General features: G+C 43.7%; 3 protein-coding genes and 1 non-coding gene across 7 annotated transcripts; 2 read left to right on the plus strand and 2 right to left on the minus strand.

Moving 5' to 3' along the window:
* Positions 1 to 20,021: 20,021 nt before the first annotated feature.
* MFAP3 (microfibril associated protein 3) lies at positions 20,022 to 40,008 on the minus strand. 3 transcript variants are annotated; one of them, XM_038772696.1, is made up of 5 exons: positions 39,903 to 40,008; positions 35,834 to 35,910; positions 32,433 to 32,502; positions 26,674 to 27,163; positions 20,022 to 23,279 (listed from the first exon to the last, which is right to left on the minus strand). In XM_038772696.1, the coding sequence occupies exons 4-5, from the start codon at positions 27,041 to 27,043 to the stop codon at positions 22,489 to 22,491; spliced, it is 1,161 nt and encodes a 386-aa protein (XP_038628624.1). In that variant the 5' UTR covers positions 27,044 to 27,163; positions 32,433 to 32,502; positions 35,834 to 35,910; positions 39,903 to 40,008; the 3' UTR covers positions 20,022 to 22,488. The 3 variants fall into 3 exon arrangements, with proteins under 3 accessions (XP_038628624.1, XP_038628623.1, XP_038628625.1); XM_038772695.1 differs by lacking the exon at positions 35,834 to 35,910; XM_038772697.1 differs by lacking the exons at positions 35,834 to 35,910; positions 39,903 to 40,008 and adding an exon at positions 36,204 to 36,278.
* On the minus strand, positions 27,718 to 27,855 carry LOC119920177. Its single transcript, XR_005447941.1, has one exon. It is a non-coding gene; the product is annotated as a small nucleolar RNA SNORA7 (small nucleolar RNA).
* A 2,903-nt stretch (positions 40,009 to 42,911) lies between the features above and the next one.
* On the plus strand, positions 42,912 to 68,708 carry FAM114A2 (family with sequence similarity 114 member A2). Of its 2 annotated transcripts, none has more exons than XM_038740244.1 (14): positions 42,912 to 42,986; positions 51,001 to 51,242; positions 53,801 to 53,900; positions 54,686 to 54,781; positions 55,591 to 55,700; positions 57,491 to 57,625; positions 58,695 to 58,862; positions 59,775 to 59,898; positions 63,302 to 63,381; positions 64,361 to 64,486; positions 64,682 to 64,821; positions 65,512 to 65,584; positions 66,574 to 66,627; positions 68,396 to 68,708. In XM_038740244.1, exons 2-14 carry the CDS (start codon positions 51,015 to 51,017, stop codon positions 68,492 to 68,494), a joined length of 1,533 nt encoding a protein of 510 aa, XP_038596172.1. In that variant the 5' UTR covers positions 42,912 to 42,986; positions 51,001 to 51,014; the 3' UTR covers positions 68,495 to 68,708. The 2 variants fall into 2 exon arrangements, with proteins under 2 accessions (XP_038596172.1, XP_038596174.1); XM_038740246.1 differs by lacking the exon at positions 42,912 to 42,986 and adding an exon at positions 47,490 to 47,523.
* An 8,649-nt stretch (positions 68,709 to 77,357) lies between these two features.
* On the plus strand, positions 77,358 to 84,387 carry LOC119919896 (protein FAM133-like). Its single transcript, XM_038740691.1, has 5 exons — positions 77,358 to 77,444; positions 81,980 to 82,031; positions 82,626 to 82,720; positions 83,168 to 83,221; positions 84,196 to 84,387. The coding sequence occupies exons 2-5, from the start codon at positions 82,013 to 82,015 to the stop codon at positions 84,250 to 84,252; spliced, it is 225 nt and encodes a 74-aa protein (XP_038596619.1). The 5' UTR covers positions 77,358 to 77,444; positions 81,980 to 82,012; the 3' UTR covers positions 84,253 to 84,387.
* The last annotated feature ends 59,792 nt before the right edge of the window (positions 84,388 to 144,179 follow it).

Raw genomic sequence — 144,179 nt, forward strand, 5'->3', positions numbered from 1 at the left:
TCATTCAAACCTGGAAAGTGATTCACTGTCATGGCTGAATGGCAAGAGCACAGGCCTGTCTGCTGTTTGTCCTTGGACAAATCATTTAACCGCTCTGAGCTCCAGTTTCCTCATCTGTAAAATGGGGATTAAATATCTGTTCTCCCTCTCCCTTAACTATGAGTCTCATGAGGGTTAGGGACAGTGAGTACATACCCCAGTGCTTAATACAGTGCTTGCACATAGTAAGCACTTAAATACTACAATTATTATTATTGTTATTAATATCTTCATCAACATCAGTAGCAACACCAGGAACATCTATTGAGCACATATGTGTTCAGACAAATCGAAGTACTGCAAACTTAGGAAAAAAAAAGAGAAGTAAGGAACATGGTCCCTCATGTGTTCAGACAAATCGAAGTACTGCGAACTTAGGAAAAAAAAGAGAAGTAAGGAACATGGTCCCTCCATCTGAGGAACTTAAATTTTAACACTGGAGGCAAGAGCATGCCATTTGCAAACATTCAATAGGCAAAAGAGTACTGGCATAGATACAAATGATAAAAAGAAAAGTAGGCAATTACATTTTAAAGATAACAAAAAACAAAATAGATTTGTATGCACATGAGTGCTGAGATGGCTGGTGGAACAACATGCTCAGGAAAGAGGGGATTCATTAAGGAATGCCTCTTGGAAGAGTTTCATAGAATGGTTTCGGCAATGAGGAGGAACATGAATTGACCAAGTTGAAAGGGGAAGAAGTTTTAGTTGGGGTAACAGCTCTTCCCCTAACTGTAATTCATTTTTGTATTTGTCTATCCAACTAGATTGTAAGTTCCTTGAAGGCAAGGCTCATGTCTACCAATTCTATTGTATTGTACTCTCCCAAGGGCTTAGTCCAGTACACTGGCCTCAGTAAGTGCTTGATAAAACCACTGACTGACCGATTATGTAGCAAATCTCAGTTAGAAGAGGAGCTTGGGATTCCTTTAACTCTGGGCCCAGATCTCTACTGAGACACTAAGTTCAGAAGAGATTAGTCACTTCAAAAAACTTCAATATAGTGCTCCTTCACCCCATCCCCCTCCCATCAATCAATCAATCGATCGATCCTAAAAGGGTCCATTTCCCACTCAAGGGAAACTTTATACCCAGGATGTAGGAATAGAGGGATAAAGAAGTAGAACTAGAAGGACATGGGGGAGAGAGTAAGTAACTCCGGCAAACCACATTTAGAGTTAACTCTCTTTCCACCCCTTTCAAACAGGAGAGAGAAGAACATGAGGTTGTTTCACCAAGGTTATCTTTCATTTAAATTCTGGGATGCTCCAGTGAGACGGAGTTTGTTGTCTCACTTTTGTTAACTGATGAATAATGAAAGAGCCGACTTTGGTCTCCAACACCCTCATTTAAGAAATGAAAAACCAGCACCAAGGTGTTTACTACTTTATTTGCCCATAGAGGACAGTTTCTAGGGTGTTCTCTTTTCCACGAGTCTGTCTTCTTTCTTGAATCGACTTTGAATTTATTCAAAACAGCACAGGAGTCAGTTTAAGTGGGGAAAACTTGGGAAACTTTAATTCAGTGCCTGCAAGCTTTTCCTTTGCCTAAATATGTCTCTGTACTAGGCGTTGCACTTCCTCCGAGAGATTGTTTCCATTTCCCAGGTGTCTGACAGAGGGTTGGGGAGCCTTAATTCTTCAGGGAAGATGATGGGTGTGGGTGGGGAGGAAATAGCATTTTGGTGGCTTTGGGTGGGGGTGGAAAGAGTGGAACTCCCTGCCTCTCCTAAACCATCACATCTAGGGAGATTCCCTTAGAGTCGCTGTCACTTGTGGGGAAGGGCAAAACCCAGAAATGATGACCCACTTTGCCTGCCCCTAAACCTCTGTTCTGGGGAAGAGCGATGGAGGTGGAAGGCTGAGCCCCACCTTCACCCCTCCCTAGCCCCATTTCTGGAACTGGTCACAAATCTGATACCACACATTTCCAGAAGCTCTGCCCCCACATATCCCAGAAGCTCTATCCCAGAAGTTCCAGCCAGTGGCTTGCCATTTTGGTAATTTGCTTTACAAAAGGTGGCTTGACTGCTCACTAAGAGCAGATTGGCTTCCTCAAAAGCTGTTTTCAAATTCACCTGCTTCCCCAGCCTGGCTTTCCCCTACTCACCTGTACCAGGATTTACTCACTCGTGTACAGCCATGGCCCTTACCCAGATTCATTCATTCAGTCGTATTTATTGAGCGCTTACTGTGTGCAGAGCACTGTACTAAGATGGCTCAGACTCCTGAGAGGGGGCTTATGATTTTTTCCACTTTCAATGGGACATAATGCAGCAACTTGGTCCAAGCACAGGCTGATTGGAGTAGGCCATGAGTTCTATTCCCCTTCCCCACTGTATCACCTAGGCACTCGGCTGTGTACCCCTTAAGCACTTTGATACTCACCCCAGCCCCACAGCATTTATATACATATCCTTTTAGTCCCCTAATTTATTTTAATGTCCGTCTCCCCCTTTATTATTACGATTATGTATTTGTTATGGACAATCTCTATCCACTAAGCCATGCTGCTCTAGACTGCAAGCTCCTTGTGGCCTGGGATCACATCTACCAACTCTATTATATTGCACTTTCCCAAGCTCTTCGTACAGTGCTCTGCACACAGTAAGTGCTCAGTAAATACATTTATTAGATTGACAACCCTATCCAATAATTCTGTAGGCCCCAAAATCTAACCCTAATTCTAGCTCCTTCTATTGTCCCCAGTTCCTTTGTCTGATCCCAGCACCTCCTGGGTAAATCCTAGAGGCAAGAAGAGATACAGGGTTATAGGTTAGATGAGAGATCGGGGTTGGAGATGGAGAACTGGCTGTCATCCATACAGAGGTAGTAGCTGAAACCGTGTGGGTAGATGAGTTCCCAAGGGAGTGAGTTTTGGTGAAAAATACACTGGATTCATTTCCGAGAGGTTTCCTTGAATATCCAGCGTGTTCTTTAGGAGACAAAGGGCAGTATGCAAGCAAAGAAAAAAGAAATAAATGAAAAAACCCAGACAGAAAAACAATCATGCCTTTGACAATCTCAGATCAGGGGAAGGTTATTCAGTGCTATGTAGATGGTTTTTGTGTGTGGGTCTCTGTGTCTCTGTGTATGCAGGCGTGCATTTCTAGCTAATGAATTCAAAGCCACGAACTAGAGATTACAAAAGGAAGCCTTCACCGGAATAGCTTCTAAGGAACATTTCATTTACTTGAATCACATCTCAGATCTGTCCTCTGTGATCAAATTAATGAAGAGTAGCATACACACAAAGCCCCTCAGTGAGGGATAAAAAGATACCATACTCAACGGGAGCAGCAAGAGGGAAAAAAGCAATAAGTGATTGAAGTTCCTCCGTTGATTCAACTCCCTGCATATAATCTGCACGTTATTTTTTTCTCCCTTTAGAGGTGGAACATGAGGAATGGAGAAAAAAAAGCTTCAGCTTAAATTAGTCCATTATAATGAGCTGATTGAACAAAGGATCCATATAGAAGGGGCTGTTATTCTTGCCAAACTGTTTGGCTTAATTGATCAAATATTTTTTATGCATCATTTATTCCTTTAAAGCGACCTTCAGCTTGGCTGGGTGTAAAGCGAGTAAAGGAAGCCAGATTGGTGTAGGCTGGGGGAACCTGGTGCTTCCAAAAGGGCTGGGAGAGAGGGCAGGTCGGGTGAGAGAGGCCTGAAGAGATTCAGACAGGAACCCCGACCTTCTTCCTGCCAGAGGGATGGGCAGAAAGAGCACAGGTCCCTGTTTGACTTGGGCAGAAAAGGCCAAAAACCCAGGCAGGGTGTGATTGTCTTTGCCCAAATCTATATTTTAGAACTTCATCTGGTCTCCCGTGCATTCAGTCCCTATTGGAGTCAGTGCAAACACACTTGGACACAGTGTCCCTTTATTATTATTATCATAGTATTTGTTCATTCAGTCATATTTATTGAATGATTACTGTGTGCAGAGCACTGTATTGAGCACTTGATAAGCGCTTACTATGCATCAAACACTGTTCTAAGTGCTGGGTTAGATAGACGGTAATCAGGATGGACATAGTCATCATCATCAATCGTATTTATTGAGCGCTTACTGTGTGCAGAGCACTGTATAAGCGCTTGGAAAGTACAAGTTGGCAACACATAGAAACAGTCCCTACCCAACAGTGGGCTCACAGTCTAAAAGGGGGTGACAGAGAACAAAACCAATCATATTAACAAAATAAAATAAATAGAATAGATAGGTACAAGGGGCTCACGGTCTATGTAGGAGGAGAATAGGGATTGACTTCTTATTTTATGGATGAGGAAACTGAGGCACAGAGAAGTTCATTCCTTCATTCAGTCATATTTATTGAGCGCTTACTGTGTGCAGAACACTGTACTAAGCACTTGGGAAGTACAAGTTGGCAACATATAGAGACGGTCCCTACCCAGCAGCGGGCTCACAGTCTACAAGTGGGCTCACAGTCTAGAAGTTGAGAAGTACTCAATAAATACAATTGATTAATTGATTGCCCAAGGTGCCACGGCAGATGTCTGGCAGAGCAAGGATTGGAATCCAGGTTCTCTAGACTTTGAGCCCACTGTTGGGTAGGGACTGTCTCTATATGTTGTCAACTTGTACTTCCCAAGCGCTTAGTACAGTGCTCTGCACACAGTAAGCACTCAATAAATATGATTGATTGATTGATTGATTCTCTGACTCTCAGGCCTGTGTTCTTTCCACTAGGCCATGCTGCTTCCCTTACCCCCAGGAGGAGGTTTTAAGGCTCTCTTTGGACAAGAAATGTATGACCCATAACCACAATTGATCTCTTCATGCACTGCCGACCTGTTCTTTTTCTTTCTTTAACATGACCCTTGGATGTTTGTCTTTTTGCCTTCCCAATCATTCAGTCCCCAAGGGAGCCGGGGCTACCCAACTTCCACAAATACCACAATTAACTATTATTATTGACATAGCTTCCCTCGCCTCCAGGAGCCGTGACAAGTGACTTTCAGACATTCATCTGGAAACCCTCTTAGTTGTTTAAGACTGGGACTGGGAAGAATCTTTTTGCCTTTACTACCAATGGAAAAATGCAAGTCATTGTTTGACAACTAGCTTTGAAAATTAAAAAAGGGGAAGAAAGTTTGCGGCTGACAATTTCTAGCCTGCACAATGACTCTATATATGCACCCTAAGCATGACCTAAAATAAATGGAATTTTCCCAGGCAAATCAGCTAGTGCAAAATATGAGTTCCTACAGGAGCCATTAGCAGGCAATTATCTTTAGAGGTCAATTAGTTCTTCCCCCCAGCCTCCAACCAAACTAAGAAGGTATGTATCCCGATTTAGAGGTTTCTGGGAAAGCAATCCCAGCACTAGCCTCAGAAGCAGTGTGGTTTAGTGGAAAATAGGGATTAAGACTGCGAGCCCCACGTGGGACAACCTGATCACCTTCTATCTCCCCGAGCGCTTAGAACAGTTCTTGGCACATAGTAAGTGCTTAACAAATACCAACATTATTATTATTATTATTATTATTATTGTTATTATTATTATTATTATTATTATTAAACAGTATGGGCTTGGGAGTCAGATGACATGGTTTCTAATCCTGTCTCTGCCACTTGTCTGCTGTGTGACCTTGGGCAAGCCACTTAACTTCTCTGTGCCTCAGTTACCTCATCTGGAAAATGGGGATTAAGACGGTAAGCCCCACGTGGGACAACCTGATTACCTTGTATCATCCCTAGCGCTTAGAATAGTGTTTGGCACGTAGTAAGTGCTTAACAAATACCATAATAATAATAAACCTAGTGTGCTACCACATACTTCTTCATGTCCAACCTGATCCCCGTCTGTTGCTAGGAGGAACATTTCTCACACTTATGCGGGGAATGTGTCTACCGACTCTGTTATATTGTACTCCCCCGAGCACTTAATAAAGTGCTATGCATGCGGCAAGTGCTCAATAAATATGATTGATTGATTGGCCCCTGTGGGTACCACTTCCCTTTATTTAGCAGATTATCGAGCAGAAAATTGGGCATTCTAATCCTCTGCCTCATGGAATTCAATAAGCCAGAAACTGTGTCCGCTGCTCTGAGTGCAGAAGCAGATTAGTTCATCGTGACAGATCAATCAATCATATTTGAGCACTTACTGTGTGCAGAGCACTGTACTAAGCCCTTGGGATGAAAGGAGGAGGGTGCTTTCCACCCAGACTCATGATATCAGCATTTAATAAGAGGCGAGAGGTGTGTGTTTGTTTTTTCTCCTTTCTTGGAGTAATTACATTTATTTATTTCCCAAATCTCTAGGTCAGGACTGGACCTGGTAATCTACGAGTAAAAAAAAAACCAAAAAAACCCCCCAGAAATTGAGTTCTGCTTCATCTGCATTGATCTCCTACCATCTTCTTGAAGTACTCAGGTTGGTGATTAATTGGCTCATTCTCAGAGGCCTGACCCTGGGGACAGGGCCAAGTCTAAGAGCTGATGAAGAACTGGTCTGAAATGATAGGTTTCTATGAGACCCAGGTTTTGGGATGTGGCAGGGCACTGACCTTGAATTCCTTTTAGCTCAAAGGAGGAGGAGTAGTTTATACACAAAGCACCCAGGAAGGAAGCTAAAATTCAGCAGGGAGCTGGAGAGAAATGTCCTTTTTTTTTAAAAAAAGGCATTTTTTCATAATGCATTTTCAATCTTCATAAAAAAGTGATCTTTATTTGTCAGCAAAGTGTCATAGGTGGCATCATGTCCCATGCCCCATTCTGCCAGCTTCAGGCTCGGGTGAAAACCTGAATCTATCCAGGGAGAGGAAACAATAGGTGCAGAGGGTGGGTAGGCCAATGTCTCTGTAAGGAAGCTATGAATAGAGATGGTGTGATAAAGAGAAGTAGGAATTCTACCTAAGATCCTCGAGAGCAGGGAGCATGTCTACTCACTCTAGTATACTCTTCCAAACCCTTGGTACAGCGCTCTGCACACAGTAACTGCTTGGTGCAATCAATGGCATTTACTGAGCCCTAACTATGTGCAGAACAGTGTACCAAGCACTTGGGAGAGCAAATGCAACACAATTAGTGGACACATTTCCTGCCCATAACGAGCTTACAGTCTAGATGACTGTACTAGTGCTTGGGAGAATGCAACAAAATTGGTAGACACATCCCACTGATTAATCAAAAGTTAAAAAAATTAATCAAAAACAAAAATCAAAGTTGAATCAAAAGCCAAACATAAATATTTCAACAAGGAATGATCCAAGCCCAGAAACAATGAGATAGAGCAACTGGACTGCCTTAGCCATTTTATGGGCTGAATTATACTGTACCCAATAATCTCTGTGAAGAGTAGGGGTAGTAGTAACATCCACTGAGCACCCAAGGTGCTTGGTAAATTCAGACTGAAGAATTGATATATTCATGAAGCCCACAAGGAACTTACACTCCAATGGGGAAGACAACCTGCTTCTGTCCCCTATATCACACTATCATCATTAGCAGCAGCATCACCGCTATTTATTGAGCATCTGCCTTAAGCAGATCACTGACTTAGGCACTCAGACCACACAAAAGAAGTACAAAGCACGGTCCCTGCCCTTGAGAAGTTCACAATAAAATCCTGATCCTCAGGTAACCACAAAACCCAGTGAAGAAGGGTTTTGTCTGCTTTCCAAGGTGAGTCGGAGGATCTTTCTCGGGACCCCGCCAAGTTTCCCGATGGCTCTTTCAATTCACCCCACTCTCTCGCTGCTCCAGACTAAGTGTCTCCCACTGTCCAATGTGCACCTCTGGTATAAAGGACCTGGTTAAATGATGGGGTGGGTGTGAAATAATAAAAGACAAGAGAAAAACTAAGAGATGATTCTTTGAATGGAACAGCAAAAATATTCTCACTTGAAAATTGACTAAGAACTGACCACACAATTGGCCGAGGCAGACTGTTCGTAAGTCCAAAAGTCGTTCTCCAGAAGAATTATCCACCTGGACTGGCCTTCAGGAAAAGGCTAGTGGAGAGCCATCTGGGACTAAAAGGCCTCTTAGGTGAGCTCTCCTAGAGAGAATGGGAAGTTAGAATTAAGAGGAAAGTGACATCAAGGTCCTTGGAAGAGAGAGAGTCCTTTATTTTCTATCTTTTATAATAATAATAATAACGATGACATTTGTTACGCGCTTACTATGAGCAAAGCACTGTTCTAAGCACTGGGGGGGATACAAGGTAATAAGGTTGTCCTATGTGGGGGTCACAGTCTTAATCCCCATTTTACAGATGAGGTAACAGGCACAGAGAAGTTAAGTGACTTGCCCAAAGTCACACCGCTGACAAGTGGCAGAGCTGGGACTAGAACCCATGACCTCTGACTCCCAAGCCTGGGCTCTTTCCACTGAGCCACGCTGCTTCTCCAATTTTTTTATTAGTATTCCTATTTCAGCATTCCCCTGAGTACCCAGTGCAATCTTTTGACACAAAACAGATCTATAAGAGTGTTGATGATGACAATGATGATGGCAAGAAGCCAAAGAAATGCAGGAAGAAACACATTCATCAGCATCATCAATAGTATTTATTGAGCGCTTACTGTGTGCAGAGCACTGTACTAAGCGCATGCAACCTAAACCTTGAGCCCAGACGAAGCCCACTTTCACCCGCAGCACATAAATTTACAATTCCGACTAATTTCATTTACATATCGCTTCTTGCTGTGATACCTAGGCAAGTAGTGTTCTTCAGTCTCATCTTGGAAGAGCAAGTAGCCACCAGCCCATTGGTGAGAACGTTTTGCAATTTCCTCCCACGGATGGCAGCTCCATGAACATTTCCCCGCAAAGACCGGCTGAAGGCTGGGTGTCATTGATATCTGGCAGTATCTTTACTTTGTTTTAGACATTCTGCTTGCCAGGAGGCAGTAAACACTTTCTACTTCTCAGCTGGGAACTGCTTGCCCACGGAGGTTGTGCTGCCTGCAGTTTTCCACAAATGGGGATTATCAGCTCCAGCCTTCCGTTCGGGCTCCAAGGTGGAGTCCTGAGCTACATTTGACAAACAACAGCTGCCTCTAGTGTTCCATGGCCAGAATTTCAGGATTTAATCTGGGATTGGGAAACAGATTGGCCTTGTGTGTGCACTCCCATCTGGGCTGTGCATTTGTGAACTGGAGAAACCGAAATACCGAGTTCCTAAAGATCATATAGGGATTAAGTCTAGCAATAAGGAGAGAATGAGAAAACAAGAGAAGAATTTAAAAAAAGGATGAAAGAAGAGGAGAAGGAAGGAAGGGAGTGCTTGAAATCGCAACTATTACTTGTACTGCACTCTTCCAAGTGTTGCATACAACAGGCATTCAATGAATCAACTCTCCCTTCAGTGCTGTGTGGATGTGTTCTCATCTTTCTGCTACTCCTCTTCCTCTGCCTCCCAGGACTATCATTGCTTACAAATAAGGTGGCACCAAAATCATCTTTAATTGCCTAAAAACAATGGGATGGGGCAATTTTGTGACAGAGGTGATTTAATTAAATGTGTAAATAAGAGAATAAATAGTGTATATAGATTAAAATGTACTGTAAATTCGTTGTGGGCAGAGAACGTGCCCACTATCACACTGTACTCTCCCAAGTGCTTAGTGTAGTGTTCAGTATTTAATAAGCACTCAATACATTTGAATGATTGGTTGATACATAAGTGCTAAGGACGACTCTAAAGCTGGCATGAGCAGGGAGAGTGGAAATCAATCAGAGAAGGGTTCCTGGAGGAGGTGAAACTTCAGGAGCACTTGGAAAGTTGTGATTTGGTGGTTTTGAAGGGCGAAGAAGCTCCAGGCAGTAGGAAAGGTGGAAGCAAAGTTTGGATTTGGGAGTGTCAAGAATGAGGGACAGAGAGACTTGCTTGGTAAGTGTGACAGGTGTGAGCTAGGGAGCAGTGGGTGAGAAGAGCAGATATGTAAGAAGGAGAGAGCCGGGGAGGTGTTGAAGGCAAGGGTCAGGATTTTGGCTTGACGAAAAGGCAGCAGAATGTGGCATAGACTGAAGCAGAGAGTGACTAGAGGGAGGGAGACCAGTGAATAGGTCTTTCTTGTCACCACTTATTTTGGACCCTTTGAAGCAATTTCTGAGTCTGGGCCTACACTTCAGTTGTAAGTGAATCCATCTCACGTGAGATTTCTCCATTATTAGGCCACGAAGTTCAAGTTTACTCTGTGCAGAGCATTATATGGATCTCATATCAAATACCACCTCGTGGTGCTTTCCACTGGTGTTAACTTTTTTTGTTATAAAGTAGTAATATCATGAATAGTTTTTTCAGTGATTTTCAGTGTACGTCGTTTCTTTTGAAACTCCAAGATGTAGTCTGGAGGACTTGGCCAACAATGACAAGAATAGTTATGTGAATCATAGAATAGCATTGAAACCAACCCTCCCATCTAGTCTTGGAACTCCTTGCCTCCCCAAATTTGATAGACTAGAGACCTTCCCATATCCAAGGCTCCTACAAAGAGCTTGCCTTCTACAAGGAGCACTTCCTGATTAATTACCAACACCTGGAGTCTTATCTGTTAGCATTAATGAATTTATATCCAACCTCAGCACTTGTGGATTTTTATTCAATTATCCATTCAATTATTTCTTCTGATTACCTTATTTGTAAATATTTACCCCTCTAGCACCCATGCATTGATATCCGATCTCAGCACTTACACATGTATTTTTATTCAATTATTTCCTCTGACTGTCCTATTTGTAAATATTTTTGTTTGTCCTGTTAGAAGGTGAGATCTTTGTGGGCAGAAAATACTTCTCTTATTTCTGCTGACCTTTCCAAAGCCCTTTTAACCCAGTGTTCACTCAATAAATATCATTACTATTGCTACTGAATTGGAACATTCTCTCCAACTATTCAGGCCAAAACATTGCTTTCTTCAGATTTTATCATTTGTAGCTCTCTTACTCTATACTGTTGCCAATTAGTGCTTGATTCTCTCCTCCATTAGACAACAAGCTCCTCCAAGGGCTGCTTCTAATTACATTTCCAAATGTCTAGCTGACCCATGCATGTAATAGGTCCTTGATAAGTGTCATTGTTTATGTCAATAATGACATATTTGTGGCAAATTTTCCTGTTCTGACACATTAGTGTTTTTTCTAACAGAGGGGTCAGCTAGCAGGCTCCAGGTTTGGATATAGAACAGTCCAACTGGGCAGATGTGGTAGGTTTTCCCTTGCTTGGATTGTTGGAGGTTTGATAGTAAGATATAAGATAGTAAGAGACACACCTATCTTTCCATGAGGGTAAATCAAACACCACTGAGGAGGAAAGAGGGCGAGTCACTTAAAGGAGAATCCCAAGGACTTGGGGGAAGTCACAAGGGGCTTTGACTTCGAAAGAGGGCCTGGAAAATGAGAGGGTCCTCTCATTTTCATAGAAAGAACTTAGTTCTTACAGTTATTTGTGGACAAACGAATGTGAGCATGAGTTCATTAGCTGTGTGGCAACAATTGAAGATATCAGCAGACAATCTATCCAAGTAGATTCTTTTCTATTATATAAGGACTCAAAAGAAATAAACTGTAGAGTAGGGATAAGCACTGAGTTTTGTCCAGCCATCTCTTACCTCTCACTGAAGCTGTCTGTAGGCTGACAGATCACATAGAGTGGCAGAATTGTGGTTTAAAATGGCTGAAATGCATTCCGGCTCTGTCTCTCTCCTTCCAGGCTCGTCTCTCCTCCTGCTTTCAGGACATCTCCATCTGGATGTCTGCCCGCCATCTAAAACTCAATATGTCCGAGACTGAGCTCCTTATCTTCCCTCCCAAACCCTGCCCTCCCCCTGACTTTCCCGTCACTGTAGACGGCACTACCATCCTTCCCGTCTCACAAGCCCGCAACCGTGGTGTCATCCTCGACTCCGCTCTCTCATTCACTCCTCACATCCAAGCCGTCACCAAAACCTGCCGGTCTCACCTCTGCAACTTTTCCAAGATCTGCCCTTTCCTCTCCATCCAAACCGCTACCTTGCTGGTTCAATCTCTCATCCTACCCTGACTGGATTACTGCATCAGCCTCCTCTCTGATCTCCCATCCTCCTGTCTCTCCCCACTTCAGTCTATACTTCACTCTGCTGTCCGGATTATCTCTGTGCAGAAATGCTCTGGGCATGTTACTCCCCTCCTCAAAAATCTCCAGTGGCTGCCTGTCAACCTACGCATCAAGCAAAAACTCCTCACCCTGGGCTTCAAGGCTGTCCATCACCTCGCCCGCTCCTACCTCACCTCCCTTCTCTTCTTCTCCAGCCCAGCCCGCACACACTCCACTTCTCTGCCGCCGCTAACCTCCTCACTGTGCCTCATTCTCACCTGTCCCACCATCGACCCCCAGCCCACGTCCTCCCCCTGGCCTGGAATGCCCTCCCTCCGCCCATCTGCCAAGCTAGCTCTCTTCCTCCCTTCAAAGCCCTACTGAGAACTCACCTCCTCCAGGAGGCCTTCCCAGACTGAGCCCCCCTTTTCCTCTCCTCCTCCCCATCCCTCCCACCCTGCCTCCTTCCCCTCCCCACTGCACTTGTATATATTTGTACAGATGCATTACTCTATTCATTTTACTTGTACATATTTACTTTTCTATTTATTTTGTTAATGATGTGCATATAGCTTTAATTTTATTTGTTCTGATGATTTTGACACCTGTCTACTTGTTTTGTTTTGTTGTCTGTCTCCCCCTTCTAGACTGTGAGCCCGTTGTTGGGTAGGGACCGTCTCTATATGTTGCTGACTTGTGCTTCCCGAGCGATTAGTACAGTGCTCTGCACAGAGTAAGCGCTCAATAAATACGATTGAATGAATGAATGAATTCCCTTCTGCCCATCGTAGCTAATAATGAAAATAATTGTGGTATTTGTTAAGCGCTTCCAATGTAACAATAATAATAATGATGGCACTTATTAAGCGCTTACTATGTGCAAAGCACTGTTCTAAGCACTGGGGAGGTTACGAGGTGATCAGGTTGTCCCACCGGAGGCTCACAGTCCTAATCCCCATTTTACAGATGAGGTAAATGAGGCACAGAGAAGTTAAGTGACTTGCCCAAAGTCCTACAGTTGACAATTGGCAGAGCTGGGATTTGAACCCATGATCTCTGACTCCAAAGCCCAGGCTCTTTCCACTGAGCCATAACAAGCACTGCGCTAAGCACTAGGGTAGCTACAGGATAATCAGACACAATCCCTGTTCCACAGGGGGCACGCAGTAGAAGAGGGAAGGGAATCATGTATTTAATTCTCAATTTACAGTTGAGGAAACTGAATCACAAAGTTCTACAGCAGGCAAGTGGCAGAGGCAGAATTTGAACCCAGGTCTCCTGACTCCCAGTTCTTTTCAATAGAACATGTTGCTTCTTAGCTGAGTCTGAGCCAGTTACGGAGATGCTCCATAGTACTTACTGGGACCCTGCACTCCAAGTTGGGGCAGGCCACAGGGTGACCAGGAGGGAGCTGAAAGAGGCAAGAGAAACTATCTTGGTGTTGGGCTGGATTAAAATGCTTGGTGGGCTGGACTTGATCCAATCGATTTATTGATCAATAGTACTTATTGAGCACTTACCTTCTGTGGAGAGCCTTGTACTAAGCACTTGGGAAAGTTCAGGCAATACAGCCGGGGACAGGACTCCAGCCCTGGAGGGGTCACATAGTCCCTGTTATAGTGCTCACCGTGCTCAAGGGTTTAGTGACAGATGGTTGTTCAGAGAAGCTTTCCATAATGCTCTGGTCACTGAAGGAGAGGAAAATATGAAATTAAATCAGATTATAACGTCTTAGGGATGCTACCTTTTTTCCCATTTCCTGGCATTTTAGCGTACTGATATATATCGTGTGCCAGCATCTGGTCATTCGCTGGAAAAGAATTTAGGAGCCAGAACATCTCGATTCTGTTTGCTAAAATGTTTTTGGGAAAAATCATTTAACCAATTTTCTGTCCATTTCCCCATCTGGCTCATGTATGAAACAATGTATTTTGCACTGGGTGTAGTGTCTCACTTCATATTTATAAACCATTTTGAGAGTTTCAGATGAAAGATGTTACATAAACACGGCAATACTGGGTAATAAAGCTCTTCTTCTTCCCTTAAGCCCTTCTCAACTGTCCATCCTAACTTATAAATGACCATTTTGAGAAGTCTCTCACTCATTTCCTTATGTCATTTGCTTCTCACCTGCTCCCACTGGGCCTCCCGACAGTTTGCAATTTTATAACGGATCCTTGCTATTTCGGAGGCACAGGGTCCCTTGCACAAAGCCCACAGGGCCAGAACACACCACCGCTTCTAGGCTTAATAAGCGTTTCAAACGGGAAGCAGGAGTTGACAAGATAATATAAACAGCCAATGCCCACTCTCAGAAAAACCTGTTGGCTTATCAAAATTCAGAAAGGAGTCTGACGTTGCTTTTAAGATCATGTTAATGCCTTGAATTTACATGCTGGAGTGCGAGGATGAAAGGACAAGAAAAATAAAAATAAAGGAATCAGCCCAGAACAGCCTGTCAGTCCCAGGGGAGCAGCACATAAATTGTTTCCCCCCGAGGGCAGGCGGACAAGATTTCTAGAAGCGCTTAACAAATACCATTATTATTATTATTATTATTATTATTATTATTATTATTATACAGGGCCCAGAGAATCTCACCACTATCATAAGATGCTATTATGTATATCATCCCACTTATGCTCACCCTATTCTCAACTGTTACACTATTGTAGCTTCTGCCAGCCCCTCTTGCCAAGCAAAACCCACCTGCCCATCTTCTGCTCTTTTCCCCACCCAGCATGTTTTTCTCCATTTCACCCCGGAGAAGCCTTCTCCAATTAATTCACACACACACACACGCACAGTCACATCTACCCTTAACACTTCCGTAGTACGTCTATTTTTTACATTGTTACTTTTTTCAGTGATTATCTTCATATTCGCACTGCCTATTCTTCCTCCTGCTCCCATTATCAATCAATCTAGCCCACTGTTGGGTAGGGACTGTCTCTATATGTTGCCAACTTGTACTTCCCAAGCGCTTAGTACAGTGCTCTGCACACAGCAAGCGCTCAATAAATACGATTGATTGATTGATCAATCACATTTACTGAGTGCTCACTATGTGCAGTGCACTGTACTAAGAGCTCAGGAAAGTGCAACAGAGTCGTGGTTGACGTACCCTGTCCACTGTGAGTTACAGTCTACAGGGGGAAAAAGACATTAGTATAATCAATCGTATTTATTGAGCGCTTACTGTGTGCAGAGCACTGTACTAAGCGCTTGGGAAGTACAAGTTGGCAACATATAGAGACAGTCCCTACCCAACAGTGGGCTCACAGTCTAGAAATATATAAATGTATAAATACTTGAGCCCGTTGCTGGGTAGGGATTGTCTCTATCTGTTGCCGAATTGTACTTTCCAAGTGCTTAGTCCAGTGCTCTGCACACAGTTAGCGCTCAATAAATACGACCAAATGAATGAATATGTACATATGTGCTGTGGGGCTGAGGGAGGGGTGAATGAAGGGTACACATTCAAGTGCAAGTGTGGCTCTGAAGGGAGTGTGAGAAGAGGAAATGAGGGTTTTGTTGGGGAAGGCCTGTTGGAGATGTGCTTCATAGTAAGGCTTTAAAGTTGGGGAGAGTGATAGCTTTTTGTTTTGTTGTCTGTCTCCCCCTTCTAGACAGTGAGCCCATTGTTGGGTAGGGACCGTTTCTATATGTTCCCGATACTTCCCAAGTGCTTAGTACAATGCTCTGCACACAGTAAGCACTCAATAAATACGACTGAATGAATGAAATGAATGAATGTGGGCAAGAGAGATCGGCGGTGAGGTAGAGGAGAACAGGGTGCTCTGGTGGTGGGGGAAGGTCGCTATTATTTATACATTTTTTGATCTTCTACATTAGTTTGTAAACTTTTTGATGACAGGGCCTGCTTCTGTTGCACTCTCCCAAAAAACATTTGGTACGGTGCTTCACACTCAGAGAGCACTCAAATACCACTGATGTCTTTCCAGACAAGCCTAATCCCATTCCAAGCACTTCAAAGGCTCCAGAAAATTCTTTGTTCTTCTCACTCTCCCATTCACTAAACATTTGGCTATGTCTCTGTACAACTATAGATAACAAATACACTCGAGGTTATATAGCATCGCCATCTGTTTAGATTTGTGGTGGTCCTGACTTTTTTTATGATATTTAAGTTTACTTTGTCCGAAGCTTAAGATCCCCTCGAGATTGTAAGCTCCTTGTGGGCCAGGAATGCGTCTACCAACTCATACAAACGAGACTGGCAGGTTTTGGTGAAGGTATATAGGGTATGTAATTTGATATTTACAACTGCGCTTCATTAGGCTGTTCTTCTGGGCAGGGAATGTTTTTCCCTAACTCTGTTGGACTCTACTCTCCCCAGTGCTTAGCAGCAGAAGCAGTGTGGCTTAGTGGAAAGAGCACGGGCTTTGGAGTCAAAGATCATGGGTTCAAATCCCGGCTCCACCAACTGTCAGCTGTGTGACTTTGGGCAAGTCACTTCTCTGTGCCTGTTACCTTATCTGTAAAATGGGGATTGACTGTGAGCCCCCCGTGGGACAATCTGATCACCTTGTAATCTCCCCAGCACTTAGAACAGTGCTTTGCACATAGTAAGCACTTAATAAATGCCATTATTATTATATACAAACACTTAGCATTCATTCATTCAATCGTATTTATTAAGCGCTTACTGTGTGCAGAGCACTGTACTAAGCGCTTGGGAAGTACAAGTTGGCAATATATAGAGAGGGTCCCTACCCAACAACGGGCTCACAGTCAGTCATGGTAAATGTTTATGAAATTTGTTGTATTGTACTCTCCCAAATACTTAGTACAGCGTTTTGCACACAGTAAGTGCTCAATAAATACAATCGAATGATTGATTGATTGCTTATATAACAATCTAGTCAGACACAGTCCCTGGTCCACAGGGGGCTCTGAATAGAAGAGCCTTCCCAATTGGATTGTAATCTTAAGGGCAGACAGGATGACTTCTTCCTCAATTCTTCTAGCCCTTAATATTGTGCTCTTCACACACTGTACTTGTGTGACTGGTAAATGACTGGTAAACTGAGAAAAACAGTGACATTGTCACTCTGTGATCTACCTAAGGAGTCCCAGGTAATTTATGTCTCCTTGACACCCCATTATTATTACCTCTTCTGTTAAACCACAAAACAAGACTATTCTTCAGAATCCGATCCATTTCCCAACCCCTTAAACTTCTCTCAATTCATTATGGTATTTGTTAAGTGCTTACTATGTGTCAAGCGCTGTTCTAAGGATTGGGGTAGATATGTTAATCGAGTTGAACACAGCCCCTGCCCCACATGGGGCTGAGAGAGTCTAAGAGAACAGGTATTGAATCCCCATTTTAGAAAGGAGGAAACAAGAAGTGAAGTGACTTGCCCCAGGTCACACAGCCAGCAAGTGGCAGAGCCAGGATTAGAACACAGGTCCTCTGATTCCCAGGCCTGTGCTCTTTGCAATAAGCCATACTGCTCTTCTTTATAATCACAACATAATTATGTCCTATGGTTCCAAAAGGACTTCTCAGCCTGATCCATCACTCTGGGAATCTCCAATTCCTTGAGACAAAGCGAAATTAAAGACAGAACCACAGGGTCCCCACCTGTTGTGTTACCTTAGCAATTAGCAATGCTTCTACAGCAAAGAAATCTCCAGGCAGGTGGATAGACATATGTATATATATACATATATATCCTAATGAAAAGATCCCATGAAAACATTAAAGCTCAAGATCATGATGGGAACTTGAACCACTCTGGAAGACTTTAATGTCATAGAGAAATTTGGCATAATCATATTTGTTTTTACACTATTTGTAGGAAACTAGTTTTTTTCCCCAACAGCAATTCTTCCAGTAAGCATTAAATATTTTCTAATTCAGAAATGAGTATTCCTTTAGGAGCTTTTAAGTTTTCAATTTTTGATTATAGAATTAAGGGTAGGGTTGCTTTTTGAAAATCTCACATTAGGGAGGAGCCCACATAGAACTGCAATCTCTCAATTACATTGGTGAGGGGAAAATACATGTTCTCAAAGAATTATATAAAAAACAGTCTAGGGCCAACTTCATGGTCGGTAAGATATACGCACATTAGCGATAGCAAATATGACAACTAAACAATATGAGATTTATGGCCCTTTGAGTGTGTGTAATGAGTATTTACAGGAAAAACAATGCTTGTACAATCAATTGTTGAACAGTGCCCTAGATAATCCATCTTCTCTGTTACAAATGAAAACATTTTATAAGTGTTGGTTCTCTTTAGGATTCACCACCACAACTTAAACTACTGGCACGGATAAGATCAATAGCTATCCACAGGTTTCAGTCTAATAGATTGGAAAACTTTTGCATGATGATGTTATTCACAGTGGAGCCTAAAATTTAATCACTGAGATACTACAACCTCCTTTAGATTCATGTGATATTTATCCCATTAATATTTAACGAATTTTAGCATGCTTAGAAGACAACGGTCTTGGGAATTAGAAGACCTAGGTTATAAGCCCAGTTTTGTCATTTGCCTGCTGTAGGGCCTTGGACAAGTCACTTAATTTTTTCCGATTTTCTCGTCTATAAAATAAATATTAAATTCCCATTCTCCCTTCCTCAAACTGTTGTGTAGGAATTGTTTCCGATCTGATGGCACTGTATCTTTCCCGGTGCTTAGAACAGAATTTAAAATTATTATTAAACCATTTTTATGCACACTTCAACATAATGGACACAACTGTACAGCTATTAAATGCTGACCTTCTTTTTCAAAGGTTCCATTTTAATGACTTTATGATTTTTATATATAAGGCTTTACATTTTTAACATATCTGACCTGGCCTAAATATCCCATTTTGTCTTTATTTTCTTCAGCTTCCTTCTAGACTGTGAGCCCACTGTTGGGTAGGGACTGTCTATATGTTGCCAACTTGTACTTCCCAAGCGCTCAGTACAGTGCTCTGCACACAGTAAGCACTCAATAAATACGATTGATTGATTGATTGATTAAAATAGAAATTATTTATGCCTTTGAATCAGACATATGGGTTTGTGGTTGCCGGAAAACTGAAGAGAGCATTTTAAACTGTTACCTTTGAACAGTGTCATGGCCTAGTAGAAAGAGAATGGGCCCGAGAGTCAGAGACCTGGGTTCTAATCCTGGTTCTGCCTCTTGTCTGCTGTGTGATTTGGGGCCTGTCACCTTACTTCTCTGGGCCTCCGTTCCCTCATCTGCAAAATGGGGATGCAATACCCGGTCTCCCTCTTACATAGACCGTGAGCCCCATGTAGGACCTGATTATCTTTCATGCAGCCCAGCACTTAGGACAGTGTTTGACACATAGCTACAAAAATAAAAAAGATAACAAACATTATTATAATTAACAAAGTAGAACAGGAACCTTCTTGCAATCATTTTAGGTCAAAAATGCTCTAGGTTTTTGCCTAGCTAAGAATTAGAGAGAGATGTTACTTGGTTTAACTTCAAAACATCAGAATTTAACAAAAACAGCGTGGCTTAGTGGCAAGAGCCTGGGCTTGGGAGTCAGAGGACGTGGGTTCTAATCCTGGCTCCGCCACTTGTCTGCTGTGTGACTTTGGGCAAGTTACTTCTCTGTGCCTCAGTTACCTCATCTGGAAAATGGGGGTGAAGACTGTGAGCCCCACGAGGGACAACCTGATGACCTTGTATCCTCTCCCCAGTGCTTAGAACAGTGCTTGGCACATAGTAAGCGCTTAACAAATGCCATCATTAATATTATTATTATAAGATGTAATTACAGTGGTTCAACGGATGTCTTGAGATAATCTGCAGTTTTCCTAGGCTCCCTATTGCCATTGGTTAAGAAAGGTGCCAGTCTATTAATCTTTGCAGATAGGTGAATTGCCATTTACTTGATTTCAATCAGAAACGCATGTAACTTGACAAAGGTATTTTTTCTGAGAATTTATTCTGCAAATCTACCAGGTGATTTCACGTGTGCAGTCTTCCAACCATAAAAGTCAAAATGCAATACAGAAAGTACAAAAACCATGACAAATACTTTGAAAGATATTATGTTGGTAACATGTAGCATTTTATAGTCACTAAAAAAAAATTAGACAAGAGTATAAAGCTCAGCAGACACAGTGATTGTCTGAAAACTACAGTTTAACTTTAGGAGATTAGAAAGGTTCCCAAAGTTCAAGTAGGGCTAATGTTAACCAATATTTACATAGATACCAAAAATATTAACAAGGAGAGTTTCTTCCTGAAAACGGTCCTATGGAGTAATACCAACTCTGGCTAAATAGTCATCTGTTTCTATAGGTTACTAACAGCATCACCACTCAACTACTCACCAATAAATCAATCTTCTGTCCTTCAAAATACTGTCATCCTTATACTCCTCAACATGTGGCTGTCCAGTACATACTTTAGTATGGACGATCTCATTTTAGCATATTTGACTGTACAACATAGAAAAAAAGTCTTAATATTCAAAGTGAAACTTCAAATTCCCTTGGGCTATATTAACCTTCTGCCCTTCCCTATTTAAACGCTTCCCCAACTCTTAAAATGCTTACATTAAAACAACTTCAGGCAGTGTTTTCAAACTGTGCATTTTGAAATGATATAATAGCAGTTTATCCTGACTTAAGCCAATCTCTGGAGAGGGAAGAGGGGATGCTGGGGTCCAGAAAACAAAAGAATCTTTCTCTTCTAAAAGGAAGTGACCCCAAAGCAGCAAAGGTGTACTAGAATCTTGGAATTTTAAAACCTTTCCTCATGGCCTGTCAACCAAAAGCTACCTTTGGCTATTCTTCCCTAGCTTTTGTTTAGTTCAGGTTTCCATAGAAACAAATCGGAGTGACTGTCCCTGACTGCCCCCATCTATTTTACCTTTAATGCCATCGGATACAGGAACAGCCCAATTCATCTGTACCTCTGAGGATGGACGTACTAATACAGATAATCCAGGACATAAGAATCCATCAAACTTTATCTGGTAATCTTTTGCATTCCCTCCCCCCACCAGCCGAACCTTTATATTAAATCTGGTTGAAGTCTTCTTTTGAACATACTAGCATTTACTACTTCAGGCTCTGTCTCAATAAGAAGTCGAACAACAGGATTGTGAAGTCCTAAAAAGTGTGCCTGTTGCCAAGTTGCTATAGTTATATGACACTATACTTCCTGTACCTGAAAGAAAATAATCTTTAGAGTGTCTATGGGATTTACCTAGATGTCAACTGGAGAGGAAATGCTTTCTGAACCATTCACTCAAACAATGCAGCCTTCAGGACCAAATTACAAAAATCAAGCTTTTTCTTCCTTCTTTTGAGACAACCCTGAGTCAGACTTGTATATTATTTTTACCCAGTAATGACTGCCATTATTTCTTTTCATTTAAGCCTTCCCACTCTTCTGCCACACACATTGACCAAACATTTGGATTTTCTGAAGGCCGCCCTGCCGCCTCTCCCGCGACCTCCTCCCTGGATCCCATGCAGCCCTGGTTTACTCTCTTGCTTCCAAAGGCAAAAACAGAGTAAGCAGGCACTGACTTCAGCACCACATTTAAATTACTGAAAGCTGTAGGTTTCCTTTGGAGTTAAAACTGGTATGAGATCACATACATATAACACACACCACATCCATTTCCAAACAGCATGGTTTATAGCGGTGTGTTTTCCCAAACTTGAAACCAATGGAAGCCCAGGTAATTTATCTGATCAACAATCTGATTTGATACTTAATAATGTAACAGCGTTGCTTCTTATTCTAGAGATACTGTAAAAACCATTCCCTAGGAAAATAATACCAATTTACAGGTACCATTTACTAAATCATTACTTCAATGAACTAAATGGAACAGATGGGAACTAAAGGTCTTGACCACATCCCAGAGTGGGGAGTTTTCTTATATTAAGGAATTCTTTTATAGAGAACTAGGCCCATTATGTTTTTAGAAGACTATAAAGGCCAACAATACAGGACAGGCTCAGAAAGGCCTGCACAAAGTTGAGCTACCCACCTGACAAAATACCTGAAAAAAGGCCCCCACACCTCTGGGCTACAAGGTAATGGGCATGGGGTGGTGCGGGGGGAGAGGCTAAATCCCAGGACAAAGTCTTAATTTATGCCCCTTCCCTTCAGGGACCAAAAGAGCCACTGTTTGAGGTTTGATCCTTTGTTGGAATGTGCTCAAGATTTCCACTGAATAAAGTAGACACAACTTGAACAGAACTAAGAACATTAGAATAAGAAAAAACTGCCCCTCGCCCTGGTAATTCTAGCAATTTATGTCCTTTTCTACCAAGAGGGAAAAAAAAAATCAGTGTTTTGGCTCTGCAGATTTTATTTTCTGCTAAGGACCGCTGAATTATCTGAGAAGAGTTTACCTAGAGACAGAATGGATCAGACACAAATTTCATTTGCCCCATCTCTGCTGACCGAACAGAGTTCAGGAGATTCCAGATCTTCGGAAGGACCGAGGAGGGAGCTATCCTGGGAATCTGTGTCGATGCTCTGAGTTTCTGACTGAAGGTGGATGGAGACCTGAACGGCTATCTCTTGGCCATGTTCATTCAGGGAACCATCATCTGAATCTCCTCCGGGTGAATTACTTCGCCCAATCTCTGGATTGATGACATAGATACCGTTCTGGGCCCCGAGGGCGGGTCTTTCTTTAATTCTCTCTCCCATCCGGTCAGGATCATCCACGCGCACGGCCTCAAACATCTCTTCGACAAACGCCCTGCAGTTGAGGATCAGGGGAGGGAGAGGAACACTTCTTGCTAGCTCTTCGATGTACCGGGCAAACTCCATCGTCTTGAATTGGGTTACTTTGGCCAACTCCAGGGTTTTGGCTGATGTGATGATGGGAATGCGTTTGGCGATCTCAAAGGCCTTCTGGAGCTTCTCGGCACCTTCTGTCCTGAAGAACTCGTTGATGGCCTTCTCTGTTTTGCGGAGGTGACTGCTCATCATGCACAGTCGGGTAATATTCAAGATGAGGGTGATGGTGAAGGCAATCAGGCAGACAATCATATAGTAGATGCTCATGTCTCCTGAGGTGAAGACCACTCGGAGGGTGACGGAGTAAGAGGCGTGAGTCGGAGTAGTGACTAAACACGTGTAGAGCCCACGGTCATCAAAGGTAATGCCGGTGATGTTCAGGGTGTTATTGGAGATCAGCCATTTTCCTCCTAAGAATCCCAAGGGAATCAAAGGAAAGCAGGATCAATGCAAGTCCCAGATCACCAAATATACCTATTCCTTAAACAGGCCACCGCATGTATCCACAGCCCCAAAAGTTTACATTTCATCCTATCTCCTTGGCTGAAGCCATAAAATTAGCATGCTGTAATGGGCGCAAGACCTGAGAGGTATCAGCCGAGGTCTAGAAGAAATCAAGCTATAGGCAAGAGAGAATTTAAATAAAAAGTGACTATGTGATCCTTAGTGATTACAAACTCTTTTAGTGATGTCATAAAATACATCATTTTTACCACATTGAAACAGAGCAAGCCTTTTATTGGGAAAAATTCTCTCTAAAGTTGTGTGGGTATTTGTTTTGTATTTTTAATGAGTTCAGGAAAGCACACTATGGGGACTTAACTTGCTTTTCTAAAGAGGTTTTGATTTCCCGGAAGGATTGACTGAAGCCCAAACAAATGATCTGTCCAAAAGTCAGTGTGGAAAAGTGGTTTAAACAGGGATTAGAACAAAGGACACTCCAGGATCAAAGGGTATTAGCTTCAGCTCTCAAACTCTGTCTCCTTATCAATTTTTATCTATCAAGAATACTTGTTGGCTTTTCTATCATGTCTACAAGTGCTAATATGGGAAACCAGCCAGCTGTTTCTATGAGTAACCCTATCATACCACATTCCTATTCTAAGTTATTTTTAATGTGGATCTCTAACTTCAACAAAGCGATTTTTAAATATCTTTATAATCCTTTTATTCTAGGAACGGCGTCCTGATTCTACTTGTACTCCAATCTCACTAAAATAACACCGATTTTGTGTAGTGAATCGATGAGCAGTTGTCAGTTGCAACAACTGTGAATATCATTTAAGCGAAATCTTTTCATACAATTTTGACTTCTTTAGGGGAAGGACTATGGACACTCAATTCTCAATTAATGCCTCTATTAGTAATGTTATAATTAAAGCTGCCAGAATTAAGTCTATACTTTTGTCACAATTCCTAATAAAACCTCAAGATTTTGGAACCTTGGGCCAAATGGACAAATTAATAGTTCTTTGCTTGGGTTGCCAAAAATAGGTTAGAAAAACTCTACTGCCATTATTAGATATACTTAGGTAGATGATGGCGTTTCCAATGAAAGTTGAGGGAAAAAAATAGCAATATTCAATAAATGTGGGATACCCTGCGGCTGAGAAGGGGGAGAGAGCTGAGGCTATAATCTAAATAATTTAGGAAAATAAAATGACCCTGATTAAAATTACTTTAGGGGGACCCTCTGGATTATCCAGGCAAGCGGTATACTTTATACTGACCGCACTCCTGGGGCGATTACATCTCATGTCACTTTACTTTCTCCATGCAGACAGTGTTAGAACCAGCAGAAGAGACTGCCTAGACTAATTCCTCTTGTGTTTTCCAGTGCCCGAGTTAGCACATAAATCGAATCAAGTATTTCCATTATAATAATAATGATGGCATTTATTAAGCGCTTACTACGTGCAAGGCACTGTTCTGAGGTTACAAAGTGATCCGGTTGTCCCACGGGAGGGCTCACCATCTTAATTCCCATTTTACAGATGAGGGAACTGAGGCCCAGAGAAGTGACTTGCCCAAAGTCACACAGCTGACAACTGGCGGAGCCGGGATTTGAACCCATGACCTCTGACTCCAATACGTTGTGGGACTTAGAAGAGACAAAATTGCATGAGAAAATATTTACTTTGGAGTTTCTGAAAATCAGAGAGATCTTGAAACCTCCAGGTTGCCTTAGTTTTCCAGGTAAAGCTTCTCTAAAGCAGGATCACCCAAAGGTGCCCTCCCACAGGCAGTAATACCTCCACCAGCCATTCCTGGTGGTCTCCAGAGCCTGCCCCAGCTCCAGTCACTTTCGGTGGCCTCAGTTTATCCAAGTCTTTTGCCCATATCAGTTCTACAACTGTCCTCTTGGAATTGTGTCCACTTTTTTCCCTTTCCCTGGATATCCGCTTGTACAACTGTGCCTGCCGCTCTCTGGAGGCTGCCTAGCAGCGGGCCAGGTGAAGCACTGCAGCCTCAGAGGTCTTAAATATGGAGATAATAGATATTTCCCATTCCCTGAGATTACAAATTGAGAGGCAGGGAAATTGTATGCAGATAAATGGTGCACTGGGACCAGCGGTACAGCTGGTGTTACAGCTGAAAATCAACAGATCTTCATCATAATAATAATGGTATTTGTTAAGCGCTTACTATGTGCAAAGCACTGTTCTAGGCGCTGGGGGATACAAAGTGATCAGGTTGTCCCACGTGGGGCTCACAGTCTTAATCCCCATTTTACAGATGAAGGAACTGAGGAACAGAGAAGTAGTGAGTTGCCCAAAGTCACACAGCCAACAAGTGGCAGAGCCGGGACTTGAACCCATGACCTCTGACTCCAAAGTCCGTGCTCTTTCCACTGAGCCACGCTGCTTCTCTCAATAATAATAATAATGGCATTTATTAAGCGCTTACTATGTGCAAAGCACTGTTCGAAGCACTGGGGAGGTTACAGGGCAATCAGGTTGTCCCACAGGGGGCTCACAGTCTTCATCCTCATTTTACAGATGAGGTAACTGAGGCTCAGAGAAGTGAAGTGACTTGCCCGAAGTCACACAGCTGACAATTGGCGGAGCCGGGATTTGAACCCATGACCTCTGACTCCAAAGCCCAGGCTCTTTCCACTGAGCCATGCTGCATCATCACCATCATTGAGAGCATTTATTTAGCCCTGTGTGCAGAACACTGTACTCTCCCCCAATTCCTGGGGTTTGTAGAGAAGGGGATGCAGGGAAGGGTAAGAGAGAGATGTGCTGAGCCAGGAGTTAGGCCTGGGTGATGTACGGCATTTTTTATCCCAGCAATCAATCAATCGATCTTATTTTTTGAATGCTTACTGGGTGCAGAGCGCTGAACTAAGCTCTTTGGGGAGTATGATTCAACAATTGGTAGACAAGAAGTCTGTCTTCCAAAGGAAGAGATGATTTATCAGACAAGGGTTGATGCTTCCCTCTGCTCCCAAGTGTTGGAATGCCTCTTTCTTAAAAATTCCCTGGATTCACACTCCACAATCCCCGGAGTAATACTTTATTGCTCAATGCCTCTTACCATGAGAGCATTTCGTTGTGGCTAACGTAAATCCTTCCTACTGCACTTCCTTTTGATCTAGCCTCCATAGAGATGGAGGCAATTTATTCTTTAGATTTCTTCTTAAATCAGTCTTTTTTTTCCTGGCTAAGTCATCACAAATCTTAGTTTTTACATTTTCCTTGTAGGTTCTGGCTCCCAAACTTTCAATCCGTTTAATTCCCCCTAAGAAATGGGAGGGAAAATATCGATTAAGACAAATCCACCGGCTGTAGAAGAACTTACCATCTCCTTCCTGATCGAGATGCTGTCCTTTTGAATTGTACCACTGAATGTCTTTATATTGGTCGACCGGGAGAAGACATTCCATGACAGCACTAGCGCCTTCTTTGGCTACGATAACGTCTCTGGACTGAGAACTTGCTGAGACCTCGAGGCCCACAAACAATGATTTGTTGGGAGAATGGTATGGTGTCTCCAGGTCGTCTGTCCTGTTATGGACTTCATTTCCCACGGCAAAGGCAACTGAGAAAACAGCATTCACTATCAAAGTGAAAAAGCAATAGGTTGGCTTCATGGGAAACTGGGAAAAGCTGGGTGGAATTCCTTTTTCATGTAATTTATGGCAAATCTTGAAAGCCGATTGCAAAACCATAGAATGGGCAATGAGTTCACAGTTGTAGATTTATTGAATGACATTAGTTTTCCAGAAGACTATCCGGCCAAATTCCCTTTTTCAAATCTTCAAAATCAGCAGGGAAAATCAGCAACTGATCTAAAAAAGAGAAAGATTTAATTAATGTAAGTTTAACAGTCCAAAGCTTCAGAACATAAGAACCTTATTTTTTTAACTAGAAACTGATCTAGTGAAAACATTTAAAGGTATAGTGGTAGACACACTAGATACTGGAGGTAGAAGGGGAAAAGACAGAAAGCAAGATCTCATTGCAAGCGGAAAAAGAATTCTACAAATATTGTGGCTGAAGAGTCACTCCCGTCACATCTTGTCTTTTCTAGTAGGGCTTTTCAAAATCCAGAAACAAAACAAGCATTTTATTAGGGCATTAAATTGGACTAAATGTGATTGGTACATGTAAACTGTCGTTGTTGTCTTACGCTGTTGAGTCGCGTGTGACCCATAGTGATGCCATGGACACATCTCTCCCAGAACGCCCCACCTCCACCTGCAATCGCTCTGGTAATTTATCCATAGTTTTCTGGGTAAAAATTTGGCAACGGTTTACCACTGCCTCCTTCCACGCAGTAAACCTGAATCTCCGCCCTCAACTCTCTCCCATTTCACTGCTGCCCAAAAACAGGTGAGTTTTGACTTGTAGCAGATTGCCTACCACTCGCTAGCCACTGCCCAAGTTAGAAATGGAATGGATATGCCCCTTCTTGACTCTCCCTCCTGTAGTCGAGACTGGTAGAGTACTGGAAACTCTCCAGGTGAGACCCTGAGAGGTGACGTGTAAATTACATTTTAGAAAAACCAGACTCTTTGAATACACCTTTTAGAATCCGTGAAGGAGTTTGTTTGATGTGGGGAGAAGCTTTCAAAGCATCGTGAAACTTTGTAATAGTGAAAATTTCATATGCAATAAATGTCCCCTGGAGTCCTTATTACTTCCAGGGTAGTCTATTGTTACAAAAGCCTTGTGATGGAGAGCCAAAGGCAAGCTAAAAAATTTAGCTTAATGAGTCTTTTATTTCAAGCTCTACCTTTACCATCTGTTCTCCTCTGGATACCAAATGTAAAGTGTATTGTATTTCACAATTATGGCAGTTCAGAGCAAAAGTCGAGTAATTTGAATGCGCATATATTTTTGAGGGGAGTAGATACTGTAGTATGCATTCGAGATTAAGGAACTCTCATTTTCAAATGCTACAACTCCCCTTTTTATAAAGATATTAAATGCAAATTTTTTTCAACTTTTCTCATAAACATTAAATAAAATACTGGGTTTTTTTAATGGCATTCATTAAGCGCTTACTATGTGCAAAGCATGGTTGTACATATTCATTCATTCAATCATATTTATTTAGTGCTTACTGTGTGCCAAGCACTGTACTAAACACTTGGGAGATACACATAAATACTGTGGTGGAGTAAAATAGATTAGTTAAGATGGAAGCTGAATTCTTAGTACAGCAGAATCAATTAATCAATGGTGCTCATTGAGAGCATACTGTACGCACAGCACTGTACTAAGCACTTGGGAAAGTACACTACAATAGAGTTGGTAGATATAATCCCTACCCACAAGAAGCTTGCAGTCTAGAGAGGGAGAAAAACATTAAAATAGAATTCAGAAATAGGGAATGTCAAGGTAAAACGACACGCACATAAATGCTGAGGGTAGGATGAATTTAAAAGGCTTAAGTGGGTACAGAAGAAAATCAAAAGAAACGTTTTAACGTTTACTACTTTTGCCAACCTGCAATAACAATAATAAAAATTGTGGTATTTGTTAATAGGTTATTAGGTATCAAGCATTGTGGTAAGCACTGGGCTAGGTACAAGACAAACAGGTGGGTCACACTCTCCGTCCTACATGGGGCCCCTGATCTAAGGGATATGGAGACCAGGTATTGAATCCCCATTTTGCAGATGAGGGAACTGAGACACAAAGAAGTTAGGTGACTTGCCCAAGGTCATATTTTAGACAAGTGGCAGAGTCCAGATCAGAGCCCAGGTCCTCTGAGTCCCAGGCCCGTGCTCTTTACGCCAGGCCACGCTGCTTCTTTAATGCTCTACAATTAAACAGGGATATAACTATCAATCAACTGTATTTATTGAGTGCTAACTGTGCGCAGACCACTGTACTAAGCACTTGGGAGAGTACAATATTGATTGATTGACTGATTACAATACAACAATGTAACAGTCACAGTCCCTGTCCAAAATGAACTTACAGTCTAGAGGGGGAGACTGGCATTAATATACATAAATGATTTCCAGATATGTACAAAAGTGCTGTGGGTCTGGCGGGTGGAGTGGCGAATAAAGGGAGCAAGTCAGGGCGACACCGAAAAGCGTAAAAGAAGAAACGAGGGCTGAGTCAGAGAAGGCCTTAAGGAGGAAATGTGTCTTCAATAAGGCTTTGAAGGTGGGGAGAGTAATTATCTAAAAAGCAAGTGTTGATTTTATTTTTGTTGAACAAAGCCAATGTGACTTGTAAATTCCCAGCCTTAAATATTTCATGTTTCATTGCCAAACGAGGTTAATTTTCAATTTAGCACAAGATTCTTAGAGGTTGCATCACTCTTTTAAAAAGATTAAGTTTCTCAAAGAAAGCATGTAGCTCCCGTTGTTATAAAAGTTCGAAAATATTTTCCAATACAAGTACTCACTATTACTCTCTCTGAAAAGGCTGAAAGAATTCTGTTCAGTAACGGTACAGATTCTTCTTATTTGCAGTGTGGATGTATCATAAAATAAGAGACGCATGGATCATTGAATTTTTCCATTAAACTCCTCTAGGTCTGACATCCTAACTTCTTCACAGCATTTCGCTTTCATAAAATGTTGATGGCATTACTGAGTTTTGCAATGCCAAAAATTCCTAGTATTTAGGGATAGCATATTTATGTAAAACAGATGGCGAAACTGAAGATTGATTTTATCTTTCAGTGTAGAAGGGGGTATCTTAAATATAAATTTTTCAAGACACCATTAAACAAAAGAGGTGGTTTCATAACAAAGATGCAGAAGGGTGAAACTCCATATTCTCCGAATTATGTATTTAAAGCTTGTGAAATTCTTCCATGACTGCTATACTTTGTGCAAAAGGGAAGTACCGTCCGTGAGAACTTGCGCAGTACGGAAGAGGCAAGAACCCGACAGAAAGATACCTGGTAAAATGAACAGTTCCGCTAATCGAATTCTCCATTCCAGTTAATATGAGGAGCTCTTCAATATCTGATGTGCTATTTGTTAATTCAATTGCATTTATTGAATGCTTAATGTGTGCAAAGCACCAGGGAAAGTACAATATAACAATAACTATATAAGCTTCCCATCCACTCAAGGAGTAGCCATATTTGTTAAGCATCAAATGGGCACAAAACACTGTGCCAAACGCTGGGAAAAAGACATCTTCAACTCTTAAAGGGCCACCCCTTGAATGATGAAGACATCTAAGAAGCACGGATCAACTTCAGGGTTTCCTTCAGCATGCCACATAAGCTCCCACTTTCATTCATTCATTCAATCATATTTCTTGAGCACTTACTACGTATAGAGCTCTATACTGACAGATTGGTAGAGTATAATATAATAATAAACAGACACATTGCCCGCTCACGACGAGCTTCTAGTCTAGAGGGGGAGAAAGACAGTGATACAAATAAATAAATGACAGATATGTATATAAATGCTATGGGGTTGGGGGGAGGATGAATCAGCGCTTAGAACAGTGCTTTGCACATAGTAAGCGCTTAATAAATGTCATCATTATTTATTATTATTAATAAAGGGAGCAAGTCAGAGTGACACAGAAGGGAGTGGGAGAAGTGGAAAGGAGGGCCTAGTTAGGGAAAGCCTCTTGGAGGAGAGTCATTGTCTGTTGGATATGATGATGATGATGATGGCATTTGTTAAGCGCTTACTCTGTGCCAAGCACTGTTCTAAACGCTGGGGTGGATACAAGGTAATCAGGTTGTCCCACATGGGGCTCACAGTCTGAATCCCCATTTTCCACATGAGGTGACGGAGGCCCAGAGAAGTGAAGCGACTTGCCCAAAGTCACCCAGCTGACCAGCGGCTGGGCCGGGATTTGAACCCATGACCTCTGCCTCCCAAGCCCGGGCTCTTTCCACTGAGCTACGCTGCTTCTCTATGATATGAGGATGTGAGGAGGGAGGGCGTTCCAGGCCAGAGGCGGGACGTGAGCGAGAGGTCGATGGCGAGATAGACGAGACCGAGGTAGAGTGAGAAGGTTCGCACTGGAGGAGCGTAGTGTGCTCTGACCCAAACTTCCACCCCCTCAATTAAGCACGGTTTCCATATACAGTCAATGGGAAATACACAATGGGAAATACAAGGAAAATCCTCTTTTTCCTTCATTTGGTAACGGGCAGGCTCTGAGGAAGGGTACTTGAAGGGTAAAGGACATGAGGGAAGTGGAGGTGAAGAGAGAAGGGGGAGGCAGGGGGACGGACAAATGGCCATGGAATGAGAACAATTACGATCCCTTGAGGAGGGAAGAAGTTACGCTGAATAATCATCATCATCATCATCAATCGTATTTATTGAGCGCTTACTATGTGCAGAGCACTGTACTAAGCGCTTGGGAAGTACAGAGGAGGGAAGAAGTTATGCTGAATAATCGAGCGGCCACCTACACCTCCAAAGAGCAGTCCAGACAAGTGCGCCTACATCTCCATGGTCTAGGCAGAACTCCGAAAGGGTCCCAACCCCCATCCCAGGAAAACCGCCTCCGGAGACTGAGTATCGTTCCATTCTTACAGTGTGCTCAACATGTTATTCATTCAATCACTCAATCATACTTATTGAGTGCTTACTGTGCACAGAGCACTGTACTAAGCACTTGGGAGAGTACAAGAATAAACAGACACGTTCCCTGTCCACAAAGAGTTTACAGTCTAGAGGGGGAGACAGACAATTAACGTAAGTAACTTTCCACGAAGACTAAAAATTGGCCAGAAATGGACGGGAAGTGACTGTGGTTTCTGAAAGCTATCAACGACTTGGGAGTCATCACATTATTTCAATTCAAAGCAGTTAGTTGTGCGAACATTTCAACGTCAAAAGACAATTACTACAACAGTGTCAAAAAGGAAGTCAAAGCTATTTTTTTGGCTAGCGGTAGTTGTCCTAACCCTGGTTAAGATGCAAATGGCCTGTTCCGTAGAGTTTGCATAATCTGGGGTATTTATGTGAATGAAAGCAAAATGATTTTAACTGTATTTCCTCAGGTATGGCATTATGTAAGAGCGTGACCGGAGATAATCCAAATTTTCTCTACTGCTAGAAGAATGTAGGTTATTTTACCCTTGAGAGATTTTGAGTATCGACTCACCGGCTTGAAAAGAATTGTAATCTCCAGCTGTCACTCAGTTTTCACCCCAGTTGTTTGCTGCTTCTGCCGACTTCAGGAGGAAAAAAAGAAAAAGACTTTTTCTTTCTGTTCGCAATCTCAATTGAAGTAAATAAGGAAGCTGCACGACTGATTTCCGTTCTGGTGGTTCGGTTACGTAAAAACGTGGCTTGGTAACAGCTACGATTAGCAACATAGTTTAAGAAAAATTCAGTAGAGGAGAAATAACAGGTGCAAAAATGGCATTGTTTCTGATTCCAATTACGACAGACTATTACTTGGTTGTCTAAAAAATTAAATGGGTATTCTACTATATTTACTGGGTGTAAATGCATATTTTACTGAAAAGGGACCGTTTTAAAATGCAGAGGCTCCTTACTTTCCAGCAGTCAGAATGCCAAATTGGCATTCTGAGTATGCAAAGAGGAAAAAGAGCATATTAAAAGTCTTCATTCATTTATTCATTCAATTATTTATTGAACGCTGTGTGCACAGCACTGTACTAAGCACTTGGAAAGTACAATTCAAGTCTTGATACATCTTCTCTAATACTCTTACAAAGACAAATCCAAAATTGTTTTTCTTTATGGCTGCATGTTAAGACAATAAGGTTTCTGGGACTAAAGAACTATAATTTTCAAGTTTATTTTCTTAAATGTTTCCAATTCTAATGATCTTCTGGCTCCCAAAAAATGACTGAATCAATGATGCTTATAACAGGCACTGTGGACATTTGCAGTTGGAACTCAAATATTTTCCTCAAAGAGTGAAAAATTTACATCACTATCACTATCATGGTCAAAACCACCATTTTTTGAGGTGCTTTTATTCGTCAGGCGTAAGCCTGTGGAAAGATTTTCTAGGAAATCTTTTTGAAAATGCACATAGATTATACTGCAAATTAGGTTTTTCATAATGAAACAATTTAGTATATATATTTTTGAGCTATTTACTATTATTTTTAATAGCCAAGCTAAAATTATTTTTAATGCCAGTATGTTTTACATTGTAATTGTTAAGTGGCGTGCCCTGGTCGATAGAGCCCGGACCTGGGAATCAGAAGGATCTGGGTTCTAATTCCGGCTCTTGTCCACATGTCTGCTGTGTGGCCTTGGGCAAGTCACTTAACTTCTCTGTGCCTCAGTTAATTTATCTGTAAAATCTGTAAGATTATGAGCTGTACATGGGACAGGGACTGTTACCAACCTGATTTGCTTGTATCCACCGCAGTGCTTAGTAGTGCCTGGCACATAGTAAAAACTTAACAAATACGACAATTGTTATTATTAATATTATTACCATGTGCTTACTATGTGCCAGGCTCCATTCTAAGCACTGGGATAGAGTCAAGATAATCAGGTTGGACACAGTCCCTGCTCCGTAAGGGGCTCACAGTTTAAATTGGAGGAGGATTTAATCCCCATTTTACAGGTGAGGTAACTGAGACACAGAGAAGTCAAGTGACTTGCTTAAGTCACCCAGCAAACAAGCGGTGTAGCCAGAATTAGAACCCAGCTCCTCTGACTCCTAGGACCGTGCCCTTTCCGCTATGCCAAGCTGCTTTCCAGTTTCAGGATGGAAACAGAGAATAGCAGGAAGGGTATTGCGTGGAGTTGGGCATATCTACAGTGCAGTTCCAGGCATTAGAGAAACAAAAACTCATCTCATTACATGGCAAGCTCCTTGAGGACAGAGAGGCTCTTTAATTTCTCTATTATTCTTTCCGACTCAGAACGGTGCTCTTACAAACCGTATATGCCAAACTGGTCACTTCTCAAGTTATTGTAAGTGAATAAAAGGGGATTTGACCAAATGGCAGGGATATGTGAAGCCTGGAATGTGTCTGTTATAGCCTCACGTTGTACTCTCCCAAGCGCTAAGTACAGTGCCCTGCACACAGTAAGTGTTTAATAAATATTGCTGAAGTCTGGTCTTCAGTACTGAGGGGATAATGGATGAGTAAATTGAAACCCAGTGGAACCCCCACCATTTCCTACGAACTGCAGAAGCCTAAAGGAAAAGTGGACATGTACCGATTTATCCACTGAGTCAGAGAGGATCCTGAGTTCTCTTCCTTATTCTGCTCCAACCTCAAAAGTGTGTTCCTCAGCAATAATAACTGAGCACCCAATGTGAGCAGTGTGTGTACTGTCTATGATACCAGGAAATCCACAGCCCTTATTACACAGAGTGATCTATCTATAATCTTATAATTCCCAGGAGGTTCTGCGGATTCAAATTTCTAAAAATATTACCTGTCACAATCTCTGAGTTTTGAGGGTTTTTTATAAGCACTTAGAAACAGATCCTTGCACATAGTAAGGGCTTAATAAATGCTATCAAAAAAAAAAGTGGCAGAGCTGAGATTTTAACCCATGCCTCTGACTCCAAAACCCGTTCTCTTTCCACTGAGCCACGCTGCTTCTCTATCTACCCCAGCACTTAGTACAGTGCTTGGCACACAAGTGTTTAACAAGTACTACTACTATTATTATTATTATTATTCTCAAAGAGAGTTTAAGTTTCAATGCAGGCTTCTTTTTCTGCATCTTTTCTGGAATTGTTATTGTCTAACATTAAGTGTGTGTGATGTGTTAGGCACAGACCTGAATTCACAAAAGGCAAAAAGCTGACCTGTGAACAATCTAGAAGCTGTAGTGAGGCCACCTCTTCTGTTACACTTGAAGGTTTTTTCTATCATCATTTTATGTGGTTGTGAACTTTCAGCAGTAACTGGATTTCTCAAAGATTATACTCAGAAAGTATCTCAGTGAGCTTTAGACGTATCTTCATCAGAAAATCACAGTTCCTCGATTCAGATAACCCTCAAAATATCTGTAGCCAAGCAGTATCCTCTAGGCATACGCACTAGAAGCTAATATATTCCAGCGCTTAGAACAGTGCTTTGCACTTAGTAAGCGCTTAATAAATGCCATTATTATTATTATTATTATATTCATATGGGATCCCCCTTCTAGACTGTGAGCCCGCTGTTGGGTAGGGACCGTCTCTATATGTTGCCAACTTGTACTTCCCAAGCGCTTAGTACAGTGCTCTGCACACAGTAAGCGCTCAATAAATACGATTGAATGAATGAATGAATATAGATATTGCATATACTTCTGAATAGACACAATCAGCACATACTGTCTGGTTTTGCTAAAGATGATCATCTCATGGGAGAGTAATCAATCAATCGTATTTATTGAGCGCTTACTGTGTGCAGAGCACTGTACTAAGCACTTGAGTAAGAATCTCGACCTATGGGAAACCATCTTAGAGACTTGCTTACTGCTCAACTGCTTATCTCTTGCTACTCCTGGCTCCACTACGAGGGAATTGACACCTAGAGAATGGAAAATCAATCAATCAATAGTACTTACTATACGAAGAATACTGGACTAAGCATTTGGGAGCGTGCAACACAATAGTTGGTAGATGTTTCTCGCGCAACAAGGAGCTTCGAAATAAGTTAGAAGGTGAAATAAGTTAGAACATGCCCTCTGACTCTTGTTTTAATAACAGATGAGAGATGTTTCACGCTTACTAATGAGACTTCCATTGCCTGACCAGGTCACAAGAAGAGACAAATAATTTCACAAATCCCCCAAATCAGTTACAGGTTTCGAGTAGGGACTCTTGGTGAATTTTTGAAGACAAACAACAGGGAAAATCAAAATAAATAGAATAGATATGTGCAAGTAAAATAGAGTAATAAATATGTACAAACATATATACATATTGAGCACTTACTGTGTGCTGAGTTTAATAGTACTTTTCATGATTGTGAAGCTGTGGGATAGATAGATAATCAGGCCTGATACGGCCCCCTCCAATACGGGGCTGACATTTAGTAAGAAGAAGAAAAGGAAGAAAATCAGTTACAGGTTTCGAGTAGGGACTCTTGGTGAATTTTTCAAGACAAACAACAGGGAAAATCAAAATAAATAGAATAGATATGTACAAGTAAATTAAATAAATAGAGTAATAAATATGTACAACATATATACATATTGAGCGCTTACTGTGTGCTGAGTTTAATAGTACTTTTCATGATTGTGAAGCTGCGGGATAGATAAATAATCAGGCCTGATACGGCCCCCATCCAATACGGGGCTGACATTTAGTAAGAAGAAGAAAAGGAAGAAAATCAGTTACAGGTTTCGAGTAGGGACTCTTGGTGAATTTTTCAAGACAAACAACAGGGAAAATCAAAATAAATAGAATAGATATGTACAAGTAAATTAAATAAATAGAGTAATAAATATGTACAACATATATACATACTGAGCGCTTACTGTGTGCTGAGTTTAATAGTACTTTTCATGATTGTGAAGCTGCGGGATAGATAAATAATCAGGCCTGATACGGCCCCCATCCAATACGGGGCTGACATTTAGTAAGAAGAAGAAAAGGAAGAAAATCAGTTACAGGTTTCGAGTAGGGACTCTTGGTGAATTTTTGAAGACAAACAACAGGCAAGCAACCTCCCCGTGCTGACCCATTAAGCCTGCCTAAACAGGTAATTTCAGAAATCCCCCAAATCAGTTACAGGTTTCGAGTAGGGACTCTTGGTGAATTTTTGACGACAAACAACAGGGAAAATCAAAATAAATAGAATAGATATGGACAAGTAAATTAAATAAATAAATAGGGTAATAAATATGTACAAACATATATACATATTGAGCGCTTACTGTGTGCAGAGTTTAATAGTACTTTTCATGATTGTGAAGCTGTGGGATAGATAGATAATCAGGCCTGATACGTTTATATGTTTGTACATATTTATTACTCTATTTATTTTACTTGTACCTATCTATTCTATTTATTTTATTTTGTTAGCATGTTTGGTTTTGTTCTGTCTCCCCCTTTTAGACTGTGAGCACACTGTTGGTAGGGACTGTCTCTATATGTTGCCAACTTGTACTTCCCAAGCGCTTAGTACAGTGCTCTGCACACAGTAAGCGCTCAATATGTACATATGTTTGTACATATTTATTACTCTATTTATTTAACTTGTACATATCTATTCTATTTATTTTATTTTGTCAGTATGTTTGGTTTTGTTCTCTGTCTCCCCCTTTTAGACTGTGAGCCCACTGTTGGGTAGGGACTGTCTCTATATGTTGCCAACTTGTACTTCCCAAGCGCTTAGTACAGTGCTCTGCACACAGTAAGTGCTCAATATGTATATATGTTTGTACATATTTATTCCTCTATTTTACTTGGACATATCTATTCTATTTATTTTATTTTGTTAGTATGTTTGGTTTTGTTCTCTGTCTCCCCCTTTTAGACTGTGAGCCCACTGCTGGGTAGGGACTGTCTCTATATGTTGCCAACTTGTACTTCCCAAGCGCTTAGTACAGTGCTCTGCACACAGTAAGCGCTCAATATGTATATATGTTTGTACATATTTATTACTCTATTTACTTTACTTGTACCTATCTATTCTATTTATTTTATTAGTATGTTTGGTTTTGTTCTCTGTCTCCCCCTTTTAGACTGTGAGCCCACTGTTGGGTAGGGACTGTCTCTATATGTTGCCAACTTGTACTTCCCAAGCGCTTAGTACAGTGCTCTGCACACAGTAAGCGCTCAATATGTATATATGTTTGTACATATTTATTACTCTATTTATTTTACTTGTACATATCTATTCTATTTATTTTATTTTGTTAGTATGTTTGGTTTTGTTCTCCATCTCCCCCTTTTAGACTGTGAACCCACTGTTGGGTAGGGACTGTCTCTACATGTTGCCAACTTGTACTTCCCAAGCGCTTAGTACAGTGCTCTGCACACAGTAAGCGCTCAATACGTATATATGTTTGTACATATTTATTCCTCTATTTATTTTACTTGTACATATCTATTCTATTTATTTTATTTTGTTAGCATGTTTGGTTTTGTGATCCGTCTCCCCCTTTTAGACTGTGAGCCCACTGTTGGGTAGGGACTGTCTCTCTATGTTGCCAACTTGTACTTCCCAAGCGCTTAGTACAGTGCTCTGCACACAGTAAGCGCTCAATAAATACGATTGATTGATTAGTACAGTGCTCTCCACCTAGTATGTGATCAATAAAAACCACTGATCGTACAGGTCTTGGTTTTCGGTTCTCGGCTATTTTCCCCTCATTTTTCTCCCCAACTACCGAAGCTACTGGGGATCAATCAATCAATCAATCGTATTTAGTGAGCACTTACAGTGTGCAGAGCACTGTACTAAGCGCTTGGGAAGTACAAGTTGGCAACACATAGAGCCAGTCCCTACCCAACAGTGGGCTCACCAGTTTCCTGTGTGAAGAGCACTGTACTGAGGTTGCAACAGTGCTTGGCACCTAGTAGGCGCTTCCCAAATACCAGGATTATTATTCAATCAATCAATCAATCGTATTTATTGAGCGCTTACTGTGTGCAGAGCACTGTACTAAGCGCTTGGGAAGTACAAGTTGGCAACATATAGAGACGGTCCCTACCCAACAGTGGGCTCACCAGTTTACTGTGTGAAGAGCACTGTACTGAGCTTGCAACAGTACTTGGCACCTAGTAAGCGCTTCCCAAATACCAGGATTACTATTCAATCAATCAATCGTATTTATTGAGCACTTACTGTGTGCAGAGCACTGTACTAAGCGCTTGGGAAGTACAAGTTGGCAACATATAGAGCCGGTCCCTACCCAACAGTGGGCTCACCAGTTTACTGTGTGAAGAGCACTGTACTGAGGTTGCAACAGTGCTTGGCACCTAGTAAGCGCTTCCCAAATACCTGGATTACTATTCCATCAATCCATCGTATTTATTGAGCGCTTACTGTGTGCAGAGCACTGGACTAAGCGCTTAGGAAGTACAAGTTGTTAACATATAGAGCCGGTCCCTACCCAACAGTGGGTTCACCAGTTTACTGTGTGAAGAGCACTGTACTGGGGTTGCAACAGTGCTTGGCACCTAGTAGGCGCTTCCCAAATACCAGGATTATTATTCAACCAATCAATCGTATTTATTGAGCGCTTACCGTGTGCAGAGCACTGTACTAAGCGCTTGGGAAGTACAAGTTGGCAACATATAGAGCCAGTCCCTACCCAACAGTGGGCTCACCAGTTTACTGTGTGAAGAGCACTGTACTGAGGTTGCAACAGTGCTTGGCACCTAGTAGGCGCTTCCCAAATACCAGGATTACTATTCCATCAATCCATCGTATTTATTGAGCGCTTACCGTGTGCAGAGCACTGTACTAAGCGCTCGGGAAGTACAAGTTGGCAACATATAGAACCAGTCCCTGCCCAACAGTGGGCTCACCAGTTTACTGTGTGAAGAGCACTGTACTGAGCTTGCAACAGTGCTTGGCACCTTGTAGGCGCTTCCCAAATACCAGGATTATTATTGTTAGTTATTCCTGGGTGGTGTTTGCCCAAGGCATGCAGGCCCCAGCCCCCGGGTGAACGTACTAACCTGCCTCTGGATCGCGGATGCTCCCTCACCCGGAACTGCTCTCTCTCTCTCTCGTTCAGTCGTATTTATTGAGCGCTTACTGTGGGCAGGGCACTGTACTAAGCGCCTGGGAAGTACAAGTTGGCACCGCAGAGGGAGGAAGACACCCGGCTGGAAGTGGGGGAACTGCTCCCTCTCCCTGACAGGGATTGGCAAGGAAGATTCCCGGCCAGGAATGGGGGAACTGCTCCCTCTCCCCCGCAGGGCCTAGGAAGGAAGACTCCCAGCCGGAAGTGAGGGAATGGCTCCCTCCTCCCCCCGACAGGGGCTGGGAAGATTCCCGACCGGAAATGGGATAACTGCTAGCAAGGAATGATGATGATGATGATGATGGCATTTATTAAGCGCTTACTATGTGCACAGCACTGCTCTAAGCGCTGGAAGACTCCCGGACGGAAATAGGGGAACTGCCCTCCCCCTGACCGAATTTGGGTGGGAAGATTCCCGACTGGAAGTGGGATAACTGCTCTCTCCCCCCCTCCCACCGCCCCGGCAGGGCCTAGGAATAAATAATAATAATAAATAATGATGGCATTTGTTAAGCGCTTACTATGTGCAAAGCACTGTTCTAAGCGCTGGGGGGGCTACAAGGTGATCAGGTTGTCCCACGTGGGGCTCACAGTCTTAATGCTCATTTTACAGACGAGGTAACTGAGGCTCAGAGAAGTGACTTGCCCAAGGTCACACAGCAGACATGTGGCAGAGCTGGGATTCGAACCCATGACCTCTGACTCCAAAGCCCGGGCTCTTTCCATTGAGCCACGCTGCTTCTAGGAAGGAAGACTCCCGACCAGAAGTGGGATTACTGATCCCCCCCGACAGGGCCTAGCAAGGAAGACTCCCGGCCGGAAGTGGGATAATTGCTCTTTCCCCCCGGGTGGGCAGACTCCCAACTGGAAGTGGGATAACTGCTCTTTCCCCCCAGTAGGGCCTCGCAAGGAAGATTCCCGGCCGGAAGTGGGAGAACTGCTCTCCCCTTGACCGAATCTGGGTGGGAAGACTCCCGACCAGAAGTGGGATAACTGCTCTCTTCCCCCCCGCCCCACAGGGCCTAGCAAGGAAGACTCCCGGCCAGAAGTGGGGGAACTGCTCTCCCCTTGACCGAATCTGGGTGGGAAAACTGTTATCGACAAGTAGGGTGCAAAATAGGTTAATCGGTGTAAATCGGCCGCAGGGTTCTTGTACCCAGGGTGGTGACGCAGATAGGAAAAATGACTCGGAGACGTGAGTTCAGATAAAGCAGTAAAGAAGGAAAGTGGCTACTTGCCCGTTCACCTCCCGGGAGAGGTACGAGTGACAAGCGGCCCCGATCCCATTCTCACTGTGTCTTTTATTGAGTTACAGCAACATGGGAGCGGAGCACCTGGGAATTTCAGGAATCCAATTAGGACCGACAGGATGCTATAAATTCTAATTATTCTCTGTTTTCACTGCCTTGTGCCGGTTGTTGTTATCTGCCCTATGGCCTTGCCTAGGTAGGTGTTACTGGCCTTGAAGACATCTGTTGCTGAGCCTTGCATAAAATACAAAAAAAGAAGTTGTTCTCACGGCCTGCACAAAATGGAGTGTTACTGTCAGCATACACAAAATGGAGTCAGTCATGTCAAGTCCGCTAGTGGACAACAGACTCCCGACCGGAAGTGGGATAACTCTCATCCTATCCCATCTGGACTACTGCATCAGCCTCCTCTCTGATCTCCCATCCTCGTGTCTCTCCCCACTTCAATCCATACTTCATGCTGCTGCCCGGATTATCTTTGTCCAGAAACGCTCTGGGCAGGTTACTCCCCTCCTCAATAATCTCCAGTGGCTACCAATCAGTCTGCGCATCAGGCAGAAACTCCTCACCCTGGGCTTCAAGGCTGTCCATCCCCTCGCCCCCTCCTACCTCACCTCCCTTCTCTCCTTCTACTGCCCAGCCCGCACCCTCCGCTCCTCTGCTGCTAATTTCCTCACCGTACCTCGTTCTCGCCTGTCCCGCCATCGACCCCCGGGCCTAGAATGCCCTCCCTCTGCCCATCCGCCAAGCTCACTCTCTTCCTCCCTTCAAGGCCCTACTAAGAGCTCACCTCCTCCAGGAGGCCTTCCCAGACTGAGCCCCTTCCTTCCTCTCCCCCTCATCCCCCTATCTTACCTCCTTCCCTTCCCCACAGCACCTGTATATATGTTTGTACATATTTATTACTCTATTTTATTTGTACATATCTATTCTATTTATTTTATTTTGTTAGTATGTTTGGTTCTGTCTCCCCCTCCTAGACTGTGAGCCCACTGTTGGGTAGGGACCATCTCTATATGTTGCCAATTTGTACTTCCCAAGCGCTTAGTCCAGTGCTCTGCACACAGTAAGTGCTCAATAAATACGATTGATGATGATGATGCTCTCTCCCCCTCCACCCCAACAGGGCCTAGGAAGGAAGACTCCCGGCCAGAAATGGCCTTTCCCCAACAGGGGACTTCTAGACTGTGAGCCCACTGTTGGGTAGGGACCGTCTCTAGATGTTGCCACCTTGTACGTTCCCAGGCGCTTAGTCCAGTGCTCTGCACACAGTAAGCGCTCAATCAATACGATTGAATTTTAGACTTTATTTTATTTTGTTAGTATGTTTGGTTCTGCCTCCCCCTTTTAGACTGTGAGCCCACTGTTGGGTAGGGACTGTCTCTATGTGATGCCAATTTGTACTTCCCAAGCGCTTGGTACAGTGCTCTGCACATAGTAAGCGCTCAATAAATACGATTGATTGATTGATTGAATGAATGAATGAATGAAGGCACCCAGCCGGAAGTACTGTCTCCCCGACAGGGGAGGGGGAGGAAGACACCCGGCCGGAAGTGCTCTTTCCCCGACAGGGCCCGGCCGGAAGTGCTCTGTCCCCGACCGGAAGTGGTTTGTCCCCGACAGGGCCCGGCCGGAAGTGCTCTCTCCCCGACCGGAAGTGGCCTCTCCCCGACAGGGCCCGGCCGGAAGTGTTTGTTGGAGGCCGCGCCCCGTTCTGTGAGGTGACAGTTGATTTCCTCTCAGGACCGGATGGGCCACGGCCAACGGTAATAATAATAATAATAATAATAATAATAATAATAATAGCATTTATTAAGCGCTTACTATGTGCAAAGCGCTGTTCTAAGCGCTGGGGAGGTGACAAGGTGATCAGGTTGGCCCACGGGGGGCGCACAGTCTTCATCCCCATTTTCCAGATGAGGGAACTGAGGCCCAGAGAAGTGAATCAATCAATCAATCAATCAATCGTATTTATTGAGCGCTTACTATGTGCAGAGCACTGGACTAAGCGCTTGGGAAGTCCAAATTGGCATCACATCGAGACAGTCCCTACCCAACAGTGGGCTCACAGTCTAAAAGGGGGGGACAGAGAACAGAACCAAACATACCAACCAAATAAAATAAGTAGGATAGAAATGTACAAGTAAAATAAATAAATAAATAGAGTAATAAATATGTACAACCATAGTGAAGTGACTTGCCCAAAGTCACCCAGCTGACGACTGCAGCCACCGCCGTGCTATTTGGGCAGCGCCTACCGGGGGACGGGCACTGTACTAAGCGCTGCGGAGGGCACCACACACAGCCCCCGTCTCATCTAGGGTTGGCAGTCTCAGTCATTCATTCATTCAATCGTATTTATTGAGCACTGACTGTGTGCAGAGCACTGCGCTAAGCGCTTGGGAAGTCCAAGTTGGCAACCTATAGAGACAGTCCCTACCCAACAGTGGGCTCACAGTCTAAAAGGGGGAGACAGAGAACAAAACCAAGCATACTAACAAAATAAAATAAATAGAATAGATATGTACAAATAAAATAGAGTAATAAATATGTACAATCAATCAATCAATCGTATTTATTGAGCGCTTACTGTGTGCAGAGCACTGGACTAAGCGCTTGGGAAGTACAAGCTGGCAACATCTAGAGACGGTCCCTACCCAACAGCGGGCTCACAGTCTAAAAGGGGGAGACAGACAACAAAACCAAACATTGCTGACAAAATAAAATAAATAGAATAGGTATGTACAAGTAAAATAAATAAATAAATAAATAGAGTAATAAATATGTGCAATCAATCAATCAATCAATCGTATTTATTGAGCGCTTACTGTGTGCAGAGCACTGGACTAAGCGCTTGGGAAGTACAAGCTGGCAACATCTAGAGACGGTCCCTACCCAACAGCGGGCTCACAGTCTAAAAGGGGGAGACAGACAACAAAACCAAACATGCTGACAAAATAAAATAAATAGAATAGGTATGTACAAGTAAAATAAATAAATAAATAAATAGAGTAATAAATATGTGCAATCAATCAATCAATCGTATTTATTGAGCGCTTACTGTGTGCAGAGCACTGGACTAAGCGCTTGGGAAGTACAAGCTGGCAACATCTAGAGACGGTCCCTACCCAACAGCGGGCTCACAGTCTAAAAGGGGGAGACAGACAACAAAACCAAACATTGCTGACAAAATAAAATAAATAGAATAGGTATGTACAAGTAAAATAAATAAATAAATAAATAGAGTAATAAATATGTGCAATCAATCAATCAATCAATTGTATTTATTGAGCGCTTACTGTGTGCAGAGCACTGGACTAAGCGCTTGGGAAGTACAAGCTGGCAACATCTAGAGACGGTCCCTACCCAACAGCGGGCTCACAGTCTAAAAGGGGGAGACAGACAACAAAACCAAACATGCTGACAAAATAAAATAAATAGAATAGGTATGTACAAGTAAAATAAATAAATAAATAAATAGAGTAATAAATATGTGCAATCAATCAATCAATCGTATTTATTGAGTGCTTACTGTGTGCAGAGCACTGGACTAAGCGCTTGGGAAGTACAAGCTGGCAACATCTAGAGACGGTCCCTACCCAACAGCGGGCTCACAGTCTAAAAGGGGGAGACAGACAACAAAACCAAACATGCTGACAAAATAAAATAAATAGAATAGGTATGTACAAGTAAAATAAATAAATAAATAAATAGAGTAATAAATATGTGCAATCAATCAATCAATCGTATTTATTGAGCGCTTACTGTGTGCAGAGCACTGGACTAAGCGCTTGGGAAGTACAAGCTGGCAACATCTAGAGACGGTCCCTACCCAACAGTGGGCTCCCAGTCTAAAAGGGGGAGACAGAGAACAAAACCAAACATGCTAACAAAATAAAATAAATAGAATAGATACGTACAAGTAAAATAAATAAATAAATAAATAAATAGAGTAATAAATGTGTACAACCACATATACGTGAGCCCACTGTTGGGTAGGGACTGTCTCTATATGTTGCCAATTTGTACTTCCCAAGCGCTTAGTACCATGCTCTGCACACAGTAAGCGCTCAATAAATACGATTGATGAAGATATAGAGGTGCTGTGGGGAAGGGAAGGAGGTAATAAATATGTACAACCATATATCCGTGAGCCCACTGTTGGGTAGGGACTGTCTCTATATGTTGCCAATTTGTACTTCCCAAGCGCTTAGTACCGTGCTCTGCACACAGTAAGCGCTCAATAAATACGATTGATGATGATATACAGGTGCTGTGGGGAAGGGAAGGAGGTAATAAATATGTACAACCATATATCTGTGAGCCCACTGTTGGGTAGGGACCGTCTCTATATGTTGCCAATTTGTCCTTCCCAAGCGCTTAGTACAGTGCTGCGCACACAGTAAGCGCTCAATAAATACAATTGATGATGATATACAGGTGCTGTGGGGAAGGGAAGGAGGTAATAAATATGTACAACCATATATCCGTGGGCCCACTGTTGGGTAGGGACTGTCTCTATATGTTGCCAATTTGTACTTCCCAAGCGCTTAGTACAGTGCTCTGCACACAGTAAGTGCTCAATAAATACGATTGATGATGATGATGATGATATACAGGTGCTGTGGGGAAGGGAAGGAGGTAAAATGAGTGAAGCAGCATAGCCTAGTGATTAGAGTGATTGGTAGTCGGAAAGACCTGGCTTCTAATTCCACTCTGCCATTTGTCTGCTGTGTGACCTTGAGCAGGTCACTTGACTTCTCTGGGCCTCAGTTACCTCAACTGTAAAATGGGGATTAAGACCGTGACCAGCCTGATGAGATTGTGTCTGTCCCAGTGCGTGGTACAGCGTCTGGCACATAGTAAGGGCTTAATAAATAACATAAAACTAAGAATAACAAATAAACACAGGACTCCCCGATGATACACCACAAAATCTGGTCTGACTCCTTACCCCACTCCCCTCAAGTTTGCCTTTTTACGGCGAAAATTCAGATGAAGGGAAAATGTGCTTGAGATACCTCCTTCCCTTCCCCACAGCACCTGTATATATGTATATATGGTTGTACATATTTATTACTCTATTTATTTATTTATTTATTTTACTTGTACATTTCTATCCTATTTATTTTATTTTGTTGGTATGTTTGGTTCTGTTCTCTGTCTCCCCCTTTTAGACTGAGCCCACTGTTGGGTAGGGACTGTCTCTATATGTTGCCAACTTGTACTTCCCAAGCGCGTAGTACAGTGCTGTGCACACAGTAAGCGCTCAATAAATACGATTGATTGATTGATTGTCTCTATATGTTGCCAATTTGTACTTCCCAAGCACTTAGTACAGTGCTCTGCACACAGTAAGCGCTCAATAAATACGATTGATGATGATGATGAGGCTGGGTCGGGGGGTGAATCAGGGGGTCCAGAACCAGAGGCAGAGAAAACTCCTGGGTTGCTAATTCATTTAATAGTGATTTTCATGATTGTGAAGCCGTGGGATAGAGAAATAATCAGGCCTGATACGGCCCCCATCCAATACGGGGCTGACATTTAGTAAGAAGAAGAAAGGGAAGAAAAAAATCCCTGGTTTATAAACGAGGAAACTGAGGACTGGAGAAGCGATTCACCCAAAGCCACATATAGGCAGTTGGTGGAACCGGGATTAGGACCCAGGTCTTCTTCATCAATCGTATTTATTGAGTGCTTACTATGTGCAGAGCACTGTACTAAGCGCTTGGGAAGTACAGATTGGCAACATATAGAGACGGTCCCTACCCAGCAGTGGGCTTACAGTCTAAAAGGGGGAGACAGAGAACAAAACCAAACATACTAGCAAAATAAAATAAATAGAATAGGTATGTACAAGTAAAATAAATAGAGTAATAAATATGTACACACATATATACATATGTACAGGTGCTGTGGGGAAGGGAAGGAGGTAAGATGGGGGGGATGGAGAGGGGGACGAGGGGGAGAGGAAGGTCTTCTAATTCCCAAGCCCGTGTTCTTTCCCCTAGGCCACGCTGCTTATGTTGTTTTTTTAAAAAATGGCATTTGTTAAGCGCTTACTACATGCAAAGCGCCGTTCTAAGCGCTCCGGGGGGATACAAGGCGATCAGGTTGTCCCACGTGGGGCTCACAGTCTTAATCCCCATTTTACAGATGAGGGAACTGAGGCTCCGAGAAGTGAAGTGACTTGCCCAGGGTCACGCAGCGGGCATGTGGCGGAGCCGGGATTCGAACCCGTGACCCCTGACTCCCGAGCCCACGCTCCTTCCACCGAGCCACGCTGCTTCCCGTTTGTCCGTAAGCGATTCGGTTGGAAAGAATCTGAGGGAGGGCTTTCATGGGGAAATAAAAAGACAGTGTAATAACTTCATGGGAGTTTATTAGTGCTTCCTACCGATCAAATATTTGGTGCTGAGGGTTCGAGAGAAGCGGGTAGAGGAGTGTGGACTAATGCTAATCCCGAAATACTATGTAAAATGAGGATTAAGACGGTGAGCCCCACGTGGGACAACCTGATCATATTGTATTCCCCCAGTGCTTTGCACATAGTAAGCACTTAACAAATGCTATCAGCGCTTAGAGCAGTGCTTTATTTAGAGTATTTAGTATTTAGAGTATTTATTACTCTATTTATTTATTTTATTTGTACATACCTATTCTATTTATTTTATTTTGTTAGTATGTTTGGTTTTGTTCTCTATTTAGAGTATTTAGAGTATTTAGTATTTAGTATTTAGAGTATTTATTACTCTATTTATTTATTTATTTATTTTATTTGTACATATCTATTCTATTTATTTTATTTTGTTACTATTTATTTTATTTTGTTAGTCTGGTTTTGTTCTCTATTTATAGTATTTAGAGTATTTAGTATTTAGAGTATTTATTACCCTATTTATTTATTTTATTTGTACATATCTATTCTATTTATTTTATTTTGTTACTATTTATTTTATTTTGTTAGTCTGTCTGGTTTTGTTCTCTGTCTCCCCCTTTTAGACCGTGAGCCCACGGTTGGGTAGGGACTGTCTCTGTATGTTGCCAATTTGGACTTCCCAAGCGCTTAGTCCGGTGCTCCGCACATAGTAAGCGCTCAGTAAATACGATTGATGATGATGATGATGATCTATTCTATTTATTTTATTTTGTTACTATTTATTTTATTTTGTTAGTCTGTTTGGTTTTGTTCTCTGTCTCCCCCTTTTAGACTGTGAGCCCACGGTTGGGTAGGGACTGTCTCTATATGTTGCCAATTTGTACTTCCCAATCGCTTAGTACAGTGCTCTGCACATAGTAAGCGCTCAGTTAATGCAGTTGATGATGATGATGATGCTTTGCACATAGTAAGCGCTTAACAAATACCATCATTATTATTATTATTTGCAGCAGACTATAAATTCAGTCAAAACGGGTAGGATTATTAGCCACTGACCATTAAGCCACACTCACAAAGTAAGCGCCGTATTAATGGTAGCAGCAGCATCTACATACCCTGCGTATTTTGAACAACAGTGTGGCCCGCGGGAAAGAGCGCGGTCCCAGGAGTCAGAGGACCTGGGTTCTAATCGTGGCTCCTGATGTGTGACCTTGGGCGAGTCACTAAACTTCTCTGGGCCTCAGGTCCCTCATCTGGGCCTCAGGTCCCTTTTAGACTGTGAGCCCACTGTTGGGTAGGGACCGTCTCTATATGTTGCCAATTTGTACTTCCCAAGCACTTAGTACAGTGCTCTGCACATAGTAAGCGCTCAATAAATACGATTGATGATGATGATCTGCAAAATAGGAATTCAATACCTGATCTCCCTTGTACCGCAACTCGATTATCTTGCATCCACCCCAACACTTAGTACAGTGCTTGGCTTATAATAAGCGTTTAACAAATACCACAATTAGTAGTAGTAGTAAGAGTATATATTAAGTGCTTCCTGTGCAGAGCATTGTACTAAGCAGCGTGGTTTAGTGGCCTGCGCGTCATGTGTTGTAATCCCGGCTCTGCCACGTATCTGCTGTGTGACCTTGGGCAAGTCGCTTCACTTCTCTGGGCCTCAGGTCCCTCATCTGCAAAATAGGAATCCAATACCTGATCTCCCTTGTACCGCAACTCGATTATCTTGTATCTACCCCAACACTTAGTACAGTGCTTGGCTTATCATCATCATCATCATCAGTCGTATTTATTGAGCGCTTACTATGTGTAGAGCACTGTACTAAGCGCTTGGGAAGTACAAATTGGCAACATATAGAGACGGTCCCTACCCAACAGTGGGCTCACAGTCTAAAAGGGGAAGACAGAGAACAAAACCAAGCATACTAACAAAATAAAATAAATAGAATAGATATGTACAAGTAAAATAAATAAATAAATAGAGTAATAAATATGTACAAACATATCTACATATATACAGGTGCTGTGGGGAAGGGAAGGAGGTAAGAAGGGGGGGATGGAGAGGGGGACGAGGGGGAGAGGAAGGAAGGGGCTTAGTCTGGGAAGGCCTCCTGGAGGAGGCTTATAATAAGCGCTTAACAAATACCACAATTAGTAGTAGTAGTAGTAGTAAGAGTAATACTAGTGAGAGTAGTAGTAAGAGTAAGAGTATATATTAAGTGCTTCTTGTGCAGAGCATTGTACTAAGCAGCGTGAGAAGCATATGAGAAACAGCGTGGTTTAGTTGTTGCCAACTTGTACTTCCCAAGCGCTTAGTACAGTGCTCTGCACACAGTAAGCGCTCAATAAATACGATTGATTGATTGATTTAGTGGCTAGAACACTGGCCTGAGGGTCATGTGTTGTAATCCCGGCTCGGCCACGTATCTGCCGTGTGACCTTGGGGGCAAGTCGCTTCACTTCTCCGGGCCTCAGTCACCTCCTCTGTAAAATGGGGATTGAGACTGTGAGCCCTATGTGGAACAAGGCCCACGTCCAGCCTGACTACCTCGAATCTACCCCAGCGCTCCGAACAGTGCTTCTCACGTATTAAGCGCTTAACAAGTACCATCATTCTTCTAAGCACTGGGAAAAAGTAGTCAGGTTGATGAGCCCACTGTTGGGTAGGGACTGTCTCTATAGGTTGCCAATTTGTACTTCCCAAGCGCTTAGTACAGTGCTCTGCACATAGTAAGCGCTCAATAAATACGATTGATGATGATGATGATGGCTTCGGCCGCTGCTCTGTTTCCTGGGAGGCCCAACCACCGCCTCTCCTGGCCCGTAGATGCCTCAGCCCTACAGTGTGGAAGCAGCAGACCTGTGTTACCAGCACCTGTATAAATGTGTGTACAGATTTATCACTCTATTTATTTTCCTTGTACACATTTACTATTCTACTTATTTTCTTCGTGATGTGCATCTACCTTTATGTCTGTTCTGATGACCCGCACCTGTCCACACGCTTTGTTTTGTTGTCTCTCTCCCCCTTCTAGACCGTGAGCCCATCGTTGGGTAGGGACCGTCGCTATTTGTTGCCGACTTGTACTTCCCAAGCGCTTAGTACAGTGCCCTGCACACCGTAAGCGCTCAATAAATACGACTGAATGAATGAATCTGGCCAGTGAGAGGCTGGGTCCTGCTCAAGGGTGGAGGGGCCCGCAATAATAGTCGCCGTAGCCTTTTCTAGGCATGGCCCGGGGAAAGTCTCTAAACCTGCAGATTCTTATTTTCCTGTAATACAAATACTACGATATGAATAATTCGGTGGTCACCGTGAGGGTGTCAAGTTATTTTACAGACAGAAGGGGCTGTGTCAGGGCTGAATAATAGATCTTTCCTCTTCATAGGAAATGTCCTAGCCATGTCTGAAAACGAAGGAGTTGCAAATCTGGCCGCCGAAGAGGAGAGCGGCCCCGAGGACGGAAATTCTCAGCCAGTCGGGGAGACTGGGCCCGCAGGTCACGAAGCCGGGCGGGATAGTAAATCTGAACCTGTAGCTCCAACTCGGAAAAGACCTGAAGCCAAACCTCCTGGCGAACCCGCGTCTTCGGAAGTTCCACCAACGCAAGCGTTGCAAGGTGCAGAGAAGGTAGGCGCGTGGCTGTAATAAAGCTCGGCAGATCTGGAAGGAAGGAGGTGGCCTAGTGGAAAGGGCGCGGGCCAGGGAATTAGAAGGACCTGGGTTCTAATCCCTGTCTGCTGTGTGACCTTGGGCAAATCACTTATATTCTCTGTGTCTCAGGTACCTCAACTGTAAAAAGGAGATTAAGGCTGTGAGCCCCATGAGGGACGTGGACTGTGTCCGACCTGATTAGCATTTAGTACAGCGCTTGGCACGTAGTAAACATATAACAAATGCCAGCTTCAAAAAAAAGAAAAAAGAATTCACAACACCATTTTGGAACACTTAGAAACACTCTTAATGTTGGCATTGCTTCTCTAAGGCGTGTAAAGTCCAGACTCACTTTCTACTCATGTAATTTGGTTGTGAGCCATGATTTTTCTTTATCTCTTCTGCCTACAGTGCTTTGTTGCTACATCTGGCATGTCTGTAATAAAGTTCAATATCATCATCATCAATCGTATTTATTGAGCGCTTACTATGTGCAGAGCACTGTCCTAAGCGCTTGGGAAGTACAAATTGGCAACATATAGAGACAGTCCCTACCCAACAGTGGGCTCACAGTCTAAAAGGGGGAGACAGAGAACAAAACCAAACATACTAACAAAATAAAATAAAGAGAATAGATATGTACAAGTAAAATAAATAAATAGAGTAATAAATATGTACAAACGTATATACATATATACAGGTGCTGTGGGGAAGGGAAGGAGGTAAGAAGGGGGGATGGAGAGGGGGACGAGGGGGAGTCCAGAGGACAGACCCTGCCTCCGCCTCTCCCTGGATTGGGAGCACTTAGTACAGTGCTCTGCACACAGTAAGCGCTCAATAAATACGATTGAATGAATGAATCAATATCTCTGGAAGGCAGCAGCAAGGCCTAATGGATAGAGCACAGGACTGGGAGTCAGAAGGATCTGGGTTCTAATCCTGCCTCTGCTGTTTGTCTGCTGTGTGCCTGTGGGCAAGCCACTTAACTTCTCTGTTCCTCAGTTACCTCACCCGTAAAAAAAACGGGGACTAGGACTGCTAGCCCCATGTAGGGCAGGGACTGTGTCCAACCCAATTAGCTCGGATTCACCCCAGGGCTTAGTACAGTGCCTGACACAAGGTAAGTGCATAGCCAGTGCCACTGTTATTATCATTATTTGGTTCTTTGACAGGTTCCTGAACATCTCTGGGTGCTGGAGGAATTCGAGAGTGGGGAGACTCTGGGTTCCCGGCGAACTGAGGTCAGAGAGGGGGCTGGGAGGAAGCAAGTTTGAAGATGGTACAAGAAAAGGCAGCCTGGCTCAGTGGAAAGAGCCCGGGCTTTGGAGTCAGAGGTCAGCGGTTCAAATCCCGGCTCGGCCAGTTGTCAGCTGTGTGACTTTGGGCAAGTCACTTCACTTCTCTGGGCCTCAGTTCCCTCCTCTGGAAAATGGGGATTAAGACTGTGAGCCCCCCCGTGGGACAACCCGATCACCTTGTAACCTCCCCAGCGCTTAGAACAGTGCTTTGCACATAGTAAGTGCTTAATAAATGCCATCATTATTATTATTATTATAGGGTAGCAAGTCCTGCAGAGAAAGTTGCCTTTTCAACCTTCTTGAATCAGTCAAGCAATGGATGGTATGATTTGAGCTCTTACTGTGGTGCAAAGCACTGTACTAGGAGCTTGGGAGAGTAGTCAGTTGTATTTAATGAGTGCTAACTGTGCAGAGTAATAATAATAATGACATTTATTAAGCACTATGTGCAAAGCGCTGTACTAAGCACTAGGGATCATACCATATAACAATGTGCCAAATGTATTCCTTGCCCACAATGAGCTTACAGTCCCCTGACCAAGGAAGGGTGTTCTCTCCTTCCCCACTCTCTGCCCCCCTGACTTTTCCTTACACCACAAGGAACAAAATCAGTGCGTCGCTGATTCCCGGCCCCAAGTTGTCACTGGGCTCCAACAAGAACTGAAGAATAAGCATTCTAGCATATTTTTTGATCAAGGTCATCTGGGCAAATATCTCATCAACCAAAAAAATAATAAATACCGTACACTTCCTTTGGCTAATGATATACCATCTATTCTTGATCCACAAGAATATAAAGCAAGCATGGGCTTGGGAGACAGAGGTCATGGGTTCAAATTCCGGCTCCGCCAATTGTCAGCCGTAGGACTTTGGGCAGTTACTTCATCTGTAAAATCTTTTCATCTTTTAGACTGTGAGCCCACTGTTGGGTAGGGAGTGTCTCCATATGTTGCCAATTTGTACTTCCCAAGCGCTTAGTACAGTGCTCTGCACATAGTAAGCGCTCAATAAATACGATTGATGATGATTGATGATGTAAAATGGGGATTGAGGTGTGTGAGCCCCGCGTAGGACAACCTGATCACCTTGTATCCTCCCCAGTGCTTAGAACAGTGCTTTGCACGTAGTAAGCGCTTAACAAATGCCATCATTATTATTATTACAAGCCTGCAGCTTAGAAGGCATTCCTTTGATTTTTCTTTTTCTTTCTTTTTTTTCTATTTGTTGGAAAAATAGGACTCCAGTGTTACAAATGCGTCCCTGGCAGGATGGGGCTACTGGGGGAATTGGGGCAAGTCACTGCTCTCCTCTGCCTCTGCTACAGTAGCTACTGTAGGTAAGGATAGCATATACTTAAATATATTATGAATTGTTGTATGCCTATAGCCCTCCTGATCTGTGTAGACCACTGTGTTCTTATTTCCGCTTCGGGTTAAGTTGAACTAAATACTTCAGGTGATAAAGATAAATTGGCAGATGTTGGGTGGCTTGACATTGTGAGAAAGAAATATCAGCACTTAAGAACTGCTCTTCATTCAGTCATATTTACTGAGCTTACTGTGTGCGGAGCACTGTCGTAAGTGCTTGGGAGAGTACAATACAATAATGAACAGAAACATTCGCTTCCCACAATGAGCTTACAGTCTAGAGGGGGAGACAGTCATTAATATAAATAAATTACAGATCTGGACATATGCACAGGCTCCCGAACACTTCTGGGTGGTGGAAGAAGTTGAGGGTGGGGAGACTGTGGCTTTCTGGAGAATTTAGGTCAGAGAAGGGGAGGAGGCAAGTTGGAAACTGGTAGAAGGAAAGGCTATAGGGTAGCAAGTCCTGCAGAAAAAGTTGCCACTTCAACCTTCTTGACCAGAGTCAACTTCTAGGGCTTGGAAATAGGTGTCCACTGCTGAAATGGAAGGCCAAAGAGCACTGGGAAAGTATGACAGCCTAAAATAGCCGCCTGCAGTATAAGGAAGGCACATTTTGTTTAAAATCATTTAAAAAAAAAACTGGCTTGTTAAGGAGTAGAAACTGAATTACTTCTTCCTTTAGTGCCGGTTTAGATGAACATTATAACCCAGGTGGTGCTAATTTTAAAAGCGATGTCATTTTCCTTCTCAGGGCAAGGTATTTCAAATGCCATTGAGAAGGCCGAGACCTCCCTAGGAATCCCCAATCCCAGTGAAATTTCCTCTGAGGTCCAAGATGCCACAGAAGGTAAGTTTACCAAACCTGTAAACGTGGAACTCTTCCACCTCTGAAGATCAGAGGCTTGTCAGGAATCAGTACAATAACGTGGTGGTAGATAGGTATAGGTGTGATTCAAGATAAGTTGTCGGACCTTTCATGGCACAGTTCAAAACACCAGCACATAATTTTCATTGATTTGAAACTATGTCTCTAGTAAAAAATAATAAGAATAATAAAAGGACTGGTTTCCAAATTCCTCAGACACAGTTCAAGGGCTAAGGTATAAAACTCTTGTTTACATTATATATCCATGCCTATGTGTGCGATTCTTCATATTAATTAATGCATTATTCCTAAATTGTAAAAACCAAAATATAACAAAGTCTAGATTTGTAGTCCAGGGCAACGATTGAACTGGCCTAATATTCGAGTGAATTAGCTGCATAGTATGTTTTATGAACATGCTCTTGATTTTTGTATTGACTAACCATTTCCTTTGGAGTGAATTGCAAGTGTTGTTTTTGGTCTTTTCACTATCATGGCTCTCCTAATGATTCCAAGATTAAACTGAATCGTCTGTAGGGATAGAAAGCCCCATTTTGGGATTTTCTGAGCTCTTGTAGTTGATCAGAGCTACATTGTGCCGTTCTTCGATATAATCCCCAGCTCTCGGGTTTATGTTAGTTCATTAAAAGATGAAGATAGATGGCTGCTAAAGATTGTTTATATGCTAATAATGTGTATTTGCGTATATATTAATGAGCCAGAAACCTTATGTGGCAAAGATATTAGTTGTACGAGTCTTGTAAGTGGCCTTTCAATATTCCCTCCTACAGGCGACACAAATTCCAAGTCAAGCAGTTCGGCTAAAGAGCCTGCAAGCTCCTCACCCATCGGAGGGGCTTTTGGAATGTTCTCTTCTATTTCTACGGCAGTTCAGAGCACAGTGAGTGAAAAAAATGATAATAATGATAACAATATTTGTTAAGAACTTACTTTGTATCAAGCACCGTACTAAGTGCTGGGGTAAACACAAGATAATCAGGTTGGACACTGTCCCTGTCCCACACGGGGCTCACAGTCTTAAGTAGGAGGGCGTAAGATTGAAGCCCCATTTTGCAGATGAGGAAACTGAGGCACAGGGAGGTTAAATGACTTGTCCAGGGTCACGTGGCAGACAAACGACAGAGCTGGGAGTAGAACCCAGGTCTTCTGATTTCCGGACCTGTTGCTTTTTTTGTTGTTGTTGGTTTTTGTATTTAAGTGCCTCCTATGTGCCAGGCACTGTACTAAGCGCTGGGGTAGATCCAGGCTAATCAGTTGCACACAGTCCATGTTCCACATGGGTTTCACAGTCTGCATCCCCATTTTACAGATCATCATCATCATCAATCGTATTTATTGAGCGCTTACTATGTGCACAGCACTGTACGAAGCGCTTGGAAAGTACAAATTGGCAACATATAGAGACAGTACCTACCCAACAGTGGGCTCACAGTCTAAAAGGGGGAGACAGAGAACAGTGCTGCAACTGAGGCACAGAAAAGTGAAGTGACTTGCCCAAGGCACACACAGCAGACAAGTGGCAGAGCCGGAATTAGAACCCAGCTCCTTCCAACTCCCAGGAATGTGCTCTTTCCACTAGGCCATGCTACCTCATTATGCCTTTATTTTATTTTGTTAATATGTTTTGTTTTGTTCTCTGTCTCCCCCTTCTAGACTGTGAGCCCACTGTTGGGTAGGGGCCGTCTCTAGATGTTGCCAACTTGTACTTCCCAAGTGCTTAGTACAGTGCTCTGCACACAGTAAGCGCTCAATAAATATGATTGATTGATAAACCTGGTTATGAGGTCGTAGTTCACCAACACGTCAGGGCTGAAGAAAGCACCCTAAAAACAGCAAAACTGTATATCTAGAAGTTTATACCTTACCGTTATAATAATATTTTGAATTTGTAAAAGAAATTCACTTTTTTCCCCAAATTGTTTTCACATCCGTTATCTAACTTTGTCCCCCAGCCCCTTTTTGAGAAAGAGGGGAAGGGTAGTAGGTATTTCCCACAATTTATGGGTAAGGAAACTGAGGTCCAGAGAGGTTGTGACTTGCCTGAGGGGCACACAGCCTAGTTGGAGCAGAGCTGGGACTAGATCCCAAGCCTCGCAACTCCCAGACTCCACTTTCCATTAGACCACCCCTTCTTAATCAGTTAATCATTGGGATTAGACCTCTCCTTAATCAATCAATCAATCAATCATTGGTATTTATTGAGCACTGATTGTGTTCAGAGCACTTCACTAAACTTGGGAAAGCACAGTATATCAGAGATGTAGGTGGAATCCCTACCCCTAAGGAGTTTATAGACTTTAGGGGGAGACAGGCATGAAAATAAGCAAATTACAGATTTGCTGCCGAATAAAGTCATTTATTGAATATGTTTTTTTAGAGATTTAGTGAGTCAGTCAGTCAGTGGTACTGAGTGGTATTGAGTGGTATTGGTACCTCTGAAGCTTTTAGAAAAGGACAGTACAATCTGCACACAGTAAGCGCTCAGTAAATATGATTAATTGGTTGATTGAATGAATAAATGATTGGAGTTGGTAGATATGAGCCCTGTCCACAAGAAGCTTACTGTCTAGAGGGGGAACATGAAGTTCAGATATTGAGTATCTTCTTATGCGTGAAGTGATTGCTACTGAATTTGTGCACTCACACTCATGCCGAACCTGTATTTTCCAGGGAAAAAGTGTCATTACTGGAGGTTTGGATGCTTTGGAATTTATTGGAAAAAAGACAATGGATGTAATCGCTGAAGGGGATCCAGGATTTAAGAAAACAAAGGGCCTAATGAACAGAAATTCTACACTGTCTCAGGTAAGAATTGTGGCATTTTTTCAGTATTTACTAAGTGTCAAAACACTGTGCTAAGTGATGGGGTAGATATGAAGTAATCAGATCACACTGTTCCACATTATGGCATTTATTAAGTATTTACTAAGTGCCAAAGTACCGTGCTAAGCGATGGGGTAGATATGAAGCCTGCTGTTGGGTAGGGACCGTCTCTATATGTTGCCAATTTGTACTTCATCATCATCATCATCAATCGTATTTATTGAGCGCTTACTGTGTGCAGAGCACTGTACTAAGCGCTTGGGAAGTACAAGTTGGTAACAAGCGCTTACAAGCACTTAGTACAGTGCTCGGCACACAGTAAGCGCTCAATAAATACGATTGAATGAATGAATATGAAGTAATCCGATCAGGCTGTTCCTCATGAGGCTCACGATGTGAAAGGTATGGCGATGCAGATAACCTAGTCCAATTTTTATGGGTGACTAAACAGAAGCAGAGGAGTTAAGTGACTTGTCCTAGGTCATTCAGCAGGGCAGTGACAAAGCTGGGACTCGAACCTGAGTCTTCTGGTTCCCAGTCCCGTTTTCTTTCCCTCAGACCCTGACGCATTTTGGACACTGTAACTTTTGGGAAGCAACCTTATCTTCTTCATTCCATACTATGTTTGGGCCCACAATATCCTGGGGCCTCTCTAGTTGCCTCTTTTGCAGAAAGTTCAGTGGATGTTTCCCTTGACTTCTTTAAAATGATATTTCAAATGAGTCTGGCCCCTTCTTTTTCCAGTGTCTGGCCTACAGCTCCGGGGTGGAAGGTGAGCTCTAAACTGTATGCTAAACCCATTTTGAAGCCATTATCTGAAAGAGATAATGGCTCCTTGGGTCATCGTTCTGCAGGCGGGTCTCAAAAGCTGAGTGATCATTCCTTCCATGAACTCTTCAGCCTTTTATAATTTAATCTTCATCCTGTGAATGAAAGGGCAGGGATTTGTGTTCTCGCTTCGTAATCCCTTTATCACACAGCCTCTTCTGCTCCGACTCTTGAAACTGAACCTTTAACTCAGCACCTATTGATGCCCCCATTTCTCTCTCAGGTTTTGAGAGAGGCAAAGGAGAAGGAAGAGCAGTGGACAGCTAATAAGGTTACCATGGATACCGTGGATCCTGACAAGAAAGCTTCTTATGGGTTACTCTTTGATGAGTTTCAAGGCCTTTCGCATCTGGAAGCTCTGGAGATACTTTCTCGAGAAAGCGAAGTAAAGGTAATTTTAAAGAATCAACGGAAAAATGCCTTTTGCAAGGGAAGGACGTGATTTCTTTCTTTTTCCTTGTGGGCAAGGATCGCATCCACCAACTCTGTTGAAGTACACTTTCCCAAGTGTTTAGTTCAGTGTTTTGCACACAGTAAGCTCTCAATAAATACCACTGATTGGTTACTTGATATAGATAGTTTAAGGACAAAAGAAGATGTATTTCAAATATGGAGGCTTCCAAAGTACTCCCAAACCGTCAGTGAGAAAACATAGCACCTGGAAGAGTTAGTAGAGTAGTCCTCTCAATGTAAACAAAGCAATTCAGATTAACAGCCCTGAGAACATGTCCTCTAATCACTCTTATTTTTCCTTAACCTGTCAGGGTCGATACTTTGGCACAGATAACATTCGGTAGAGTTGCATAAGATGCCAGTTTGGACATAGCTACCTGGTTGATGTTAACTGCTCATTGCCCCTGAACTCCTGAATAGTCATTAGGGACTAACAATATTCGCTCCGCTCTGACTCAGGCTGCATTGGAGTCTCTCCCTGCAGGTGGGAATCTCTGTGCCCAACATCACCTATCCATATAAACCCATCATCCATCTCTAGCACATATGAACCTGTTTCTACCCACCCCACATTCGAATGTAACCTCCTTGCGGGCAGGGAACAAGCCATGTCTTTGTTTTGTACTTCCCAAGCAGTGGAAACAGTGCACCACTCCCAGCGGATCACTCCACCAACACTGATTCTAATATTGATGTTCCTGTTGAAAAGGAGCGGCTTGTCTTGGCTTTTGAGATCTTATTGCTTTTGGCTGCGTTAATCTTCAGTTCCTTCTTGTGCATCATGGGAGTCTTCACCCTCCTCCTTTTGCTTTTCACCTCCCTGAATCTTTTCTGATTTGTTTATCGTCAGGTAAAATCCATCACCAACTCCCTGTCTGGAGGAGAATTAGAGGCATTAAAACTTGAATTGGAGCACATCAAAGAAGCATTTTCACTACCTGAGTTCTGTGACGAAGAGGAGGAGGAGAAAAGGGGTAATATGTATAAATATGTAGTCTAGTGTGTGTTTAGCAGGACATTTTCTCTGAGACTTAGAAACCTAACCTGGCTAATTGAATGAGAAAATGGAGGTCAGACACAGGGAGGGGCAATGATACATGTTCAGTCAGTCATTCGTATTTATTGAGTGCTTTCTGTGTTTCTACATATTTATTACTCTATTTATTTATTTATTTATTTATTTATTTATTTTACTTGTACATATCTATTCTATTTATTTTATTTTGTTAGTATGTTTGGTTTTGTTCTCTGTCTCCCCCTTTTAGACTGAGCCCACTGTTGGGTAGGGACTGTCTCTATATGTTGCCAATTTGTACTTCCCAAGCGCTTAGTACAGTGCTCTGCACATAGTAAGCACTCAATAAATACGATTGATGATGATGATGAAGACGACGCAACGGTATAAGACAAGACTAAGCAGTATTTGCTCTCTGGCTAGGTAGCAAAACTACTTGAAGGCATGGGATGTCTCTTTTGTTTCCATTGTGCTCCCAGAGCCCTTGGTTCATTGTGTTGTACTCATGAGGCGCTCAATCAATGCCACTGATTGACTGGTTAGTTTAATTATCAATAGATGGTATTTATTGAGCACTTATTTAATCAGTCATTCAGTGGTATTTATTGTGTGTTTACTGTGTGCCAAGCACTGTACTCAGTGCTTGGGAGACTACAGTACAAAAGAGTTTGTAGACACCTTCCCTTCTCACAACAAGCTTACTGAGTGGAAAATACAAGAGTTGTATTACTTCTAATTCTCTCCGCCTGTAACAACCTCCCAGAGTCTGAGCTTACTGAGTGTAAAATACAAAAGAGTTGTATTACCTTTAATTCTCTCCGCCTCTAACAACCTCCCAGAGTCTGAGCTTACTGAGTGTAAAATACAAAAGAGTTGTATTACCTTTAATTCTCTCCGCCTCTAACAACCTCCCAGAGTCTGAGCTTACTGAGCGTAAAATACTAAAGAGTTGTATTACCTCTAATTCTCTCTGCCTCTAACAACCTCCCGGAGTCTGGGTGTATTTTCAGCTTCTTTTGTTGAGCCGAGGCCCTAGCTTCCTTAACCCTGCAGTGACTTTTTCTACTTTCAGTAACAACGCAGTGTAGATATGTAGCCCCGAGTTCTTGGTTGTGTCTTTGCTTTCTCGGGGTTCCGGGGAAGCCGTGTGGCCTAGTGGAAAGAGCCTGGGCCTGAGAGTTACCTGGGTTCCAATATCAGCTCTTCTACTGGGTGCTGCTTGGGCAAGTCACTGGACAGCTCTGTGCCTCAGTTTCCTCATCTGTAAAAAGGGGATTCAATTCCAGTTCTCCCGCCTACTTAGACTGTGAGCCCCATGTGGGACAGGGACTGTGTCCGACCTTTTATCTTGTATCCACCTCTGTGCTTAGAACAGTGCTTGGTGCATAGTAAGCACTTAAGTACCGTTATTATTATTATCTTTATTATTCAGACCAGCTAAGCTTTCCCAACATGTATAAAGTATGTAAAGGATCGTTATGCATGGGATGGATGCCATGAGTGGACTGGCCACATCATCAATGCTCAGTGCTTAGAACAGTGCTTGGCACATAGTAAGCGCTTAACAAATACCATAATTATTTTTGCCCAAAACTAAGCCTTAGGACACACTCCCCTTCCCTCCAGGTGACCGTGGCCATGAAAAAGGAGGGGAAAAAGGAGGAGAAAATGGAGTTTATATAAAGTATGTAAAGGATCGTTATGCATGGGATGGATACCATGAATGGACTGGCCACATCATCAATGCTCAGTGCTTAGAACAGTGCTTGGCACGTAGTAAGCGCTTAACAAATACCATAATTATTTTTGCCCAAAACTAAGCCTTAGGACACACTCCCCTTCCCTCCAGGTGACCGTGGCCATGAAAAAGGAGGGGAAAAAGGAGGAGAAAATGGAGTTTGTTTGCCAGTATTCTGGTATATCTACCCCAGCCTAGACAGAGACATCCCATCATTAGTGGGTTGTTTAGTGGGGATTCAGCTGTGTTTCGCCTTGAGAGGCCCCTTAGTAGCATATCCGTAGTCATAGTATTCGTGGCCACCCCCTGCTATAATAACATAATTGAAGTTTATAAGTAACAGTGGCTTATTTGCACATGACACCATTCACAGTATTTGTTTAGTTTAAAAAGCTGTAAGGGATTTTCTAGACAAATACGTACAATTTGTGTATTCTATTTTTATCTTTCTAATTACTGGGATGCTAGGACTCCAAAATAGGACTTTTAGTAATTAATTCATTTGGTTTACTGTAGTGTTGTTTTCAGGATCCCTAGGGCCGGGCAGAACACAGAAGCTCAGTTTGGGGGAGGATTGAGCAAAAAAAACCAAACAGAACTGTGCCTGTGGAGAGAGGAGGACACAGAACCAGGAGAGAGCTGCTTCTGGGTTCCTCAGGTTCTTCTAGCTACTCCCTCCCCTGTAATAATAATAACAATAATTCTGGTATTTGTTAAGCGCCTACTATGTGCCAGGCACTGTAATAATAATAATAATAATAATAATGATGGCGTTTATTAAGCGCTTACTATGTGCAGAGCACCGGTCTAAGCACTGGGGGGGAATACAAGGTGATCAAGTTGTCCCATGTGGGGCTCACAGTCTTAATCCCCATTTTACAGATGAGGTAACTGAGGCTCAGAGAAGTTAAGTGACTTGCCCAAGGTCACACAGCAGCCATGTGCCGGAGTCGGGATCCGAATCCATGACCTCTGACTCCAACGCCCGTGCCTTTTCCACTGAGCCACGCTGCTTCTCTACCGTACTAAGCGCTGGGGTAGATACAGGTAATTGAGTTGGACACAGTCCCACGTAAGACTCACAGTCTTTATCCCCAATTTACAGATGAGGTAACTGAAGCACAGAGAAGTGAAGTGACTTGTCCAAGGTCACACAGCAGGCATGTGGTAGAACCGGGATTAGAACCCAGGTCCTTCTGACTCTATCCAGTGAGCCACTCCAGGGTTCGTAAGAGCAGTTTTGGGGTTGCTCAGGGCCACAGCCGCAACTTCTTCTGACACTCCTGTATACCCCCATCTTTATTATCAGAGTCCTTCCCTCACACTGTCAAGGTTCCCTCACCGTACCTCATTCCCCACGGGTGTATTATGCTCAGCAAGTTATGTCGGGGGAGGAATTGTGGCTCAGATATTTCAGATTTGGAGAGAAATAATCTGGGTACTTGAGACTTCCGAGCCTCGGTATATGTCATCCAAGCACTTAGTACAGTGCTCTGCACACAGTAAGCGCTCAATACAGTTGAATGAATGAGTGAATGTCACTCAACCAACGTTTTGTGCAGAGTGTCGTACGACCTTTCCAGTCTCCCTGAAAAACTTCACATTTTTCTTGGCTGTCTTCCAGGAGATGAAGATTTCAGCGTGGAGATCACAGAGCTGTTTTCACAGTTGCGTGTTTCGACCAAACCAGATAAACTGGTCAAAGTGAGTTATTTTCTTCTGGTGGTTCCTGTTCTCAAGCTGAGCAGGTGGGCTGTAAGGACTGGTTGTACATTTCCGGGAGGGGGGTTATTGAGATTTGGTGTCTTTTTTTCCTCCTTGAATTGTAAACCCACTGGGCCAAAAATCTGCCTTCAGCTAGGTACCTCACCTTCGTTTTGACTCCATTTAGAGGTGGGCATGCTTATGAAAAGGGTGAATTTAGGCTACTCTGTTCATTGAAGTACTTGGTTCCTGAAGATACCTGCCCTTATGCTTTAATTCGGGGTGGGGGAATGTGAGGCAGAGGGAGAGGAAGAAAACGGAAAGCAAAAGAACATGTGAATATGTATTTTCCTCTTTGGTATTGGTCAGTCACTGGTCTTGGTAGCAGTCTGTTAAAATAATTTTTTTTTTTTTACCTCTGTAACCTGAACGTGCTTTAGTCAAAGCTCTTAGTCAATTTGGAACACTTTGGTAATGTAGGGTCTTAATATTTGAAGAGATCATTAGGTGGCTCTAAAATAAGCTTTCTGCAGCGGTACTTCCAGATCACATACATATAAATAGAAGGGTTGCAGTGTTCCTTATTGTCTCGCCAGGGAATTCTTACACTGAGCCATTAGATGGTATTGCCATTTATTGGGACAGTAATAATGTGGCTTTAGCTGAGTTTATTTTGGACAAGTGATTTCACTTAGGTTATTTATTGTTAGAGCCATTATGCCTGTGCAGAGTGTCTCATCAAACCAATTTCTGATTATCTACAAGAAGATTGAAGCCAGAGGGTGAATTATGTTTTTCTTGTATTTCTCCCTATATCCCTTCATTTTCTTTTCTTATCTTAAATTAAGCCTATCACCGCCTTTCTCTGCTTTTCCTTCTTGTGTATGGAATTTCCAAGAGGCTCATGTAGTATTCATTCTCTTCAGACACTTCATCCGTTCAGGGTATGGTCGGTGTACATTTCCCTTTCGTTGAGCAGGCCAGAAATACCGCCTACGAGAAGGTCAAGACATTCATCTCTGAGCCCTCCATGGAGGAAGAAAAGGAAGAAGGAAAACGGGTGGAATCAGAAGTTTCAGACCAAGATACTGAAATATCTATAGAGGTAACTGAGTGAGCGAAGCTTTTCAATGCATTTGAGCCATGAGCCATGGTTTCTTTGATAGAGACCCTCTCATTCACAATTTTAAAGGGCCCTAACATATTATATGCTTTCCTTTTGGGGGAAAAGGTGGCTGGCACTTGGAAGAAGGTGCCAGGGAAGAAGTTACAGGGGAAAATGATTGTTTTTGGCCTGCAGGATATTCACGCATTCGCTATTCGAAGTCTGGCCGAACTGACCGCCTACTCCATCGAACTGTTTCACAAAACAGCAGCTCTAGTTCTTCATGGACAGAAGCAAGAAGTGACACCCATAGAGAGAAGTAAAGCCTTGTCACAGTGAGTTCCCCTCCTGGCAATAGAAAGGAAACTGTGGGTTAGGGCCTGCCAATAGCCTGTGGAGTCCTTTGCTATTTTGGAAACTGCCACAGACCAAATCCTTTTAAGATTCATTTTGGCTTCACTGTTGAAATGTGTTCCGAGTTGCTTAATTTTAATATTAGTCCATTGCTAGGCAAGTGTGTTATTTCTTTCCCTTAAAGTCAGAAACTCCGATGGATTATTCCAACAGTGGTGGACTGATTGTAAACCATTTCTGCTTTATTAACCTCACTGTGCTCTTGGAACCCAATTCTGAGGTTATTATTGTAATTACTGATGTGATTATTCCACATAAAACGTAGCCCGCGAGACCAGAGGGGATGTGTGTTCTGAAAAGTAAGACGACTTATGAAGAGGCACTTCCCTGAGTTCTATAGTAAAATGTTATCTTGTTGAAGAAACTCCTAATTGATATGAGCTACGGTGTCTTGAAAGCGTCTGCAGGGAAGTTGACCTTTGGAAATGCACTCCTGAAATTTAAATATTTATGTAGTTAGTTTTTACTTTGGCAGCCTAATTGTCTTTATGTAAGTTTTTTATTATTCTCATTGAGTATCCATTGAAGTGATTTATTTCTTAGAGTATTAAATACAACCCGTATAAAAGTATAGAAACCCTATCGATTGAAATTTTTTTTTTCTTCCCTAGAATGACGAGTGTGTTATGTAGAGAATTATCTTCTCTATCTAAAGAGTTCACAACATATCTAACAGTCGCAGGGGTAAGAACTTTCCCTGTGTAATCGGTGTTTGAAGCTTTCTCTTACCTTCTCCCCCACATATGCTACCTTCTGTTTCCTATAACTCAAATCTCTCACCCGAACTGTTTTCATCCCTTTCTTATTTAAAAGTTTTCCCGCCTTCAAATGTAAATCTCAAATACTGATATTAACAGCCAGTGAGAGAGCAGAACTCCAGTTTAAGTGTGATAATGACTCCTGTTCACCCACTTGTTTTAATTGCCCCTTGCTCATTGTCTAGAGGGGTGACTGTTTGACTTGCTCCCCTTCTCTCCCCTCCATCCCACCATCGATAGCCTTCCTCAACATCACTTGTGGGGAAAGTTGGGCGTGAGGCGGCTGCCAGGTAATGATAATTGTGCCACGGGGGCAGCAACTCCTGGCACCACGTGCAGCTTGCGAACAATGGTGAACTGCAGATCAAGAGGATCTGTTCTGGAGACTGGTTCTGGCCCATTGGGTGGACTTTCCAAGATGCTGGTTGGTTCCAAACCCCTCATCCCTCTTCCAGACCAGGAAGCAACCCGATCTGGAACTGATTCCTTTCCTTCCTCTAGCTGTGATCTCCCAGGTTCTTATTGCACACCGTTCAATGGCCCAACTCTCCGGCTTTTGAAGTGTGCACTCAAAAGAAAGTCCTGCAATGATACACCATTTTCTTTCCCATTAGAAATAAGCAGTGGTTCGTCTGAAAGGGGTCCAGACTTTCCAGATGTTTGCTCTTTGGGGCAGGGAGCACTTATTGGTGTGCTCAACATCCATCCTTCCCCCCAGCCCCGGTGAGATAGCATATGTCTGTACTAAACAGCTAGCATTAGATTCCAGAAATTAAGCCAACTTTTCAAACTTTTCAACCTGAAACTTGTTGGGTATTCTTGGCCTTATCTTTTGTGCCAGTGTCCTTTAAGGGTGCCCGTGTGATTCAAGTCCCACAGTTCAATGATCCAATTCCCTTTTTGTCCTTGTTCTAGGTCAAAGAAAAGCCCGATGTGCTTAACCCGTTAATCACTGGTGTGTTTTTGGAGGTTAGTTCTGATCGGTTTTTTATTTGTAGTTTTAAGCATTGTGCGGATTGCGTGGCTTATGCCTATTTTTTTTTTTTTGACCAAACTAGTTATTCAGTCATGTTGGAGGATATAACTGAGATGATTGATTCCGTTATGTGTGCTTGATGTGCCTTCTGTTCATTAATTCAAAGCATACACTCTGTACTCCAGTACAAAGTACAAAGCAGAGAGGAAGAAGCTGTAGGGTGTCTTTAGTTAAAGCTGCCCCTTTTGGCAGTGAGCAGACAGTTCTCAGTAATGAAACACCTCCTCAATTGCAGCTGGTGAACATGATGGGGCTGAAAATTACAAACAGGTTAGGGCCACTTCCCAAGCCCCAACTTTTAATCAGAAGGGATTTTCTTCAAAAATTTCTTGTGGTCTCCTTGCTAGGAAACCTTGGTCTGTTTCTTCAAGGCTTTTCTGCCGCTGGTACAATCCTGGCTAAATTTCGAATTTTTCTGTACTTGTTGAGAATATCAGTTGGCAAAATGACTCTTGTGAGCAATAATTTGTTTGGAGCTATTGTAAGTCATTGAAAACCGGAAGCCAAATGAAGAGACTATATTGTATTTTTCACTCCTACGTTACATTAGCAGTCTTAAGTAATTCTAAAACTCCAGAAGGAATGTAATTTTAGTTTTCTTCTTTTAATTTTTTTGTAAAAATGGAGGATCTGTTCCTATGAATGGTTTATCAATTTGGTAGATGTCAAGCAAAGTTTTAAATGCACTAGGAATGCCTGATACTTGCTAAAGTTCTTTACAGTGTGCTTGCAAGAGATTGGATTTAGGCCCAAGTTCACACACTCACTGACTGTGAATCTCAGATTCATATCTCAGATTCATATCCCCCACGGAGGATGTTAGGCTTTAAATGAAACCCCAAAATGAAAGTCTTTCAAGTTTTTAATATTGTGATTCCTTAGCAAATTGAAAACGCCATTGTCCCTGGGCTCTTAGGCATCCTCTCTCTATCCGTTTACTGTGAGTCCCCCCCGCCCATGTTCTCTGTTGCAGTTGAAACTTGGGAAAGTGGCTGAATGTGACCAAGCGTCCTGCAAAATGCCACTACTACCTGCTAAAATAGTGAGGAAATAGGTTTATCTGGTAGGATGACCTCAAAGAAAGAACATGGGGCTGGGAAACTGGAGATCTGACTCCTAATCCTGCTCTGCCACTGGCTTACTGTCGGGCAGCGAACAAGTCACTTTTACCCTTTCTGTGCCTCAGTTTTCTCATCTGTAAAATAACAAGACGCCTCTTGTCCCTACTTCTTAAGTTGTGAGCCCCATGTTGGACAGAGACGGTGCCAAATGTGATTTTTTTCATATCAACCTTAGCACACAGTACAGTGCTTGATGTGTTGTAAGCCTGTAATAAACACCATAACTAACTTTACTTGGCTGTGGAAAGAGGGATCTACTCATCCAGGCAGGCAACTGTTGGGCAGGTGATAAGAAAAGATTGTTGATTTCATTAATTTTACCACCAGTGAGAGTCCTGAAGGGTAGACTGGTAAAGTAAAATAAAATCATGTCGATTAGTAAACTGCAAGATTTCCAGATTGGTCATTGTGGAAAAGCAAATGAGTAAGTGTTCTATCTGATTTGTAATTACAAAGGGTGAGAAATTATCGTCCCCCTTTTTTGGGATTTCAAAAAATATCCTCTTTCGATGTTGAAAATATAAAATTTTAAATAGAAATGTAACAGTCTTTTACTCTTTTTTTTTTTAAATCTTTGCAGGCATCAAACAGTGCTTCATATGTCCAGGATGCCTTTCAGTTGCTCCTTCCAGTACTTGAGATCTCCCTTATTCAGAACCGGACTGAATTTCCTCAATAATCTGCAGAATCAGCCCGTGCTGCATTCCTTTTCTGAAAAGACAAATTTGAGAAAATGTTAAAGGACAGTAAGTTTTGGTTTGGGGCTCGTAAAGATCATAAAGATCATCAGTAATGGAGGACAGGCCCTAGAAAGGAAGAATAATAGGGTAGCGTAACTAGACAACTAAACAAACTGTCAGTTTCAAAGAATAAAGAATCATCTTTATAGTTTGGCTGGTAGTGTTTGTCATTTTTTTCATGGTCTAAATAGCTGTGTGTTAATATGTACTTTGAGAGAAGACTGCTGGAGAAATTCCATGCTGAATAACTCTAGATAAATAGGTAAGTAGTGGCATTGACCATTGGACTATGTAGCCCAGCATATCTTGATAAGTTGAACTTGAAGCAAACTCTCTGCACACTTAAAAGATGCTTACCTAAGAAGAAAACTTGAAAGCTCAATCCGAACAGGTTTGCAAAAACAACGTTCTCACCACAGGCAACACTCAAATCTTTGAGCTAGTTGCAAGTGTGAGAGCAGAGAATTTACTGATCTAGGATGCTAATCATTAGGTAGATTGGGTGTAATCATTATGAAGCTTTCCTTCCCAGAATAAAACCAGCAGCTCTAAGAAGAATGTTAGTCTTTATTCACATTCATGATTACCCTTTCTCAGTGACTTCTCAAATCAGATTCAGTAGTATACTTTGTCCGCTTTTTCCTCCACCTTTTCCTCCAGATTCCTCCTCCTCCTCCAGTATATATTTGACTTTGGGATTTATTCGTCCTTCTCAGGAGCAGCTTATTTAATTGTTTCACTGCTAGATAATAAACAGAAAAGGGCATTTTTAAAATGCAAATTCAATCATATATATATATATGTGTGTTATATTATTATATGTATATATATATATATATAATTCTTACTGGGACAAAGAATAGTAAAGCCCAGCTGTCATAAAGTCACCCCAGTAAGGACCCTCCTTGTCTGCCAGTGACAGTATGGTGCTTCTCTGAAGTTTAACTCTTGTTCAGGTTACTAGAGTCAAGCTGCTCTGTCTTGACTATGTTCAGCTCCTCTGTTTCGCCTACCTTAAGGGATTCAACTAGCAAAGTAGTAACATGACTTTGACATATTTTTAAATTTTAGTAACTACGGGCCAAGAAATGATTAGGGACTGCAAAGATCCTCACCCTTTTAGTTCTGGAGACAAGTTTTCTTTTGCCTTTCCTGCTCCCTCCCTCTGGAAGTAAAGAAGGGGGTCCTTTGTCATTGTCAGTGGAGAAGAAATATGAAAAATCACCGCCTGGTCTGTAATTGCTTGAGGTCATTTGAAGTAGGGGTGGCAAGGGTGGGGAAAACCAAAATTGGTTTTAAATTTGGATGTCATAGCCACTGTTCTTGCCAAGATTATATAGAGAGTACTTCTTAGGTGGTCCTGTTTTTTGTAGATGCATACTGTAAATCATTGGCATTATGTACTTTTTTTTTTTTCAAGTTGTACCAGGGCACTCCAGGTTCTGGGGTTTGAAATCTATTTTTAATACATTTTCTCCCTCATCTAGCCCCTAGAAGGGGAAAAAAGGGTCTGTGCTTTCTGTGTTATGTGTCACAGTTCATGGTATTTAAATTTTATCAGGCTAAGATTTAAAAGGAACTATTTATTTTGTTCTATGGTAGAAAAGTACAACTGCTTTCTTTTCATTTGATGAGGACTGCAAAAGTGATCTTATTTCCTCTTGTCATAAAGATCCCTTTACCTAGGTTATTTTTCTTTTTAAGACAGCAATTAACAGACCTAACCTTTATGCATTAGCATTCTTACCCAACAGACACTATTGAAGTGTAAAATTGCAATTCAACTGCAGTTCTTATGTTGACAAAAACACTATGCGTGAATTTTTTAAATTAGCCCTGTTGCACAAATGCAAAAGAGCCCAAAACTGTAAAGGAGAAACAAGGCAGAGCTTGTTCCCTGACTTGTTGTTGTCCATGGTCCAATTCCTGGGAACAGCACTTTACAGAAGCTTACTGTAACAAGCAAAATTTGAAAATAAAATCAGCCTTCCTGATTTCAGGCTTGTTTTTCACCAAAGCTATGACTTTTAGACTTGGACAGATCTTCAAATGAGCGGGGGGTGGGGGGCACATTTGTAAAAGTCATCTTTAGGGAACTACAATCTCAGATACTGCAAGAAGTGTTGGGATTGTGTTTGGTGGGTTTCTTTTCCAGCAAATGTTTGCGAAACTTGTGAAATGTCAAAATTTTATAAGAATGTTAGCCTGAAAAGTACCTCAAGGCTCATATGGCCTGCAGATGCCTTGTGAAAACTTTGAAGACAGTTTTAACCACCTCATTTACATTTCCCCATTAAAGGTGTTAGTGTATTTCTGAAGCATTTATCTCCTCATTTCTCCAATTCAGTTTTCCGACACCGGTGTTTGGGCATTGTCGTTTCCACTGTAATCCACAGCAGAGTCACAAACACACTCACTCTACTTCCCTGTGCCTCAGTTACCTCATCTGTTAAATGGGGATTAAGAGTGTGGGACAGGGACTCTGTCCAACCTGGTTAGCTTGTACCTACCCCACCCAGTGTTTAGGGCAGTGCTTGGCACATAGTAAGTGCTTAGCAAGTACCATAATAATAATAATTATTATTACATCAACATTTGATAGGGGTTTTTTCCATCAGTAGCTATTTTAATCTCGACTCTGTCCTAATCCTCTTCAATTTCACAACTACTTTGTGCACCATCTCCCGGTTCTTGTTATTCACCTTATTGCTGATCCTTCTCTTTCGCTTTCATTAGCTCTTCCTCTGTCTCCCACCTCTCTCTATGAGTGATCTTCAAGGCCCTTCTCAATTTTCACCCACTTCCTTGGGAAGCTCATCTGCTCCCATGGCTTCCACTTCCAAGTCCAAGTTACCAAATCTATCCAGGTGGCTCTCAAATCTAATCCCAATTCCCTAAAATCTTAAATTTCCTCCTGTCTCCAGGCTGGACATCGTGAGTCTCTCTTGTAGGGAGCAAAAATCCACCTTGGTTAAAAGAAGTACCGTAGGTTAAATGATAAACACATTTAGAAAGGATTCAGTGAGCACTAGGTGTGTCTTCGAATGGGTTCAAGGCCATTAGTCAGTCTTGACTTGAACTTGATCTTAGCAACGTGTAGAAAGAAGTCAATCAATCAATCAATTGTATTTATTGAGCGCTTACTGTGTGCAGAGCACTGTACTAAGTGTTTGGGAAGTACAAGTTGGCAACATATAGAGACAGTCCCTACCCAACAGTGGACTCACAGTCGAAAAGAGTCATTCGAAAGCTATTGTTTCTACCCTTGAGGGAAAGAGATAATTGTGGCAGACTAAGGGGCAGAGCTGACACAGGCTAGAGGTATAGAGTAGATAACATGCAATTATTTTTATTTCTCAGCAAGGTTCTGCCACACGAGTTTCTGTATGTGTCCCTCCAACTGCTGAGGTAATGTGAACAATTGGACTTCGGTAAACATTACAGATTGCCTCCAAAGAGAAATGCTGGCTAAAAAAGTGTTCTATCTCCTTTGATTGCTTAGATGTGCTTTCCAATAGCAGTTCAAGTAGAGTCAATTTGATACGAAACAGCTGGAGCTGGTAGATACCTTTACTAAGCCTCCTGAGGCTATGAAGTTGATAGTGGGGAGTGGTGAGGACATTAAATGTGAGGAGTATGGACTCTGTTAGCCGGGCCAGTCACCATCTGCAGAAGGCTGGGCGTTCAAAGATCAAACTTCAAAGTCGTCAGACTCGATCCTCAAATGAGAAAAGCCACAAGCAACAGCTAGCCCAAACCCCATCCCAACCTGAACCCCGTTTCTCCCAACCGCTCGATGATGCATGGAGCCACAGTTCCGTGGTTTGATTTTTGACTCTAGCGGCTCGTCGGCTGAGCGGTTCTTGGTCAATGCTTGAATTGTAGTGATTTGTTCTTCCTCGTTGAGTAGTTTTTCGTGGGCTTTCCAATTCAAATTATTCTTCAGATTCCAAGAATTCAATCAATCAATCAATCAATCGTATTTATTGAGCGCTTACTGTGTGCAGAGCACTGTACTAAGTGCTTGGGAAGTACAAGAAAGAGAGGCTTGTAACCTGGCTGACTGGGCCTGCAGCGGCCCATGGCCTAGTGGATAGGGAATGGGTCTGGGGGTTGGAAGAACCTGGATGCTAACTCCGGCTCTGCCTTTTGTCTTCTGTGTGACCTTGGGCAAGTCACCTCACTTCTCTGCACCTCAGTTACCTCATCAAGAAAATGGGGATTAAGACTTGTGAGCCCCGTGTGGGACAGGGACTGTGTCCAACCTGATTTAGTACATAATAAGCACATAACAAGCACTTGGAGAAGCAGCGTGGCTCAGTGGAAAGAGCCCGGGCTTGGGAGTTAGAGGTCGTGGGTTCTAATGCCGCCTCCGCCACTTAGCTGTGTGACTTTGGGCAAGTCACTTAACTTCTCTGGGCCTCAGTTCCCTCATCTGTAAAATGAGGATTAAGAGTGTGAGCCCCCCGTGGGACAACCTGATCTCCTTGTAACCTCCCCAGTGCTTAGAACAGTGCTTTGCACATAGTAAGCGCTTAATAAATGCCATCATCATTATTATTATTATTATTAACAAATACCACAGTTGTTACTCTTAATATTATTGTGTTCGGGTGCACTGTAGTGGTATCAGCATTTGATAGAATTCCTTTCTGTGCCTGAATAAATGGCTACTCAGCATGTCAGTAGCCACTGCATCTCTACTCTGTCCTAATCCTCCTTGACCCCTCAACTACCTTATCTTCTAGACTGTGAGCCCACTGTTGGGTAGGGACTGTCTCTATATGTTGCCAACTTGTACTTCCCAAGCGCTTAGTACAGTGCTCTGCACACAGTAAGCGCTCAATAAATACGATTGATTGATTGATTGATTGCTACTCTTGGTTTTTCAGAAAGTTTTCTCTAAATTCTGGTTGGCTCTCAGTTCTGGTTGGTTAAGCACAATTTCAGCTGGTCTCTTCTATTTCCCATTACCTTTCCTGAAATCCCCTCAACCTATACAGTACATGAAACGGACTTTGTGCCTCTGTGCCCAGATTCGGAATAGCGGAAGAGGGAGAGCACTTTCGGAGTCTGGCAGAAAAGGTACCTAACTAGTGGTCTGAAACATTAATTTCTCTGGGAGCCTGCTATAGTTTATTTCAAGCTGCTACTTTACAGAAAGGAAATGAATCCTTTAGTCAACAGCATTTATCGAGCATCAGCACCATGTGAAACACTGCAATGGCACTGTGAGGTGTCACCAAGGAACAAGACAGCTCCTTCCTAATCCATTCTCCCTCTGGATGGAAAAAAACCTGGGATTGGGAGGCTAGGCTTCTAATCCCACTCTGGCATGGGATTGCTGTATGGCCTTGGGCAAGTGATGGAATCCTTCTTAGTGCTTAGTTTGTAAAATGAGGATAAGATACCTTTTCTTTGTCCTCCTTAGATTGTAATTCTCAGTGATTTTTTAAAGTGGATGGAAGTGCGCATATCCTAAAGAGCCTCAAGCAGAAGAACATGCTTCTGACTTGTTTTTGATTTGGAAACCGGAGGGCATGCTCTCGGGTGGAGAAACGGCATTTAAAAATCTAAATACGGCAAACTAACTTTTCTTTTTCCATTATACTACCGTTTAATTTCCTCTTTGCAGCTTAGGAGAGGTGGTGTCATAATTCCTAGCATGCAGTGTTTAATAACTCATCTAAGGGCAATAGAATTAAATAGAAATTGCCAGCGTTTTTTACTTCCTTGTGAACCCTGGTAGGGTGGTAAGTACAGGCTGTTTCTTATGATTCATGAATCACGTGTTACTAATCAAAATCCAGCCCCAGACGTCATGGTGGATGGACTGTTGTCCCGAGTATGTGCACATGAGTGAGCTTGGTGGATACCAGATTTGTGGAGCCGAAGCTGGAGGAAGGTGAGACGCACTTAGGGCAGTTGCACAGTTACACCTGTCACAAAACCAACCTCTACAGACCCACCCTGCACTTTACGTCACCCTGGTGTGGTTCAGTGCAGAGCACAGCAATCCATCGACTTGACTGTTATGATCACCATCATCATCAATCGTATTTATTGAGCGCTTACTGTGTGCAGAGCACTGTACTAAGCGCTTGGGAAGTACAAATTGGCAACATATAGAGACAGTCCCTACCCAACAGTGGGCTCACAGACTAAAAGGGGGAGACAAAACCAAACATACTAACAAAATAAAATAAATAATATAAATATGATGAACTGCCCCCTCCAACTACTGTGTGACTAAAGAACCACATAGAATTTCAGTCACATGAATATGTCTGACTCTCCCAATTACCACCTCCAAGCACCCGTTTATGCCATCCATAGGGCCTGAAACTCCCTTCCTCCCCATAACTGCCAGACCTCAGCCCTCCTCATTTCCTAATGCTCCACTTCTACCAATGAGTCCTCCCCGATTAATTCAGCAGCCCAATTCTTATCAACTCTTCAGCCACCTCTTGCCCCTATGTATTTTTTCTTTCTACTTTCTTTCAATGGCATTCAAGTGCCTTCTGTATGCTTGGAAAAGTACAATACAATAAAGTTGGTAGAAACGATCCCCACCCATACAGAGTTCAGTCATTATCTCTGGCCGCCCCAGAACTTGTGTCTGTGTATATTTGATATTTCGGTGTCTATGTCCCCCATTAGACTAGGGCAGGAAACACGTCTTCTGCTTCTGTTTTCTTCTATCCCACCACTGGCCTTTTACCCACATCCCTCCTCCGACCTGGAACTACCTTCTGCTCCACAGACATCGGACCAGCACTTTCTCCACTTTCAAAACCGTATTAAGGTCAAAGCCTTATTAAGCTCTTTCCCCACCAACTCCATCTCCCTTCTGCGTCATCTATGCATTTGGATCTGTACCTTTTGCACATTCGTTGTTCTCCTCACCCTCAGCCCCACAGCGCTTAAGAACATTTCTGTCAGTTATTTTTTTAATAATAATAATGATAATAATAATGGCATTTATTAAGCGCTTACCATGTGCAAAGCACTGTTCTAAGCGCTGGGGAGAGTACAAGGTGATCAGGTTGACCCACGGGGGCTCACAGTCTTAATCCCCATTTTACAGAGGAGGAAACTGAGGCACAGAGGAGTTAAGTGACTTGCCCAAGGTCACAAAGCTAACAAGAGGGAGAGCCGGGATTTGAACCCATGACTTCTGACTCCAAAGCCCGTGCTCTTTCCACTGAGTTACGCCTGCCTCCTCGCCTGAGATCTCAGGCCTGCACTCTTTCCACTTTTTTGCCCTCGAGACTGTAACCTCACTGTGGGCAGGGAACATGTCCGTCAACTCTGTTGTGTTGTACTCTCCCAAACGCTTAGTGCAGTGCTCTGCCCACAGTTAGGCTTAATAAATCTTCCTGATACGTGGCAGATTGCACTCAGTAGGCACGCAATAATAATAATAATAATAATAATAATAATAATAATAATAATGGCATTTGTTAAGTGCTTACTATGTGCAAAGCACTGTTCTAAGCGCTGGAGGGGGATACAATCAATCAATCAATCGTATTTATTGAGCGCTTACTGTGTGCAGAGCACTGTACTAAGTGCTTGGGATGTACAAGCTGGCAACATCTAGAGACAGTCCCTACCCAACAGTCTAGCAGGGGGAGACAGAGAACAAAACCAAACATAGTAACAAAATAAAATAAATAGAATAGATAGGTACAAGTAAAATAAATAAATAGAGTAATAAGTAAAATAAATAGAGTAATAGTTATTTATATTAATAATAATAATAATGGCATTTATTAAGCACTTACTATGTGCAAAGCACTGTTCTAAGCGCTAGGGAGAGTACAAGGTGATCAGGTTGTCCCACGGGGGGCTCACAGCCTTAATCCCCATTTTACAGATGAGGTAACTGAGGCACAGAGAAGTTAAGTGACTTGCCCAAGGTCACACAGCTGACAATTGGTGGAGCTGGGATCAGAACCCATGACCTCTGACTCCCAAGCCCGTGCTCTTTCCATTGAGCCACGCTGCTTCTCAAAAAATACTGTTGTTACCCCACTTTCTTTTTCCCACCTGGATTCTTAAGGAATCTTTTACTTGTGGCCTCAGTCAAGGATAGTGTCTTCAAAACTCATCAACTATGCTCTGTGTTCCTTTCCTTCACATGATCCAAGGTCTCCTTCCCCATTGCATATCTTTCTTATTCTATCTGCTGGGAGTTGGAGGGCAGGATCCCCTATTTTGGACGGCTTTCACCCCTACATTTCTCTGTCAGTCCAAACCCAACAACCCCAGCTTCTTCCCTTCCATTGAAACCCCCACCTTTTTGAAAAGAGCCATCCCCGACAGGGAGGCTGATTTCCTAATAAATGCTGTTTTCATCACTGCTGATATGTTGTATGTATTTTAATGTTATGCTTTTCATTTTGTGCAGCCCAAGGTGACTGCAAATTGTTGGGTGCAGTTTCCCAAGTGAAGTTGGTTATCAAAATCTGTGGGTATCCCAAACGAGGTGGCAGACAACATTTTTCACTGTTTAGGCAGAGATGCTTAATAATAATAATAATAATTATGGTGCTTGTTAAGAGATTACCACGTGCCAAGCACTAGTCTAAGCACTGGTGTAGATTCAAGTTAATCAGGTTGGACAAAGTGCCTGTCCCATGTGGGGCTCACAGTTTTACCTGTAAGTGTTCAATACGATGTCATCTTTCAGGAAGATTTAAAAAATTGCTCTGAAAGTAGTGTCTGACTCTCTCCGACAGCAGTGCCTTCAGGGCTTGGGATAACCAGTTTTTCAACTTTAGGCCTGACAACAGGGAGGAAACGGCATATAAAGGCAGGATGGGAACTAGAGAAACCTTCTTCTCACAGGAAGCCTGAACAGCAGCTTGTCTCTCCAATAACAAGGTAACTTGGCCGCCTGTCTCACGCCTTTTCTTGGGCTCTGCGCTGGGATGATTACACTGAAACTGAGTTGGTCGGTTGGTTTCTGCAGATAGAGATTTGGGGGATTTGAAGGGCAGTAGCATCTGAGACGGAAGCTCTCAGGTGTTGATTCCTTGCGGAAAGACAGAATGAAAGGTATTTCTTAACCACAGGTGGAGAAATACGGAGTAAAATACAGTCCTCTAGCCTGTAAGCTTGTGGTGGGCAGGAATTATGTCTACCAACTCTGTTGTATTGGACTCTCCCAAGTGCTTAATACCTGTATATATGTATATATGTTTGTACATATTTATTACTCTATTTATTTTACTTGTACATATCTATTCTATTTTATTTTGTTAGTATGTTTGGTTTTGTTCTCTGTCTCCCCCTTTTAGACTGTGAGCCCACTATTGGGTAGGGACTGTCTCTAGATGTTGCCAAATTGTACTTCCCAAGCGCTTAGTACAGTGCTCTGCGCACAGTAAGCGCTCAATAAATACGATTGATGATGATGATGCCCTGCAAACAGTAAATGATCAACCAATGCTATCGATTGGTTGATTAAAAATAGAAAAGACTTTGTGTCTCAAATGAAAACCAGGTATGTCTGTGTCTATTTTATCTTAATGTCGATATGGTTTATGATCCCTGCAACTCATTCAGCTCTGAACTATTGCTGCCATTGCTTGTGGGGGGAAGGGGAGGGAGGGAATTCTCCCTCCTCCCCCTCCCCATCCCCCCCGCCTTACCTCCTTCCCCTCCCCACAGCACCTGTATATATGTTTATATGTATTTATTACTCTTTATTTTATTTGTACATATTTATTCTATTTATTGTATTTTGTTAATATGTTTTGTTTCGTTGTCTGTCTCCCCCGTCTAGACTGTGAGCCCACTGTTAGGTAGGGACCATCTCTATATGGTGCCAACTTGTACTTCCCAAGTGCTCAGTACAGTACGTGCTCAATAAATACGATTGAATGAATGAATGAATGAGTACCAATCCAGGAACTAAAAATGCAACTCTTCATTTCCCGCTGTGGGTTATGTACATTCGGATAGTTCTGTGCGGGACTGGTGGCTGCCACTCCTGGAAACTCTTGCACAAGGAGAAATGGGGGTGGTGCTGACAACGGCCGGGGCCTAGAGGAGCAGGATGTAGCAGTTTGTAAACCAGATCGCTCCGGGCTGAATCCAGTCTGGGTGTCTCTTGACTCTCGACTCCCTGTGATGATGAAATCTGTCTGGAGGCTGCAAGCCACAGCCTTTGGCAGAGCGTATGGTAGACAAATCATTCTGGGGGCTGGCTTCCTGATCACTTCGATATTATTATCCATAAAGGAATCTCCCTCCTTCTCCGAGACAACCTCTAGAAGATGGAGGGAGGATCGCAGAACTGTGAGGGCACGTAGAACGGTAACGATGGTATCTGTAAGCGCTTACTCTTGCGTCAAGCACTGTTCAACGCTGGGGTAGATACAAGCTGAGCAGGTTGGACACAATCCCTGTCCCACCTGGGGCTCACAGTCTTAAAGCCCCGTTTTACAGATGAAGTAACTGAGGCACAGAGAAGTTAAGTAACTTGCCCAAGGCCACACAGCAGACAAGTGGTGGAGCCGGGATTGGAACTCCCAAGCCCGTGCTTTATCTACTAGGCCGTGCTGAGTGGTCCCCTCTTCACAGTGACAACAAGCTAGCCACGTGGAGGGAGGCTGGAGAAGGAGAGAGGGAGAAGAGAGTGAGAAGAAGTTTGGGTTATCAATCAACCATATTTATTGAGCCACTACTGAGTGCAGAGCACTGCAATAAGCACTTGGGAAAGTAATAATAATGATAATAATAATAATGATGGCATTTGTTAAGCACTTACTATGTGCCGAGCACTGTTCTAAGCACTGGGGTAGATACAAGGTGATTCATTCATTCATTCAAATGTATTTATTGAGTGCTTACTGTGTGCAGCGCACAGTACTAAGGGCAGCGCTTAGAACAGTGCTCTGCACATAGTAAGCTCTTAATAAATGTCATCATTATTATTATTATTATTATTACAAGTTGGCAACATACAGAGACAGTCCCTACCCACCAAAGGGCTCACAGTCTAGAAGGGGGAGACAGACAACAAAACAAAACATGTAGACAGGCGTCAAAATCGTCAGAACAAATGGAATTAAAGCCATAGGCACATCATTTACAAAATAAATAGAATAGTAAATATGTACAAGTAAAATAAAGTAATAAATCTGTACAAATATATACGAGTGCTGCGGGAAGGGGAAGGAGGTAGTGTGGGGGGCATGGGGAGGAGGGGAAGAAAAAGGAGGAGGGAAGGCCTCCCGGAGGAGGTGACCTCTCAGTAGGGCTTTGAAGGGAGGAAGAGATCAACTGCAGTGTGGGAACACAGTCCGGTTAACTGAACATTGGTCACACAAACTCAGCTACTTGGGGGGCCAGCACCAGATGTTGAAACTTTAGTTCCATTCAATCGTTTTTATTGAGCGCTTACTGTTATTAATCAGATTGGCAGGACACCTTTGTGCCTAGGTTTGGTTGCCCAGTGCAGTCCTTCTAGGATTCCCCAAAGAGACCCCAAGGTAATGGCATGTAGCTTGACTTTCTTAGCTCTGTACCTACCACGGGCTCTCAGGTGAGGATTTAAACCTATTCTGATCACTGTAAACACTTACTGCTGGGTGGATCCTTACCCACAGGGGACCAATTAGCTAAGATTACTCTGGCATTAAGGGATATAAAAAATGCCTCTAAATTAACATGCAAATGAACATTCACAATACGTAGCTATTCACGTAGCTTTTTTTCAAGGAGCTTTAACTTCATTTTTAATGAAATAAATTTTCCATCATCACCGCTCTCTACTTTTATCAACAACGTGAAAACACGGCTTCAAAAATCAGGTTGTCCCACGTGGGGCTCACAACACAACAGTTTTAGTGGTCGCCTTCCCTGCCCACAACGAGTTTACAGCCTAGAGGGGGAAGGAGTGGAAAGAGTGTTGGCCTTGGAGTCAGAAGACCTGGGTTCTAATTCCTGCTCTGCCAGTTGCCTGTTGTGTGTGCCCTTGGGCGAGTCACTTAACTTCTCTGTGCCTCAGTTCAATCATCCATAAAGTGGAGATTCATTACCCATTCTTCCTCCCTCTCAGACTATGAGCCCTGTGATGAAGGATAGGGGCTGTGTCCAATCCAATTATTTTGTATCTTCCCCCAGGGCTTAGTACAGGGTTTGCACATAGTAAGCACTTAAAAATGCCACTTTCATTGTTAGCAGGGAAGGGGGAAAGGCCCACCTAGAGAAGGCACAAACAGGCATCTGAGCCCAAAGATCTAATGTCCACTGGATATGCCCTGGATTTATTCTTCGAGGGAAGAATTACTTGGCTTCCCAGAGGATAAATCAAACACTGACACTGGCTACTAAGGGAAGATATGAAATCCCCATCCCTGGAGATCTCTAAAAAAAGGGTACAATCATCCTGAAGGTTTCAGTGTTTGACTGGCAGAAAGGTTCTGGACCAAATGAAGTCTCCCTCAGCTTGATGTGGGTAGGGAATGTGTCATTTTGTTGTGCCGTACTCTCCCGAGCACTTTGTACAGTGCTCTGCCTACAGTAAAGTGCTCAATAAATATGATTGATTGATTGATATATTATTCTGCAACTTTGAATGACAGGATTCAGAATTCCACATTAAACACATTCTTTATTGGGGTTTGGACACTCTGACACCCCTCTGGCACCTTATCAAAGGTGGAAGTGTCCTCCCATCCTTACCTAGAGGCACGAAGTATCAGATGAGGGTGCCAGCCACCCGGCGGGTTAAAATTGTCCTTTAGCTCGTTTAACAAAACTGCCTCTGGTGTGGGGAGCAGGGGACCCCAACTCTTAGATTTGCCTGGCATATGAGCTGTGCACCAGCTATAAGGAGAAATTGCTGCTAACAAATACAGGGTGCCAGGACTTGTTTGGCTTCATCATTATCATCATCAATCGTATTTATTGAGTGCTTACTGTGTGCAGATCACTGTGCTAAGCACTTGGGAAGTATAAGTTAGCAACATATAGAGATAGTCCCTACCCAACAGTGGGCTCACAGTCTAAAAGGGGGAGACAGAGAACAAAACCAAACATACTAACAAAATAAAATAAATAGAATAGATATGTACAAGTAAAATAAATAAATAAGTAGAGTAATAAATATTTACGAATATGTTTGGCTTATAGTGCAAAGTGATATTTGCCCAGGTAACCAGGACAGTAAGAGGCTACAACGTGGACACCCCATCTAACGTATGGGTGCGATTGGTGGGGTGTGATTGGGGTAGGGTAAAAATGAGGAGAGGTGGGCAGAGGGCAGGGAACGAAGAAGGATGCTAGCCCATAATGCCTGTTCTGCAAGACTTCTGCAGTAACCTGACAGTGGAAAGTTTAACGTCAAACAGAATCCAAAGGCCGCTTCTTCTTTACATATTATTCCCCCTGGGATCTTCTCTTTATAGGTCACGCTCCAGCCCCAGGGAATCTCTGACGAGATGGCATCTGTTCTCAAGTGTGAGTTGCTTTGGCTAGTGTCCTGCTGATGGATGTTTTTCAAACACATATTTTGGGGGTTACTGAACTCCCCTAGCAAAGGGAGCTATCTTGGCATTGAACTATATAAAGACTTGGAGTTTCTGAGGTTGTTGGTTGAGAATTTGGCAAAGAAAGAATAAAGAAGACAGAATCTCACGGTGGCTTTTAAAAAATATTTGATTTTACATTTTTGCGGGTGATGCTGGAAGAAGGAATGAAGTAAACACTCATGCAGTATGCATGGTGGGGAAAGAAGGGTCTGGGACCTCTTAAAAGAAAAAGATTGCCTGTTAAAATCCAAAATATGACCTGATCTCAAACCCTCTTACATACATGCCTAATGCAATGTTCTATGTTGGGAATCCAAGCTTTTTCCTGAGAATGATAACTGTTACCTAAATGGCCTATTACAAACCAAAATCACATCTAGAAAGACCCCAGATATCATAATGACTTGTAAAGTGGATAGGCTAGTTGCTGCCTGGAGGAAATCAACGATTTTGTTCTCATTCGGCCTGGTTCTGCTGTTGTCCCTACTTTGGGTCTAATTTCTGTCTTCACCCTATCCTACAGGGTTTGGAAAAGATGATGACAAGGATAAACAGAAGGAAAAGGAACAAGGGAAAGTGAAGCAAGATGAGGGCCAGAAAAAGAAAGACAAGGAAAAGGTAAAGCAGCCATTCAGACTTTGTGTGATGCTCTCTTTTTTCTGTTTGGAATAGGAAAACCTGGGATCAGAATTGCTTCATTAACACCAAACCCATCTCCCCAACCATTCTCACCTTTTACCCTAGTGAAATACTCAAGAAATCCTTTCCTCTCCTTGGAATGATTGATGTTACACTGAGTCTGGAAGAAATAGGGTCAACATTTTCATTGCATCTTTCTGTATTAGCATTTTCTTCCCAAGATCATTTCTGCCAGTCACATCCACGTAGGGTACTTTCTTGGTAGAGAGCAAATTAGAGTTGCTATTTCTCACACAATCCATACGAACTCCACACTGAATCTGGATGTGGGAGGAAACTGAGGCCTTCCAGGGCTTTGCGAGGCCATTGGGTGGACAGGTCTACTTGCCGGGGGATGACCTCTCCCCTTCTTGTCTGGCCCCACAGGGAGATGGGAGCAGTGACAGCAGTAGCAGCGGCAGCGACAGCGATTTGGAAAAGGTAACCGTGTGAGGGATGGAGCTGAGCCCCTCAGATGAAGTTCAGTTTTCCTTTGTTCTGCAACTGTGGGGACAGGTTGGGGCTGCTGCTTTAGGACAGCAAATTCTACCCTCCTTTTCCAACCCCGGGGAAAGCTGGGCATGGGGGAAGTGGGAGAGGAGTCTGGAGCTCTGGGCTCTAATCCCTGCTCTGCCACTTGCCTGCTGTGTGACCTTGGGCAAGTCGCCTAACTCCTCTGTGCCTCCGTTTTCTTAAAATTCTGTAAAATGGGGATTAAATACCTGTTCTTCCTGCTGGTCTTACAATGGGAGCCCCAACAGATTCTGTGTCTGATCTGATTGTGGTGTACTGTATCTACCCCAGTGTTAAGCACTGTTCTCGGCACTCCCCAAATTATTATTATTCCCAACTTGCAATATAGTGCTCTGTACACAGCAAACGCTCAATAAATACCATTGATTGACTGCTCAAGGCTAGTTGAAAGGCTTGACCTGAGGAGACCCAGGTATTCTCCGAGGGTCCACTTTGCCTGGCCTTCTGTAGTCTTGTCTGCTTCTAGAGAAGCAGTGTGGCTTAGTGGAAAGAGCACGGGCTTGGGAGTCAGAGGTTGTGGGTTCTAATCCCGCCTCTGCCACTTGTCAACTGTGTGACTTTGGGCAAGTCACTTAACTTCTCTGTGCCTCAGTTACCTCATCTGTAAAATGAGGATGAAGCCTGTGAGCCCCACGTGGGACAACCTGATTACCTTGTATCAACCCCAGTGCTTAGAACCGCGCTTGGCACATAATAAGCACTTAACAAATACCATCGTTATTATTATTATTGTCCATATAGCTCTTAATTTCCTTCCTCAGAGCACCCATAGCTATCCAGGGAGCACCCTGGTATTTGGGGTCTGGAAGCAGTTTCACTCCACTTCCATCCTGCCTGCTAGCGACTCACAGGCTCTTGGTTTTCATTTTCCCTTTGGGCAGGATCCGGAGCGAAAGAAGAACAAGAAGACCAAGACCAAGAAGAAGAGTCATAACTAACTGCAAAAACCAGAGTTGTGAGCTTCCTACTGAGAGAGGAGTAGGGGTGGAGGGGGGTATGGGAGAGGAGAGGTTAGAGGGGATGGAGAAGAAACTGGCTACTTGGATTACAATAAAGTTGGCCCCAAATCTCAATGGCAACTAGTTTTATTTTTGGTAACTGATTTCTCCCTTCCCCCTGAAGATCCCGCCACTATTGCCCAGGTGACAGAGTCCCGTGATTTCCTCCTGCCTCACTCACAGCTGGATGAAGAGAGAAAAGTGACAAAAAGACACCTCCCAACTCCGCAGCACATATGGTACATGTCTGCCATTTATTAATTTATATTAATGATGTCTGTCTCCCCCTCTAGACTGTAAGCTTGTCGTGAGCAGGATATGTGTCAGTTTAGTATTGTATTGCACTCTCCCAAGTTCTGTCTCAGGGTCGCACCTGGAGAGTTTCCAGTATCCTACCAATCTTGACTGTGGGAGGTAGAGTCAAGCAGAGGTCTACCCGTTCCTCGTTTGGGCAGTGGCTAGCAAGTAGAAGGCAATCTGCTACAAGTCAAAACTCACCTGTGCTGTGCAGCAGAGGCACGGGAGAGAGTCGAGGGTGGAGACTGGAGTTTACTTCGCGGAAGGAGGCAACGGTAAACCACTTCCAGATTTTTACCAAGAAAACTCTACGGATCCATTACAAGAATGATTGCAGATGGAGGTGGGGCGTTCTAGGGGAGATGTGTCCATGGTGTTGCTATGGGTCGGAGACGACTCAACGGCATAAGACAAGACTCTCTCAAGTCTATTTATTTGTTTTACTTGTACATATTCTATTTATTTTATTTTGTTAATATGTTTTGTTTTGTTCTCTGTCTCCCCCTTCTAGACTGTGAGGCCACTGTTGGGCAGGGACTGTCTCTACATGTTGCCAACTTGTACTTCCCAAGCGCTTAATACAGTGCTATGCACATAGTAAGCGCTCAATAAATACGATTGAATGAATGAATGAATGAAAGTACTTAGTACAGTACTGTGCACACAGTAAGCACTCAATAAATACAGTTGACTGACTGAGGTTAAATGTTTTGGCAGCCTCCGGCCCCGAACCCGGGACTCCAGTTCTGCCAATAGGGTCCTCCACAAGGAATTACTCTCCTGCTCTACTTGATCAATTCAAATAATTCTCTCCCTAGAGTGGGGCTCCTCAGCTCCTTCTAGCGAGGACCTCTTTGACACCTGATGGAGAACAGTGCTTGGCACATAGTAAGCCCTTAACAAATACCATCATTATTATTCTGAGCCCTCCAACCTGCGTTTCCACCGTTGTCTAGAAACTAGGGATCAGCGTTCACCCTCCTTGTTTTTCCCCAGGTTATTGTACCTGTTTCTCTTCCCTTCTCTGTCGGGGTTAAAGGCAGTGGAGATCGGAAGGGGAAGCAGAAGTGCTGCAGGAAGGCCACAGAGCTCCTCTGAGGCGAGTGGAGTTCAGGAACTGGCCTCTTCGCCCAACTGTTAGAGCCATCTGCCAGTTTAAACCAAGCTCTGCTCTCCACACATCCCTCAGCCAGTTAGCATAAAACTGTGAGCTCCTTATGGACATATGCCCAAAAATCTCCAGTGGCTACCAATCAATCTGCGCATCAGGCAGAAACTCCTCACCCTGGGCTTCAAGGCTGTCCATCCCCTCGCCCCCTCCTACCTCACCTCCCTTCTCTCCTTCTCCAGCCCAGCCCGCACCCTCCGCTCCTCCGCCGCTAATCTCCTCACCGTTAGGCCTCGTTCTCGCCTGTCCCGCCGTCGACCCCCGGCCCACGTCTTCCCCCGGGCCTGGAATGCCCTCCCTCTGCCCATCCGCCAAGCTAGCTCTTCTACCTCCCTTCAAGGCCCTACTGAGAGCTCACCTCCTCCAGGAGGCCTTCCCAGACTGAGCCCCCTCCTTCCTCTCCCCCTCGTCCCCCTCTCCATGCCCCCTGTCTTTCCTCCTTCCCTTCCCCACAGCACCTGTATATATGTATATATGTTTGTACATATTTATTACTCTATTTATTTATTTTACTTGTACCTATCTATTCTACTTATTTTATTTTGTTAATATGTTTGGTTTTGTTCTCTGTCTCCCCCTTCTAGACTGTGAGCCCACTGTTGGGTAGGGACTGTCTCTACATGTTGCCAACTTGTACTTCCCAAGCACTTAGTACAGTGCTCTGCACACAGTAAGCGCTCAATAAATACGATTGATTGATTGATTGACAGGGAACATGTCTGCCAACTCTGTTATGTTGTACTCCCTCAAGTGCTTAGTACTGTCCTCTAAACAAAGTAAGCACTCACTAAATACATTTGATTGGTTAAATGGAATCGAATGGGTTTTAATTCATTCATTCAATCATATTTACTGAGCACTTACTGTGCAGAGCACTGTACTAAGCGCTTGGAGAGTGCCGTTCCCTTCTCTGAGTCTCCAGGCTTTTACACATTCCCTACTTTTTCTCTCTCAAATATTCATTCATTCAATCATATTTATTGAGCACTTACTGGGTGCAGAGCACTGTACTAAGCGCTTGGGAAAGTACAATACAACAATAAACAGTGATATTCCCTGCCCACAATGAGCTTACATTCTACAGGCAGGGGAGATAGACATCAATGCAAATAAATAAAATTACAGATATATACATAAATGCTGTGGGCTACGGAAGATGAGGAAAAGTGGGGCTTAATCTGGGAAGGCCTCCTGGAAGAGATGTGCCTTTGAAAAGGCTTTGAAGGGGAGAGAGGGTAATTGTGTGTCTATACCAGACTCCTCTTGTTCCTTACTCAACCTCTTTTGACTCCTAGTCATTCATTCAATCGTATTTATTGAGCACTTACTGTGTGCAGAGCACTGTACTAAGTGCTTGGGAAGTACAATCAATCAATCAATCAATCATATTTATTGAGCGCTTACTGTGTGCAGAGCACTGTACTAAGCGCTTGGGAAGTACAATCAATCAATCAGTCATATTTATTGAGCGCTTAGTGTGTGCAGACCACTGTACTAAGCGCTTGGGAAGTACAAGTTGGCAACATATAGAGATGGTCCCTACCCAACAACGGGCTCACAGTCTAGAAAGCGGGAGACAGACAACAAAACAAAACAAGTTGACAGGCACCTCTGCACACAGAAAGCGCTCAATAAATATGAGTGAATCAATCAATCAATATAAATAAATAGAATTATATATGCACATCATTAATAATAATAATGGCATTTATTAAGCGCTAACTAGGTGCAAAACACTGTTCTAAGCGCTGGGGAGGTTACAAGGTGATCAGGCTGTCCCACAGAGGGCTCACAGCCTTAATCTCCATTTTCCAGATGAAGTAACTGAGGCACAGAGAAGTTAAATGATTTGCCCAAAGTCACACAGCTGACAGGTGGCCGAGCCGGAATTTGAACCCGCGGCCTCCGACTCCAAAGCCCGGGCTCTTTCCACTGAGCCACGCTGCTTCACTTTCCACTCCCTAAGGCTCTTCTGCCTCTAAAAACCACGCAGAAAATGGTCATGTTTTCTCAGAACTCACGAAGGCACATAGAGGAAATAGATTTAGGCAGCGTTAAAAAAGGCATATAACTCCATCTCGTGGCTGCCTCTAATAACAGTAGATGTTATAAGAGTAGGTGTTTCCTTTTGCTCAAGACTGCCCTTAGAAAACTTCAATGTGGGTTTAATCCTGTACAATCTGGAAGATTAAAAAGGCACCGGGCGACCAACGTTAGAGTGTTTGCGATGATCCCTGTTCCACCACAAGTCTGCTGTGTGACCTCGGGCAAGTCACTTAACTTCTCTGACCCTCAGTTACCTCATCTGTAAAAATGGGGATTAAGACTGTGAGCCCCACCTGGGACAACTTGATCACATTGTATCCCCCCCAGCGCTTAGAACAGTGCTTTGCACATAGTAAGCGCTTAACAAATGCCATCATTATTATTATTCAGGTGACTCAGTCTCAGCTATGGGAATCTTGCGTCCACTAATGCGTGCTGACATTCGTTTACCCAGATTTAATTAAATTGGACAGACAGAATGAGTAACTTGAGAGAAACTCCTGACGACAAACAGATGCTGTTAATAGGATTTCTACATGTAAACAGCGGCAGAGCTGGAAGCCTGGGACACTTTGCCCAAGTATCACTGTTTCTTTTCCCCCAGATCGATTTTACATCACTGTAAAATGCTCGTAGCATTTTCACATGTTTTACTTGTCTTACGCCGTCGAGTCGTTTCCGACCCATAGCGACGCCACGGAAACGTGGCTCAGTGGAAAGAGCCCGGGCTTTGGAGTCAGAGGTCAGGGGTTCAAATCCTGGCTCCGCCAACTGTCAGCTGTATGACTTTGGGCAAGTCACTTAACTTCTCTCGGCCTCATTTACCTCATCTGGAAAATGGGGATTAAAACTGTGAGCCCCCCCATGGGACAACCTGATTACCTTGAATAATAATAATAATAATAATGGCATTTATTAAGCGCTTACTATGAAACCTCCCCAGCGCTTAGAACAGTGCTTTACACATAGTAAGCGCTTAACAAATACCATCATCATCATCATCAAACATCTCTCCCAGAAAGTCCCGCTCTCCATCTGCAATCGTTCTGGTAGTGTCTCCTTAGAGTTTTCTTGGTAAAAATACAGAAGTGGTTTACCATTGCATTCTTTGGCGCAGTAAACTTGAGTCTCCCCCCTCGACTCCCTCCCAAGCCGCCACTGCCCAGCACGGGTGAGTTTTGACTTGTAGCAGATATTGTCTTCCGCTCGCTAGCCACTGGGAAACCTGGGAATTAATTGGGAATTCCTCTGCTTGGCTCTCCCCCCGGGAACCGAGACTGGTAAACTATTGGAAACTCTCCAGTTGCCACCCTGAGAGGTGACTTTGCGTATAGTAAGTTCCAAATACATGCTATACTTACTACTGCAAAGTGGCAGGTCGCAGATTAGAACCCAGGACCTCTGACTCCCAGGGCCGTGCTCTTTCCATTGGCCTGCAGTGCTTCTCAATTGAATGAGATCCCAGTTGAGGTAGATGTACAACTTTGAACCAGAGACTTGAGATCTTATTATATTCATTTCCCCTTCCCCTGCTTGTGAGCCTACACCTCACCTAACCCAAAAGATGGATTTTTTTTGCATTCACCTCTGGCCATTTGTCAAGTTTTAATGAAACAGATTAAAACAGCTACACATACACAAATACACTATTGTTAATGATTGATAACACTCTAGACTGTAAACTTGTTGTGGACAGGGAGCGTGTATTGTTCTCTCCCAAGCCTTTAGTACAATGAACAAATACTATTGATTGATCGATTAATGATGATCTAAATATCTCTAATGCCTTCCTCCACCACTCACTATGTGACAGCTACTTGGACAGGAATGAGAAAAATTCTGGGACAGAAATACAGCCGTAGAAAACCGATATGCTTCATGGGTGGAGAGGAAGCAGGAAGGGAGAGGAGAAACAATACTACCATGGTTATTTAAGCTGCTTGACTCACGCATATCCTTTGTCTACAGTTAATGTAAAAAGTCAGTTGGTCTTGCCTTCTGTGCATTGTAAGTTGGGAAGCTTAGAAAGCCTTTGAGCCCCACAGGCGATGGCTGGAGAGACTCATTTTCAAAGGAGACTCAGAGGGTGATGATAATTTACCCTTCCTTCTCTGCACTTGAGAGATGTATTGTTTCACACAAAGCATTCCAAAGGAAGCCAGTCCCAGGAGGGGTTACTCATTCCCGATAGCCAGGCTTTATCAACATTTCCAATTGTAAACTGGTTTTTTAGGTTCTGAACACCGGCTTTGTACAGCTCTTTTTTTCCAAAACAAGCTCACATCAATGATCTCACTTTTTTATGGTATTTGTTGAATTCTTACTATGTGCTGGGCACCATTCTAAGTGCTGGGGTACGTGCAAATTAGCCAGGTTGGACACAGTCCGTGTCCCATATAGGGCTCACAATTGTAATACCCATTTTACAGATGAGGCACAGAGATGTGAAGTGACTTACCCAAAGTCACACAGCAGACAAATAGCGGAGCCAGGATTAGAACCCAAGGTTTTTTTTACTTCCAGGCCTGAGCTCTATCCACTAGGCCATGCTGCTTCTCATTTGTCCTCAAAACATCCCTATGAGCTGTTATTTTACATGCTAAGAAATGGAGGCCCAAAGAGGTACAAAGTGCTGTCTGACAATCAGTAAGTCAATTGCATTTATCGAATGCCCATACAAAGCACTTGGGAGAGTACAATACAACAATAAACAGACACATCCCCTGCCCACAATGAGCTTACAGTCTAGAATGGGAGACAGGCATTAATATAAATAAATTACAGATATGTACGTAAATGCTATGGGGCTGGAATGGCCCGGGGTGGGGGGATGAATAAAGGGAGCTAGTCAGGGTGATGCAGAAGGGAGTGGAAAAAGAGGACATAAAGTCGGGGAAGGCCTCTTGGAGGAGATGTGCTTTCAATAAGGCTTTGAAGTGGGGAAGACTAATCGTCAGTCGGATATGAAGTGGGAGGGTATTCCAGGCAAGAGGCAGGACAGGTCAGCAGTGAGAAAGACAAGCTCAAAGTACAGTGAGTCGGGTGGCATTAGAGAAATGAAGTGCTGGGTTGTAGGAGAGTCGCCAGGTGAAGTAGGAGGGGGCAAGGCCCCAAACCAGCCATAGCACATGATTATTGGTTCCTCTAAAAGAGATCTCCAGGGAGAAGAAATTGAGCCCCACTACAGCTTCCCTCTTCCTTACAATCTCCCTTGACCTCCAGGAATTCGAACTCTTTCCTGCCGTAACTTTAGCCCAGTTTCTTTCCCCCCTTTCGGAAAACTCACAGTGTAGCGTGGGGTTAAGATACTGTCTCTGCCTTATTAGCCCTTTCAATCTCCTTGCCCTGTTTCCTTCCTAAATTTAGAAAGCCAGGTAGTCTCCTCCTCGCTTCTTGGAATCCCTTTAGGGATCAGACTAGGGAGAGAGGTTATGGAATCTCCAGTCATAGAAATTTGTGAAAAAGTAGGCTGGTCCAACCATTCACCAGCTTGGAGGCAGGAGTCTAGACCATATGACCTGTGCACCCAGTAAGTGATCAGTAAATGCTATTGATGGTAATAATAATAATAATAATAATAATAATAATAATAATGGCATTTATTAAGCACCTACTATGTGCAGAGCACTGTTCTAAGTGCTGGGGGGATACAAGGAGATCAAGTTGCCCCACGTTGGGGCTCACAGTGATGATGATGATAATGACTCATTAATGATGAATATTAAACAACACATCTATGGCCTCAGCTTCTCTCCCCCCCACCCTCACCCCCCCCACCTCCTTCCCCTCACCACAGCATGCGTTCATTCATTCATTCCATCGTATTCATTCATTCATTCATTCATTCCATCATATTCATTCATTCATTCCATCGTACTTATTCATGCATTCATTCATTCAATCGTATTCATTCATTCATTCCATCGTATTGATTCATACATTCATTCATTCCATCGTATTGATTCATACATTCATTCATTCAATCGTATTCATTCATTCCATCGTATTGATTCATGCATTCATTCACTCATTCCATCGTATTTATTGAGCGCTTCCTGTGTGCAGAGCACTGGACTCTCTCCTCCCCCTCTCCATCCCCCCCCCGCCTTACCTCCTTCCCTTCCCCACAGCACCTGTATATATGTATATATGTTTGTACGTATTTATTTATTTATTTATTTTACTTGTACATATCCTATGTATTTTATTTTGTTAATATGTTTGGTTTTGTTCTCTGTCTCCCCCTTCTAGACTGTTAGCCCACTGTTGGGTAGGGACCGTCTCCATATGTTGCCGACTTGTACTTCCCAAGCGCTTAGTCCAGTGCTCTGCACATAGTAAGCGCTCAATAAATACGATTGAATGAATGAGCATCTCAGGGCTGAGGTGGAGGACTATGTGTGGCAAGTCTGCCCAGGAAACAAATGAACCTCTTCACCCTGAACCAAAACACCCTCTGGCTTTACGAGTGCAGGAAAACTGAGAAAGGACTTGCATGGATTAAATTAAGGGATAATGAACAATAGCAAAAGCGTTGTCATCCGTTACAAGCCAAATGTAAGTGATTTAAACTTATTTGCTGGTATACTTTTTTCTTTTGGCTTCAGGACTTCTTACTCATGGTAAGTAGGCTGCCTTTTCAGCTTCCTTTTCTCCAGAGATATGGGTTCCTGCTGTTTTTCGGCAGCTCTCGCTGAAATATTTTTGCTCGCTCCGTCTTAGCTCTGGGTACACTTTCCAAGCATCGTCGAACAGTATACCCAGCTGCTAGGCCTTTCAAAGGGCTTTGGCTCTCCTGATCTCTAGCAGGTTGGTCAGAGCAATCCTCCCCATTTTACAGATGGAGAGGTAGAGGCACAGGTGGGCCAAGTGATTTGTGTCGGGACAAACAGTGAATCAGAAACAGAGCCGGAATTAGAAATCTGAGCTTAATTTACAGCTCTGCTGGCATTTCTCCCGGGCTACAGACATGATCCCTGAACAGTTGGATTTTTTGTTTTTGCTTTTTAACTTGCTAAGTGCTTACTGTGTGCCAAGCACTGTACTAAGTGCTGGGGTAGATACAAGATAATCGGGTTGGACATAGTCCCTGTCCTACATGGGACTCACAGTCCTGGATGATTTTTATGATGTCATGGAAGAGAACAGTCAAAAGTCTGAAACCTCATTGCTCCACTGATTCAAGTTCAAGGAAAGCTGGATTCAGCCTGATGCTCTGTTAAAGCAATGGTGCTGTACCCACTGGTGCTTCTTATTAACTTTGCTAAGTATTGGGGTTAATAATAACAACAACAACAATAATAATTTTTCAAGTGTTGACTCTGTGCCAAGCATTGTACTAAATGTTTAGGTAGGCACAAGGTAGACTGTAAGCTCATTGTGGGCAGGGGATGTGTCTGTTTATGGTATTGTACTCTCCGAAGCGCTGAGTTCAGTGCCCTGCACACAGAAAGCTCTCAATAAATATAATTGAATAATCAAGTCAGATAAAGTAATAATATATATTTATTATTATCTCATGTAGATTTTCCCAAGGTTTCCTTTATCACAGGGTCCTGGCCTGAAAGAGGCAAGGTACACTGTACTGGTCTACACTGCAATAATGACATTAATAATTGTGATATTTATTCATTCATTGATTCAATCGTATTTATTGAGCACTTACTGCATGCAGAGCACTGTACTAGGCGTTTGGGAAGCACAAGTTGGCAACATCTAAAGACGGTCCCTACCCCTCAGTGGGCTCACATTCTAGAAGGGGCAGACAGACAACAAAACAAAACATGTAGATGAGTGTCAAAGTCGTAAGAACAAATAGAACTAAACCTATATGCACAAATTAATAAGCGCTTATTATGCACTAGGGACTGTACTAAGCACTGGGTTGGGTACAGAGGAGCAACATGGCTCAGTGGAAAGAGCACGGGCTTCGGAGTCAGAGGCCCTGGGTTCAAATCCCGGCTCCACCAATTGTCAGCTGTGTGACTTTGGGCAAGTCACTTAACTTCTCTGGGACTCAGTTCCCTCATCTGTGAAATGGGGATGAAGACTGTGAGCCCCACGTGGGACAACCTGATCACCCTGGATCCCCCCCGGGGCTTACAACAGTGCTTTGCACATAGTAGGCGCTTAACAAATACCTCATCATCATTATTATTATTATTATTATTACAAGGAAATTAGGTTGGACACAGTCCCTGTCCCTTCTTCCTGGCCCACGTTGGGGCAAGCGATGCTCTAGGTACATTGAGGCTTCTCACTGAGCCCGTTGTTGGGTAGGGACCGTCTCTATGTGTTGCCGAATTGTACTTTCCAAGCACTCAGTCCAGTGCTCTGCACACAGTAAGCGCTCAATAAATACGATTGAACGAATGAATGGACCATGCTGTACTGCTGGGTCTGGTTGACACCACCTCACGGGGAAGCCGGCATCTCTGAAATTCAGACCTGCCATTTGGTGCTGAGAAAAGAGCGCGGGAAAGCCGGACTGGGTCGAGACGCAGTTCAGTAGGAATCCTTGATAAACTACGCAAACTCCGGCATTTTTTAAGGTATCTGTTAAGCGCTTACTATGTGCCGGGCACTGTACTAAGCTCTGGGGAAGATACAAGCTGATCAGGTTTTGTAAGGTCCTTGTCCCACAAGGGGCTCATTGTTTTAATCCCCATTTTACAGACGAAGTAACTGAGGCCCAGAGAAGTTAAATTGACTTGCCCAAGGCCACACAGCACACAAGGGGCTCTGGGTAGGGACCGTCTCTATATGTTGCCAACTTGTACTTCCCAAGTGCTTAGTACAGTGCTCTGCACACAGTAAGTGCTCAATAAATCCGATTGAATGAATGAATAAATGACTCCATCCCATAAGGTCATCGGTTCAAATCCCGGCTCTGCCACTTGTCACCTGTGTGACTTTGAGCAAGTCACTTCACTTCTTGGGGCCTCAGTTACCTCCTCTGTAAAATGGGGATTAAGGCAGTGAGCCCCACGTGGGACAACCTGGTCACCTTGTAAATTCCCCAGTGCATAGAACAGTGCTTTGCACATAGTAAGAGCTTAATAAATGCCATTATCATTATTAATAACAACATTATCATCAATAATTTAATTATAATTCAATTAATAATTAATAATGAATTTTAAATTATTAAATTAAATTGTTAATAATTTAATATAATATTGATAATATTAATAATAATGTTGCCAACTTGTACTTCCCAAGCGCTTAGGACAGTGCTCTGCACACAGTAAGCGCTCAATAAATACGATTGATGATGATGATGATATTATTATTACTTCTCCACCCTTCGGCGTGCAGCCGGCCAGCTCCACCTTCCCTGGAAACACACTAAGTGGATTCATCAAGGAAGCCTTAAATTGCAGCAGTAGAGAGTAAACACTCCATTACATTAACCAGTTCAACCGTCAAGTCTCTTTAAACCCAGCGCCCTGGGATACCTCTATTGGGTTAAAAACAACCTGTCAAATCTCTCGGAGTCGTCTCAGCCTCCTGTCGTTGACAATATTTCTCCAACCTGACTTGTGGTTTGCATCGAGCCAAGTTGATAAAGGGAATGGGCAAGGCGGAATGGAAGAATACCCCTAATTTCTGCAGCTCTGAGTTTGTCAGGGTAGGCGTGGGGAGAGGCATACAGATGTCTTTGGTGGCAGTGTCTGCAAAGTTAAGGATGGGGGAATTGAACATCTCTAAACAAAATTCCCAAAGCCCCTAAACATTGCATTCCATAACCCCGGTCCCCCTCCTATCCTCACCCCCTTTCCTCCCTTTTTGGTATTATTATTTTTATTTTTGTATTATTATTTTATTATCATCATCATTATGATTATACTTAAGTGCTTACTATGTGTCAACCACTATTGTAAGTGCTGGGGTAGAAACAAGTTAATCAGGATGGACACAGTCCCTGTCCCACATGGCACTCCCAGTCAGCGTGGCTCAGTGGAAACAGCTCGGGCTTAGGAGTCAGAGGTCATGGATTCGAATCCCGACGCTGCCACATGTCTGCTGTGTGACCTTGGGCAAGTCACTTCTCTTCTCTGAGCCTCAGTTACCTCATCTGTAAAATGGGGATTAAGATTGTGAGCCCCACGTGGGACAACCTGATCACCTTGTATCCTCCCCTGTGCTTAGAACAGTGCTTTCAACATAGTAAGCGCTTAACAAATGCCATCATCATTATTATTATGTAGGAAGAGGAACAGGTATTTAATCCTCCCTTCACAGTTGAGGAACCTGAGGCACAGAGAAGTTAAGTGATTCGCCCAAGGTGACACAGCAAGCAATTGGCAGAGCCGGGATTAGAATCCAGGGTCTTCTGAATCCCATGACCATGCTTTTTCCACTAGGCCAAACTGCTTCTTTTTGTGCTGTGTGTTCCTGGACTCGATTTCTTTCTCTAATCTCTGATGTTGGAATGCAGTTTCCTGCTATGCACGTTCCTGCCCTTAAGAATTGGTGTTGCCTTGGCCTTGCTCTTCATGCTTTTCATTAAGGGGGAGAGAGAAAGAAAGTGATTGACAATAGTTGCAAATCAGAGCCCTGGGTTCTAATCTCTGCTCTGCCAGAAAAGAGATAATCTTGGTCAAATCATTTTTTGGGCCACAGCTTCTGTATGCATACATTGTGGTTGATAGTTCTGGGTCCTCCTTGTCTCCAGGGAAGAGGAGGTTGGATTAACTCATACCAGTGAATGTGCCTCTATCTTGAAAGGAGTTATAAAATATGAAGTGTTTTCCATGTTGAAATGCCCTGAAGCGGAAGGATCATCCTCAACTTCCTAAGGAAGGTAGGGGAAATTTATAGCTTGGTTCACTGAGTGCCAATGACCAGTTATGGGAGAAACAGACTGCAGCGTCTCTGACCAATTTCCCTTCCACCGTGACCCATTGCTGGGGGCCTAACAGATAGAAAATGGTTTGAGTCAGATTCCGGTTGTCCTCAAAGCCATCCCAGTCTTGATGGGACTGAAAAAAGAGTGCGGGCAAGCAGGACTGAGGCGAGATGCAGTTCAGTAGGAGTCCTGGATAAACTCGGCAAACTCCGGCATTCTTTTTTTTGTGGTATTTGTTAAGTGCTTACTATATGCCAGGCACTGTCCCAAGTGCTGGGGAATATACAAGCTAGTCAGATTGGACACAGTTTTAATCCCCATTTTACAGATGAGGTAACAGAGGCCCAGAGCAGTTAAACGCCTTGTCGGAAAGTGGAGATCTGGGATTAGAACCCAGATCCTTCTTACCTCCAGGGCCGTGCTCTATCTAATAGACCACATTGCTTCTCCAGCATTCTCACTCTCTTCCCCTCCTTCCCCCGTGATCTGCAGGGTTTTGTCAGGAAAGGGAAGGTTCTGCTGGAAATGGGACAGAAAGGAGAAGCACTGCTGCAATTCCGCCCTTGCCTTACCCTAAACCCTGGCTACCCGAAGGCTCAGAAGGAGCCGGCAAAGGTAAGTTCCACCTCTTGCTCTCCTTGGGAAAAGAGGAAGCTTCAGTGACAGTTGATGTGTTTCCTTAGTTGCTCCGCCCTGGCCGAGATTTCTGGCTGTGGGTCCGTTGCAGTCTGAGGTCTTTCAGCTGCTTCGGTTCACGATTCCAAGCCACGGGACTGCAGTTATTCCCCAGGTGGCATTTAGCGAGAGGTGATCTTTCGGGGTTATTAGAGGAGGAAACTGATAAAAGTGATCTAGGCTGTGGGTCTGTTGCAGTCTGAGGTCTTTCAGCTGCTTCGGTCCACGATTCCAAGCCACGGGACTGCAGTTATTCTCCAGGTGGCATTTAGCGAGAGGTGATCTTTCGGAGTTATTGGAGGAGGAAACTGATAAAAATGATCTGGGCAGAGGAGTGAAGTATGGACTGGAGTGAGGCGAGGCAGGAGGTTGGAAAGTCAGCAAGGAAGCTGATGCAGTAATCTAAGTGGGATAGCCTGAGTAATTATATTTTGTTGTATCATAATCTCCTTAGTACAGTGCTCTGAAGATAGTAGTTCTCAATAAATATGATTGATTGATTGATTAATTCTTAGACCTCAGTTCCATCTCCAATGGGAGCCTGAATTTCGTCATAGTCAGGCTTGGCATCATTGGTCTTGTCTATTTCTCTGGGCTCTGGGCTCTGGGATGAATATAACGGTCGGGAAAGGAGAAACAGAAAGATATGACTCAAAGCCTTGAAAATTTTACTTGAAGGTTGCCTGGGGATTGTTAAGGCAATAGAAATTCTAAGCGAATTCATCATGTCTCACCCACTGACAGATGGGAATTTGAATAGGAAACATGCCTTTGGGTACAATCTTGAGCTTAGATGATGCAGGAGTGACTGGGATTTGTCACTGGAATGCGTAGGTTGCAGAGATATGAAAATGTGCGGCACAATCCCCTTCTTTTCCTTTGGCCTCTCCTCCTTGGTTAGGGATAGCTGAATGTTGACCCGTTATCTCTTGCAAGGAGAACCACATTCCCATGTGAGCCCATTGTTGCCAACTTGTACTTCCCAAGCGCTTAGTACAGTGCTCTGCACACAGTCAGGGCTCAATAAATACGATTGAATGAATGAATGAATGAATATTTCTTCATAAAACAACTCATGATTCCCCTTGTGTTCTTTTCTCATTTTCTTCCTTTCTGATGTGGATGATTTCTTCTCTGTGTGTAGTTCCTTTTGGGGAACAAAAGTCCCATTTTCTTGGTCCTCAGATCCTCTCTCAAGAAGCCTCTCCTTTCTCGGGCGCCACCAAGGAAGGGCTAGATGTCACCATTCGAGACTTGAGCCATTCAAGGTCAGCCATGTTTGACCATGGGACTAGTGCTGAAGGAGGAAGAGGAGAAAAATTAGGTTTGAAGGTAAGAAACCTTTGTGGTGTGGTGTTAGTGCTTGGCTGAGGGGAGATTCATTCATTCAATCATATTTATTGAGCACTTACAGTGTGCAGAGCACTGTACTAAGCGCTTGGGAAGTACAAGTTGGCAACATACAGAGACAGTCCCTACCCAACAGTGGGCTCACAGTCTAGAAGGGGGAGACAGAGAATGAAACAAAACATATTAACAAAATAAAATAAGTAAAATAAATATGTACAAGTAAAATAAATAAATAAATAGGGTAATAAATACGTACAAACATATATACATCTATACAGGATATATATATGGATATATATGGTGATATGGATATATATGTGTTTTGTGTGTGTGTGTGTGTATTTGGGAAGGGAGGAAAGAATAGAATGTGACACATCACTTGGTGATGTCACTGAGAAATGCAAAGGTCTATCAAAGGTATTCAATACAGCATCCCCTGGTTGGAGCTCATCAGTTTAGAAAGAAATAGATGCCTTTTCCTCCAGTTTTCTTCAGTGCAGAGCATCTGCTCAATAGAAGAAGCCATCCCATTCTTCCCCCAATAGTTCGGATGAAATCCCACTCCCCTGAATCCTAGGCTATACTGCCTATGAAGTCAGACAAGAGTTCGTATTGGTGATGCACATCCACCAGTAAAATTCTTGTTACACCAATTAGTCACCTTGGAATAGATGCAGAACACCAGGTAACTGTACCAACAATCCATCATCTTCCAGACTATTTAGTGCTTGCTTTGAAGATTGTCAAATGCTTTGAGTCAGAGGATGGGAACACTCCTAGATTCAGTTTTTCAAGAAGTCATTTGTCCACTGAGAAATTGTGGACAGGGATTGTGTTTGTCTACTGTTATAGTGTACTCTCCCAAGTGCTTAGTATAGTGTTCTGCCCACAGTAAGCACTCAATAAAAAAGATTGACTGACTGTAGGCACCTGGCAGAGAATGTTGGTTTCATTTATTTTAGTACCTGGCCTGGCAAAACACTTCATCATCATCATCATCATCATCAATCGTATTTATTGAGCGCTTACTATGTGCAGAGCACTGTACTAAGCGCTTGGGAAGTACAAATTGGCAACATATAGAGACAGTCCCTACCCAGCAGTGGGCTCACAGTCTAAAAGGGGGAGACAGAAAACAAAACCAAACATACTAACAAAATAAAATAAATAGAATAGATATGTACAAATAAAATAAATAAATAAATAGAGTAATAAATATGTACAAACGTATATACATATATACAGGTGCTGTGGGGAAGGGAAGGAGGTAAGATGGGGGGGATGGAGAGGGGGACAAGGGGGCGAGGAAGGAAGGGGCTCAGTCTGGGAAGACCTCCTGGAGGAGGTGAGCTCTCAGCAGGGCCTTGAAAACACTTCTTTGGACTGGTTATTTTTTGTGTGTGCATTTGCAAGGGTGATTAATTTCTTAGTAACTATATGACACTTAGTGAGCTGCCTTCCTGTATTTATCAATCAATTCAATATTCAGCCCTTAATGTGTGAATTTGGACAACTGGGCTTTGGACCTAGGTCCTCCTTGGTGGGTTGTTAACCTGACAGGTTGGTAATAATAATAATGATGATGATGATGATGGTATTTGTTAAGCGCTTACTATGTGCAGAGCACTGTTCTAAGCGCTGGGGAGGTTACAAGGTGATCAGGTTGTCCCTCGTGGTGGGGCTCACAGTCTTCATCCCCATTTTACAGATGAGGGAACTGAGGCCCAGAGAAGTGAAGTGACTTGCCCAAAGTCACACAACTGACAATTGGTGGAGCCGGGATTTGAACATTGACCGCTGACTCCAGAGCCTGGGCTCTTTCCATTGAGCCACGCTGCTTCTCTAACAAATGCCTATCAACAAAGAATCTTGTCTCTGGCTTTTCCAAAGACCCACTGGTCCAGGTTTAGGGAAAAGAGCCTGCTGAGAGGGGAAAATTGCCTAAATCCAGCCCGGTGGAGTCCTTGCCCACTCCAGGTGCCCTAAAGGAGTGGCAAGGGAAAGACTAAACTCCCAGAAATCTGGCCTGTTGGCATGTTAAAGGAGATGGCGAGTACAATGGTATAGGATAAGGGTAAGATTTCCAAACTAATTTCATTTGGATCTCAAAGTATCGCTTAGGGTCATTTCTTCCTTTTGCTGCCAGATGTTGAGATGCAAACCGCAGCAATAACCGAGACAGCCGCCATGGAAACCAGGACAGCAACATGAACTCAGCAACCGGCTGAGTGTCTCTGACTTGGAGTATTTTCTCTGCACAAGGTGCGTTTGGCAATACAATGGTGTTGGTCCCCTGAGGAATTAGGGATGGGGAGGGTGAAAAAGGCCCTGGATATGTTCCTTCCCACTTCGAGGTTCTCTGAGAAATACATGCAATAGATCCGCTTTGTTTATCCAGCACTTTTCTGCTGAGCCCTTAGATTCTAATCCCAGCTCGCCCCACTTACCTTGAACAAGTCACATAACTTCTCCATGTCCCAGGTTTCCCATCTGCCAAATGGGATTTAAATTCCCATTTTCTCTTCCCATTTCAGTGTGATCCCCACTTGGGACAGGGACTACATGCAACCTAGTTACCTTGTATCTACCCTACTGTTAGTACAGTGCTTGGCAAATTACCAAAATTATTATTCTGCAAAACTTAAAGTATTTTTCCTCTCCTGTTGTCACAAGAGCAGGCACTATTATCATTATTTAAAAATGGAGAAAGTGAGGCACAGAGAGGTTGCAAATTGCTTAGCGTCACGCAGCAAGTCGGTTCTGGGGCTGAAATCTAAGGCTCATGCCTTCCAGTCCAGGACTCTTTCTACTAGATTGGTTGTTTTAAGGGCATCCAGGGAGTAGTTTAAAGGCCCCCAGATCTTCTAAACTGTGAACCTCTTGTGGATAGGGATTGTCTCTATTTGTTGGTGAATTGTACTTTCCAAGTGCTTAATACAGTGCTCTGCACACAGTAAGTGCTCAATAAATACGATTGAACAAATTTTGGTGTGGCCATGGTGAAAGGAGCTGCACTAGAAAACTAGTAGGGACATCCTTCAGCGCTTAGTACAGTGCTCTGCACACAGTAAGCGCTCAATAAACATGATTGAATGAATGAATGAATGAATCCCTGTGGTTTGGGCGGGTAGTGGTGACAGTGAAGCAGAGTGGAAAGAGCCCGGGCTGTGGAGTCAGAGGTCATGGGTTCAAATCCCCGCTCCGCCAATTGTCAGCTGTGTGACTTTGGGCAAGTCACTTCACTTCTCTGGACCTCAGTTACCTCATCTGTAAAATGGGGATTAAGACTGTGAGCCCCCCATGGGACAACCTGATCACCTTGTAACCTCCCCAGTGCTTTCAACAGTGCTTTGCACATAGTAAGTGCTTAATAAATGCCATAATTATTATGATTATTATTATGAAGGGAACCAGGCCTTGGAAGCAGGTGGGAGCATAGAGGATCTTGTCGCAGATTGGCAGCCCCAACTCCTCCAGTCCTGGTCCCCATCAGACAATTTGACAGCTTTTGTATTAAAAAAAAAATGGCATTTTGACACAGTATCTGTGGCCTGGTGAGATCATCCCTCATTTGTGAAAACACCGTGATGCTTTAGCACTACCTTGGGGAGAGGCAGTCACAGTGACTTCTTCCTCTATAGCTGAAGGAGTGGCCAAGCTTAGGCATTTGCTGCTGGTTTCAGACTCTCCCGCTACATTGTGGCACCCACGGCAGGCCACATCGGGCAGGCAAGTGGGTAAATGTCATCCCTCTTGCTAGGATAGGCTGACACTGAGGAGGAGTTATCAGATTACTGTAAGCGGAGAGGGAGAGAGGGAGGAAGATGAGAAGAGGGAAAGGTTCCCAGGGAAATGTTGGCAAACAGAAGAAACGTGGCCTAGTGGATAGAGCACAGTCCCGGGAGTCAGAAGGACCTGGGTTCTCATCCCAGCTCTGTGACTTGTCTCCTCTGTGACCTTTGGCAAGTCTCTTAGTTAACTTCTCTGTGCTTCAATTTCCTCATCTGTAAAACGGGGATTAAAACTGTTAGCCCCACGTGGGACACGGACTGTGTCTGACCTGATGACCTTGTATCTACCCCTTAGTACAGTGCCTGGCACACAGTATGTGCTTAACAAATACCGTAAAAAGATGTATTGGTACAGTGGGGTGGAAGGAGCTGACCCCCGCACTTTTACCTGCCCGACTAGTTGGTTGGTGGGCACGTGGTCTGAGTGGAGGAGAAATGGATACTCAAACCAAGTAGCACATGTCTGCGAGTGTGGGAAAATTCAATTTTTTTTTAATGGCATTTGTTAAGCACTTACTATGTGCCAGGCACAATTTATTAAGCACTTCACTAGGCTCAGCCTGCTGCCAGACCCAAACCTCCCCAGCCAGAGTTTACAGGAAGCTCCCACTGAGCCTGACTCACATTTCCCCCCTGCTCTTCTCTCTTATGTGCATTTATTGAATGCTTACTGTGTACTAAGCGCATGGGAGAGTACACTATAACAATAAGAGTACAGTATAATAGAGTGGGTAGACCCGATCCCTGCCTCCTCCAGGAGTTTATATACTCTTCAGAGAGGGAGCTCGACAGGGAAAGTTTCCATTGACATTTCTTTTCTTCCTATTTGTCTCACGTGACAGCCTTTGTCTGTACCATGTCCTTCCCTGGCATCTCCTGTTCCCTCCACATCTTTGAGCCCTGTTATCGCCTCATGATGCATTGATGCCAAGAGAGTGGCACCAAGAAGTTTGCCATGTGCATCTAAGAAGATGGAAAAAGGTGAGGCCCAGGTGTGGAAGGGAGGAGAGAAACAGAGAGAAACAGAGTGAGAGAACATATTCACTGTCCTGTATTTTTAAAAATTGCTCAAACTAGTAATTTGCAGGGTCATAATCGATAGGAAGAGGGCTAGAGCAGTAGGAGACAGAGAAAAGGTATTGAATTATTTCACTGGTATCCCAGTCCTTCCTTCTTTCCATCATTGGGATTGAGGTGGAGAGAGCCAGGTCCCAGGCCCCAGCTCTGCAACTTGTCTGACCTTGGGCAACTCACTTCACTTCCCTGGGCCTCAGTTACCTTATCTGTAAAATGGGGATTAAGACTTTGAGCCCCATGTGACACAGGGACTGTGTCCATCCCGATTTGCTTGTATCCACCACATCACTTAATACAGTGCCTGGCACATAGTAGGTGCTTAACAAATACTATTATTATGTTTTGGGGACACCGAGAGATATTCAGGGTCGCCAGTTTGGTTCTGCACTGTCGACAATTGACCATCATAATCATCATCACCCTCATGATCATTTACTTACTGTGTGCAGAGCAATGTACAAGAAATAAAGTTCTGTGTCTTTATCCTTAAGGATCTTAGGGTCTAATGGGAATCAAGTGGACACACATTGTTAAGTATACTGTAGGTGAAAGAAAGAAGGCATAGACACAAATAATAAATATACAAATAAGCAATCAAATAACAAATTAGCAGGTACTGAGGTGAGTGCCAAGGTGGCCAGTGGTGGAAGGAAGGTGGGAGATTAGATTGCCACACTCCCCAATCCACTGGAAATGGACATTGCCCGTAGGTATTGCCCCTGCTGAGCACTTAGGGAGGGCTTGGCATGGGGAGCAGTGCTTGAAGACTGGTAAGTTGTGGGCAAAGCTGTACGCAGAGCGGTGGAGTTAATGGGTAGAGCTGGCCCCAAATAAATCAAGGCCATTTATTGAGCACTTACTATGTGTAGAGCACTGTATTAAGCACTAGGGAGAGAACAAGAGAATCAGCAGACCCATTCTCTGCCCATAGTGCCAGAGGGCAAGCTTGGTGATCACCAGAGAGAGCAAGTATGGTAAACACCACGTTTGGCAACCTTCCTGGGGTGTAAGGAGGCAGGTACCCTCTCCTCTATTTTTGAGATGGAGAGGCATCTATATTTTTGAAAAGGATGCCGCGTGTGGTAAGATCCTACCGCTGTGATAAGCTGAAGGATCAGCAGTCTCGTGCCTCTGATCAGCTAAGTCTGAGTTTGGTGAGGTAGGCTGTTACTAGTACTACTGTCTTATTTGTTAAATGCTTACTATATGCCAAGCATTCTACTAAGCACTGGGGTAGATTTAAAATAATCAGGTCCTACATGGGGCTCACAGTCTAAGGAGGAGCTATTGAATCCCCATTTTGCAGATGAGGGAACTGAGACACAGAAAAGTTAAGTGACTTGCCCAGGGTCACCCCGCAGACTTGAGATGGAGTCAGTACTAGAACCCGAGTCCTGTGATTCCCAGGCCCGTGGTCTTTCCACTAGGCCACACTGCCTCAGATGCTCAGTAAATCCTGTAGATTGATTGGTTGACTGTAGGCCATAGGTAGGACAACTTTTCAGGCCTCACTGCATTTAGGGTCTGCAATGCCTCCCTAATTAGGGCCGCTCAAAACTGAGTGGGTTTGAGCATCGCTGAACGTTGGAACAAAACAATTTCCTGAGCTCCTACTTGCATTCATTCATTCATTCAATCAATCGTATTTATTGAGCGCTTACTGTGTGCAGAGCACTGTACTAAGCGCTTGGGAAGAACAAGTTGGCAACATATAGAGACAGTCCCTACCTAACAGTGGTCTCACAGTCTAGAAGGGGGAGACAGAGAACGAAACAAAACATATTAACAAAATGAAATAAATAGAATAAATATGTACAAATAAAATAAAGTAATAAATACATACAAATATATATACATATATACAGGTGCTGTGGGGAGGGGAAAGAGGTAAGGCATGGGGGATGGAGAGGGAGAGGAGGGGGAGAGGAAGGAGGGCGCTCAGTCTGGGAAGGCCTCCTGGAGGAGGTGAGCTCTCAGTAGGGCCTTGAAGGGAGGAGGAGAGCTAGCTTGGTGGATGTGTGGAGGGACTGAGAGGAGAGGAGTGAGACTTCTACCATAGGACAGGAGCACAAACCAACCACAGTAGGCATTCCCTTACCCTCTTCCACCCTCTCTGCTGTTCCGCCTGATCAATCAATCAATCAATCAATCAATCATATTTATTGAGCGCTTACTGTGTGCACAGCACTGTACTAAGCGCTTGGGAAGTACAAGTTGGCAACATATAGAGACAGTCCCTACCCAACAGTGGGCTCACAGTCTAAAAGGGGGAGACAGAGAACAAAACCAAACATACTAACAAAATAAAATAAATAGAATAGATGTGCACAAGTAAAATAAATAAATAGAGTAATAAATATGTACAAACATATATACATATATACAGGTGCTGTGGGGACGGAAAGGAGACAGAGCTGCTGAACAAAGGTTCATCTTGCTGAAAGAAAGCAATCAACCCATCAATCAGTATGTATTGAGTGCTCACCTTGGGCAGAGAGTTGTATTAAGTACCTGGGATAGTATGATAGTCAGTAGGTACAATCTCTGCCCTCAAGGAGCACTGAGGTGCTGTGCCTGCGGATTATTTTTTGGATTATGTCAGCCCTCGGAGCAAAAACTATGCCAGCCTAGCATGACACAGGCCTGGGAGAGTGATCAGCTACCCTATTCCTGTTCCGTGCTGACCTGATTCTAGCCCTTGGGTCTTCAAGCACCCTCTGTTGACTCAGGTTTTCCTCCTAATTCCTAGTTCCCATGGAAGGTAAATGCAACTGAGCTTTGTCTAGGCCCAAAGCCTGTGGATAGTGGAATTTGCCTTGGGTTTTCAGGGCAGAGGGCAAGCTCCATTTCTCTCCTCTATTTCCCAGTCTTTCAGTGGGATTTATTGAGTGTTTACTGTTTCACAGAAAACTGTACTAAGCTCTTGGGAAAGTACAATATTGATAATAATAATGGTGGTATTTGTTAAGCACTTACTATGTTCAAAGTGCTGGGGGGGATACAAGATGATCAGGTTGTCCCACTTGGGGCTCATAGTCTTAATCCCCATTTTACAGATGAGGTAACTGAGGCACAGAGACGTTAAGTGGCTTGCCCAAGGTCACACAGCTGACAAATGGTGGAGCCGGGATTCGAACCCATGACCTCTGACTCCCAAGCCCGCGCTCTTTCCACTGAGCCACGCTGCTTCCCCTGAATATTACATGGTAGACATCTTCCCAGCCCATGTGTACCAACTCTCTTATAGTCCCAAGCTGGAAAAAAAGACTTCTCTGCAAGGGAGATTTTGCGGGGACGGATCTTCTCAGAAAGAGTCTGCTTCCTTCTCATAGGATGGACACACGCCAGTTATAATGGGCAATAAGGCAGAGAAGTTACCTCTGCCCTATCCCTGCCTCCTTCGGGACTCAAAAGTGGCAGTCAGCTTTTCTCCCCTGTTTGGCACATATAGTAAGCACCAAATGAATACCACAATCATTATTAGGTCCAGTTCTAGGAGCAATGACTTCCATTGATTCATTTCTTTGTTTGAAACCAAAGGAAAGCAGTCGAAGAAGGTGAAGCAACCCCTCTACACTGGATCACCCCAAAGCACCCTGGGGTGAGTGGACTCCCCATCTCCCTCCAGTCCTGCAGTGGCCACAGTGACGTTTACTGCCTGTGTTTTTCTGTTCCCAGCAGTTCTAGGCCCCAGTCATGGGGGCTTCCAAAGATAACCATGCCAGGCTCTGGGCGAAAGGGATTCGTTGTCACTTAGAATATGAAAGTGTCTTTTCCTCAGTCCAGAAAGTGGCAGCGGATTCCTTCCTCAAGGTGCCTTCCCAGGCCCAACCCTCAGCTGATACACTGGCTTGGCTTGAGTTGTTGGGAAGGGGCACCAGCTTGAATTCATTCAGGGAGTTCTTGGCAGGAAGGTCTGCTTCTCCCCTGTGCTTCTTCCCCAGTTCTTGTGACTCTTGCTGTTTGAGGTGGCTCCTCTCCGCTCAGAGCTGCTTTGGCCTGCTCCTCCTCCCCCTTCTTCTCCTCACCAGCTCCCCGGTTCTCCCTAGACTTGCAAGCCAAATAAATGAGATTTCATTTTTGCCCCTTGTCTCTGCTTATGTCTGTCACACCCAGGAGATGGTGATGGAGCTCGTGGGGGGGGGGCGGGAGGGTAGTCCTGTTGGAAACAGCATGGAACTAGGAATCAGGAGACTCATTTCTCATTTAATTTCTGTCAGTGGCTTATGTGACCTTGGGCAAATCACTTAATCTCTCTGGGTCTCAGTTTCCACATTTCTAAAGTGGGGTTAAGATATGTACCTCTTCCTTTCTCTTAGGTTGTGAGCCTCATGTGGGACAGGAACTGTGATGCGATCATCTTGTACCTACCACTGTCCTTGGCACATAGTAAACATTTAATAGATACCACAATTAATTGGGGAGGATGGGGTGAAATGAGATAGGTTCCGTGTTTGACACATAAGTGCTTAACAAATACCATTGTTACCATAATCATTTCTCTGACCCTTTGGGAGGAAGCGTCCATGCCAAGTTGAAAATACAGCCCCTGGGGGAGTGTCTCCCCTGAGGTCCAGGGAGGAGGTTTAGGAAGGGATTTAGTTAAAGGAGATCCTCAGGGAATCCATGAAGTAATAGAGCTGGGGCTGAAGATCCGTACATGAGTTCGTGCCAGGGAAACGCTGATGGGGAGAAAGCCCTTTCTTAACAGACTCCATGGAAGTGGACAGTATTAAGGGGGAACGGCTGGAAGGGAGGAGGAAGAGAGGTGGTTCAGGTGAGGAAATGCTGGGTTATTCAGAATCTAAACTCAGTTAACCAAATTGACAGATTTCTTGAAAACCACACAAGCCCTTCCCCACCAGATTTTCCCGAAGCAGAGAGGAAGTAGAGGATTTCTGCCCTTGTTCACAGGATCAAAAGACTAGTCTATCATATTTTCCAGCCTTCCTATTACAGGCTTTGTGGTTCAGCGATGAGAACTCCTGTACTGGCTCACAATATCCACTGGGTGACACTCCTGGATCAAGGGAATGGAATTGATGAACTGCAGAACTGAAAGGGGAAAAAACCCATAATACATAATACTGGCATTGTCCCTATTCCCCTACCCAAACTGGTCACCTCTTTTCTATTTCTGCAAGCCAAAAGGACTCTGTAGCTTAGAAATGTGGGACACACACACACACACGCACACCCCGTCCCCTTTTGCTACCTCTTTCCCAATTCTCCCCTATCCCTTCCCATCCTGTCGCTGTCTTAAATCAATGGCAATGGTCTCCTTGCTTGACTCAATATGCTACAGAATACCTGTGCTAAATGTTCACCTGTCTGATGATGCTTCAGTTCCAATCAAACCAGGATCCTCCCTGAAATTGAAAATCTGCCAGGGGAAGTTTATACTACTTTTTTATTTTGCCCATAACCAGCTTACTGCATCAGGCAGAAACTCCTCACCCTCGGTTTCAAGGCTGTCCATCACCTCGCCCCCTCCTACCTCACCTCCCTTCTCTCCTTCTCCAGCCCAGCCCACACCCTCCGCTCCTCTGCCACTAATCTCCTCATCGTGCCTCGTTCTCGCCTGTCCCGCCGTCGACCACCAGCCCACGTCATCCCCCGGGCCCGGAATGCCCTCCCTCTGCCCATCCGCCAAGCTAGCTCTCTTCCTCCCTTCAAGGCCCTACTGAGAGCTCACCTCCTCCAGGAGGCCTTCCCAGACTGAGCCCCTTTCTTCCTCTCCCCCCCATCCATACCGCCTTCCCTTCCCCACAGAACCTGTATATATGTATATATGTTTGTACATATTTATTACTCTATTTATTTATTTATTTTACTTGTACATATCTATTCTATTTATTTTATTTTGTTAGTATGTTTGGTTTTGTTCTCTGTCTCCCCCTTTTAGACTGTGAGCCCACTGTTGGGTAGGGACTGTCTCTATATGTTGCCAACTTGTACTTCCCAAGCGCTTAATACAGTGCTCTGCACACAGTAAGCGCTCAATAAATACGATTGATTGATTGATTGATTGATTGATCTGGCCAAAAGATTCCCTGACCCCGAGGTAACTTTTCTTTTCATCAGTTCCTCGGGCAACAACAGGGCCGAGGCCCAAACTCTCACCAGGCCAAAAGCGGCATCTATGGCAGTGGCTGACCAACCATTTCCACTGACGATGCAATCTTCCTCCCTGGAGGTACTTGATAGTGTGGCCTGGTTGGGCTCCTCTGATCTTTTAGCATTTCCTATTCCCTGTCTCCTTGCTGAACTAGCCGCACCCTACTGAACGAAGGGACATCACCTAACCAAACCACATCCGTTTGTCAACCCTCCCTCCCCTTTCAGTGCCAGACAGGGAGACACGCCAGACTAACTTGGGTAAAACCTGCTGAATAGTTATTCTAACCAGAAGGCCAGGGTGATGGGCAGAAGACTGGCTTTGGCAGGGAGATAAGCCCTTTGGGGGATCTGTGGCAGCAGGGAGACAGACAGTAGCAATAGGCGTAAGTTATAGCAGATGAGGAGGGTGATTTTGCTGGCATTTTATCCTCCATTTGGCCCCGGAGAAGGGTGGCACCTTGGCTCTGGGGCAGGCACTCTGGGGAGCCATTGCTGGCAACGGCAGCTGTGCTCAGCTGCTGCTATTTCTTTCCTTCTGCTTCTGCTGGGCATTTGGCCGAGCGCGTCTGTGTGTCTGTATGACTGTGCTTGTGTGCATGTGACAGGGTTGGCAAAGGGTCCTGGTTTCGGAGTCTTATGACTGGATTAAGGCTTGATTTCCTTTATGACGGGAGACACCGTCATTGTCACTGTGCCCTCATAATGCCCCTACTTGTGGCATTTGTTAAGAGCTTACTTTGTGCCAGGCACTGTAATAATTATAATAATAATAATAATTATGGTATTTGGTAAGCACGTACTATGTGCCAAGCATTCATTCAATCGTATTTATTGAGCGCTTACTGTGTGCAGAGCACTGTACTAAGCGCTTGGGAACTACAAGTTGGCAACATATTGAGACGGTCCCTACCCAACAGTGGGCTCACAGTCTAGAAGGGGGAGACAGACAACAAAAGAAAACATATTTAACAAAATAAAATAAGTAGAATAAATATGTACAAGTAAAATAGAGTAATAAATATGTACAAACATATATACCTATATACACGTGCGGTGGGGAGGGGAAGGAGGTAAGGCAGGGGGATGGGGAGGGGAAGGAGGGGGAGAGGAATGAGGGGGCTCAGTCTGGGAAGGCCTCCTGGCGGAGGTGAGCTCTCAGTAGGGCTTTGAAGGGAGGAAGAGAGCTAGCTTGGTGGATGTGTGGAGGGAGGGCATTCCAGGCCAGGGGGAGGACATGGGCTGGGGGTCGATGACGGGACAGGCGTGAAGGAGGCACAGTGAAGAGATTAGCAGCAGAGGAGCGGAGAGTGTGGGCTGGGCTGTAGAAGGAGAGAAGGGAGGTGAGGTAGGAGGGGGTGAGGTAATGGAGAGCCTTGAAGCCGAGGGTGAGGAGTTTTTGCCTGATGCACTGTTCTAAGAGCGGGAGTAGATACGGATCATCAGTTTGTACCAGATGGGGCTCACAGTCCTAATCCCCATTCGACAGATGAGGTAACTGAGGCACAGAGAAGTTATAGTGACTTGCCCAAAGTCACCCAGCTGACAAGTGGCAGAGCCGGGATTCTGACCCATGACCTCTGACTCCCGAGCCCGTGTTCTTGCCACTAAACCAGAAGCGCTGGGGTGGATACAAGCAAGTCAGGTTGGACACAGTCCCTGTCCCATGTGGAGCTCACAGTCTCAATCCCCATTTTATAGATGATGTGACTGAGGCCCAGAGGAGTGAAGTGACTTGCCCAAGGTCACACAGCAGACAAATGCCGTCCCGCTTCCGCCCGGACAAGTCATGGCCTCCGTCTCCGAGCTCACCTGCATCTACTCCGCCCTCATCCTGCACGACGACGAGGTCACTGTCACGGAGGACAAGATCAACGCCCTCATCAAGGTGGCAGGCATTAGTGTGGAGCCCTTCTGCCAAGGTGACGGCCCCATCCGAGCCCAGCCTGCATTCCAGTTCCGGGGAGGCAGGGCCCGCCAGCCACCCAACATTTTTCTTGGCAGAGGCAGTTTGTCCCTCCTCATGTGCTCCGGGTGCCCTCCCTCATGCTGGGCACAAGCAGAGGGGGCCCGGGCCCTGGGAGCGTGGTTCAGTGGCAGCAGGCAGGGACGACGGCACCACAAGCGTGCTGCTTTCTTAGCTGAGCTGGCTCATTGCCCGGTCAGATACCCTGCGGGGGGACTTGGAGAGGAACCCATTCCGCACCGAAAAGCTCGCATTCCCAGCTGCTTAATCAATCAATCAATCAATCGTATTTATTGAGCGCTTACTACGTGCAGAGCACTGTACTAAGCGCTTGGGAAGTACAAATTGGCAACACATAGAGACAGTCCCTACCCAACAGTGGGCTCACAGTCTAAAAGGGGGAGACAGAGAACAGAACCAAACATACTAACAAAATAAAATAAATAGGATAGAAATGTACAAGTAAAATAGATAAATAAATAAATAGAGTAATAAATATGTACAACCATATATACATATATACAGGTGCTGTGGGGAAGGGAAGGAGGTAAGATGGGGGGATGGAGAGGGGGACGAGGGGGAGAGGAAGGAAGGGGCTCAGTCTGGGAAGGCCTCCTGGAGTAGGTGAGCTTAGGTCCGAGATCTGTTGAGGTCATTGCAGGCGGTAAAGCAGAATTGGGTTTTGGTACTTAAAAGTTCGTTTTAAGTCAACCAGACTCATTTTGACTTGGTAAAGTCCCTTTGAGTTTCCAGTGAATGTAATCCCCCTGTTGATGGGGTAACTATGCCAGACACCTGTCTACCTGTTTTGTTTTGTTGTCTATCTCCCCCTTCTAGACTGTGATCCCGTTGTTGGGTAGGGACCGTCTCTACATGTTGCTGACTTGTACTTCCCAAGTGCTTAGTACAGTGTTCTGCACAAAGTAAGCGCTCAATAAATACCATTGAATAAATAAGTGGCAGAGCCGGGATTAGAACCCATGATCTTCAGACTCCCAGCCCTGTGCTGTATCCACTACACATCATGCTGCATGATAATCATTTCCACTTCACAGATGAAGAAACTGTGCACCCTGAAGGGACACTTGTCCTGAATTTCCCACAATCCCTGGCTTTCCTTCTCCTGCCCTGCCTTTGACTTTTCCGTACCAGAGCCTGCAATGTTCTGGACTGCTCTCCCCCTTGTAGTCTTCTTAGGTTGTGCTGCTTCTGAAATCAGGGCTTCCTGGACATTAAAAGAATCCGAGGAGGATTTGGGATGGGATTGGGATAAGATTTCTATTGCCCTTTGCACCTTGGTGCTGTGGGCTAAACTCTCTTCTCATGTACCCCGGAGAGGTGCTAGGTGAGTGATTAGGTGAACAGGCCAGTAATTAATAGAACAGGTGCTCTGGAAGGTTGCAGGTGGGGTTGGCATTTGGCAGTGTACAACACCCTCATTAGACCTGCCTGTTCAGTTGATGGCACAGAATCAAAGAATAGATGGCAAGGGAAAAACCTCCATCCTACCTGAGGCCAACCTGGGCACAAAGCATAGCAGAGATGGCTGCAAAAAAGAGAAAACTTGTGTACAGGCCGTGGGAAAATGCATTTATGAAACAAAAGTTTCATATTCTGCCTCTTTCCTAGTCATCCAGTCTAAGTTCTACCAACTTGGGGAAGCAGCGTAGCTCAGTGGAAAAAGCACGGGCTTTGGAGTCAGAGGTCATGGGTTCGAATCCCAGCTCTGCCACATGTCTGCTGTGTGATCTTGGGCAGTCACTTAACTTCTCTGAGCCTCAGTTACCTCATCTGCAAAATGGGGTTGAAGACTGTGAGCCCCATGTGGGACAATCTGATCACCTTGTATCCCCCCCAGTGCTTAGAACAGTGTTTTGCACATAGTAAGCGCTTAACAAATGCCATTATTATTATTATTATTCTGAACCTTTCTGGGGCCAGCCTCAGCTGGGGGTACATTGCTTCCTCAGAGTCCCAGAAAGACCCGCTGCTTAGGCCATAGAGCTCATGGGGCCACAGCAGGGTGGAGAGGTCAGTTCAGCCCAAAGGGTTGGAAGATCCTCCCCCTCAAATCCATGATATCTGACTGGAAAATGCCAGCCTGTCAGGAGCAAGGGAAATTAGGTCCCAAGGGAGAGGGTAGAACCCAACTATAGAACACAGCTCTCCTCTCCCTCACTGTTTTTTTTTTTGATGGTAATCGTTAAGCACTTATTATAGGCAACCCACTGTGCTAAATCCCAATCTCACAAGCAGCTCAAAGACAACATTGGAGTGAGAACAGGTGCTTAATCTCCACTTTACAGATGTGGTAACTGAGGCACAGAGAAATTAAGTGACTTGCTCAAGGAAACAGTGTGGTCTAGTGGATAAAGCATGGGTCTGGGGGTCAGAAGTGCTCTAATCCTGGCTCTGCCACTTTGCTGTGTGACCTTGGGCAGATCACTTAACTTCTCTGTGCCTCAGTTACTTCATCTGTAAAATGGGGATTAAGACTGTGAGTATCAGGTGGAAAATGGATTATGTGCAACCTGATTAGCTTGTATGCTAACCCAGTGCTTAGTATAGTGCCTGGCACAGAGTAAGCACTTTCAAATACCATAAAAACAAACAAAACAAAATGTAGCAGACATGTGGTGGAGCTGGGATTAGAACTCAACTCAATTCTGCATTCCAGGTAGTTCCAGATCATTCGTTTCATGCTCAGTAAGGAGTTGCCCAAGGAGGGGACTTTTGGTCAGAATGGAGCAGGGAGAGGTCTGAAAATAATTCAGCACCCGTGCTCTCTTCTGGCCACTCAAATTAGGGTGATTAACACCCAAGAGCAGGATAGGCTTTGGTTGATGGAACAAAGGAATTGAGGGTCTTGTCCCCAGCATAAGGAGAGTCTGCCACAATATGTAGCATCAACTCCTCCCTTCTATCTTCCCCCCAGGGAACCCTCCCAGCCCCGTTTCCATTTCACTAAGTCAAGAGGCAGAGCAGAGCTGTTCCAGCTTATAATTAGCGAAACACACAGCACGTGCCAGTTTGCAGATTGTCAGTAGGAGGACAGGATGTGGTGGAAAATAGATTGCCAAGGTTGCGTGCGGTTGTTGTACCTGTGTATGCCATGGAGCCTCTGTTCAGCATCAAATCAAGAGCTGGTTTGACCTCCCGGGGCCTAAAGGGCAGGACATCAGAGGAGATATCTTGGGGGAGAAGCAGGGCAGAGGGACTGCTTAAAGAGTTTTTCAGATAACTGCAACCGAGGCGGAGGGAAAGGGGCAAAGTCGGATGAGGGAACTAGGGAAGGGTTATGAGAAATGGAGTTCTAACCCAGGCTCGGGGATACTTTGACATCTCTATAAGTAACGTTTATTAAATGCCTACTGTGTGCAGAGTATATCTTACAAAAATTACTTCTGATAGCAAATGACCTTCCTCCTACAAGATAATCCTGTGACTGAAAAGAGAACTCTGGGGTCGGAAGAGCAACACTGTGGTTTTGCAAGTCATCTCTTAAAGGATGTATAATCAATTATTTATTCTAAATCCACTATTCATGAATATTTTGATGTCCCTCTACCCCATTAGAGTGTCAATTCTTTATAGGCAGGGAACATGTCAAATGCTTCTGTTGAACTCTACTAAATGCTCAATGCATTCATTCAATCATCTTTATTGAGCACATACTGTGTGCAGAGCACTGTACCAAGCACTTGGGAAGTACAAGACGGCAACAAATAGAGACGGTCCCTAGCCAACAACCGGTTCACAGTCTAGAAGGGGGAGACAGACAACAAAACAAAACATGTGGACAGGTGTCAAGTCATCAGAACAAATAGAATTAAAGCTAAATGCACATCATTAACAAAATAAATAGAATAGTAAATCTGTACAAACATATATACAGGTGCTGTGGGGAGGGGAAGGAGGTAGGGTGGGGGGATGGGGAGGAGGAGAGGAAAAAGGGGGCTCAGTCTGGGAAGGCCTCTTGGAGGAGGTGAGCTCTCAGAAGAGCTCTCAGTACAGTGTGCTGCATCCAATGGGTGCTCAATAAATATTACTGCTATTTCTTTACCCTCAATCCTACCACTGCCTGTCCAGTTTAGAGCCCCATCACAGTCCTTCTGTACTGATTCTTCTAGGGGCTGATTATTTTCTCATTTGCCCTAAAATGTATAATCCAACTTGGGTCAGTTAAGGGTCATGCCTTCAGATGTATTTTTTTGTTAAATCATTTGGCAGCAAAGCTCTTGGTCCACAAGCTCTCAGAATCTGAAAGCCACTTTGGAACACCTGACAGCCACAGGTGTGTAGAAGGTTAACAAGCTATTACCAGCTGTAGACAATGAGGAAGTTTATAAAGGAAGGTCTCTGACGAGCAAGACAGTATGTGAAAGCCTAAGTTGGTTGGAAGGAGTGAGTAATGGTGACTGTGAGAAGAGTCTGAGCTGAGAAAAGGGGGAAATCTACCTCGGAGAGGATCTGCAGAGGTGGAATCTGAGGAGGGGTGAGTGACTTCTGCTTAAGGGACTCTTGAGAAGGTGGACATTTGTGAGAAAAAGGGCTGTGAAAACAAAGACTTCCCTCATATGAAGGCTCAGGGCAAAGAGGTCTGGTGTTATTACTATTCTTCCTTGATGGTCTAGCTTCTGGACTAAGGTGGATGATAGGTGGGCAGGTCATTCAAGCCTTGTCTAGGGTTCTGTCTACCAAGTAGACTGGTGGACTCAGTCTGGGCCTGAGCAGGTCACTCGATCTCAGTCTAGGGTCCGATCTACCAAGTGGGCTAGTGGTTTGGGTCTGAGCACTTTTGGCAAGGTGTAGAACTTGTGTGTGGCTGCCTGGGAACACCCCCCTCATTCCCACCTTGTCTGGTGGACAAGGGGAGTTGGGCCGGCTTTCTACATTTTTCACAGTTTAATGCTTAATTTCTAAATACTATCTTTTGGGACAGTTTTACCTAGTGGGAAATAGCCCTGAGAATTCATTTTAGACTGTAAGAAAAACTGCTGCCTTGGAGGATGAAGTCCCATCACCTACAGTGTTGGCAGCCATTGTCCCTCTCTAGAAGGGAAGCAGTGTGGCTTAGTGGAAAGAGTATAGGCCTTGGGAAGCAGAGGACCTAGAATCTAGTCTTGGCTCTGCCACGTGTCTGCTGTGTGATGTTGGGCAAGCCACTTCAATTTTCTGTGTCTCAGTTGCCTCATCTGCAAAATGGGGATTGACTGGGAGCCCTGTAATAATAATAATGATCGCATTTATTAAATGCTTACTCTGTGCAAAGCACTGTTCTAAGCATTGGGGAGGTTACAAGGTGATCAGGTTGTCTCATGGGGGGCTCACAGTCTTTATCCCCATTTTACAGATGAGGGAACAGAGGCCCAGAGAAGTTAAGTGACTTGCCCGAAGTCACACAGCTGACAAGTGGCGGAGCCGGGATTTGAACCCATGACCTCTGACTCCAAAGCCTGTGCTCTTTCCACTGAACCACGCTGCTTCTTTCCATGTCCCCATGTGGAACATGGACAATATCCAACCTCATTAGCTGGTAACCACCCACAATGCCTGGCACATAGTGAGTGCTTAACAAATACCATTTTTAATAATAATAATAATAATGATGGCACTTATTAAGCACTTACTATGTGCAAAACACTGTTCTAAGAGCTGGGGAGGTTACAAGGTGATCAGGTTGTCTCATGGGGGCTCACAGCTGACAACTGGCAGAGCCGGGATTTGCTCCCATGATTTCTGACTCCAAAGTCCGTGCTCTTTCCACTGAGCCACGCTGCTTCACCATAGCTTTAAAGCAGAGGCTATGGTGGAAGACTCCTCTGTATGTTGTACTCTCCCAAGCATTTAGTACACTCCTCTGCACACAGTAAGCACTTAATAAATATGATTGATGACTGACTCCTGCCTGCCCATCTTGTCACTCATTCAGATTGAGTCCTGCTGGTGTAAGTTGTTATAATAATAATAATGATGACATTTGTTAAGCACTTACTATGTGCAAAGCACTGTTCTAAGTGCCGGGGAGGATAAAAGGTGATCAGGTTGTCCCATGGGGGGCTCACAGTCTTCACCCCCATTTAATAATAATAATAATGGCATTTGTTAAGCGCTTACTATGTGCAAAGCACTGTTCTAAGCACTGGGGAGGATACAAGGTGATCAGGTTGTCCCACTTGGGGCTCACAGTCTTAATCCCCATTTTACAGATGAGGTAACTGAGGCCCAGAGAAGTTAAGTGACTTGCCCAAAGTCACACAGCTGACAATTGGCGGAGCTGGGATTTGAACCCATGACCTCTGACTCCAAAGCCCGGGCTCTTTCCAATGAGCCACGCTGCTTCTCGCATTTTACAGATTACATTGTCCCACATGGGGCTCACAGTCTTAATCCCCATTTTACAGATGAGGTAACAGGCCCAGAGAAGTTAAGTTACTTGCCCAAGGTCACACAGCTGACAGTTGGTGGAACCGGGAGTTGAACCCATGACCCTGGCTCCCAAGTCCATGCTCTTTCCATTGAGCCACATGGTTTCTGTGTCCCACATGCAGAATAACTGGCATCACCTCTTCAGATTCTAATGAGGTGGCAGGAAGCACCTCATGTTGCTTGGATTGTAGATCAGGCAGAAGGGGTGCGATCCTGAATGTTTGTAGGATCAAAGGTATTTATTGAGTGCTTACTGTGTGTAGAGCATGTACTGAGCACTTGGGAGAGGATACTACAGCAGAGTTAGTTGTAAGTAGCAGCAGTAACTCAGTGGAAAGAGCACGGGCTTTGGAGTCAGTGGTCAGGGGTTCAAATTTCGGTTCCGCCAATTGTCAGCTGTGTGACTTTGGGCAAGTCACTTCACTTCTCTGGGCCTCAGTTACCTCATCTGTAAAATGGGGATTAAGACTGTGAGCCCCCTGTGGGACAACATGATCACCTTGTAAGCTCCCCAGCACTTAGAACAGTGCTTTGTACATAGTAAGTTGTTTATAAATGCCATCATTATTATTAGTAGTAGTAGCAAACAGATTCCCTGCCCACAATAAACTCATGATCTAGATAATCTTGTGCATAGGCCCAAAAATCCTTTGTACCTGTAGACATTGTTTCATGGTCACAGTTTCGACAAGGGACAAAATGACGGCTTCCTCTGCATTCTGACTGCATTCATTTCTTCTTCCTCCTTCTTGCCCCTCTCATCCCTAGGGTGAGAACACCAGGAGTTCTCCCAAGTAATCTATGCCATTTCTCTTTCCTTACCACCTCCCCTCATCCTCGTCTTCTTCCTCCCACCTCCTTTTGATGGTATTTGCAACTGCTTACTATGGATCCAGGCACTGTACCAAGCACTGGGGGAGAGAGAAGCTAATCTAATTGGACACAGACCATGTCCCATGTAGTGCTCGTAATTCTAATCCTCATTTTAAAGATGAGGTCACTGAGGCCCAGAAAAGATGGGACTTGCCCAAGGTCACACACAGCAAACATATGGCAGATCTGGGATTAGAACCCAGGTCCTACCTAGGCCTGTGCTCCATTCACTGGGCCACACTGATTCTCCCCTTTCACCTGATCCTGCCCATCTGAGAACCTTGAAATTTAGAAATAAATGGTCTCTCCTGTCTCAGACCTATTGCCTCCCTAATCGTTAGCCTCCATCCTGACTGCTTTGAGGTCCTGGCCCCTCTCAGGGTGTGGTGGACCTAAGGTCTTTTTTATGTTCAGTTTTGTAAGGCAAAGCTTCAGATCAGCTCCAAATTCAGGTTATCCAAGCTGGGAATTTAGTCTGCTGACCCTCTGACAGCTGGAAGAAATCTTCAAATCTCGGAGTGACATTTAACTATGCATGGCAGAAGGAAGCAGGTATGGCTGGGAACTGGCTTCGGTTAGCAGGTCAAGAGCAAGGGAAAAGGAAATGGGAACAGCTGGAGATTGGCCTTGGTTAGCAAGTCAAGAGTGTAAGGTTTATTTCCAGGCTTAGTTTTTCTTTTTAACCCCTTAAAGAGAGCAGGGTAGCTTCAAGACCTCCTGAAAAGTGGAATGGCGTCTTGTGTTAATCGTACCTTAATTCATGTAAGTCCGTGAGCTGCTCTGAGGGTTAGTGCTACCCATGCTAAAATTATTGCTCCATCCCCTTGTCCTCTGAAGAGAGGAGTGCTGTGAATATTACTTGGAGGTACAGATTAAGTAGGATTTAAGTATAATTATTTTTGGACCAACATATGATTTGCCAGATCCTTGATCTCTTTGGGTTGAGGCTTCAGCCGTTTTATTAGGACTGAAGATTGAAAAGTGAAATGATGAATAGCTTTGGCGGTGTGTCAAAAAGGAAGATGACTATTCCTGAAATCACTGTTTAGTTGGAGAAACTGTAAATAAGTGGGGGGCAGAGAAGTTAATATCAGAAGAAGAATTTTGAGTGAAATCCTGTCATAGGAAGAGTCCTGTGATGATAGTCACTGAACGCTTAGGGTGGAGCATAGCTAGTGTTTCTTCAAACACTAATCACCCAGGGGGCCACTGCCACATAAAGCCCATTTGTCCTCAAGTACTAATGAAAGCCCCAGGGTGCTTAGTGCTATAGTAGGTGTTAGAAGGTAATAAAAAAAAATAAAAAGAAATCAGTGGTACTTACTGAGCACTTACTGTTATTCAAAGTGCTGTAGGAAGGGATTGGGAGATTATAATAGAATATGTGGCTCTAATCCCTGACTTGAAGGAGTTTGCAATTTAGCAGGGGAGACAGACATTGAAATTACAGGTTGGAGAGGTAAAGTCCTGTGGAAGTGGTGAGTACATAGGTGATAGCAGAGACTCAAATTCATAGGTGACATAGGAGGGAGGGAAAATAGGGTCGAGAGGGGAATGAGAGACTAGTTCAGAAAGGCTTCCTGGATTTTTTTAAATAAAGGTGTGAGGTTGGGGACAGTGGTGATCTAACAGAAATGGAGTAGAGAGTACAAGACAGTGTGAAGACTAGTATTAGAGGAGTGAAGCATGCAGGGTGGATTGTAGTGGGGAGAGAGTTGGTAGGGTGCCTTGCATATGATAGTGAGGAGTCTTCTGCTAGATGCAGAGATGGACAACAGTTGGAGGTTTATAAGGAGTGGGGAGACTTGTGCAGAACTATATTTTTGGAAAAATGATATAGGCAGCAGAGTGTACTGGAGAAGGTAGAGGCTGGAGTCAGAGAGGTTAGCAAGGAGTCTGGTGCAGAAGTCAAATTAGGATGCGATAAGTGCTTGGCCCAGCATGGTAGCAGTTTGTGGAATGGATGGATTCCTGAGATGTTGGGAAGGTAGAAACAGTAAGATTTGCTGACTGACTGGATACATGGGTTGAAAGAGAGTCAGGTCAAGGAAAATGCTAAGTTACAAGCTTGTGAGCTGGATGATAGTGGTGTTGCCAATAATAATAGGAGGAGAGGGTTTGGAAGGGAAGGAGTTACATTTTGGACATGTTGAGTTTGAGGTGATGGTGGGACATCTAGGTAGAGCTATCCTGAAGGCAGTTGGAGAGGTGTGATTGCAGAATAGAGGTATTGAGGTTGGAAAGGAAGATCAGAGAATCAACCATATCGAGATGGTAGTTGAAGCCAATAGGATTAGATGAGTTCTCCAAGGGAGTAGGAATAAATGGAGAATAGAAGGAGATCCAGAACTGAGCCTTGGGGGACTCCCACAGTTAGGGAGTGGTCTGCACATGGTAGAAATGTTCTGCACACAGTAAGCATTCAAAAATGATTGATAAAATACAATTGATAAATGTTAGGATAAGGACTGAATATATCAAATATACAAAAATACCTGTATGCTTAAATTCTGAAGGCAAATTAGCAAGTTGCCGTTGGGTTAATGCAATAACAGTATTGTGGATGAATGGGTAGAAAGCTGCTTGAAGGGATTCAAGCAGAGGAGAAGAGTTGTGTACTGGTGGATATTTAGGTCTAAGGTGTTCCATTCTAGATCTTCCCAAGGGAATGGTTTGGTTGGGGAAAGCTTGCTCCTCTATCCATCCTTCAATATAGTAGTGAAAATAATAATGATGGCATTTGCTAAGCACTTACTATGTGCAAAGCACTGGGGAGGATACAAGGTGATCAGATTGTCCCATGTGGGGCTCACAGTCTTCATCCCCATTTTACAGATGAGGTAAATGAGACACAGAGAAGTTGTGACTTGCCCAAAGTCACACAGCTTGCAATTGGTGGAGCTGGGATTTGAACCCATGACTTCTGACCTCCAAGCCCATGATATTTCCATTGAACCATGCTGCTTCTCTATATGGTGTCCAGAAGGGACTGTTATCCCATTCAATATTGGTCTTGGGAAACTGAAATCCCTCCCTATCCTGCTCAGCTGCACCAGGTTTTAATCTCCTTTTCCTCCTTGACATATACTAAGAATCTTAACCTAGTTAAAAAACACAATTGTTTTGAGCATGATAAAATCCCAGTACACTCAACTAATCACACTTCTGACTTAATTTGAGCTCTCAAGGGAAATTTAATCTGGTTCTGAATTATCATCATTTTAGCTCAGCATTTTTTTCTTCTTTTTGGAGGGGTGGGTGGGGAGCAAAATGCTCTTTCTAGCTAGAGGCTAACAAACCTGGGATGGTTTGACTCCTTGTGATACTATTAGTCAAGATCACTTTGAATGTTCAGACCCAAGCTGACTCAGATTGCTGGGAATTTGCTTTTCTGCCTTAGACTGAAAAGATCCAGGCTCTGAAACTTCTGGGATGCTTTGACTAATTTCCCTTCCTACCTGTACCTCACTCAACTCTCCTAGCTGTTTCTCAGGCTTGGACTCTCCTCTGTCTCCAGATCTGACAGGTCATGACCCTCCCTGTATTCCTGCAATCCCACTACACCTTCCTTGAGTAATTCCCATCGTTCAAGTTCATCAGACACCTCTAGCAGCTGTGGGAAGGCAGTGTAGCCTAGCTGAAAGAGCCACTCTGAGGAGATGTGGATTCTAATCCTAGCCTTGCCACTAGCTAGCTGTGTGAGCTTGGACTAGTCACTTAACCTCTGAAGGCCTCAGTTATCATCTGTATATATGTATATATATTTGTACATATTTATTACTCTACTTGTACACAGCTATTCTATTTATTTTATTTTGTTAGTATGTTTGATTTTGTTCTCTGTCTCCCCCTTTTAAACTGTAAGCCCACTGTTGGGTAGGGACTGTCTCTATATGTTGCCAATTTGTACTTCCCAAGCACTTAGTACAGTGCTCTGCACATAGTAAGCGCTCAATAAATACGATTGATGATGATGATGATCTGTAATAATGTGGATAGGCTACTGTAGGACTGTCTGATCCTATGCTAACTTAATTTACCATAACACATGGGTTCAGCGGAAAGAATATGCACTTAGCACATGCCATCATTATTCATACCCATTTTCAACTCATACTTATTCAATTATTTGATTCTTGTCTCCCCCTCTAGACTGTAAGTGCCCAACCGCACATGTGTATGTATTAATTTATATTAATATCTGTCACCCACTCTAGACTATAAAGTCCTTGTGGGCAAAGAACATATTTATCAACTCTGTACTACACTCTCCCAAGAGCTTAGTACAATCCTCTGCACACATTAAGCACTCATTCATTCATTCAATCATATTTATTGAGCACTTACTGTGTTCAGAGCACTATACTAAGCGCTTGGGAAGTACAAATCAACAACATATAGAAACGGTCCCCACCCAAAAATGGGCTCACAGTCTAGAAGGGGGAGACAGATAACAAAACAAGTAGATAGGTGTCCATACCATCAGAATAAATAGAATTATAGCTATATACACACCATTAATAATGTAGAGTAATAAATATTTATAAATAAAATAGAATAATAAATATGTACAAATACATACAAGTGCTGTGGGGAGGGGAAAGGGGTAGGGCACAGTGTGGGGCGATTGGCAGGGGAGGAGGAGAGGAAAAAGGGGGGCTCAGTCTGGGAAGGCCTCCTGGAGGAGGTGAGCTCTCAATACATAGCATTAATTGATCCTTATTTGAAAATATTTGTCCCCCCATTAGCGTCTGCTTGTATGAGGAGAGGCTGTCAGTATTTGGGCTTATATTTCTTAAATGCTTAGCACAGTGCACTGTACCCAGTAAAAGCACAAAAAGGTTATTGTCACTATCTTTAAGAAATGAAGTACATCAAGAAGGCTCACCCTAGGAAATGCTTTTCGGTGAGTCTAAAAGACAAGAAGAGCAGGGGTGTGTTATCACTTCATAACTTTCAACTATGGGTGTTTTGGAATCGTCTCTCAAAAGTCCTGAAGACGGAATCTGGGATCACAATCAACACACAGAGTTCATCCGGCATCTTCAAAAGGAGACCCCCATCATCACTTACTGAGTGCAGAACACTACTAAGGGCTTAGGGTAAAAGAGAAGTAAAGCACATGTTTCCTGCCTTCAATCAATGACATTTATGGAATACTTTCTGTGGGCACTGCACTGTACTAAGTGTTTGGGAGTACGTACTACTGAGTTGGCAGACCTGTTCCCTGCCCACAAGGATCTGACAGTCTAGAGTGGGAGAAAGACATTAATATAAATGAATTAGTAATGGGTACACAAGTGCTGTGGGACTGAAGGAGGGGGTGCAAATCAAATGCTTAAAAGGTACAGATACAAGTTCAAGGAGCTTGTAACATAATGGAGGTAGAAAGGCACAAAGTGACAGCAGGAAGAACAAGGGCATAAGGAGGACTATGAATATCAAGATGAAATATTAGAATAAGTGACTATATATGTACACAAGTGCTGAGGTTGGATATAAATACATCAGTGCTAAAGCTGGCTTTTGGGAATGACATGGGTTAGATGTTGGGAATTTATTCAGAAGACTAAAATGTCATAATACACTGTTCCTAATAAATATTACACACAAAGAATCAAAATCATTGACTCGCTGGTAAATGCTGCCCAAAATCCCTGTTACCTGGTAGTATCCTGTCCAATGAGGCAAAGATAGTTCAGGGAAAGACCACAGACCTGGGTTCTAATCTCATCTTTGCCACTTGTCTGCTGTGTGACCTTGGGCAATTCACTTAACTTCTCTGTGCCTGTTACCTCATCTGTCAAATGGAGAGTAAGACTGTGAGCCCCATGTGGGACAGGGACTGAGTCCAACCTGAAGAGTTTGTCTTTAGTGCTTAGTACAGTGCCTGGCACATCATAAGCACTCAACAAATACCATTAAAAATGTTTACCTAACTCAAAAATGGTTGGTGGGCAAGCAGGGGAAACCTAACTGAAAGGCTATTTGTTCTTCAGGGAACTTGGTGTAGTGGGCTAATTTGGTATCAAGATTCAGATCCAACTGAAGGTCGTGGGTTAAATAATAATAATAATAATAATAATAATAATGTTGGCATTTGTTAAGCGCTTACTATGTGCAAAGCACTGTTCTAAGCACTGAGCACTGTTCTAAGCACTGAACTACTCTATGCACTCTATACCTACCACTGTTGGTACATATAACTTCTACAGTAGTTCTTCCAGTGTCACCCAATTGGTATTCATGAATAATTATGGTATTCGTTAAGCGTTTACTATGTGCCAGGCATGTACTAAGCAGTGGGGTAGATACAGGGTAATCTGGTTGGACACAGTCCCTGTCCTACATGGGGCTCACAGTCTTAATCCCCATTTTATAGACAAGGTAACTGAGGCACAGAGAAGTTAAGTGACTTGCCCAAGGTCACATAGCAAACAAGTGGCAGAGCCGGGATTAGAACCCTTTTTGCTCCCAGGTCTGTGCTCTATCCACTAGGCCGTGCTACTTCCTCATATTGCATCTCCAATTTCAAATGAGGCACAGGGAAAATAAGTGATTTTCCCCCAAGGTCATACAGCATGCAAAGCTTTACATCGAGTGACATTATAGGATCACAGCTGGGTAGGACAACCAGTCTGCTTTATAAGCTACTTGTGAAGAGAGTAGCCATAGGAAAACATTTGAAGTCAATGAAGTAAAATCTCAAATGATATGGTTAGTACAGGAATGCTCCAGTCTGCCTTGGGATAAGTGAAGGGAATTTTTTTTTTCATGATATTAAGAGCTAAGTGCCAGGCACTGTTCAAAGCGCTGGGGTAGATACAAGGTAATAGGGTTGGACACAGTCCATGTCCACATTAATCCCCATTTTACAGATGAGTGAACTGAGGCACAGAGAAGTTAAATGACTTGTCTAAGGTCACGGTAGACAAGTGGTGGAGTGAGGATTAGATCCCAGGTTCTTCTGAATCCCAGGCCTGTGCTCTAACCATTAGACTATGCTGCTTCTCTAATTCTGGGGTATCTTTTGTCACTTGCCCAACCAGATGCTAATTCTCTCAAATTAACTGACAGTTAATCAAACATTAGAAGGGTCAAGGAATGAAGCTTCAGCCAGAAGCCAACCCCCAAAGCTCCTCTTCCTCTTTCCCTCCCCCCCTAAATTTTTTTTTTCTTCCAGTAAGCTAAATTCTCAGAGCTTGCCTCTCCCTCTTCCCAGATAATCTCAGAGTGGCGATTTATTTTGAAGAATGGGTCCAGCCGCTGTGAAATATTTACAGGGCTAATGGAATGCTAAGAAAATGGGAGAGTGGTGAAAGGCTGGGGCTTATTTAAATATACTGTTATTTAAATCAGCTGTGACTTTTAGCAAGGACACAGCTCTCAGCTCGCTGCTCTGTTTACCTTAATTATTCCCCCCCCCCCATTAATTATAATTTGAGAGGGAGGCTTGAGTAAATTGAAATAAATTAATCGAATTTGTTTAGGCTTTTGTGTTGCTGGCTTAGTTGGCTCTCAATTAAGCCGGCCTGTTGGGGAGTATTAAATAATGCATCATAGTTACTTACTCTTGGGTGAAAATGCCGGGAAGGGGGGAAATACTGGAATTACTAAAAAGCACGGAGCAGGATAGAACAATCATAAATCTTATCTTTGTGCTTTGCAAAGGGCAAAAGTTTTTGTTTGTTGGCTTTTGCTTGAGAAAAATCTTCCTCCTCAGTCTTGAACTGGAGAAGAGAGAATCGAAGAGGCTGGGAGAAATAAAGTCAGAAGTCTTTCTTCCTCACTTTTATTTCCCCAGGCCTATGACTTTGGTTTCAAAACGTCCCGAGCAGTGTCAGAAAGGGGAAGAGCCTCATGGAGGCAGGAGTGTTCACCAGGTGGAAAGGATAGGAAAGGATGAAAAACAGAATGGCTCAGTGGAAAGAGCCCGGGCTTTGGAGTCAGAGGTCATGGGTTTGAATCCCGACTCCACCATATGTCTGCTGTGTGATCTTGGGCAAGTCACTTAACTTCTCTGGGCCTCAGTTACCTCATCTGTAAAATGGGGATTAAGACTGTGAGCCCCACATGGGACAACCTGATCACCCTGTATCCTCCCCAGTGCTTAGAACAGTGCTTTGCACTTAGTGAGCGCTTAACAAATGCCAATTATTATTATTATTATGAGAGTTAACCAGCATCTCCGTGCTCCCACTAGAGCAGGGCACCAGGGTCTCCGTAGAAACTCTGCAAAATCTTCTCTAAGACTCTTTGAATGAGATACCATTTTTTTCCCCCCCTAAATCTAATCTGACTTGAAGAAGTTGTCCCTCATTTAATTCATTCACTCGTATTTACTGAGCACTTACTGTGTACTAAGAAGCAGCGTGGCTCAGTGGAACGAGCCCGGGCTTTGGGGTCAGAGGTAATGGGTTCAAATCCCGGGTCTGCCAATTGTCAGCTGTGTGACTTTGGACAAGTCACTTCACTTCTCTGTGCCTCAGTTATCTCAGCTGTAAAATGGGGATTAATACTGTGAACCTTCTGTGGGGACAACCAGATCACCTTGTAACCTCCCCAGTGCTTGGAACAGTGCCTTGCACATAGTAAGAACTTAACAAATGCCATTATTATTATTATTATTATTACTAAACTCTTGGGAGAGCACAATACAATAGACACATTCCCTGCCCCAAACAAGCTTACAAATAAGATCAATTTGTGCTGAGCCAAGGTGATTCCCTTAGTTTTACAGTAGGAAAAATGTGGCTTATTAGAAAGAGCCCAGTCCTGGGAATCAGAGGACCTGGGTTTCAACTCAACTCTACCACTTATCTGCTGTGTGACCCTAGCCAAGTCACTTGTTTGTGCCTCAGTTCCCTCATCTGCAAAGTGTGAATTCAATGCCTTTTCTCCCTCCTACTTAAACTGTGAGCCCCATGTGGAACTGATGGATCTTGCAGCATCGCTTAGTGGAAAGAGCCTGGGCTGGGAGTCAGAAGGTCCTGGGTTCTAATACTGGCTCTGGCACTTGTCTGCTGTGTGACCTTGGGCAATTCACTTAACTTCTCTGTGCCTGTTACCTCATCTGTAAAATGGGGATTAAAAGTGTGAGCCCCACGTGGGACAACCTGATTACTCTGTATCTACCTGTGCTTAGAACAGTGTTTGGTACATAGTGTTTAACAAATACCAACATTATTATTATTATTGTTGTAACGAACACTCATTACAATGGTTGGCAAATAGTGAGTGCTTAATAAATACTTATTATTATTCTCCAAATAAACTTCACAGGGGCCTGGATGGCCAAAAAAAATGTGGACCGCTAAGTGCTTTGTATTCATTCGTAAGGATGGATAATAGCCAAGGGAAGGGCTAAGCAATTCAGCAGTTTGGAAAACTTGTTCTGTGGGCCCTGGCCTCATTTTCTCATTGAAAATTGCTATGAAAATATTAAGTATTAGTAATAATAAAATGGATCGGATGGTCCTACTGCGTAGAGTTCTTTTAGTAGAAAGGTGAAATATAAATTCAAGGGAGTGTTCTGAATTGCTTGATCTTAAATTGGTAATAATGGGAGTAATTTGGCCAGGAAGTGACCTCCACCGCCCCTACAGAATTGCCTTTGAGGGCTAATTTGAGGGTATTTCTGCTTGACACAAAGGAGCACAGGACGACTCTTGTGTCTTTCTTTTTTTTTCCTTCCTGGGACTGTAGGAAGACAGAAATTGATGTTTGCACTGCATTTTACACCTGCCCTCTATTGCAGGAGATAGGACATCACCACCATTCAACCACCTTCCTCTGACCCTTTGTTTTCTCATTTGCAATTGGATTTACCTTGGTCTTGTATCAATATGTATTTTCTCTGTGCTCTGGACTTCCCATGGCAGAATTTTTTCTGTGTCTGTCACTTCTGCCAGAATCTAAGTGAGATCAGGGTTGCTTCTGCTCACAAAGAACTTGATGTCCTCCTCACCCCCCATCCCCAAAACATGCACGCACACACTTCTACCCTGCCTGCCTTGGATTGCAGGTAACAGGATTGCAGGTAACACACCTCCGGTCCTGGAAACTAGCAGAAGGATGTGAAGGAAAGAAGGAAGAAACTAAGCCTAACAATCACTCTTTCTCTAAGAGAAGGAGATGGATGTCCTAGCCCTTTGAAGGCAACCAGAACCACTGCCTCTTAAATTTAAATTTTTTTTTGGGGGGTGGGGAGAATAATTCACACCCTCCAGGGACTGCCCATTGTGATTCTTCAAAGTGGATGTTTATTTGAAAGCTGCTCAAATGCAGCCATGAAGGATAAAAAAAATAGGCTCTCAGCTTGGCTTTACTATATATAACAGTGTGTAGGGAATGCAAATAGATCATCTGAAATTTTAAAGAGAAGTTATGCAGTAACTCTCATCTGCTTTCCACTCTGGGCTAACATTCTTATGGCTTTCCCTGATTAACCCCTCATTTGCCCTCCCCTCTGTGTTTTCTATGCACTTGTGCCCATTAAGCACTTTGAAATTTGCTACACTGCATTTGTGTATCTTTTTATGGTATTTAAGTGCTGGGGTAGATGCAAGTTAATCAGGTTGGACACAGTCCCTGTCTCACATGGGGTTCAAAGCTTAGGTAGGAGGAACAACAGGTATTGAATCAAAGTTTTCGAGTTGAGGAAATTGAAGCACAGAGAAGTTGTGACTTGCCCAAGGCAGCAGGCTGGGTTTAGAACTCAGGGTTTTCCACTAGGCCATGCTGCTTCTCCGTCCTTCCCCTGTCCTCCCTCCCTCCCTCCACACATCTGCCAAACTAGTTCTCTTCCTCTCCTCAAAGCCCTACTGAGAGCTCATCTCCTCCAGGAGGCCTTCCCAGGCTGAGCCCCGCTTTTCCTCTCCTCCTCCCCATCCCCACCAGCCCTACCTCCTTCCCCTCCCTGCAGCACTTGTATATATTTGCACAGATTTATTACTCTATTTTACTTGTCCATATTTACTACTCTATTTTGTTAATGTGTGCATATAGTTATAATTCTACTTATTCTGATGGTTTTGACACCTGTCTACATGTTTTGTTGTCTGTCTCCCCCTTCTAGACTGTTAGCCCGTTGTTGATGATGATGATGATGGCATTTATTAAGCGCTTACTATGTGCAGAGCACTGTTCTAAGCGCTGGGGGGATACAAGGTGATCAAGTTGTCCCACGTGGGGCTCACAGTCTTCATCCCCATTTTACAGATGAGGTAACTGAGGCACAGAGAAGTTAAGTGACTTGCCCAAGGTCACACAGCAGACATGTGGTGGAGTTGGGATTCGAACCCATGACCTCTGACTCCAAAGCCCGTGCTCTTTCCACTGAGCCATGCTGCTGTTGGGTAGGGACTGTCTCTATGTGTTGCCGACTTGTACTTTCCAAGTGCTTAGTACAATGCTCTGCGCACAGTAAGTGCTAAAGATGATTGAATGAATTAATCACTAATCAATTGTATTTAATCTTTATACTCTGCCATTTCCTCTGTGTAATTTTTGTCTCTTCCTCTAGATTGCAAACTCCTTGTGGGCAGGGATAGTGTCTACAGACTATTGTGATGTACTCTCCCAAAGACTAGTACAGTAATCTGAACTTAAATACTGTTGATTGGGAAGCCTTCTTGCATTCCCTTTTAGACTGTGAGCCCACTGTTGGGTAGGGACTGTCTCTATACGTTGCCAACTTGTACTTCCCAAGCACTTAGTACAGTGCTCTGCACACAGTAAGTGCTCAATAAATACGATTGATGATGATGATGATTCCACAGCTCTGGTGAAATGCTTCATACTTTTTCTCTGGAATCACTATTCATGACAGATGACCCAGAATTAATTTAGGTTGTGTGGTAGACACTCCCCTGAGCCCATGGCTCTTGGACAAGTCACTTTCTTTCTCTGTGCCTCAGTTGCCTCATCTGTAAAATGGGAATTAATTCTATTTAAACTGTGAGCTCCATGTGGTTGGGGAGTGTGTCCAAAAAGATTGGCTATCCTAGCATTTAATACAGTGCCTCATACGTAGTAAACATTTAACAAGTACCACTAAAAAAATGAGTCACAAATCTACATCTCCAGCCCGGACCGCTACCCTTCTGTGCAGTTTCACGTTTCCTCCTGCCTTCAGGACATCTCTCCCTGGATGTTTTGTTGACACCTCAAACTTAATATGTCCAAATAGAGCTTCTCATCTTCCCATCCAAATTCTGTCCCTGATCTGACTTTCCCATCACCGTAGATGGCACCACCATCCTCCCTGTCTCACAAACCCGGAATCTTGTCACTACTGTCGACGCATCTCTCTCATTCAACCTGCATACAATCATAATAATAATGATGATGATCATAATGGTGATATTTAAGCACTATGTACCAGGTACTGTACTAAGTGCTGGGGAGGATACCAGCAAATAAGTTTGGACATGGCTCCTGTCCCACATGGGGCTCACCGTCTTAATTGCCATTTTAAAGATGAGGTAACTGATGCCCAGAGAGGTGAAGTGACTTCCCCAAGCCAGGTCCTTCTGGCCCCCAGTCCTGTGCTGTATCTACTAGACCACAGTGCTTCTCTATTCATATTCACATATTCATTCTATTACCAAATCCCATTAGTGCTACCTTCATAACATTGCTAAAATTCCCATTTTCTTCTCCTTTCAAACTGCTACTATACCTATGCAAGCACTTGACTAAGGCATAAGCCTCTTCACCGACCTCCCTGCCTCCTGTCCCTCCCCACTTCAGTCCATACTTCACCCTGCTGCCACTCCTCAAGGACTTCCAGTAGTTGCCCATACACTTATGCATCAAACTCCTTACCATCAGATTTAGAGCAATCAATAAGCTTGTTTCTGCCTTTCCTTACCTTGATGATTTTTCTGCTCAACCCAGCAGGCTCACTTTGCTCCTCTAACACCAACCTACATAATGTACCTTGATCTAATTGCCCACCTCTTGTCCACATTCTTCCTCTGACCTGGAACTCCCTTCCTTTCATATCTGACGGACCATCATTCTTCCACCTTCGAAGCCTTATTAAAATCACATCTCCAAGAGGCTTTTTCCAACTGACCTGATTTCCCTTACTCCCTCTCCCTTCTGTGATTGCCTTGGAACTTAGATTTCCACACTTGAAGCTCTTGATAGTCACCTCAGCCCCACAGCACTTATGCATATATTTGTAACTTATTTTAACGTCTGTCTCCCCGACTAGACTGTAAGCTCCTTGTGAACAGAGAACATTCCTACCACCTCTGCATTGTTTTCTCCCAAGTGCTTAATACAATGTCCTGCACACAGTAAATGCTCAATAAATATTGATAAGAGATTTATTCCATTTTTCTCCATATCACTAATGACTGGTAGAATAGATATATTTTTGTTTTTATCTAAGGAATTTCATTTTGCAAAATGTACTCAGTTTGCCATCTCATCTCAATATATAAAAATATGAAATCATGGGAGACAAACCTAGAGTGCATTATTACTAGAAAGCCATAGTGGAAGCTGAAGCTGTCTTGTTCTTTAACCTCTGCTACTTGAGTGTTCCCTCAACTGCCTAGGTGCTGTCCAGGTGCCCCTCCCATCCTGCCCAAACTAACAAAAATATAATCGACATGGACTAGATCCTCTTCAGTTAAAATAGCTATGGTATTGGTTAAGCTCTTATGTATGCGTCAGGCACTGTACTAAGCTCTGGGGTGGATACAGGCAAATTAATAACAATGGCATTTATTAAGTGCTTACTATGTGCAAAACACTGTTCTAAGTGCTGGGGAGGTTACAAGATGACCAGGTTGTCCCACGTGGGGCTCAGTCTTAATCCCCATTTTACAGATGAGGTAACTGAGGCATAGTGAAGTGACTTGCCCAAAGTCACACAGCTGACAAGTGGTGGAGTCAGGACTTGAACCCATGACCTCTGACTCCAAAGCCCGGGCTCTTTCCACTGAGCTGTGCTGCTTCTTTAAATTGGGCTGGCTATAGTCCCTGTTCCACATGGGGCTCACAGCCTCAACCCTCATTTTACAGATGAGATAAATGAGGCACAGAGAGGTGAAGTGACTTGTCTAAGGTCACACAGCAGATAAGTGGCAGAGCCAGGATTAGAACTCACAACCTTCTGACACTCAGGCCTGTGCTCTATCCACTATGGCATGCTGCTCCTCTATTGAGTTATATAGTTATAATCACTCCCTGCTGCTATTTTCTAGTTACTCTACTTTCAGTCCAGGACTGACTAACTAAATTTCCCTGAACTGCACACTCTCTACTATTGTAGGAATAAGGATTTTAGATTGGAAGCATTGTTGCATGAAAGCCAAGTGGTTCAAAGTCAGAAATGTGTCAACTTATTTTGGAGGAGTTAGGAAGGAATTGAAATGGCAATCTACCTATATTTTGAAATGTTGGTTACAATGGTTTTGTAGTTACTCTGATAAATTGAGTAGATCTCTTCCTCCTTCCCTATGTCAAACTAGGGGAAATAGTTGGGGTTTGCTAGGGTGCGAGACATAAAGAGGAATCCTTGAAGAACAGGGGAACACTATGGCCTAGTGGACAAAGAGCAGGCCTGGGACTCAGAGGAACTGGGTTCTAATCCCCGCTCTACCACTTGTCTTCCAGGTGACCTTAAGCGTGTCACTTCTCTTGGCCTGTTACCTCACCTGTAAAATGGGGGTTGAAACTGTGAGCCCCATGTGGGACCTGGACTATGTCCAACCTGACTAGCTTGTAACTATCCCAGCAGTTTGTGCCTGGCTTGTAGTAAGAGTTTAACAAATACCATTTAAAAAAAATTTAAAAACCCCAAAATGGTAGAAGGTGTTGAAATGAGGTGTCAGAGACTAATACTTTCCAGTTGCAGAATGGAACAAAGCAGCAACTGAAGCAGATAAGTGAAATAAACAGGTATGACTATTACTGCTGACTGCTTAGACTTCCCCTCATCAGTCTCCTGTGATTCCCTATAGCTGCTTCCACGTAGACTGAACTTCTGGCCACTAGCTTCAAGGCTCTTAATCACTGCCTCCTGCCTCTCTGATCTCTCCTTATGAGAGACTTTATATGGTCGACTCTGGATATATAAAATAAGAAGCTCTCCAGTTACCACCTAGCTCATGCTTCTTGCTCCTTCCAAGAAAGCCTCCTTACCAATCCCTGTTCTTCATTTCAATCAGTTGTATTTATTGAGTGCTTACTAAGTGCAGAGCACCATACTCAATACTTGGGAGGGTACAGTACAACAGAGTTTGGAGTCTTCCCCCTCTTATGAGTCATTGCTTTTTCCTTTTTCTCTCTGATTTAAAATGCCTTCTGACCTCAGCTTCATCACATTCTTCAAAGCCCTTCTAAAAGCTCATCTCCTTCGGGAGGCATTCCCTGACTATTTCCTGATCTTTTCCCCAATTATGCCATTCTCTCAGCCACCTCGATATTCTCATGAACACATCCGCTATTTCCTTATCCACCTGTTTAGTCTCCTCCTCTGCTTATTTAAATATTACATTTTGACCTCTCTGGCTTTGGGAGCAGCATTCACTTATTACTTCTGAATTCTCTCAAGCACTTATAGCAGTGTTCTATCCACAGCAAGTAGGTGCTTAGAAAAAGAAAACAACAACTGATGATGACTGATTCCTGGTGCAGGAGCTGGTGGGGGCAGGAAATCAGCCAGCTGGAGGCTTGCATTTCACCTACCTACCTTTTCTCATGGCATAGGTTTTTCCCCATAGATATCACCCTTGCCACTGGCTAGCTGATTCTCTGTCTCTTCTAGCTCCCACTGATCCATATTAGAAATTCTGATCAGCCTGGAGAGAGAACTTTAGCTGTAGCTGCATTCGTTATAGTTTCATTTGCCTCCTTGTTGCTAATCCTCTGGTCTCAGTTATGTACATGCATATGTGTGTGCATGTAAATATATATATATATTTAAATATATATATATATTTGTGTGTGTGTGTGTGAGAGAGAGAGAGAGAAAGAGAGATATGCATCTCTGACCACTCTGCCCCTCCAGGATTGGAACCATTTTGTATCAAGGGTATTAGAAGTAGGGGTGGGAATGATGCCCAGAGGGATGCCAGAGAAATGTCAGCTGATCTCACTGGAGTCGTCTTTTGTGACAGAAGCTTCTGCAAAGTTTCTCCCTCCAGGCACCTGCTGGGCTCATGTTTGAGTTAGTGCTTAGGCACGGCAACCCAGTAGCAGAAGTTCCAACTTTATATACCTAGGTGTTACTCCTCATGGTTCCCTCCCTAAATTCCCTCTAGGTTCCTGATGGCCAGCTGATCTGAGCCATGCTGATGGTTTTCTTGTTCTAAGAGCATTTTCATTCTTTCCAATTTGTGTGCAACATTTAGGCAGAGTAGTCTTCCAATCAAGTTAAACAACAGATAGGTTATGGATAAAAAGTAAGTTGAGTAATACAAGACTATCCTGGGGAAGGTTCTGGAAAACTCCGGAGTGACTGAAGAATGATTATAGTAATACGTACTAAGCCATGAGGTGGTAATAATGATGGTATTTAAGTGCTTACTATGTGCAAAGCACTGTTCTAAGCACTGGGGGGGATACAAGGTGATCAGGTTGTCCCACGTGGGGCTCACAGTCTTAATCCCCATTTTACAGATGAGGTAACTGAGGCACAGAGAAATTAAGTGTCTTGCCTAAGGTCGCAGAGCTGGGATTCGAACCCATGACCCCTGAATCCCTAGCCCGTGCTCTTTTCACTGAGCCACGCTGCTTCTCTAGTTGCAAGCTATCAGGCACGGTCCCTGTCTGACACAGGAAATGGTGGCCCAGAGAATTTGTGACTTGTCCAAGGTCACACAGCAGAATAGTGGCAGAGTTAAGATTAGAACCCAGGGGTTCTGACCCTCAGATCCTCATTTTTGTCATTAGTAGGAGCTGTATTTACTGAGCACCCACGTGACACGGTGCACTGTGCTAGGTGCTTGGAAAGTACCATGTTGCCTTCCAAAGAATCAGTGTTAAGGAGTGGCTGAGGTTCCTGTTGTCCTGGAAAGCCTTAAGAAGAGGATTAGATAGTGTTTTGGCCTGAATAGTTTCATGGACAGCAGATATGCCCACTAAAGATAAGGTGATTTTCCTCTTTACCTTCTCTTCTCTTTCGCCCCCAAAAGGGCTTACAATATTCATTCACTATTTTAGCAAAACCAGGTAGTTTGTGTTAGTTTGTGTTAGCCTCCCTGAAGTTAGCCTTCACAAGACATTTGAAGTCCAGTTCTGCTTTGTCATTCCAGAATTCTGTGCTTTCTCATGCCTTCCACCACCCATGGTGAACCAAGCTTCCAGTGCCTCTAAAGATAGTGTCTCTCTGTCTACCTGTGTCTCTCTCTCCCTCTCCCGCTTTCCCTCCAATAGAGCAAAGGCATGCAAAACTTCTGGGAGAAGATCCCAAGCCGGACAGTTGAAGGGATTGTGTACTGAGAAGAGATCCTTGCTTCTAATCATGACATCATCTCCAATTTATCAGACAAAGATCTCTGGCTTGCCATTAGGGACACTGAGCAAATTTATCTTTCCTGAAAATGATATTTTAAAGTTTTGCATGAATGATAATAGTACATTTCCTGTCCTCCTGAAATTCCAATAGAAAGAAGACTTTTAACCTCTATTAAATGCCCAAGCACTTAATGCAGCATTCTGCACACAGGTGCTCAATAAATATTTTATTGGTTGATCTTGGACACTATGCCACATTGTTTTCTGACCTATTTTGACTTCTCAAGATAGGAACAGGCTCACTGGAGTGAGTCTGTCTTCCTAGCCCACAGCCAAAGAAGACTAAGGCATCTACAATCTGTTAGTCAAAAGACAGGGCAGAAAAGTAACTCTTTGGGCTTCTGCAGGGAGGAAAAAACAGCCTGAGTGGCTTTGTTCTTAACTACATGCAGTCTGCTGGAAATTTTGAACTGGACTTGGCATAAAACTAAAAGCGGTTTCTACTACTGCAAACATGTCTAGAAGCAAAGGGCTCTTAGAGGACCCAGTTACCAACTAACAGACCCCAACCCTTTCTGTTTGCTTCTTGTGGCACTGCAGAACTTAACTGTTTGCTTCCAATTTAACCTCTAGAAGCAGGCAAATATTGAGTCATCTTTAACCTTTCACTACATTCCACAGAAAACGGTAAAGAGGAGGATCCACTCCCCCAAGGGGCTAACACAAAATGAACTTGTGTGTGTGTATGTGTGTCTCTCTCTCGCTTGCTCACTCCTTGTGGGCAGAGAAAATGTGTGGTGCCGGCATTCCTGAGGTACTTTTCCAAATGCCTAGTGTAATTGTTACACTCACGCTATCACTACTACTAAAGAGCTAGTCTGCAAGTCACTCTAGGTATCTCCTGGAAAAACACAGAGTATAGCAGCAATCACTGATGAGCATTTCCCCTATTAATAAAATAATTTAAAATGTTAGGGATTTTACCAATCTCTCTACCCTGTACATCTTGACTCCTCTCCCTCACGTGGGACAGGAGAAAGCACTGTTAACTGTCCCTCCTTTTTCTGTTCTCCTCCCTTCTGCTGGCCTCTGCTTAAGGGAGGTGCTGCTGATCGGTTCAGTGCCTAAAGAGAGATCTAAGAAAGCAGGTAAAACGCAAGGCTGAGATTGGCGACCAGCTCTGAAAAAACAGCCTGCTTAAATAGATGTGGACACTAATTATTTAAATAATGGATTTTTTTTCTGGGTCCCCTAGAACAGCCTAAAGCATGGGTTTAGGATCCAGCACGGCGACTCCTGGTGTAGCTCCCTGTTGCTTAAAGGAGCAACCTTCTTCAGGGCTAGACCTCAGAGGTGGTGGTGGAGTCCCTCCTGGTTCTGAAGCTTGGGTGTGGGGGAATTAACATTTTGGCTCTCTGCCTGGGTTTGTGTTGTGAGTTTGCAGGAGACCATCAAAGGCGGAAATGAAGTCTTGGAACCTCTATATGTCTGTCTGATATCCTTTTAACTTGGAGAGATGCAAAATCAGATTTGGCTGGCATAGGCTACAAAGTAAAGGAAACATCCTTGGGATCTTCAGAGGAACCCAGGGACAAACTCCCATGTCTCAGACAGGGGAATGCCACTGTCTTTGGAAAACAGCAAAGAAGATGAGGAAGGCTGATGAATGAGGAAATGGAGTTAACAGGCTATGCCAATTACCTCTGGAATACTGCAACTCCCTTTCCTCCCTCTTATGATCCTGCTTTATGTCCCTCTGGGTGGAAGGAAAATCATTGTTCTCTGGCACAGAAATATTAATCCCTCACATGACACTTGCCGCTTCTGTAGTACTTGCGGAGAACTTACTATAAGCCAAGCAATGTACTAAGGGCAGGGGTAGATCAAGATAATCAGGTTAGACAAAGTCCTTGTCCCATATGGGGGTGGGGGGGCACTCAGTCTAAGTAGGAGGGAATAGGATTTAATCCCCATTTTACAGATGAGGAAATTGAGGTTCAGAGAAGTCAAGTGACTTATACAAGGTAGCAGACAAGTGGTGGAGACAGGGTTAGAACCCAGGTCCTCTAACTTCCAGGCATGTGCTCTTCCCACTAGGCCTCGCTGCTTTCTTTGTGAAGGAGGTTGCAGTTTAGGGGATAAACTGGACCTTTGGGGAAATAGTTGCCTTGAGCTCCCTCTCCCAAGTACAGTGGCTGGTCGAGGCCTCAGATGATCAGGAGGCCAGCAAGCACCACTGCCAGACACCAAAGACAGCAAAGGAAAACCACACAATCAAGAGATTCCTAGGGCTAATTACTTTTTTTTTTTTTTTAGAAATTAGGTAGTCCATTTCCCACCTTCCAAGCAGGAACACTTCTAGGATGTTTAATCTGAGTTTAGAGAGCTCTAACAGTGTGGTCTAGAGGGAAGAGCACAAGACAAGAGTCAAAAGGCCTCATTTCTAATCCTATTTCTGCCACTTGTCTGCTGTTTAAGTGACTTCTCTGTACTCCAGTTTCCTCATATGCAAAATGAGGATTCAGTACCCTCCCCATCTAGACTGAGTCGTATGTGGGATAAGGACTGTCTGGCTGAATTGTATGAAGCCCGGTGTTTACTTCAGTGCTTGGAACAGAAAATGCTTAATATAGATTATTATTTTTCATTAGAAACCAATGACAGGACATCCTTTATTGCTGCTCCTGCTGCAATTTATTTCCAACATTGTCTTGTGGTCAACTGAGGGGGGATGAACAGCTGGTCATCAACCTCCATAGCAGATTGGTAACTTGTCTTGAAATTGCCAGAGGACAGATTTCACAGGCTCCAAGAATCCTGACAACTGTTCATTCATTCAGTCATATTTATTGAGGGCTTACTGTGTGCAGAGCACTGTACTAAGCGCTTGGAAAGTACAATTTGGCAATAGAGACAGTCCCTACCCAACAATGGGCTCACAGTCTCGAAGGGGGTGAAGACAGATAGCAAAACAGAACAAGTAGATAGGTGTCAATACCATCAAAATAGAATTATAGATCTATACACATCATTAATAAAATAGAGTACTAAATATGTACATATATACACAAGTACTGTGGGGAGGGGAAGGGGGTAGGGCAAAGGGAGGGAGTAGGGGTGATGGGGAGGAGAAGGAGAGGTTAAGGGGGGCTCAGTATGGGAAAGCCTCCTGGAGGAGGTGAGCTCTTAGTAGGGCTTTGAAGGGAGGAAGAGAGCTAGTTTGGCAGATGTGAGCCCACTCTTTTAGACTGTGAGCCCACTGTTGGGTAGGGACTGTCTCTATATGTTGCCAATTTGTACTTCCCAAGCGCTTAGTACAGTGCTCTGCACATAGTAAGCGCTCAATAAATACGATTGATGATGAGGGAATTCCAGGCCAGAGGTAGGATGTGGGCCAGGGGTCAAAGGTGGGATGTGAGAACAAGGTATAGTGAGGAGGTTAGTGGCAGAGGAGCAGAGTGTGCAGTCTGGGATGTAGAAGGGCTGGGCTGTTCTGCTACAAATGTATACCTCAGCTGGGCAGATCCCCTTTTAGACTCCCCCCCCTCCCCTTTTAGACTGTGAGCCCACTGTTGGGTAGGGACTGTCTCTATATGTTGCCAATTTGTACTTCCCAAGCGCTTAGTACAGTGCTCTGCACATAGTAAGTGCTCAATAAATACGATTGATGATGATGATGATGATCTCCCTCACCTGGCTACTGAATTAACCCAAATATGAGTAAGTTTCTTGCAGCTCTGTCTTGCCCTCTTTCCCTCCCTCCCGCCACACACACACAATTCTCCAAGTACAAACCAACCTCTCTCTCCTATACAAATCCTTAAACTTCAGCACCCATCCCCCACACAGGTACCCAAAAGTCTAAAGGCCAAACAATGAGCCATTTTTTAAGAGCAGCTTGATGGAAGCAAGAATATTACTTTGTCTGAGCTTTGGATTTGCAAGTTTAAATCTTCTCTAGTGTCAGGTGCATCCAACAAGACAAGGGTGTTAGGTGTATTTTCATGTTAGAAATACATTCTGAGATTTAATTTAAACCATCTTATTGAACTCAGTATTTATAAATTTCTCATTATCATTACTATTCCTCTCCCAACACTTGACTTTTTTGCCTGAAACAATCTCTCCCCCCACTCCCACCCACAGCCACCACTCATCCCCATAATTTCTCTAGAACTGAGTCTCTTTTGGAAGACAAGCACATCTTGGAAAGTAGACAGGGATTTGCTGAACCGGTCTGATGGAAAGCAATGGCTATCGTGCCAGGGTACAGTGGAGCCACCTTGATTTAGAGAAGCAGCGTGGTCTAGTGGAAAGATCATGAGCCTGGGAGCTGCAGGATTTGGGTTCTAATCTCAGTTCTGCCACTTGCTTATGTGACCTTGGGGAAGTCACTTAACTTTTGTGCCTTAGTTTCCTCATCTGTAAACTAGATTTCTTTGCTCTCCTACTTAGACTGTGAGCCCCATGTGGGACAGGGACTATGTCCAACCTGATAAATATGTATCTACCCTAGTGCTTAGAACAGTGCTTGACACATAGTGTTTAACAACTACCATTAAACTTAGATTTTAAATGCTGAAAGGATATCCATTTTAGGGGATTGAAGTTGCAAAGATGAAAATGCATGGCCACAGACTTGCTTCCTAAGGCCATATTCATTTATTCATTTATTCAATCATATTTATTGAGCATTTACTGTGTGCAGAGCACTGTACTAAGCGCTTGGGAAGTACAAGTTGGCAACATCCAGAGACGGTCCCTACCTAACAGTGGGCTCACAGTCTAGAAGGGGGAGACAGACAACAAAACATATTAACTAAATAGAATAAATATGTACAAGTAAAATAGAGTAATAAATATGTACAAACATACAGGTACTGTGGGGAGGGGAAGGAGGTAAGGCAGGGGGATGGGGAGGGGGAGGAGGAAAGGGGAAGGAGGGGGCTCAGTCTGGGAAGGCCTCCTGGAGGAGGTGAGCTCTCAGTAGGGCTTTGAAGGGAGGAAGAGAGCTAGCTTGGCGGATGTGCGGAGGGAGGGCATTCCAGGCCAGGGGGAGGACGTGGGATGGGGGTCGACGGCGGGACAGGTGAGAATGAGGCACAGTGAGGAGGTTAGTGGCAGAGGAGCAGAGGGTGTGGGCTGGACTGTAGAAGGAGCACACCTTGAGCAAGGAATAGTGTTAAAGGAATGTGGCAGTAGTTGGGAGCCCCCCAAGAGGCAGCCAGCTGTTAGCAGTAGGTCAGTAACAAAGTAATCTGCCAGATCTGCCCTTCCCCTGCTTCTGCCACAGCCCATTCAGCTGTTGCTGCCACCACCTTTGCTGTAGAAGAAATAATAATAATTGTGGTATTTAAGCACTTACTATGTGCCATGCCCTGTACTAAACCCAGGGGTAGATCCAAGTTTAACAGGTTGGATGCTGTCCTTGTCCCACATGGGGCTCACCGTTTCAATCCCCATTTTACAGATGAGGTAACAGACCCAAAGAATAAAGTGAGTTGCCCATGGTCCCACAGCAGACAAGTGGTGGAGGCAGAATTAAAACCCATGACCTTCTGATACCCAGACCTGTGCTCTATCCACTTCACCAGGCTCTCTGGATTTCTGGTTTGGATGCTCTGAGTGGAATTTCCTCTGTCATTGCAGTTGCTCCCCAGGGCACAGTTGCAATATCTGCTCCAATCTGGAGCAGATGTGCTGGCTGCAATGGAGGAAATATATGGGAGTTTTCTTGAGTCTCTGTCCCTCTTGGTTTTCTCTCCCCCCTCTCCCCCACCTTTTCTCCTCTCTCTTCTCCCCCCTCTCCCCCCTCTTCCCTCCCGCCTCTTTTCATTCATTCAGTCGTTATTTATTGAGCGCTTACTGTGTGCAGAGCACTGTACTAAGTCCTTGGGAAGTACAAGTTGGCAACATATAGAGACAGTCCCTACCCAACAGTGGGCTCACAGTCTAGAAGGGGGAGACAGACAACAAGACAAAACATATTAACAAAATAAAATAAATAGAATAAATATGTACAAATAAAATAAATTAGATTTGAAAACCTTGATGCCTGCTTCCCCTCACATCCCCCTCCCCCACCTTTCATTTCCTAACTCTACTTCCCCACCCTTTCCTTCTCTAAAATGGGGGCTATCCAGTTGCAAAGTTAAGGTGCACTTCACTAATTTCTCAGGTTGGCCATTATGTAATAAATTCCTTAAACATATACTGAATAATAACCATTGTGCTATTTGTTAAACCCTATGTACCATGCATTGTACTAAGTGTGGGGTGGATTCAAGACAGCTGGGACTCAGTCTAAGTAGGAGAGAGAGGTAGTGAATCCCCATTTTTGCAGATGAGGGAACTGAAACAGAAGTTGAGTGACATATCATTAAAGCTGACAGCAGATAAGTGGTGGAGCTGGGATTAGAGCCCAGGCCCTCTGACTCAAAGCCTGTGCTCTCTCCACTAGGCCATTCCAACATGCATGTGTTTTTTCCATCTATATAATGGGAAAAGTCCATCTATATACAGTGAAAAGAGTATTATTATTCTGTTGTTTAAGCATTACTATGTGTCAAGTACTGGAGTTACTACAAGATAATCAGGTCAGACACAGTCCCTGTCACTGTCCCATATGGGGCTCACAGTCTAAGTAGGCGGGAGAACAGGTAGTGAATCCCCATTTTACAGTTGAAGACTTTTACTACAGGTAAATCACTTTCATTGGACCCTGTTACATTTAGCCAATACACAGCCACTGGAACCAGTGAGTGACTCCTCAGCAGGGGTGAACTGGCATTCAAATGATTTCAGGTTTTATAATCTGGACAATTAGAAGAATGGAAAGGTAGAAAGCAAACAGGACTTCAGCCTCTAGAAGAACCAAGGATTGAATTCATATCCCTGAGGAGATGGGTAAACTCGGTTTTGCAAAAGACTTAGGCCCCTTGTTTGCTAAGAAAAATGAGCAATTTTGTTGTTTTTTTTTTCATGGAAAGGGACTGGATGGGGAGAAGTGAGGGAAGGGTTGGGGAGTTACACTTATTTCCCTCCTAACTGGGACTCCCTCCGTGGCTTTCTGACTGGCCAACAGTGGTAATGGTCTTGCAACCCTAGAGTTTAGGGCAGAGGGAGGGGAAAGGATAATAGTGCTGCAGAGGCATTGTGCCACAGATACAGGAAGGGTGTTGGCACAGCCCTTCCCTGACACACACATGCATTTGCAGACGTATTTGCGGGTTAGGTACAGGCAAGGCCAGAGGGGTCCAGGCTGGAGCATGGAACCTGGTAACGGAGGGGAGTAGGATTTGGTCAGAAAAGAAAAGGAGGTGGAAGGGGGCACAAAGGGGGCTCAAAGAGGAGGTCATGGTTGTGAGAGGGTCCCAAGCTGGGCGAGCTGGTTCCCTCCTACTTCCTCACTCCTCCCCAACCCTCCGGTCAAACAGCTAGATCCAATCATCTGCAGTGGGATAGGCCCAGTCCAGCCCATTATATTGAGAGATTGACATTTCTGTTGGACTTCCCATCAGGGTTTTGCAGCATCACGTGGAAGGAGAATGGAAAGCAAAGAGAAACCAATAGAGAAAGGGGTAATCAGTGCTGTGTCTCTGGGCACATGGTACAGGATTGCAATTGGTAGGGTGCCAGGACTATCCATCTTTGTGGGGTGTACTCAAGTCGGGATTCAGGTCAGGGACGTGGAGGGCAGAGAGCGGAGACAGCGGGCCTGATTAATGCTACATATCAATGATAATAAAT

This window comes from Tachyglossus aculeatus, chromosome X1, assembly GCF_015852505.1.
Source record: "Tachyglossus aculeatus isolate mTacAcu1 chromosome X1, mTacAcu1.pri, whole genome shotgun sequence".
Taxonomy (NCBI): domain Eukaryota; kingdom Metazoa; phylum Chordata; class Mammalia; order Monotremata; family Tachyglossidae; genus Tachyglossus; species Tachyglossus aculeatus.

What these genes read in the sequence shown, in the direction of transcription:
- FAM114A2 (XM_038740244.1), top strand. Translation starts at nt 51,015, where the DNA reads ATGTCTGAAAACGAAGGAGTTGCAAATCTGGCCGCCGAAGAGGAGAGC. An exon ending in CTCGAGAAAGCGAAGTAAAG is followed by an intron (nt 58,863 to 59,774) that starts GTAATTTTAAAG and finishes GTTTATCGTCAG; the next exon opens with GTAAAATCCATCACCAACTC. An exon ending in AGAGGAGGAGGAGAAAAGGG is followed by an intron (nt 59,899 to 63,301) that starts GTAATATGTATA and finishes GCTGTCTTCCAG; the next exon opens with GAGATGAAGATTTCAGCGTG.
- LOC119919896 (XM_038740691.1), top strand. An exon ending in AAAAGAAAGACAAGGAAAAG is followed by an intron (nt 82,721 to 83,167) that starts GTAAAGCAGCCA and finishes CTGGCCCCACAG; the next exon opens with GGAGATGGGAGCAGTGACAG. An exon ending in GCGACAGCGATTTGGAAAAG is followed by an intron (nt 83,222 to 84,195) that starts GTAACCGTGTGA and finishes CCCTTTGGGCAG; the next exon opens with GATCCGGAGCGAAAGAAGAA.
- MFAP3 (XM_038772695.1), bottom strand. Translation starts at nt 27,043, where the DNA reads ATGGTTTTGCAATCGGCTTTCAAGATTTGCCATAAATTACATGAAAAA. An exon ending in TCTCGATCAGGAAGGAGATG is followed by an intron (nt 23,280 to 26,673) that starts GTAAGTTCTTCT and finishes TGGGATTCTTAG; the next exon opens with GAGGAAAATGGCTGATCTCC.